The 144179-nt window shown below is 40.3% G+C and overlaps 3 protein-coding genes across 5 annotated transcripts; all 3 read left to right on the plus strand.

Moving 5' to 3' along the window:
- The first annotated feature begins 45697 nt into the window (after nt 1-45697).
- NPVF (neuropeptide VF precursor) lies at nt 45698-100501 on the plus strand. Its single transcript, XM_040072707.2, has 4 exons — nt 45698-45735; nt 96888-97064; nt 98806-99178; nt 100056-100501. The coding sequence occupies exons 2-4, from the start codon at nt 96924-96926 to the stop codon at nt 100061-100063; spliced, it is 522 nt and encodes a 173-aa protein (XP_039928641.1). The 5' UTR covers nt 45698-45735; nt 96888-96923; the 3' UTR covers nt 100064-100501.
- Nucleotides 100502-112408: 11907 nt separating this feature from the next.
- On the plus strand, nt 112409-131310 carry SPMIP4 (sperm microtubule inner protein 4). Its single transcript, XM_040060738.1, is given in 20 exon segments — nt 112409-112489; nt 112492-112544; nt 116048-116162; nt 116165-116180; nt 118923-118974; nt 119380-119419; nt 119421-119461; nt 125353-125474; nt 125477-125548; nt 126710-126769; nt 127248-127255; nt 128066-128141; nt 128144-128239; nt 128482-128609; nt 128845-128963; nt 130492-130590; nt 130858-130975; nt 130978-131100; nt 131103-131240; nt 131242-131310. Coding segments are annotated over 20 exon segments (1626 nt in total).
- Nucleotides 131311-141090: 9780 nt separating this feature from the next.
- On the plus strand, nt 141091-142804 carry LOC120753460 (cytochrome c). 3 transcript variants are annotated; one of them, XM_040065714.2, is made up of 3 exons: nt 141091-141248; nt 142018-142194; nt 142342-142804. In XM_040065714.2, the coding sequence occupies exons 2-3, from the start codon at nt 142026-142028 to the stop codon at nt 142488-142490; spliced, it is 318 nt and encodes a 105-aa protein (XP_039921648.1). In that variant the 5' UTR covers nt 141091-141248; nt 142018-142025; the 3' UTR covers nt 142491-142804. The 3 variants fall into 3 exon arrangements, with proteins under 3 accessions (XP_039921648.1, XP_039921657.1, XP_039921665.1); XM_040065723.2 differs by having other exon boundaries at nt 141110-141244; XM_040065731.2 differs by lacking the exon at nt 141091-141248 and adding an exon at nt 141636-141777.
- Nucleotides 142805-144179: the final 1375 nt, after the last annotated feature.

Below are 144179 nucleotides of genomic sequence, written 5' to 3' on the forward strand. Positions count from 1 at the left end.
ACTCTGGCAGGCTTTCATTCCGTCAGAATGTGCCGTTTCATCAAATACAAAATGTTTGGCGAAACTGATCTGATTTGGCCAAAATAAGGTTTTGGAGGAGAAATGGTAAATAATTCTTCTCTATGTTTTCAATATTTTAAATAATTTTTTTGATGTCTCAATTAAAAGAAAAAAAAACAACAAACCAACAAATTTAAAAGATGTGGGCTCTAAGTTATAAATACTGCTATTCCAAAGACAGAATGTTGATTCCATAATAAATATATCCACTTTGGGATAAGAAGAGAATCTCTTTCAGCATGACAGATCCAGTCATCTAATTTACCTATAGAAAATTAGGCAGTGTTTCATCCAGGTATAACTCTGTCATTTTGTTACATACATTCAGAGAGCCTGAGAGAATATGTCCTTTATGCAGCTGACTCACTCACTCAGCACTGAGGGCTTGGTTGTTTCCTGGTGCCCTCTCACCTCTGTTTGGAGAAAACTCTTTCAGACACAGATCCTTGGAGTCCTGATAGCTCTAGTATAAAGCAATGATTCAACAGCATCCAGATACTCAGTGCAGATGTGAAGGAGGGTCCCTGGTGTTTCTAAAAAGGGATGAGCACCCCAAGAGCTCCTGTCCTGCGTTGAAAGAGGCTGCAGAGCACAGGAACTCTGCAATTTGCTGACTGGAGCCAGCTTAAAAAGTAACAACAAGCTAAGGAAAAGACAAGACTTAGTGACCTATCAGCTGTGCCAACAAGCCACACAAAAACCAGGGAAACAGAACCCATAGTGGAGTGTACTGTCTCAGTGACACCTGTTTAGGACACAGCTTTCTTCAACAAGCCTGTTTTTCATCACAAAATTCTCACCTAGCACTAACTACATCTCAAGAGAAGAAAAAAGGAATTAAGATTATTAATCTACCTGCAAGCATTGTTTTGTTTTGCTTTTCTCTTATTTCTGAGACAAGTATTTAGGGGTGAAGGAGGAGGCAACTGCAATTTGAGCAGAAGATAAAGGTCAAAGTCTCAAAATCCTTTGCCAAATGGACCTACTGCCCTAAACACAGCTTTAATCACAGTAGGACAATGTTCTCTGTTGTACCTTAGTGGGAGATCTCTGTTGGCTCGAACAAAATAGATTCTCCTCAAAGAATGAAATGAGATGACAGTGTTGATATTGTCTTTGAATGACCTCCAAAAGAAAATAAGGAAGTGCATACCAAACTTGATTTGAAATGTACTTGTTGTACTGACTGTGGAAAAAAAAATAATCAGACGAAATATCCTGATTATACAATTCACCAATATAGAGTGAAATGGGAAATAGGAAATACATACAAACATCCCTATCCACAGGTTTATATGGTCTTTTCTGTTTTCATAAAGCATGGAAGACAATGAATAGCAGGGGATTTGAAGTGTACAGAAATATTTCTGCAAATCTAGAAGCAGTGAAATGTTATAAAAGCCCAATTTAATAGGGTAAGAATTGCTTTTCCTTTTAAATTGGTGTATATAATTTTTTTGCAGTAACTTAATCATCTGTCCATGATTATTTTTAATTAGCATTTTGCTGTCAGACATTTGATTATTTTCTCTGTATTGAAATCTTTTCAGGCTATTAGCTTTATCTTTATCCTATTATATCTGAATTTTTTTAAACAGGGGTCTTTAAAGGTTAGTGTTGCTGCATACTTTCCTTTTTCAAAGCCTAGCCAGATCTGGGCACTGATCAAATGGTTCAATAGTGTCTTTTCTTGACTTTTCATTTGTCCCAAGGGAAAAAGAAATTCTGCCTTTGGGAACAAAAGGACATTTCATCAGAGCTGTGAACTCAAATGCTATCCAGAAACTTCAGGAATAAAATCACACTTTGTGATATACATCTGTAAAAACGTGAAGCTTTTTATTTTGCCGGCTTTTTTTTTTTTTTTTTTTTTTTTTAATTGAACCCAAGGAATTCTTTCCTAAGAAAAGACTTTTTGACTGACCATCATTTTTATCACTGTTTTGTTTTGTTTTTTTTCCATTCTTGGATCATTTCTATCACCATATGCCAGAAGGGCACAGTCTATTTTCAAACATAAGGCTTTGTTTCCCTTGAAAACTCAAGTGTGAGACTACAGGGCAAAGGGCTGTTTCCCTTAATAACTCCCAGCTATAAGAACAATAAGAGTGATGATAAAGATAAGATGAAGTAAACTAAATTTAACAGGTCTTTCTGACAAAAACTTCTGAAAATACAAATAAAAGGCAAAAAGTCATCTTTTAATTAGTGGGACGGTACATTTCCAGAAATTCCTGTCTTCTGGCTGCTGCTCCATATACCACTGAAGTCAAACCTGATCTCAAGGGGCTGCCTGACAAGGTCCTTGCATTGTCACAGGTTTCATGACAGGGTTCAGAGCAAGGCTGAATGACAGGAAGGGATGCTCCTATGCACGTGTGCACACCAGCAGCCTATGACTCCCAGGCAGAGTGGAGGCAGGGCTGCAGCGGGAGGCAGGGTTGCACTGGGATGCAGCTCTCCTGCCTCTCCAACAGGCAATCACGTTTGCAGAGCTCTTGGTAGAACCTGTCTCCCAGGTGTGCATCCTTAAAGCCGTGGACACCTTGAGTCCTGTCTCCTGATGCAAGGGCAGGAATCACCTCCCTGCCCCTCCACCCCCACGTATGCCAGTATATGCCCTCTTATTATGTGCTGAATTCCAGAAGCATCCTATGCAAATAGCTGCTGCACAGGGAACTCTGAAACTTAATGGTTACAGCAGAGATCTGGGCATTCTCAAAAGTAGGGGAGTCACAACATTTGGGACGGGTGGTTGATGCATGATTGTTTCTCCAAAAAATAAAATTCTTCTGCTTTATTCCCTGGGGATATGGTGGCAGAGGTATTTTACTAGAGTGGAAAATATATGCATCTGAGCTTTCCTTCAGACTGGTCTTGACAGTCACTCCCACTTGATCCAGCTCTAAGAGGCACCTAGTTAGTCAAGCTGAAAAGTCAAGCATATCCTAGCATGATTCCCACCTCATGAATCCAACGTGACCCATTGGATCACATACATGCTGATGTGCCAGTAAAAGCAGAAGCACCAAGATGAAAAACAAAACACTTACTGTTATTACCTTATGAATTTGTACTTTTTGTGATCATTCACAAGCCAAATAAAGCACCATCACAAGGAATTTACATTCAAAGAAGAAACACTTCAGTAGACGAAAGCTTATTCTGAGGCAGTAAGGTGGGGAGGAATAACTGACTCTCTTTCTCCAGACTAGACAAGTTTGTGTGAAGAGCAGGATAATCAAAAAGGTGCCTACATCCACAGCTGTTAGTCTGAGGCATATGGGAGCACAGGCTGAGTCTGAGGAGAGCAGATCTTCAGACCTCACATGCAGAGGACAGGAGCAGTACATTCAAGACCTTTCAATGGATGTTCCCCTCCTCACGCCCTTCAACATCTACTTCTGATAGGGAAGAGTTGATTCAGTGACTCAGTTACTGCACGAGTAATATAGTGCTCAGTGTTAGTCTGTATTTTCTTACTTATCAGCACCATTGGCAATATTTCTGCTACAGAAGGGATTTTGTGTTATCTCTGTCCTGTTTGCTGACAGTACGTATTCCTGTGTTTTCTCTGTGCCGTGGTGCCTAAATGGATTAGTACTTTGAGACACAAATTGATCAAGCCCTGTTGGAGCCCTGAGCTTCTAATACCGCTCCTAAAGAATCCCATACACAAGTCATACTGGAATCACATAACTCTGAATGTGTAAGAGGTTCTTCCACAGAAAAATCATGATTTAGAATACAAATCCTTGCCTTTCTCTTGAATTTAAATATGCATTTGCTGATTTTAAATAGTACTTGGACTGGTGATAAGAATGCTTCCAAGGTCTGATCAGGAAGGTTCAGGGTTAAAAGCTACAGCAAGTAGAAACTGTGTAGGCTGCCAATTATTTCCAGCTGAGATTCCTGTGTCAGAGAAAAGGCAGGCTGGTAGGCAAATAGGGATTGGTGTATTTGGAAGCAGGAGAAGGTTTTGGCTCCCAGGAGCTGGTGATTAGTCTAATATCTCTCTTTGGACTCAGGTTTGAGCTGAGTCTGCCAGAAAAAGGGGAAGACATTTTGAGCAAATTATTTATCTTGAAACCCATCTCAGAAACCTTGGGGAATATTTTTCTGAGCTTTGTAGCAGTACTATAGTGCTCTTGGGAGGTTAAAGATTGGTTACATGTTAACTGAGAGCATTAGGCTGATTTGTCTGAAAGACCTCATAGAAAGGGAGAATAAGAAAGATGCTTGTCAAAGAACTGATAAAGTTTGTCAGTTCTGGGCCTGATTTCAGCTGTTAGACTATGTAATGACAGGGAAAACAGTTTCTGGGATGTTAAAGAAACACCTTGGTATTTTTATTATTTGTCAATATTTACTTGCTGTGTCCTTCAATCTAGACTCCTTTCCTTGTGCCTCTTGTAGACACAGAATTAGGATCTTTCCAAGACTGTCTGTAAGAGGTAGAAATGAGCTCACTGCACAATGGGAAAGTGCCTCCCTGCAATGCAGGATAGTAGAGGAAGGATCACATCTGCTAGGTGCTAATGTTTTCACCATTTCTGTCCCTAGAGCTTTCCCTCTTTCAGATGGCACAGATTAAGTAGAAGGTGAGTAGCAATGACCTTCAAAACCAGAGCTCCCATCCAATCCCCAGAGAGTGGGGATTGGATGGGAGCTGGTACTTGCCAATCCCTACAGTTCTCAGATGCAAGTCTTTATTCTCTGAGTAACGTGACTGAAAATACAGTGGCCCACATTTTCATATCTGCTTAATTAGTGCAGTTATTTCATTTATCTTCTCAGAATAAGTTATCCATCACATTTTCTTCCCATAGAAAACTCTCACTGACACATGCCTCCCATAAGCATAGCTGTAGCTCACTTAATATTGGCCTGGTGTAGAAGCCCTCATGAGACACACCCAAAGCTGCAACTGCTCAATGGAGAGGTGCTGCCGCTGCTATTCAGAGCAAACTGGTAAAGCTAACATGTCATTTTCAAATCATTCTGGCTGACACAAGAAACTTCACAAAATAACTTTCTGAGCACAGAACTAAATTCAGTGTTATCCTAAAGACTGACCATATTCATCAAAGGGACAAATGGAAATTTTCACAATTATCCTCTGACAATTTACATCGATCCAGAGTGACATTTGTCATCTCATGGCAGCAAGATTCTGAACTGCTCCTCAGCCATGTAAAACAGTTTTTCTCATCTGTGAAAGACAGGTGTGAGGATGGTAAAATGTTTCATGCATTTAAGCGTAGCATTAGTGAGTTGTAGTAGTAGATCCAGCCACACTCAAGTAAATGACATGGATTGCCAGTCCCATTACTTTCAAACCAGGTGACTTGTCAGGAGAAGCTCCTCCTTGGAGCTGCTTGGTCTTTCAATGTCTTCCTTCCTTCTCCTCATCACTGTAAACAAAAATAAAAAGACTTCATATACATTTTTGTTGTATAATTGCAAAATCCCATGCTGTGGCAAAGTAGAAAACCTGAATTTTACAAGAAGTCCATTGTTTTAATGTGTTGTTTTTGTGCATTGTTTCTGCAAGTCTCAGAGCACAGAAAAAGAAAGACGCAAACAAAGAGAATGGATCTCTGGAAGTGACATGGAGCTGAGCACAGAAATACAAATTCTTTCAATTCAGACAGATTCAAGACTCTGGGACTGAAGCTGTATATCATGTAGCTTGCCAGAACAGCGAATAATCTGAGTTATTTGTAGATAACCTGAAAGAAAAGGAAATCAGAGAGGAAGTTCTGTTGCTGTCGGAATTTCTGAGAACCAGAGTCTCCACATACAATACATGTTACAGGCTTGCACAGTCCCACTGAAGTCAAATATTTGTGTGTTTGAAGTTAAAGCAATGCTTTCTTGCCTTAGTGGATGGAGGCCAGTGAGCTCCACACTTTTCCAAACAATCTTGAAGCAGTTTTCTCCTCTAATTCAGTTCCCTTGGCATAAGAAAAAGCTCTCATGGGTTGTCATTTCTGCTTAGCAGAGGCTTCTTTCATGGATAATATGATGCAAAAGAAGAGATGAGTTGTCCTACGGAGACCTCAATACAATAAAGCTAATATTATGAGAGGAGACAGCCCTGATCTGAGGAGAGACACAACTGCCTCCACCCAGACTCTAGTGGCAAAAGAAAGTAGTGCCTGCGTGTTAAAGCACATTAGGCAATGAGTCATTTCTGGCAGAGAATTCAATTTATTATTTTTGAACTACAAGGGCAAGAGGCCCTCCAGGTCCACAGAAGAGAAACAAGACTTTTATCACGTAAGTTTGTAGGCAAGACAAAAAGGCAAATAAGATTTTCCACAAATAGACTAAGATGAGGGACTTAGTCTGCAATGCTGCACATAGGAAATGGGTTCCCATACTTACTCAAAACTGCTTCCTTGTGTTATAGCAATATTTAGGATTGATTGTTCACAACCCATAGGAGGTATGGAGAAAAATTATTCCAATAACACCAATAAGAATTTTGAACAAACAGCACAGAAAAGAAAGTCTAACCCATCCAAAGGCTGTCAGCCCATTACTGCCCATGTTTGCTTTCCACTGCACCATTAAATGGATGGCAAAATGCAGCATGAAGTCTGCCCTGGGGCTGGAGTCACTGCATGCAGGCCTAAGTGGGTTACTTGTCCATCCTCTCTGCATGCCTGCTGCCCATCACAGATGGGTTTCCATAATAACACCAGCATAGCTGCAGCACCTGCCTGTTTGCCTGATCCTGTTACCAGAAATGGCATTGTAACTGCAGTGTGAAAAGTACTAATTCTGCTCTCACCTCTAAAAGGGGTTTGCATATTAGCATGTCAGAGCCTTGATCTCTTTGGGATCAGAGTGTCAAGGAGAATCCTCCAGCAGGCTGGTGGAAAGCTAGCAGGGTTCTAAAGGAGCAGTCCCTGCTATGACCAGAGCTTGGTGTAATAGAAGCTCCATTCCAGCTCCCCAAAACACTGTTTTAGAAACAGCCCCTCTGATCTCATCTGATGAAGCAATTCTGCAGTACATAAAAGATGTGTTGTTCTTATTACTGTACACAGAAATTTATTCAGAGCTGGACTAGGTCCCATTCACTGAGGTTATCCTGCCACCAGCTTCATCTTCTCTGTAGCCCCTCTCAATTTTAATTGCTTCAACTGAATAGGACAAGAAAAGGGAAATTATGGTTCTGTTCTCCGTTAAACTGGAGCGGTGATAATTGCATTAAGAAAAAGGGAAATCCCACCTCTCAGTTTGGTCTTGTGCTCATTGTGTCTTTGGGCTGTATGTGTAATATATACACATTTATGCCAGTTTGTTCCTTCTCGAGCAATCAGAACTGTGTCCAGATGTGTGGCAGAGAAAAAAGCTGAGGAATTCTACCCAGAGGAGCATACTAATTTTATGATGGCACAGGACATGCTTTGTATGCCTGTTCACAGGGTTTTCATTACTTGTCCTACCTTCGCAAATGTAAGTTTCCTTTCCCAAACCCTAGCCTTTAGATAACTTGAGGCACATAGTTAAGAAGTCAGATGCTAAAAAAACCCAACCTAAATGTAAATCCAGTGTATTAGCTGTGGATGCTTGTAACAACATAAGAAAATTTCTCTCAGCCAGAAAAATTTATATTTTGTTCAGCTTCACTGGTTTTTATGCATATGAGTTCTCTTAATGAATTCACAGTTTTGAAAAATGAGACTATTCTTCTCTGTGGTTGGATGGACTTGCCTCCAGAGTCAGCTAAGCAAAGATCTTCAGATAACCAAACAGTTTTTGTCTTTTTCTTTTTCTTTTTCTTTTTCTTTTTCTTTTTCTTTTTCTTTTTCTTTTTCTTTTTCTTTTTCTTTTTCTTCTCTCTGATGACTTTGGCCTGAAGTGCTTGCAGGGAAAATAAAAATATGTTGGGTGATAGTCTTAAATCAGGGAGAGGAGAAAAATCAAGAGGAAGGAACCATTAAAAAGTATGCAGGATCCACAGCGGCTTGTTGTGGTAAAGTGCAGCTGGCCATCCCCTCAGAAGCCATTGATCCTCTCCTGGGCTCTAGTGTCTGCATTAATCATGTACTCCTGGTATAAAGCTTAAAACTGCACAGCATATTATTTCTCTACCACCCAACAGTAAATAAAATAGGACAAGCTTATTCTAAACTTATTCGTGGTCAGTTTTTCTTACCTAAGTTTCCCATTTTTTTAATACATTCAGCCTGATTCTGCTGCTCCTTCTCCTTGCTTGAAGTACAAGTGTGACATCGAAGGCCCTGAAGTTGCAAAGTCCAAGATGGGAACCAAGCCTGTGTTCTCCTGGGATAAAATTTCAGTTCCAATGATGTCAGGACTTTGAGAGACAGAATTTACCATGCAGCCAACTTAAAACCCATTTTTTTCTCTGATGTAAGCCCTGACTTATATGTACATATAGAGCTGCTCATTCCATCACTGGATAATTTTCTTTCCAGGGTGCTGTCCATAAGAAGAGTCTTAAGGAGATGAAAGAGAAAAGGAAAGAGGAAGGAGTGTAGTTAAGAGGTTTCCTTCAGCTTTTTATTGGCAGATAAAAGTACAACCCTTGCTGAAACCAGCAATGATTTATTTTTTGTCAAAAAAGGTCAATTAAACTTTATAGTCACTAGTATCCAGTTAAAAATAATAAAACTAACACATATATTAAATAATAGGTTAACATTAACAGCAAACAATGTTACCATCTGCCCTGTCAATCAAAGTGCATGCTGAAATTCTTCACTGAACTGGAACTGTAGAAATAAAAACGGATACAGGATCATTATGGCAGCCTGGGCTATAAATTACAGGCAGTAGATATATTGCTGGGAAAGCTATATCATTCCTTAAAATGAATTCAACCTTCCTGACCTACCCCTTTTCTTCAAAATTTCATCTCTCTATGTGACCACTTCTTGGACTGCTGGTACAGGTGCCTGAAGATTTTGCAGCATGTTTAAAAAGATGAGAAACGACAAATACTTTGACAAATTATCTCTCAAGCCTGGCCATTGCTGTAGCACTTCATGCATGCTGATCAGACCTCCCAGCTGTAATGAATTTGCCCTTGGAGGAGGCTGTGAGGGCAATAAAAGTGGTTTTGAAACGGGGTGAAATCTAGTGACGGCTGTTACAGCAGGCAGTACCCAAATCTTGCCTGCTTTTAGCCTGAGCAGGAGGGCCAGCAGGGGTGGGGAATCAACTCCTGAGAGGACTCATAAGATCAAGGCTAACCAGATTTTTACATGTACAGAAATATTTTTCCTGGTTTAAATATATATATATATATATATATATATGTATGTATGTATGTATATGTATATGCAGGTGAAATTCTGTGTGCAATAGAGGTCTGATAAAATGTTACTTCGGGTCAATCAAATCTTTCCACTGTTACAAAATCAAAGCACTTTGGTCCAAGTTTTCTCTTTGAAAGCTTGTCGATGTGTTTCTGTGCGAAAATAATAATAAATGAATTGCATGTGGGAAAAAAATAATTTCCAAATTAAAACTAAAAATATTCCATTCCAGAAATGTTCACATGGGCCGCTTCAAACTTAAGGGAATGCTTTGTTTTGGGACAAGAAGTTCTGGAAACAAAATACTGCCAAAACTGACATTTTTGTTCAAAGCAGTGAATAAAAGAAAAAAAATGGCACTTTCCTGTTAGAAGAAACTTTGGTTACAAAATAAACAGTTTGGCTGTGCTTTGCTGAGCTCCAGCATCATAGTCTGAATCTGTGTGTCAGGAGACAACCCTCAGGTGGCATTAGCTGCTGCTAAGGTGACACTGGGGGAAGATCCTGGTCATTACTGTTAGTTAAACAGCATTTACTGTTGAACTCAGAAATCTCACGAGGAATCAACATTATATTTGCACCTTGGTGGATATTGCTCAGAAGTGCAATCCAGGCTCGAGGCAGTATCCTTTTAGGCCTGCAGACATCCTGTCAGTTGGGTACAGACACCATAAGTGATATGTGTATTTTGTTTTAATTGGCTATCTTTCAGTAGCAGAGAAGCAGGTCTCTTTTTTTGCAGGAGGCAGCTTTCGGTTTCCTTGCGGAGACCGTGTTGAGGGTCAAACTCTGCCTATGAAAAAGCAGGTCGTGGTTTGAAAAAGAAGGGCTATTTCTCTATATTTCCCTATGTGCTTTTCAATATGCTATATTGATATTTAATCCTTTTCTATTTACTGGCCTGAGCTGTCTAGGGAAAAGAGATGGAGCGCTATACGTGGCAGTGCCACACACAGATAGACCATCAGATCAAGATGAATTTCCTAATTTAAGAATTATTTTAATGGGGTGGGAAAGGGCAGCTCAGTTTTGTCACCTCCGCCGACACCCCCGGCACGCACGACTGCTCTCATTGTGGAGGAGAGCCGCGCCTATCAGCACGGACATTACTGCCGGCAGAGCAGCTGCGGGAGCCCAGTGACCCCCTCCCACGCTTACACCGCCGGGCCGTTTTAATTGCAACCCACAGCTTAAAGTCTTCATTAAGTTCTCCCCGAGCCCTGCCTCTTCCTCTAAGATCAGCCGCTCGTCGCCCAGACCGCCGGAGCGGCGAGGAACATCTGCAGTTCAAACGTGATGCATATGCAACAGCGGTCTCCAGATTAAAGGTCAACAGACTCCTCCGACACCCAGGCCCGTCTCTCCCTTGCAGGGTGTCTGGTGTCCTTTGTTCGAAACTCTATCCTTCCTGCCGGGCTGTTCGCCCGCTCGCTCGGCCCGGCTGCCGCAAGGCTGGCGCGGCCCCTCCGCAAGCCGGCCGGAGCCGCCCGCGCACCGGGGCTGCCCGCGGGCGAGCGGGGCTGCCGCCGCCAGTACTCGGCTCCTTCGCTCGGCTTCTTGTCGCAAAACCCGGGGAGAGGATGACTGCAACAGCTGCGGTGCCGGCTCGTTCGTGACAAATGGTCCTGTCACTCTTCTTATTGATTAGCAATGTTATGACATTTCCCTTCAAAAACACAGATGTGGCACGGGCAGCGACAGGAGCGCTGCTCTGGGAGGAACATAATGTTTGCGTTGTTCCCGTTCTCCTCTCTGCATCTGTTCATATCCATGGCGATGGTTTCACGCGCTGATTCCCTTATAGAGAAGGAGCAGTGCGGGAGAAGGTGAACCCTTGCCTGGGTTAAAGGCAAATACAGCTTGTCACATCGAGGGACTTGAGAGTGCAGATGACAAGCGTGGTTCTCCCCCACACCAGACCAGTGTGCAGGGAGACAGCTGGGGGCCCAGGCAGGCTGGGGACATAGTCTAGCTGGTGTTTGCAGGAGAGAGTGAAGGTGTGGTGAATCCCTATGTGATTTCAGATTCCTTTTGAGAGGTCCTTGGGTAATTTTTTTTTTTCCTTGTTATGAACAGTAAAAAATTAATAATAATGCCTGTAAAAGGTACACATATCCAGCAGGTTATCCCAGGAGCACTGTGTCCTTTACAGACCCCTATGCTTCACCTCCGCACGCAGCACTTTGTCCAGTCAACCTCATGGGTACACACCTCCATGCAGAGCCCAGGCTCTGTGTCAGGGGAGGCTTGTTGTGGCATGCAAAGCCTGGAAGCATCTCAGCATGACCCTCTCAAAGAGTGGGCAGGGGAAGTTATCCAGGTGAATGTGCTTCACCCAGGTCCTCCAGGGAAGCCATTCTTTTGTCCCCTGGAGCCCCCAAATGGGATGTTTGCACATCAGCTTTGTTCTCATGAGAGTGACCCCCAAATGCACTCCACTTCTGTGGAAATCCTTCTTCCTGCAATAGAGAACAGGGACCTAATATCGCCAGGTTGCTGGGCTTGGAAAGGGCAGCCAAGGAAGGAGAACACCAGGACTGAACTGCGGTTTGAGGAGGAGGCTCTCAGGCAGCCACAGTCTAAGCTAGGGCATTAAAAAGATATAATGGTAAATTATTTAAAAAAAAAAAAAAAAAGGTAAAAAGGTATAATATATATGTTTGAAATATGTCTGGTACTTTTGGGGGCTGGACATCACAGGTGGGGGCCTGAAAACATCTGGACACAAAGTCTGAAGTGTGCCATTCCACACAGGGTTAAGCTGTGCATTTCTGGGAAAAGCCTGCACTAGTGAGCTGAGGGTGTTTCCATGTATCTCTGCTCCATGTTCAAATTTTCACTGTAAAAACATGTCCTGGGCACGCTGCTCTGATCAGATTTCTCTGGAGAGAAATCCTAGCTGATATAGTAAAAAGCAACATTTTCCTCAGTAAGGGCATAGCTGACCTCGTATCTGATATTTATAGGCCAAAAGAGAAGGCTTAAAGATTTTCTATTTTCACTGGCATGAAAGAGGGCCAGGTTTTTTATCTGAGCATACAAAATATGCCCAGTTTAATCTTAAAATGGCTTGATGCTTTTCTTAATAGCCTGAAACATTTAATTCAGCCTTCAGCTTCACTTCCTTAACAGGGAAGCTAGTTAGAGGAAAAGCGCTTACCTTCCAGTCCTGAAGGCTGTTCCTTGGAGGCTGAATTAGGGCACTGTGCATGGTCTGCTTTAAGAGTCTTGGAAGCACCTGATAAACTGACTCTATACACAGCAGTTAATGAGCTTGTTGTGGCGTTTGAGGGAATCTCTGTATCTTTGGAGTCAGAAAAAGCAAATTATATCTAATAGAATTCCTTTCCTTGACCAAAGTCTCTTGCAGTGCTAAGACAGCTAAAATGGGCTGACCCACCAGCTTGATTTACGTGAGCTTGAAGCAAAGCACATTAGCATGATTGTGTAGGCATCACTATACGGACCATGCTGGTAATGAGAAGCATATTTGTGAATGTCTCTTGTACAGCTTTCAGCACATTTTACAGCCAAAGAGAGATATAGTCTAGAGGGAAAAAAGAAAAATACAACAAAAACATGGGCTTGACCCGCAGGCAACATGATGTAGATTAATATGAGTTAAATGGAATGTGACCAATTTGCAAGGCATTTGGTTTGTATCTTGAGAAATTGAAGACAAGATCATTTTTCCCTGCAATCAGAGTAAGCCTTAGGCTATGAGCTCTTGTAGTCTCTACAATTGCCAGAGGCTTCCTCTTTTAATACACTAGTATATCCTAGAATATTTCTTACAATTTTCATAGTCCAATGATGTGATGGATTTGCCAGTATGATACTTCTGCTGCCTTTCCTTGGGAAAAACCTCCATTAGCTGTAATGTGTGCTTATAGCTTCTGTGAGTTTCATCAATTTTTGAGCAATATTTTGCCCATAGCTGTTCATTTATGCAAGAAAACAGTTGCAGTAATCGACATCCTATGTATGCAGGAATTATGCAGCAAGAAAAGCATTTTCCCACCGAAAGGTCATCGTTCCTGAAGAAGATTGTTTCAGGCTGCTAATTTTTGGGTTCACTGTGGACCCACAATTTTTTTTTTTTTTTAATATGAGATTTTTTTTTTTTTTTTTACATATAATCAGAAAAAGATCTCAAAATGATGTGGCTCTCGGGGTTTTATTAATGAAAAAAAAAATTCTTTGATGTTTGAGATTTAGAGGTGGAAACTTTTACATGCTTTCCCAAACAGATTGGAAGACAGTATTCTCAGTGGTGTATCTGTTTCAGAGAGAGACTAACCCAGGTCATAAAGAACTCAGTGGAAGTCTTCAAATACAGCCCAGGAACTCCATACCCATGAAGCAAGCTGCACTTGCTCTAAAATTCATCTCCTTTATCACATCACACCACCTTCCCAGACAGCCAGGAGACCATCCCAAATATTTCAAGTTCAGTTCAGTTTTCTACCCAACACTTTGCAGCTATAATTTGGGAATAATTTGCCTTTGCTCTTTTCAAATGACCCAAAGAAAGTGCTCCAAAGGCAAAAATCCAGCAACTAACTTCAGTATGCCCTTCAGCCTTCAATGCTTAGGAGAAAAAATATCCATGATATATTTGGCAGTCTTCCACTTGAGTGTATGGGCAATATCACTCAGGAACATTTAGTAACTATAGATACAAGATGTTCCATAATTGTTAAACTAATTTGTTTGAATAATAGGTAAGGAGGGACAAATAGAGGTTGTTTTAAACTTATTTATTTATTTATTTAATAATTAAGACACAAGGACTAAAAGATGGGCCATTAAGCAATCATGGTTTCAAGTGCAGAAGTTTGGGGCAAAGCAAATCCAAGAGCAATTTGCACCTCTAGATGCTGCCATCCAGCTATCTAGTTCTGCAACCACTAACTCAGAGCAGAGAAGAAGGAGCAGCCGTGAACCACCTTCTGCCCACCAGTGAGCAGTAACAACCAGAAGGATATTGTGCCTTGGTCCTGGCTCCAGGTCCTGACTGGATGTAGTGTCCTTTGCAGAGTTTTGCATCATAAAATACAGAAATCTATTCTTGGTTTTGCAGGCAGCAGAGGAGTGTGTTTCTGGTGATACTTAGAGCCATGCTTGTTGAAGAGAGGGATGTGGGACTGTGCTCTCAGCTACTGATGCCTTGTTAAATTCTGGATGCACAATGGTTTAAGCATTTTGACCGTTCACTGCTATTGCTACCTTCTGTACTGTGCCAGTGGTTATGGAGTGTGAGCCATCACAAGCATGGCAAGGTGGCCTTGGTCTCCCTCTCTTTTCAGTGATGTTACAGGTACTTTAGAGAGTAGGGGGAAGGTATATTAACAATATATTCCTGTCTAGATATTATGGGAAATGAGTCTTCATACTTTTTAACATTCTCTATTCTTCACCAAGAGTTTTATTGGTTTAGATACAGTTTCTTGGAAATAGATTTCCTCATGGGATCCCAGATAAGTTTGGAGTGAAAAGGGCTGTTGAAGATCATTTAGTTCAACCTCCTCTTCAAAGCTGGGTCAGACTGGCACTGCAGGTTAGTTGGGGTGTTGTCCAGGTGACTTTTGAAATTAATCAGGAAGAAGAACCATAATTTAAACAGATAAATCTCTAAATAGTGCCTTGTTCTTTATTCCTTGAGTGGCTCAAACTCAAGAAGATTCATACAACAATATGTGCCACAAGCTGCTCTTCCAACCACTTCCTCACTCGTATTTGGTTTACCTGAAAGGTTCTGAGTTGGAGGAGTGTATCTGTACTAATCCACGAGGTCACAGCCCTTTATATCATCACTGGATTTGGGCATTCCTATTCTTCTCCTTTAGGCATTCAACCCTCTGCATTCAAGACTAACTGCACCTTTTTTCCCCTCCACTTTTCAGGACTTTAGTTCTTCAGGACAGCAGCCCTGCCCTGTGCCTGGGGAGGATGGCAGGCTGCTCATCAAGGGCATGGGTTAGGCAGGACTTTTCTTTCCCCTACTGTTTTCCACCCTGAGATAGTTGTGAAACTGATGGGGTATCTCTCCTCTAAGTTCAGCAACAAAGCCTCACAGCTTGTAAGAACTATTCAGCCACAATTAGCGTTGGTGTGAAGCCAGGGCCTCCCACAGATGAGTCTGCCTGGTCCACTGCAGAAGCTACAATCTCTTTAATGATGGGAGGTTCGACGAAATTAAAGTTGACCCTCAGGCTTCTGGCAGCTAAATTCCAACAATAACCTTTCCTCCCACCCCTTCCTCTGGAAAAAATCCTACCAACAACAAACTACAAGTGAGATGGGGAGGAGACCTCACTGGTTTTAACCTTTACAGGACAGTGGATGTGTCCAAATCGGACAAAAAACATGATGTCTCCCGGTTAAGTGCCATAAATAGTGCTATCTCCCAGTGTGATCTTTGAGAGAATCTGTTTTGGGGAAAGAACAGAAGAAGAGTCCTAAAAAGAGCGCGTGAAAAATGATGAAAGTTGCTTTGAAGTGAGTCTGAGAGTTGCAGTGCTTTCAGCAGCTTCCCCCTGGAAGCCCTTGAAATTCTATCTGCAATAAAAGGTACCAAAAGAAAACAGCTGGCAGGAGCTGTTAAAGTGGAAACAATACGCAGTTCAGAAGAGATAAACAGGATGGGCACAGAGCAGACTGAAAAACAAGGTATGGATCTGTTATGTGATGGAAACAACCCTTCTGTCCTGGGTTGAGACAGCGGGACCAGGGAAATATTTCTGGCTTTAGGAAAGTGGACTGGTGGAAAAAAGTATTTATCACTTGGTTTTCATGGTATCATGCATTTTGCTTTGCACTGAGGCACAGGAGCATCAGATCTGGTCCCCCGATTGTTTTCTGAACAGTCCTAAGCTTGCATAAAACAGACGAGGGTGTAGGGGTGTTGTGATGAATGACACCGTGAAGGTAGAAGCCAGTCTCATATACTGATATTTCTCTGGTACCAAAAGCAACAGCAGCTCGAGCAGGAGCCCCTTTCCAGTTTCAGGACTGTGAGACACTCCTCTTGCTAGCAGGGCAGTAATGCCTTGCTGTCAGCTGTAGAGATGGGTCCAGTCCCCGTGCAGCTCTGAAGAAATGCCAAGGCTGTGGCCAAACTCAAAGCCTGTAACGAAATGTAAACCCTGTTTTTGTCCTCACTCATACCACAGCCTTTGGAGACAGAAACTGAACATTGGGGTCAGAATATGATCCATCTTTTTTTGCAATGCAAAGAGAGATTGCTACACAGAGTGCACACAGGTCTTAATCTGTTCTGATTCAGAGAAGCAAATCTTAGATATTGCCGTGGTTCCCAAATCAGAACTCTACTGAAGCGACTGAGAGCAAAATACAGATAGAGGAGAATCATGAGGAAGCCATGTGCAACCACATCTGTAAAAAAAATCTCCCATGGTCTGATCCACTATTGATTCTGCCCATGACATGACTCATGGAAGGTCTGCTTAGAGACCTCTGCTCACAGGGGAAGGAATATTAATCAAAACTTTTGTTCTGTCTTGCAAATGCACTTCAGATCAAATGCACTTCTAGGGGAAAACAACAATTCAGAGATGTGGTGGGAGTGGAGCAGAGAGGAGCTGAGTCATGTTTTCCATCTGCTTTGGTTTTTGTTTTATACAATTATTCTGCTGTTCTGATGTAATTATTTATAACCATTAGGCTGTCCCAGTGTTAGGACAGAAACAAAACTGTATCCACACTGATTTTCCAGACATATATATATATTTTTAAGGAATATTAAAATACAAAAAAACCAGCCTCCAGTTAATTTTAGAAAGATGTGAAAATGTTGGCATCAGGTCATGTGCAGATGACTTAAGCAATTGTGTCGTGGTGTCCTTAGAGTTCCCTCAAGAACTCAACTTGGCCAGGGCCATCCTGAAGAAAGGAAAGAGCTTCCAGGATTTACATTTTCTAGATATAAGTTAAATCTTCATTTGGGAAGGATCTGGTGCCTTGCTGATGATTATAGGATAACCCATAGGCAGGGAGAAGACTGTATGTGTGATAGTAAGTACCACTTTATCTTGTGGACAATTTATCTGCTTTCAGAAAGGTCCCAGATACTCAAAATGCTTTGTGGGCTTAAACATTACTGAGGAACTGGGTCTAAAATGCCTATTCAGAAAAGATCTCACACAATTTCTGCAGCTCCAAGTACTTTTATACTCCGAGGCTGCAAAACTCTTCCCCACATACACCACTTTTATTCTGATCTGCAACTGATTCCGCTTCCCATGGAATCAATGGGCATCCCTGTGCTTTCTCTAATAGATGTTGGATTGTGTGTTAGAGAAATTCAGTCTGTCTAATTAATACTCACAGATACTGTTCAACTTGTTATTAGAAACAGAGCTTGGAATGGAAGAAACTGAAGAGGTAAGTTGGGAGACTGAAGATGCCACCAGCAACGAAAAGGTGATTCCAATAAATACAGGAGTACTGGACTGGAGTACTAGACTGTATGCTATCCAATTCCATTTTCTCTTACAACTAAATCCTGTGCAATGTAATAAAATCTAACATAACTTAATAAAATCTAAACTTAATCAAAAGGCCTTTGAGCAAGTGGATGAAATTTAATTGCGAATTACAATCTGACCATGCAGTTGTGGATCCAGTAAAGTTATAGATATTATCCCCTGGTACATTCTGTAGGTTTTATAAGCAGATGACTTAAGATAAGATAAACTGCATTAGAGCACTGAATTTCATTCTTCTCAAAATCTTCACCATTCTTTTGTTTTTCACTGAACTATGGGCAATAATATATTTCTACCTGAATACAGGAAGCCATCAATTTATTTGTACGCTGAAAATTAAGGTGGTTTTTTTTTTTTTTTTCTCATGAATTTATAGCCTCAGTAGAGTAACTGCATATACCTTTTTATCATTTGTGTAAATATTTAATAATAAAAATTCTTAAGCTTTTGCACAAGGTCATAGGACATTAGAATGCTCAATAAATTAAATATATCAAGTTTGGGTTTCCTTTAACACTTCTGGAGGGTTAGTTCAGATTTTCTTTGGTACAAGTGCAAATTGGATTCTCACTTTAAAATTTTCATGTTCAAAATTAATTTTATATGAGACACTTTCTGTGCTATAAGGATATGCAAATTATTTGTGTTTGCATTAATGCATATGAATACGAACTTGAAACTTGCAATACAAAGAGGAAAAAAAGGTGGTTCTTGACCCAACTCTCTCTATAGAAGTCTGCTTTGCTCTTACTCACCTGCCTCTGAAGAAAATCCTCTTGTAAGTCCTTTAACTCCCACTTCAATTTTGTTTAACTGAGAAGTTCTGTATTTCTGCTAACATACTTTTTCAAGACAGTGCAAGCCAAAGTGAATATAATTTACAGAGATAAATGATATTTCAGTATCACAAACACCATTCTCTATCCTCTCTTCCACATCAGTGCAAGATCTGGTTTGCACAGAGCTGATCTCCACTCCACTGCTGGTCTGTGTCTGATGTCCTTGAGACCTGGCTGTACATTGGATTTTCCATCCTTTCTGTATACAGAATCAATACACATGTGAAGAATCAAATGGTTAATTCCAACAGGTGATTTGTTTTAAGGTTCGCCGTTTGTCTACCACGATTTTTGACTTCCCAAATATTGTTACTGTGGTCAATTTAAAACTTGAGCCTATGAGGGCTTCTTTGGTAGTCTGCAGAAATAAAATAACATGAGTTTCACGTGCTCAGCAAATTCTCTGCATCTTTTGAGATAATTTTCAATCTTCCTGACATTTTATTCATGACTCAGTAGCCTATTGAAGTTGCTGTTACTGCAAACCACAGGAACTTCATAATGCTGTTTGGAATAAGCCACATCCTGTTCCCCTCTTGGCAGATCTTTGTTTTCCATCATCTGTCACCAGGAGGGTTACGCCAGTGCCTGAGGATGGGAGTGACCTGATCCCCACCACCTATCCTGCAGCCTCTGCCTGTACTGCCCACACCCACCCTCCCTTGAGCTGCTGCAGCACCAGGGCCTCAGGCAACAAGCAGCAAGATGGATTTTGCTTGAATAGGGAATGATGGCATCACAGCCAAAAAGCTGTGGGAGAGTAAAAGGGGAGAAAAAGGACGTGTAATCTTGTTATACCCGTGTCCTCACCTTCCTCCCCCAACCAAATTTAATTTGATAAAATAATGCATGCAATAACAGCCAAAGCTCAAGCCACACAGGGAATAACTGAGCAAATGCAAAATGATGGATTCAAAGCAGCATGTAAGATTTCTTAATGCCACATACTTCCCTTTAAATCACCATTTGAGTCTTTACTCCTGGAGCAACTTCAGCATACGCTGCTTATCTCCTCAGAAGTGCCCTCTGGCAGGGAACAGACTCTGTGTGCTGTGTCTTTGTCTAATTGCATTTTAGCACAGCACAGTGAGGAGAAAATAGAGAAAATGAACTAGTTAATTCCACGGTCAAACCCTGTCTGCGTTTGGAAAGCGGAGGAGAGGGAAATCCTTTCTGCTCTGCTGAACTGTCCTGCGTGGGATGTCAAACCCTGCCTTGCTGGCAAGGCTCAGCGGGCATTGAAGGACGGGTCTCAGCTGCTCACGTTTGTGCACATTCACAGGTAATGGTTAATGGGACTATAGTTATTGCATGGATATACTTGATTGGTTTCCCCACACGGGCTGCCTGTTGATATACATTAATTGTGGGGATGAAGGAAACTACTCCAGGACACAGGTACTTTATGCTGACTAGTTAGAAGCATTTCCTACAAGCTGAAATTTTGCATGAATGCCCTTGGTCAATGCTTGATGAGGCTTTTCTACGTCCCTGTATTTAAATTAGTTTTCACACAAAAAGACAAACACATTAAAAATCATCATGCTGAGTATCCCACCTTACATCTCATGACATGATCCTGTATCTTATCTCTCAACTGCACCATCAGCTTCTGCATTTTTCTTGTCTGACCTTGCAAAACATGCCCTACCTTCTGTGCGAGATTAAAATAGCTGGGAGAGCTGGCTGCTCCACCTAACTATGCTCAGGAGGGAAATTAAGGGAAGGCATGATCAGGAGAGGCAAAAGAAGCCTTTGGTAGGTGAAAGTCTGCCTTGCCCAAGCAAAGTGCTTGGTCTCTGTATGAGAATAAAACTGTTTTCTGAGACAAGGTTTTTCAGCAAGTACTGTTTAACAAACATGTTTAACATTGTAGAAAAACATAGGATGATGATATTTTCTGTGGAGGTGAGAAAAATTATTTTTTCTTTATCTCAGAAGCAAGGACATGCAAGCAGATGAGCCTAGACCCTGGTTTTGAAAAGCATCTTCCACCCTTTTTTAATCAGTGGGTGTGTTCTTGAAAAAACAAAGATGGAACATACAGCTAGCTTTATTTTTCACAATCTCTTATATACCAACTGTGCTAAATCAGAGCCAGCAAATGACACTTGCATCAGGAATATCCTCACAAGGATGAATGAATGGGAAGGTGTCCGGCACAGCATTAACGTGACCCTGAGTCTCACAGCAATCCTCTGCTCCGCGGCAGAGCCTTGAAGTCATCTGAGGAGAGGAGGAAGGGGGAGTGCAGTCCAGAGGGGGAAAGATGGATGATCTTGTAGCTGACCCATTCTTTGTTCATCTCTCTGGCACCACATCCTTTGCCACACAAGTCATAAAATTTCTTACCAGTAGCTATTTTGACAGTGGCATAATAAAGCTCAGAAGGGAATGAAGAAACACATCCAGAAATGTCAAAATAATGTAGCATACTGTGTTTGCACTAATGTTATTATATAGTGGATTATCAGTAGTTATGCCAGTACAAAAGAAAAGTAAAACTGAAGCGTTGGGTTTTTTTTCAGGGGATCAGACATATTTTGTTTTTACAAAGTACCTTCACATACCTTGAGAAAGAGTCTTTATTGTTAACCTAAGAAAGAATGATTTCCTTGGAAATGAACATGATTGCTATGAAAATCTCTGGCAGGATACAGGCAAGAAAAAATATAGTCTAGTATCAAAGTGGTCCGGAAAGACATGATTGAAATCACGGGTTTAATTTATTTTGAACAATTTCTCATCTGGTAACATTTTTCCATACTATTTTAATGGCTCTGATACTCTTATTCCATTCTAAAATTAACCTTCACCTTACATGAACTAAAGAAATTTCATAACTGCATCCGTATGCAACATTGCATAGCATTGTTAGCTGCTGGTACTAGTGGTATTAACTTCAAATATATTTCAATTTTCTTTGAAAAGCAACATCATGGAACCTGGTATCATATCAAGTGCAATAATAATAAAGATGAAAAAGTATGTATTTGTAAATGTAGTAATCAGAAACTTCCCTGATATTGGTAGCAGTTGTGTCAGACACTTTAGGATCACACTACACCCTGCAAAAGGCTGTGCTGCTACATAATGTTAGTAGGAAACAGGAGAGGGATTAAAGGGGGCATGAAATGAAGTGTCCTGACCAAGGCATGCTCTTAAGCACCAGAGAGAGGAGCAGCAGACAAAACACAGGACTTGGGAGTCCCCAATGGGTAATTTAACCACGAATGATGCTGCTTCTGTCTGTGTTCCATGCAGTCCTTCTTGTCCAGGGACGCAGTACATCCACACAGAGCTGGGAGGGTTTGAGCCACAGCCACCCCACTGCAGCTCCGTCTGTGAGACCCATTTTGCTTTCTCCAAGGAAAGCCAGGCTCAAGCCTCGCTGGAGCCAGGGGGGAGCCATGGGAACAGCAATGAGAGCTCCAGCTCCAGGCGAGCGCCAGGTACATTTGGTCAACAGAGTAACACCCAAGAAATTGCACTTGCTGCAATGTAGAGAGAGCAGAGCAGACAGAATGCTTGTTGTGTCAAGCAGGAGATTGCAAGACCTGATTTCTTCTGGTCCTCAGTGATGGCAAAATATTTTTAAATTTGCCATGGTGCCTTTGAAACGAAGGGTGCCTTTTTGGAATGAAGGGATCAGGGAACTCTGGGAACTTGAGCAGAGAGGAGTTATAGAACACAATAGGGTTTGTGGTGGAAAGAAAAGAACCTGGTGGCTTTGACTGTTTCATCAGGTTGTGGGAAAATAAAGTCTAGAAATAAGCATAGAACAGCCACTTAAAATTATGGTATTTTTTAAGCTAATGTACAATTTATCCTCTGTGTCCCCAGATATCTGCCACAAGACAATTATAGCTCTCTGGTGGTGGTGTTTGTTTGTTTGTTTGTTTGTTTGTTTGTTTGTTTGTTTTGTTTTGTTTTGTTTTGTTTTTGTGGGTTTTTTGGTTTTTTGGGTTTTTTTTTGTTTTTTTTCCCTTTTCTTTGAGGTTTTGGAGTTTTTTTTGGGAGATGAGATAGGGAGGTTGGGTTTCTTAATTGGCACTAATATCTGTTCATTTTTATACACATGGCAGGGAGCCTGAGGGGCAGGCAGACGTCTTTCAGATCATCTGTCCTATAAACTCACTGGAAATTACTCAGTCCTCCTTTGCCCAATTATTTAATTCTCCAAATGTTGATACTAAAGGAAGATGTGAAATTAGCTCCAGGGCAAGCTTCACCTTTTCAGTCCAAGAGCTCCAAAATGGATTTTTCAAGCCGAACACCCAAGTTTTATTACGAGAGTTGTGCACCGGTTTGGGTTTTCCTGTGTGGCTGCTCGTTCCCCGGCTGCTCGGCGGTGGTTTCCAAGGGGAGAGCCAAATGGCGCTAATTGCACAGCATTTATGGGTATGTGTGCGTGTAATGCAGACCCCTGTGTCCTCCTCAGACCATCACTCATGTCACACACGCTGCAGGCACATCCAACAGCTGCGAGGTGACCTGGAGATGGAAAGCTCACATCCCATATCCAATCCCCAGAGCCAGATGGGCCCTTTCCCTAAATGACTATATAAATTCTAATAACAGCTATAGACAGTGTCGGCGGGTCCCACAGGCTTTCCTGCTGACCCCAGGGAGCAGCCACAATGATGCAATACCTCAGCTGGTCCTCTGGAAAGTCCCACGATACAATGTTTGCTTCCACCCTATCCAGCTGCAGAGGACATGCCAATAGGGACGTGGCAGAAGAACAGTGGCTGGATGATGGCTCCCTACCCTCTGCTCTTGATGAGCAGGAGAGGACCTTTCTGACAAGTCACTGAAGGAAGGAAAATGGCCCCATTTTCCCAGGCACCCCAGTTAAGAGGCTGCCAACCCCAGTGGGTGGCTGGTATGGCCCTTGACGGCAGGACACCAGTGGTTCAGGTCTCCTGATGCCCTAGGAGAGCTGTATGCTTCTCAGTGCTCTGCTCTAATAGAAGTTGCTGTTGCTCCTCTGTTTGTTTCATAAGTGTTTAAAACACAGCACCTAGTGAAAACTTGCACCCAGCTTAGCAGGACATTTGAACCTTGACCCATGTTTTTAAAGACTGAATCTCTTTTTGGTTCACTAGCAATGCCTGCATTAACTCAACATTACGGTGTATCTGTTGCATGTTTCTAAGCATAAACCAGAAGCTGAATTTTTTAAGACTAAAACTGAAGGAATTCACAGTGACAGCAGCCAGCTTGCCATTTTCTTACTGTTGTTTCCTAGAATTAGTCAGAAATAAAACTATCTGCAGGAAAATTTTCCCTTCAAAACATCCTGATATGCTGCATTTTAAAACCTAATACATTATATACTTCCAGGGATCTTAAGACTTTTGTATAAAAAACAGAGAAGCAAATTATATCATCCTCCTTGTACCAACATTTTTAAGAGTGCTGAAAGTTCTGGTTGAGTATAAATGCTTTCATTACAAAAGGTATAATAAATTCCTTACCACTGTGTCCTGCGTGTAATTCATTAAAGAGTTGTTTGCCAAAGAAGAGGTAAAGAGTATTTATTTTTTTTTTTTTTTCTGGAAGGAAGAGAGGACACACATTGAAGAGTCAAGACTTTTGCCTGGGAAAGGTTTGCAGCAAGTTGTGCAGATTGACTTACACTTTGTTGTCAGGAAACACAAGATCTGGGATGTGATGGCAGAGGCATTCGGGGACTTTTTCTATGCTCTGCCTGATTCTTTTCTGCAGAGCTTGTGAAGCAAAACCTGCACAGCACTATACTGTCACTGGCAATGAAGTAGCTCCACCATCTGGGATTTTTTAGCATTGCCTTTCTTCCTCTATTTCACTGGGTTTTATACAGGGTTTTTGTTTTATTTCGTTTTTTGTTTTGTTTCACTTTTTTGTTTGTTTCTTTTTAACAGGTAAGGCCACATATTAGAAATAAAAGTAAATTATAAGATAAAAGTGTAAATGTGGGTGAGAACATCCAGCAGGTCCTTGTGGTCCACCCAGCATGAATTTCTGCCTCTGAACTGATTTCAAAAAGAGGTTTTAAAAATCTTTGTTTTAAAAGTGTCCCACCATGGTTTTTTTAAAGCTACTAAAATATTTAGAAGTCACTGCCTCAAGAGATAACAGTGAAGTGGAAGAAAGGATTTATTCTAAAAAGATATTTCTGAGACACGTATTATTGTTTACTTCCATTAAGACCTAGTGGATTTATTCCTGAAATACAAGACAGATCCAAGCAGAAGATTCAAAGACTTTGGTGGTAGAATTAATAAAGTCATTGCCTTTGTAGCTAACAGTTGTTTTTATTGTTAAGAACCTCAGCCTGAGCTCCTAACATACTGGTTTCACGTAAAAATCCAATATGTATGCATAAATTTCAAGCAGAAGGAAATTCAACCCAGCTGAAATCAGCCTGGCAGCAGAAGAGTATAATCAAACCCAAACCTTGCCCACTGTGTGGCTTTTTCCAGTCTCTCCCGCATGAGTGTAGCTGGGGCTCATATTATGCACTCAAAGTCTTTATTTTTTAACATTTTCCAATCAGAGAAAACTGAGTGAAGACATGAGCCTTTCAGAGGTATTTGAGAGTTCCAAAGGCTCCTGCTGGAACTGTTTTCCCAGGCTTCTTTTGCTGGTGCTGCACTGCCTAAGGCTACGACAGAGAACCAAGCAAGGCAGGTCCAAGGGGCAATGGCATCCCCTCTGCCATCTCCCACGATCCTGCTATCGGCTCTTGCACAGTTTAGGGTTAAGCAGCTGTCCTAGGTTACAATGTAAAATGTGCCCAAAGTATGTATTCTATCACCATCTACATGAAATGTTGTTGTGCACCACTGTTTCCCGTGCCCCCTCCCTCCAGACTATCTTCTGTTAATGGCCCATCAATGCCGTCCTGCATGACTCATAGATAACTCTCCCCAGGAGCTATCTCTGTTTAATAGGCAATCAAGGACCCATTGCAAAACTGATAAAATGATATCAGTCCATTGTGAGATGCTCCGCCCAGGGGGAGGAGCCAAGCATTCCCACTTGGATATAATCGGGGCCTTGGGACAGCACAGGCAGCCTTACCCACTGGATTCCCAGAGGACAAGAGCTACCAGACCTTTCTACAAGAACACTGCTTCAACAAGACCACTTCATCTGGACTGCCACCACCGCGGTTTCAGGTTGTATTCTGACTCTGTCAGTGATCTTTTGTACCATTGCATGTGTTTTATTTTATTTTACTTTTTTTTTTTCCTCTCCTATTAAATTGTTTTTTCTGACTTGGAGTCTCTCGCTGGTTTTGCCTTCAAGCCAGCACAGCAGCTTTTCTCAGTCCATCCTGCCCTTCAGTCAACATGGGCACTTCTTTACAGGGCTTGATGTACAAAGGAACACAAGCTGCCACTGACAGAAGGATGAAAAGTGTATGAGCATCCCCAGACCTCTTGGGGCTATACAGGGAGAGAGGGAAAGAGATGGTGGTGCCCTGAATGGACTACTTGATTTTTTTTTTAGCAGCAGTTCTAGTTTTAAGTCCCACTGGACATAGAAAATGTTTATTCCTCTATCACGGGTGGCTTTAAAAGAGCTTAGCTACTACTACAGAGAGCTGGTGTTTGCTTTTCCTATTTATAAACCTACCAGCAGTAGCTAAAATCCTATGTAGTGCCCAAATCTAAGTGCTTTGCTGGGCTTAGCAGGAGATTTGGCATCAGAGCAGTGATGAAAGAGGGCAATAGTCCTTGCTGATATCATGTCACAAACAAACTCTCTCAATTCAATCAAGGCATACAGGCCTTGACAGTTCTGTTATTTTGTTATGTCTGTTCCTCCCCCAGCTTTTCTCATGTTTGCTTTCTTCTTTTGTTGCTGTGGTTTTGGCACTCTCCAAGAGGAGAAGAAAGCAACCCCAACAGAAAATAAAATAAAAGCAATCGCTTCATTTATAGAAATAGTACAAAAAGCAACAATATTCTCAATAAGACCACTTTGGAGTTTTGAGGACTCGTAGACCTTTGTTTGCTGGTGAGGAAATGGATTTTTCACTGCAGACTGTATGCAACAGTCTCGTTGCCTGCAGTCATACACATAAACTGCCACAGAGTCTGTGACCTCAGCACTGCTGCAGTGCTCATCTCAGTGCTTTGATTAACTGAAGGACCAGTAAGTTGATGCCCTGAAATCAATGAAACTCAGGTCGATGAGAGAAAGAAGCAGTCCAATAGCAGACACACCATTCATTCCTCTTGGATAGCAGTGCCCCCTGTGCTGCACCTAGTTTGGATGGAGGAGAGCAGACCCCTGTCTTCATTCAATAGCCTACTTGCTCCAAGTGAGCAGCTCTTTTTTTGGCAGAACAGAAACTGGAATCTAGGAAGCACCTACTTTGTCTAGCACTGTATTCTTCCCTAAGCATTTTTCTAGTCGTAAGTTTTCTCAGACTGGTCCCTATCCCTGATTTATATTGAGTCAGCATCCTCAAGAATCCTGGGTTATACTCAGCCAGCATCCAGCCCAGGACCCTGTCCCAGAGCATGGGCAGCTGAAGCTCACAGAACCCAAGTCCCAAAGCCAACAATCCCAGCCCATCCTTCCCTGGCCCCTGGCTATCAGCCAGCAGGGCACTGTCAACTCACCCCATCAGAGGCTGCATCTGCATCACCTAAAAAAGCCACCATCAGGTCTATTCTTCAGAAACCCATTTAGCTCTGTTTTGAACTTGTCTGTAGTCCTGGCACCCACAACAGCCCAGAGTTAAGTTCCATGGTTTAACTATTTGTTGTGTGAAAAAGGAGTTATTTTATTTTGTTTTAATCTTTCAACTTATTGGTGCCTAAAAATGGGACAGGAAAAAAACCCATCAACCAACCAGTTCTTACTGCTCTTATGAAATCAAGTTGAAGAAAAGGAAGCAGCCTGATGAGATGAGATCAGGCTTCCAGAAGGGCTCTTTAAACCTTCCCAATTTAGTTTATTTAAGCCCAGTGAAATGAGCTATGTAAAAACAAATTAAAAAGTCTCAGCCTTTAAAGAACCAAAATTACCAGAAGCTTCTGCTACTAGAAAATTCCTCTATTACATATTTGGCAGCAAAGTGCCTGCATAGACAGATGACATGCCATTAGAGTCCATATAAGTAACCACTAGGGAAAGCACCTGCTGCAATACAGAAGATGTTGTTAGAAATGCAAAGATCTGATTGAAAAGCAATTTATATTCCAAGCAAATGAATAATAAGAGAAGACACACTACCCAGCGCAGAGCTTCCTGCAGAGGAAAGTGACACACAATAGAAAGTAGTTAATCCTGCGGAAATAATTAAACAAGATCAAGGGGAAAATATATTTCAGAATATGCAGTGCTTAGCCAAAACATGGCCGATTCAACTTAATGAAAAGAGAGTTTTTCCTCTTGGTCACAGAGTCTTGCAACCTAGAAAAAATTCTTTAAATTAGGAAATAAAGAGAGGGATGCTGAGTCTAAATTGTCAATGAGATCATGCTATTTCACTGGCTGCATTTGCCTATAGTTGAGCAAAATGAGCATGAGCATGGACAAGGAAATTCCGATTTTGTTTCAGAATAAATATTACTGCCTTACTGTCCTAAACATCCCTGTTTCTGAGAGAAATAGAAACAGAGAGGAAAACCTCTTGCATTCACTTTTTTATACCAGTAAAAAGCCCATGAAGTTGAAGTCAGCCTGTGTTTTCTGCCCTATTCCTTTGCTCTCCTGGATATTAACAGAAACGGCACTATTAAAATTGGCAGGAGAGTGAGCCAGACCCTGGAGTTGTATACAGAGAAGTGGAACGGTGATGAAGAAAAGAGCTTAAGACTGCCTTATTTGTGCTTCTCAACCTATAGCCAACAGAGGGCAAAAACCAAGCTGGAAAAGAATAGAGCAGAAATCTTATGAACTTTGACTAGCTGAGCATCTTCTTTCTCCTGGTAGGAGAGAAAAAGGACAGCTGTGTTTAGTGATAGAACATAGGGAAAATGAACAATTGAACTGATTCTGGTAAGACTGTGGGACTTCCTAGCAAGGAGTATTGGTTGCTGATGGCTCATCCCTTTACCTGCTCTGGAAGAGTTATGCATCTGTGCCATATGGCCAGGGCACGTGGTCACATTAGCCTGTGATGAGAGTATTTAATCTAAGGGGCAGCTCTTGGTAGTGGTGGAAACAGGAACAGACACAAAGATGCAAATATTGAAGCAGAGAGAGTTTGTTGGTGAATTCTGCACTGCACTTATGATCTAAGGCTTGAAGAAATGTAGAGGTAAAGCAAGGAAACTAATGAGTTTAATATACAAATATGTTCACTTTTTGTTCCTGCAAATCTGCCTTTCACTTCTTAGTCTATGCATGCTTACATCGTTCAGCAGTGTAGTCTCATGGCCAGCGTTTTACTTATCCTCCCCTGTCACTGGTCCCTGAAGGGTGAAACCACACAGCCTTGTCAGGATGAAGCTCTGGGCCAGAGTGCAGGAGCTGGCAAGGGGGTGTGTGTGGTCCTGGGACCTAGAGCTGCACCGTGCCCTGTGAACGCTCACTGGCACTGTGGTGTCTCCCTCAGGAGCTGAAAAGCCAGGGTGTTGGCTGAGCACAGCAGAACAGAAGGGTTTGTCTCATGCTCAGCCCCCTGGCACTGCTCTGCTCTCGTCTCCAGGGGATGTGCCTGGGCCTCTGGCTGTTCCCAAGGTCTCATGCACAGCTCATTACCGTAACTCTGGTAGTCGCTGGTGAGATCCTGAATGTTAGCTCAGAACTGAGTTTCCAATAAGTGACTGCAGCTCCTTTACCTCTGAGCACTTTTGCAAACAGAAGCAAGAAATATGTTTCCAAAATGATAACAGTAAGAATCTGACTGCAATCTGCAAGTCAGATAGGAGCACAAAAGAGCATTTCATCTCCTTTGTGATTAAGAGTGAGCCTGACACACGGAAAACAACCAGACCACACAGACAAAGGAACGCTGGAAATAATAACCTTTAAAGACGCACATCTGAAAAAAATAACTCTTTCAATGTTTAAATTGGACTAGTGAGTACAGATGCCAAATGCATTTCAGGAATAGCTTGGCAATGACTGAGTACAACATTTAATTAAGTGATTATATAATCTACCCTCTGTTTTATGAAGCAATAATTCAATTCCCAAGTGAGTAAGCCATGAGGCTGAAGGTCAGGCACTTTATCACAATGAAGGAATCTGATTATTGCTGAGGAAAACATAAGGACAAAGATGTGATTGTTAAAGTACTAGTTTAATTAATATAAAATTAATAACTCTTTTTAATAAGTCTTCATAGCAATGCATAGCCTGCCAGAAAGATAGCGTTCTCCATTTTCCATGTGGAAGTGGTAGTTATTTATGGCCACACAGAATGTGCGGGAAGTTAATGATGTCACACAGTCAATTTATTGGGAATAAAATTACAAGAGTCATTTTATCAGGGAATTATATAGTTCTCCTCCTGGAGTATAAGTAGACAAGAGACGACACTTATGCTGTAAAAGAGAGATCAGACAAGATAATGACATTGCTGCAAAGCTTTACACTGGATTATTAACAATAATTCCACTAAACCAGACATTCTAGCCACATTGAGCTGTGGCTTCACAAATAAACAATATATGATCAGGGAGATCTGGCCAGCAGTTGGTGAAAACACATATGTTAACAGTATAAATGAAGTTGCAGCAGATACATGGTACAGAAAGTAAGAAATGCCTTGTACAAACAGGATGCCAGAAGAAGGCAGGGTATGAATTGCATTCATTTATTCATGTTGGGATTTGTTTACAGTTCTGTTTAGATTATTTTACTAAAAATTTCAGCAAGTCAGAGTAGGAATTAACCATAAAGGGCATTTTTGAAAAACATTCAGAGTAATGTGTATGGGAGAATGATTACTACATATAAGGCACCAGAACCACAGGGAAAGCAAAAGGAGAGAAGAGCAAAAGGAAAATGAAATTGGAAAATCAGCTGGGTATAAGGGACAGGACTAGTTTAAAAGGAAAAGAGATGCAGCGGTGATTAACATATGCAATTGCAGTCTTCAGAGCTGAGTGAATAATGACTTTAGGAGGGTGTGAAACCTCCTTTTCACTGCTGTTATTGCATTTGCAGAGGGTCAGGAAACCCGTGTGCAGACTCAGCATTTCTGGGAGGCACCAGAGAAGAAGTCCCACCTGCTCTAAGATCTCTGGATATAATGAAAGGAAACTAAAAACCAAAAGAGTCTGAGCATTGAATTTAGCTTTTTGCAGTAAAGTCTACTTTCATTGTGGCACTAGGATATATGGGGCTGTATTACATGCTGGCCTCCCAGGATGGACAGTTCAATGGACTGCATACCACGTAATCATTGATTTGGTGCCTTGAAAGAGAGATTAAAGGGAAAGCTGCTAGGGAAAATAGCACTAATATAGACTGAGGCTGGTTACTAAAATGAGGAGGAAAACTATCAGGCTGTAATAATTTCAGAGGAAAGCGTTCTTAAGTGAGAGAAAAAAGTTTATGTTCCATGTAGAAGGATCCCTGCAGAACAGTTTCAGCTTATTAATATTAAATTAACCACAGCAAATTAGTGCCACTATTGTCAATGACCTGGCATTTTATAAGCACATTGGGGCTCAGTTTTAAACTATTTCACACACATAAAGAAAGTCAGATGGAAGATGAAAGCAAGGAAATCCACCCAGCAGTTGCAGCTTCAGAGAATGCTGCAGAAGGGTGTTCTTAAGGGTGTGCACAGAAGTACAATGAGGTATGCTTTGCTTCTGGAGTTTGACCACAGGCACTGAAACATGAAGCTTAAGACAAGGCAGCCCTTAATAGCAAAATCATTAGGGCTATGTACAAATTGCTAAACAATGAGGAATTTAATGCTTCTGAAAGAAAGGAGTCATGGAAGGCATGTAGAAGTAGGAAAGTAATAATAGGAACTGATGTGGGGGAATGACCTGGTGAATGGGACAGGTCCTTTAGAATCATATAAACAGAATCATTAAGTTTGGGCCAGCAAGATCCAACTATACTGTCTACTAGCAGAATTGGTGTGTTCTCCACTAAACCATGCCTTCAAGAGCCATATCCACACTTTTTTTTTTTTTTTTAACTTTTGGGGATGTTGATTCAAACATTTTTCTGGACAGCCTGTTTCAATGCTTCTTTCTGTAAGGAAAGTTATCCTAATATCTAACCTAAACCTCCTCTGGGGAAACTTGAGGTCATGTCCTCTCATTCTGTCACTTTATGCCACAGCAGAACTCAGGATTTCTGTGTTGTGTCCCAGAGGGGCCCTGCACAGAGCTAGTCTCTGCTGTGCATGCTGGGGCTACATGACAAGTCCATGGGCTGGTCAGCTGGACATCTGTAAGTCAGCTGGATATCCCAGCTCCCATCACTCCAGATTTTTAAGCCATGCTGCGACAGAATTACTGTCCTGCAAGTTACATCCTGCAGTGAGTTCTCTAGCAATTCCTTCCGTGCAAGTGGAGCAAACCTATTGGGTCATCTGGCAAAGTGATCCTGCAGCCCTTGGTCAAAACAGCCCATATGATCTTGTCCCTCTATGTCTATCTGTAATGCCACATCTGTGTACCCTTCCTCAACCAGAGAGCTGGCTGGACAGCACACTTCTTTATCAGCAGAAGAACAGCTGTCACACAAACAGCCTAGAAAAAGGTGGTAATTTATTTTCTACATGATGTGTTGTTGTAGCATTCTCTTGTGAGGCTTTCTGGGTTGTGCCAATAATCACAGCACAATCTCCTTCATCTGGGGCCTGTTGCCAATGTTGATAAAACTCTGAGTTCAGCGAATCTAGGTCTGAAGTTCTGACATTCATAGGATTTCAGATGTCAAACTGGCAATCAAATAGCCAAAACAGAAATAGTAGGAGCCCACAGGCAACACAGTTGATGCTACAACTGATGCCGGTTTCCAAGGTATATCAACAAGGCAAATATTAACCTACCAAGACAAATATTAACCTACCATCCAGATTATCAATCAACAAGCAAAGCTGCTGATAGACCAACATCAGATACCAAAGAGCATCAGATACTTTTATGCTCTTCTTTGAGTTTATTACACTGCAGCTCTTTCCTTCTCAGAAGTTTTGCAAAAGCTCTGAATTTTAACTTCGATTTTAAAATGCACTGAGCTTCCCAGATACGATGTCTAACGATGTTAACGACGGCTGGTTTCAGAAATCCCAGTAGAATTTGCATGCAATTAATGTTCTCCTCCTCTGAACAAAAACCTAGAGGTTTGCAAAACACACCATATGTTTGTCAGTTTGCCAATGAATCAAGATGTTTTTGCAGCCTTCTGAGTTTCAATAATTAATGGTAATGTCTAAAATCTAAACCACAGTCCAGGGGCACGGAACAGAACTTCTGCAATGTCCAGTGTTGTTCAGCATCATCAGAGTGAGACGCTTCAAGTGAGAAACTGAAGAGTTGTACTAAATCCCATTTTTCCCTTCCGTATCTGATCTCCCACTCTATCACCATTGCTCCTTCCAAGATATCTGACTGAACTTGTTCAAAAAGCTTACTTACTATGAAAAATAATGTTATTGCTGCAGCTCAGGCTTTGGTGTCAAACATATAAATGTTCAGTGCTCCAGGATGATCTGCCTAGGCTTACTTGATCTTGGTAACTAAATGCTGTCTAATGATTTCTAGGTCTGAAAATAAATTTTATTCAAGTAGCTTCTTTTTTGCCTTAGCATATTTTTAGCAGCTATTTAATAATAACAATAAAGTTAGGCAAACAAAGCAAATTAATCACACTTTAAAACTGTGTTCACAAGCAGGAGGGCTAACTTTTATGGTTTTTTTAAATTATTATTTTTAAATGTAATTGTTCGAAAGAGCAACACAGAAAAGAATACTTAAGGTAAATTCCTCATATGCTTCTTTCTTTCACCCTTGGGTAAGTCTTCTGTGATATCCTGTGCTTCCACACTTTTCCATGAGCACCCCTGCTTTGGCTGTGACTTTCCAAGTTTCTTTTCTTTGAGGTGATGATTTTGTTTCTGCTAGGCTACTAAAAGTCTTTTACTTTATTTATTCTTAGCTGATTAGACCTATTCCAGTCTTTTTCCCCAGACAGCCTAAATTTGCGGTTCAAAATGGCTAATAAAGAATCAGGAAATTCCTTAGCTATCTTTAAAATGCTGGACTGCTTCCCCTCCTCTTTCCCTTGCAGAACAGAAGTAATGCAGGAAGTATTCTAATAATAATTATAATGTCACCAGCTCTTCTACGTCAAAATCATAAACATCACTTGAATTGGGCTATTCTTAAACTTAGGTAGTATCATGCTCGTTTTAATATTATTCATAAAATGGCTAATTTGTACGATTAATGATCTTAATTTATATCTAGTGTGCCATATACATTAGCAGTTCCCAGGATCAGCATATTTTTAATTTGTTGATTTTTCTCAAGTGCACCACAATAATATTGGTGTTGCGTTGATAGGAGAGAACATGTGCTTTAGGAATTATTAGTTTTCCTTCCAGCTCTGTCCCTGCACAGAGCATGGAGTACATTAAAAGTATTCAGAGTAATTCCTTCAAGAATCAACAAATTGCTCCTGTGTGACAGAGGCATGGAATATAACAGCATCATTTGGAATACCTTCATCCTGTAAATTTCTGGGGTAAAACTACTCCCTAACATAATGAAGTGCAGAATAACATAGACTGGAACTGCCAGATTTTCTGGAAAACAGAAGGATTCAAACCCTGCCATGAGAACTGTGGCACAATGCTAAGAGATCACAGGTATTTAATTATGTGATCTCTCTTCCCTTTTAAAGATGACACTGTCAGCAGCAGCAATAAACATATCTGTCTTAAGCTATCTCTGCATATTTTCAGGTTTCCTATTAAATGATGGCTTGCTTGCAATATGCCTTTTAATAAATTGATACAGCAGCAACAACAGGAGTGCCCCCCCCCCAAAAAAAATTAAAAAAGCTAAATATGTCTTGCACAAATAAAGTTTATTCCAGTTTGAAGGTGACAACAGAAATCCTCTTTCAGACAACATATAAATCCTATTAAGCCTCAATGTGAGACAATATTATTGACATACAACCTTGGCTGTGGCAAACACAAGGGTTTCCTTTAAATATTCACTCCCTGTTTTGTAAGAGCTATATCCAGTCCACCTCCACATGATCATTTTAAGCCATTTTTAGCAAAAAAGTTGTTTTTCATTTTGACAATTTGCTTTGCAGCTTCATGAAAATAGTAATGAAAAATACTTCTCTCGTCTTAAGAAAATCATGTATTTTGAAACAAACAAACAAACAAACAAACAAACAAAACCAAAAACCAAACCCACCCAACAATTACTTCTGAACTGAAAACGTTTGTCTTTCACAAAAATGGGACCCATGAGCGACATCTTTGACCAGTATCCCAAATTATTTTATCTGGCAATGCTGGTGCAGTGAATCCTGAGTGCTACAGGATAAGTATCCTGTAACCCCAGGCTTCCATTTCCCATTAGAAAGCTCTCAGCTGGTTGCCCCATTTCGACCTTAAAGATCAACTTCCTGCTCTTCTGCAATGCAGTGGGTCCTGACAGGAGACCTTGCTGTCCATGGGACTCTGGTTGGGTAGATTGCCAGGCCTGCAGAGAAGGGTAGGGGCATGGAAAACAGACATTAAAAGCCATAAGGAAGAGCTGGGCAGAAAATTTCTGACAAAAAACCATTTTCCATTGAAAATTGCTTGTTCAGGAAAAGAAACAATGATTTTCACTCACCCTGCAGGGGCTCCAGTGGAGCACCGTCTGCTTTCCTGTCAGCTCACCCCCCCTCCCCTCCTCTCTCTGCTAAACTTAGCAGTCATCTAAACCCTGCAGGTTGAAAAAATTTCGGTTTCCCAGACAGGGACCATGAGCTCAAAAACTCTTCTGGCTGCAGGTCATCAATCAGGATTCATGGAGTGCAGATCTGGGTCCCACAGTAGGAAGCTGGGGAAGAGGTACCTTGTGGATATCAGAGCTTGAACTCCCTCAGCGATGCTGCCTTCTGAAAGCCTTGAAGTGAGATGTTTTTGATAGTTTTATAATTGCTTCCTTTAAGAAAATCCTTGCTGAGGGAATTTAATATGTTGTTTGAGGAGTTTTTTTTGGTCTGAATTTCCCAGAGAATGGACAGTCTAGCTTCAGTCTGGACTCAAACAAGAAAATATTTTTCAAAGTACTTTATTATTATTTTATTTTAAACTTAGTTAAAGTTTATAATGTCAACCCTGTAATAGTTCTCTTTCAATCACAGCTTAAATTTTCCACGGGGGCAGGGAGAGAACAAATACACCTGAATAGGAAGACAAGAATTATGATGATTTCTTCTGCATGGAGAAATCTTTGGTTGCTGCCATCTGGACTTTTAGGTCGTTCTTTCCTCAATCCTCTACGCATGAGAACCACCCATAGGATAAGGGAGCAAGATAAAATCTACATCAGGAGGTCTGCCTGCTACAACAACCCCTTGAAGTCCTGGGCAATCATAGCCCTGCTTTAAATTTATACTTAGATCTGACCCAGACCCTCAGCTAGTTAGAAAAGAAGTGAAAATAAGTGAGAACATTTGGAAGTGAATTGCAGAAATAACCTGAACATACTTTGGTGGGTGGTTCACAAGATTCATCTATCCACATACTTCAAAATCTGCAAACGACACCTCTCAAAATTTTCCTTTATATGCCTATTGGTGTTTGAGAGTTATCAGGGCTCAGTAGTACAGCTTAGCAATTTAAACAGGAAACAAGGCAGTCTTGAGGGAGAACTGGCAGAATTAATTGTACAACCCTTACTGTCTCCCACTGCCCCATGGTGGCACAAAAATGGGCAGTGGCAGGCAAATTTTCACATTGTCACACTGAGAGGAATAGAAAACTTGCTCTCTGCATCTTAAAGGCTCAGAGAAATGTCCTGATCCTGGCTTGTGCTCTTATACGTGCTAAGAACAATAAAGTGCTTGGCAATGACACACACACAGGACTGGACCAAGAGACTGGGAAGTACCTCTGCAGCTGGTGCAGTAAGAGCAGGCGACGGTGTCACTGTTGTGTGGTGCTGCCAGTGATCAGTAGGATGGCCATGCTGCTGCAGACACTCTCAGGAGAGGGGAAGCCAAGCACTCTGCAGGGGAGGCAGTGAAGGAACCTGTCACTGATTCATCCATAGGAGCAGCCTGATGCTCCTAGGGCAGTGAGAACAGCAGGTGAGGAGGAGGAGGCTCCCCAGAGCCTCCTCCAACGGCAATGACTGCTGCCATGGCAACAGCAGCTATGTGGTAGAGGAGGAGACAGGCACCAGCTGTGGCTGGGTGATTGGTTTTTTCCCTTATTTTCATCTCAGTGCTGTGTTGCTGGGTTTGAAGGACAAAAGGGCAGATGCCCCTCTGCCAGCAGTGCCACCCCAATAGCTCTTCCCACAGATTGCAGGTACCTGTATACCACTCTGACCACAGAGCACTTCCAGTTCCCTTGAAACTCTGAGCTCCTTTGCACTATTTTCACTCATTTAACAAAATTCCTCCTTGCTTTCTGTAGGTGTGAGTTAAAAAGAATCACTAAATTGCCCCCACAGTTGTAATCTGCAGACTACAGGCATGGTGTGCTCCCAGCTGCATCAGCACAGAATCCTGTAGCTTCACCCCTGCTCCACATTTAGTTCCTTATAAACAAAACATTCTGTCCCAGAGATTCTTAGATCAAACTCTGCCTCTGGCATGACATCCCTGATTCTAGCTGTGATCGCCTAAGGAGCTCAGTGTGAAAGTGAAAACCAGGCTCCATCCGTTCTCAAAGACACCTGCAGAAGGTGAATTATCCACAGACAAGGAGACAACTCATATTCTGGGAATGCAAGCCCTTAGCATCAGATTGGATAAATTGCCCTCTGAGGGCAACAGAGAGACACTACTCAACCAAATTAAAGTGCAATATTCAAAGCCTAATGTCTGATGAAGTGACTCTCATCTGCAGAGTAATGTTGTCTTCAGATCTACTGAGTCTCATTCATCTCACACAATTTGCTCCCATTTCTTGCTCCCTGCAGCTGAGTCAATGGCTCACATATTCAGGGCTGTGCTACAGCCTCTCATCTGCTTGGGGACTCCATACCAGACACATCTAAATATGGTCCTGCCTCCTTGCTGCAAGATGCCAGCTTCAAAATATGCATTTCTCCCAGACAGAAATTATCTGAGCAATGCCATTAGCAATTGTACCTATAGGGCACATTCCGAACTCTAGTTACGGGGCGATTGCCCAGAGAGTCCATTGAAACTCAAATAACCCATTTCAGTACATTTACCAATTATCATGCAAGGATGAGTAAGAAACAATTTTCTATTTAAAATCAGCAAATGGAATCAAGACAACTTTCATCTTTATGAGTTTCATTTGATTTTCCTGTACTCCAGATGAACTCCCACCCCCAAACCAGAAGTCATAAGTGATTAATATATGTATTTTACTGAAAGCCACCAAGGGCACTAAATTAAATCTGCAGTGCTCTCCCTCTCTCTACCACAAACATAAATGGCCTGGAAGCCTCTGCAAGACTTCCTACTGGAGTGAAATTGCCAGCCAGCCTAAGAGCTATTAGTGCTGGTTAGAGAGTCACAGAATGATTTAGCAGAATTTTAAACTATTGCTGCTGCAGCATGCTCTACACTGGAGACTGGACACTGTTCTTGCAAATGCATTTGGGAAAATCTTATGATTATAAAGTCATCTGGCCCATCCCTTGGGGTTTTGCAATCCTTTAAGGATCCTACTCAGGCACACGCACATTATCTTTTCATGATTTACCATCAAACTTCCTGTTTTAAATACCAAAATCATGTGTAACTCAAATGCTGTTCGTTTCAACCCTTCTTGTTGCCTACCTATGCCAGTAGCTGCTGTGAATGGTTTCAGAAGGGTCACAGGTCTACTGACATAACAAGACCCATTCCAATAATGAGTGGTAGTTGTGCATCATGCAAATTGCATTGATTTGCAGCCTATCTCTATCAAAAGCACACGCTACTAAAAAAATATTGTAGTCAGACAAGAAAACCCTGAAATCCTTCAGGTCTCTCAGCATTTTCTGATAAAAGGAAGTATATAAAATCACATAGATTTTTCTGTTCACATAGACAGTTTTTAAAGTATCATTCTCATCAGCCCAGTGGAAGTTATAAATCCTGTCAGCATAGAAACTGGAGCTGCATTTGGGTCTTGAACCTTGAAATTCCTATCTTTTTCCCAATGAAAAACAAGCAGTGTAAGAATTTGAGGGTCAGGGGGTGAGGATGTGAGCAAAGGGACAGATGGTCATCTTTTAGTCATCTTTTAGGTGTCTGCACAGAATAAAAACCATCTTTAAATTGAATCAGACATTTGTAATTTCCCATCCAAAATGGCATGAGCCAAAGGCCATGAGAGAGTAAGATTTTGCCCAATCCTACCAACTTGAATCACCATCTTGACAAGGACTTTACCTCATCTGGTAACTTAAGTTAAGAAGAAACTTTTTTCTTTTAAATGATAACAGAACCACCTGTTTTGGGAATGCCTTCTTATTTTCCAGAATGAATGGTAACCTCCAGTTGGATCCTCTCTCTGCCGATTGTGCTAGACAAAGCACTGCAAAAGGTTTTCTCTTCCTAAACTTCAGTTTGGACAAATGTGAATCTGGGAATAAACAACAAAAGAGAAACATCAAAGTCACATGGAAGACTTATCATTTGCCTGCAGGAACCCAGGTAGAGGTGAAAGAGAGCCTGTATACTAAAGAAAGATGTTTTTGTTCTCATTTGCCCGTGTGGGAAGATTTATATAGAACACTTACCTATCTAGCTTGGTGCTTCCTTGCCTGTTTTTAGGACTAAATAAATAGCCAGAACTTGAAAGCATAAACTCTACTGACCAAGAACTAAAATGTCTCATATATAGAAAGGCTAATGTTGATTCCTCAGGGACCATAGGCCTTAGATACTTAATAAGGACAAGTGCGTTTGCCTGGAGTTCCTCCATGTCAATTCTTCCAGTGAGATCTTATGCCACAAGACTTATGGTTGCTGAGGTTGTCACTCTGATGGAAATGGGTATGTTTTCAGATGTCTGTTCTGGTTATTCTGTTCAATGTTTGCTTCTGTACCATTCCAACTCCTATCAGAACACGCCACTGTCAAATGGTGAGGTCCATTTCATGGTCCTCTGCTGGTCCTTCTGGTTCCAGCCCATCCTCAAACTACCTTCCACTCCTCCCTCCCATTGTCATACCCACCTCTGTCTCATTTCCTCTACTTTATCTTTCAATATTGAAACTGTGCTCGCCTGCATGTGATCCATCAGGGATGATCAAACACTGGCAGAAGAATGATATTGGTAGGCTTGTTATGGGAAGAAAAAGAAGACCAGTTTTTCAAATCTGTTTGTTTTTCCCTAGCTTTATACGAAGACCACAAGACCTAGATTAGCAGATGGTTTCCTCCCTTTTCAGCATGAAAAACCATGTGAGCTAGTCACCAAAACAAATGAGGTGGGGGAGCATCTTCCTTGTGAAGTCCAGCCTCAGAGGGATGCTATGAGGTGCCGTGAAATCATTATGAAGTTCTTGGTAAAAGCCATATAAAAGGCACTGTAAGCTAGAGCCACTGACCATTGCAGACAACCGAACAATTTCCAAGGGCTTTGGATCTGACCCCTTAGAAAACACTAAGCGTGGGAATACACAATTTCCCAATAAATCCCAAATCTCTGAAAGGCATGGGGTTTTTTTGTGGGAGGGGAAATTTGGAGCATGTTATGATGAGCAGTGAGTAGTGATGTTATCTAAAGCTTCCCCACGTGAAATCTTTAGATATCATCTAAATCATCTTTTACAGACAGCAAGGTTGCGCCAGAGTTTCCCCTTACCAGCTCATGCACCAAGCACAGTCGGTCTCCTCAGAAACTTTTTCAAGAGCAGAGAAGTCCACCACATCCCAAAATCAAGTTCCTACCCTTTACTTCAAATGCACCAAAAACCCTGGCACCCCACCACTTGTCACAATCATTCAAATTAAATCCAAAAACTCTGTAAATTCTGCATGTTTTTCTTTTCCCTTTTTGGTTTCCAGTCTGGTTTGGGACTGATGTCTACCTGGCGGGTCTGACTGATGTCCCTACCCTGATCCAGAGGCGAGTGCAAGCTTCCCTGGTCCAGCACTGCTGCACACCAACTGACCCACAACAAACAACAGCCCAGGTGCCCCAGGGCTTTTCACAGCTCAAAATGTCTCAGCACTGGCTTTGGCTTAGCTCCAACTTCACATTTTCTGGCTTGGCCAAGTAATTTCTTCATTCTCCGTGTTATTCTCTTCTCCTTTCCTTGATACCATGCCACAAAGTTCTTTGTCTCAAGGCCAAAGGCAACTACACAGGCTCTTCTGATCCCTGACAGAAGGAATGTAATAGCCATCCCAGGGATGTGTCTGACTTTAGTCAGAAGACTTCCTTGCTAAAGCACACAAACATGGCTTTAGAGGAGCTGATGTGAATAGAACTTCACATATTTTAATCTCATGTAATAGTGAGAGTTTTGTTTTACATTCCTGGGATGGTAGAGACATGCCAACTCTAGGTGGAGCTGACCTAACAGTCAAAAAGGGGGAAAAAAGTGCAACTAATTTATTTTCAACATGTAAGGATCAAATCTCCATAATTAAATTTACTGATGGTTGGAAAGAGTGCATAAACAGGGCTACCGTGTCTTAAAGGAGAGAATGTATTCTCTTGTCTGCCTGCTATGGCTTAAGAACAAACTCTGCTTATATTTAACATTTTCTGACTTAGGTTCCCTCAAATTTGAGAGGAAACAGCAAGTCCTGGTCCAGGGCTCAAGATCCAGCAGGCAGATGGGTGGGTGAAGAAATGTGAGGAGAGGTCCATAACACAGAATACTTGGGGGAAAAAAAGATAAAAAAGAAGTTACAAGAACAAGTTACCTCCAAACTCAGAAGTACTATTTTTGTAATCAGTTATAGAGAGATCAATTGCTGCCTCTCTATGCAATTGTGTATATATATGTATATATACACACATATATATAGATGCCAGACTATAAAAAGCTGCAGGAAAGAGCTGATTCCATTTCAACTAGTGCAGACTGTGTATCTTTCAGCTAGAGACTGGATTCCACTTCTGTGAAACACATAGGTACCATTTTAGCATGTCTTTGTTAGCTCCCTTTCTCCCTTTCCCTCTGCTTTTATTTCCAAGCACAACATCATATACATGGAATATCCCTTTGGTCAGTTGGGGTCTGTTGTCCCAGCTGTGTCCCCCCCCAGCTCCTTGTGTCCCCCCCAGCCCACTCTCTGGTGGGGTGCTGTGAGAAGTAGCAAGAGCCTTGATGCTGTGCATGTGCTGCTCAGCAGCAACTGAATGTTTTGAACACAGGGCTGGAAGGGATACTCAGCAAGTTCACAGAGGATACATAATGGGGAGGAGCTGTTCAATCCCTCCAAGACAGGGAGGCCCTGCAGGGAGACCTCAACAAATGAGAGGCCTGGACAATCACCAACCACATGGAGTACAACAAGAGATAGTGCTGAGTTCTGCACCTGGGATGGGGCAACCCTGGCTGTTGGAAAGGGGAAGATGGAAAGCAATGCTGTGGAAAGGAACCTGAGGGTCCTGGTTGATGGCAGGGGGAATCTGAGGCAGCAGTGCCCTGGCAGCCAGGAGGGCCGACCCTGCCCTGGGGTGCATCAGGCACAGCATGGCCAGCCGGGCAGGGGAGGGGATTGTCCCGCTCTGCTCTGAGCTGGGGTGGTCTCACCTTGAATACTGTCTCCAGTTTTTGGCACCAAAATACAACAAAGATATTGAACAATTAGCATCCAAAAGACAGCGCTGAAGATGGTGAAGGGCCTTGAGGGGAAGCTGTGTGAGGAGCAGCTGAGGTCGCTTGGTCTGTTCAGCCTGGAGGAGGCTGAGGGGAGACCTCACTGCAGTTACAACTTCCTCACGAGGGGAAGAGGAGGGGCAGGCACTGATCTCTGCTGCTCTGGGGTCACCAGTGACAGGACCCGAGGGAGTGGCCTGAAGTTGTGTCGGGGGAGGTTTAGGCTGGATATCAGGAAAAGGTTCTTCACCCAGAGGGTGGTTGGGCACTGGAATGGGCTCCCACAGGGAAGTGGTCCCAGCACTAAGCCTGACAGCATTTGAGAAATGTTTGAACAATACTCTGAGGCACATGGTGTGACTCTTGGGGATGGTGCTGTGTGGGGCCAGGAGCTGGACTTGATGATCCTTGTAGGTCCCTTCCAACTCACCTTATTCTGTGATAGTGTGATTCTGTAAAACATTCCTGTGTTATCAAAACTTCTATTAAAATTATAAACACAAATCATAGCACCATACAAGGTACTGTGAGGAAAATTAGCTGTATCCCATCCAAAACCAGCACACCATGGCTCCTGAGCTAATAGAGTTCATTTGTTTGGGTTGAGGTGTTGTTTTGGAGGGGTGGGTATAACTGTTTTTTACTGAGTTTATTTCCTCTGGCCATAAATTCATTTAGCTTTTGTGAAACTCTTCCCCTTGATCCTCATGTTTTTTGCAGTCATCCAGTAATAGAAAACTGAGGAAATGTTATGCGTGAGAAAAACAAAATAAAACAAAACAAACCAGTGGGAGTTTACCTAACCACTGCTGTTGAAAGTTTAAGTCAACTGCTGAAACTTTTTTCCATTCTGGGACTATGATCATCAGCTTCTACCTCCAGCTTGTTAATATTGCATGCAACTGTTTGTCTTGCTGTTTGATAGATACTAGCCAGGTCTGTCTCAAGAACATAAGGTTCTTGAGGGAGGAAAGGACCAAACAAAAAAGCCTCCTAGCAGGAGGAGAAAAACACAAATTACTCCTAGAGTAATTTTAGACCCGTCCTAAATCCCTGTGGGAAGCAGAGTCTGTGCTTCACGGCCCACCAAAGGAACAGGGTTTTCAAGGAGAAGCCGGATACCAGCACTGTCTCTTTCCGGGGCTAGGAGAGGAACATCTCACATTACTGTATTTTTCCACAGAGACAGATACAAGAAAGAACAATTAATGGACTTACCACCTGCTACTTTCCCACTGAGTTACACGTTCTCCTAGCAGAGTTGATGGGAAATCCTGAGGGGCTACAGAGGGTTTCAGGTTGAAAAATATTTCAACAGGTATAAATCTCTAAATTAATCAACCTGCAAAAACTGTATTTTCAGACCCCGGTCACTTATCTCAGAAGAGCCCTTCTGAAAATCTCTTTCCTACTTTACACAGTCTGCTGCAAATATTATTTATTTATTCATTTATTTTTACCAGAGCACTATCAACTACAAGGTTGAGGTTTAGTTATCAGAATTTTTTTCATGGACAGTGTAGTAGACCTGTCAACAAGAACAGGTGTGTGTGTGGGAGGGTGGAAGAAAAGGCCAGACATCTAATGCAAGAAATATTTAGCTTCTTTCCCTTGTGTAAAGCCTGAAATCTCCTTGATACCTCTCAGGCAGTGCTGTTCACAAGAAACTATGTGCATACCAAACAGAGCAAAATGCTTCAAAGGGTTGATCAGAGAATGACGCAGCCATAGGAACTGCTGCCTACTTTTGTCTCAAGCACAAACACAGATATTCACAATGGGGCTGGGAAGGGCATCTGAAAAACCATTGCTGCTGCTGCTGCTGGTTTCATTAGCTAAAACACATCTCCCTTAGGAAAAAAAAAAAAAAAAAAAAAAAAAAGGAATAGAAATGTCTTTTGCTGACACTGTCATTCCCTGCTGCCCAGTAAATAAACATAACATCTATTTGTCACCATGGAAACATTTTCCATCGTCCAAAATATGCAAAGGAGAGGTGCTTGAGAAACTCAGAAGTCTGAGGAAACGAGCAAGTATCTAACTTAAAAAGTCATGTAGTGTCTCTTTTCACTTTGCTATTTTTTTGTTTTTCTCTCTAGGGTACAAGCATCCTCATTTTAGAAGAAAGCAATATGTATCTTGGATATGAAGCTTAAACATTTGCTTAACATGCTGTCCCTGCTGTGCCATGTTTCTCCCTCTTCCCTGCCAGGGAGGGATGTGTAAATAACTCCTTATTTGTGAATCTAAGATGCACTTGTTTCTCTAGAGACCCTACATTTTTTCTTCTCATATTATGCATCAAATTTAGAAAGACACTGCCACGAGCAACGTAAATTGTGTATTTACATTGACAAATCTTGTCTTCTGCCCACATTGCATAGGCAGTTGGCTGGAGATGTGACAAACATGCCTCCTCCTTCCTGGGGGACTCTGGTGCCACTGACAAGAGTCTGACCACCCTGCCTGCTCGGGGACAGTTGCCCATTGAGGTGGCACCATGCTGGTCCCCCAAGTCCCATGGAGACATGCCTTTCATTTGCACAATATGTGACTTTTGTCAGATTGGATACTTCCTTTCATAATTCCCCTATGGCAACTGCTGCAAAATTAAGGTGAAAATAATCTATTCTCCTGGAGCCTTTTATCATAAGGGTTATGGTAATCTGCAGACATTGGAAGAACATCAAGGTGCATGTGAAAAGACATTCTTGTTTCTAGGACTCCAAACATCTACAAGCTTGGGAAGATGTGTCCTCCTTATAATCCATGATACCTCCCGAGACAAAGGAAACAAGGAAAGAAAACATTTGCGTTTATGAGTACATCTAGACAAAGCAACTTGTTATTTGCCAGCTATCCTATGTGCCGTGCCGTGTACAGGACCTCGACATCACACCCAAGGATCGTGACCTTCACAAAACACATATGTAAGAGGCATCTTGAACATTTAATTTGGAAGAATTTGTGCTCCCTTGGAAAGGAGACAGTGCTGCTCAGGACACTGACTGTCAACCAGCAGGCTAACTGCAAACAGCATTTGCATTTCTACCTACAGTCCAGCTCCAGACGGCATTGAAAGTGTGAGGTTTGAGCTGCCAAGGGAACACAGGTATGAATAGGAAGTAGGAAACCAGCTTTAAAATGAAAATGATAAGGAAACTGTGAATTGAGACCTTAAGGGGTCATCAGCTCAAATGCCTTTGCCTATTCTTCCCTATGGAAGCAGTAGAGGTGTGTGTATTTGCTGTGCATAGAAAACAACATATTACCTGGGTGACCTCAGATCCAAACTTGAGATTTTCTATTCTAATTGGTCTATTCTGGTAAGAACCACTTTCCTTCAGTGGAGCAGCTCCTGGTATTCACCAGTGTCATGGAGAGGAAGACTGATTTCTGCAGAACTTCCCCTTTCTAGTTTTAATTTCTCTTCAGCCTGAGAAGTGTCCTTAACAGTAAAAAGTGAATATGAACCTGTTTCACTCCTGTACTCTTCTGAGCAGCACAGGGACAATATCTAATTTCTTATACTTTTTTTTCAGTTCATTATTTCTCCTTGGGACTGCAATAACTTCCCTTAAACATCACACATGCACACACAGACACCTCACTCCCCTGGCAAAACTTTTTCCACAGGTTTCCAGTGCTTGTCCCTCACTGCTAGGGCGTCCCTTGCCTGCCTGAGATACAGCCTAACCCGGGTGTCTGCCAACAGGGCAGAGCAAAGCAAGCACAGGCTTTTGGGGGAGTTGGTATGTGGAGCTTGGGTTCATGCTTAGCCTTAGCTGAGCTGTTTTAATGAAAAAAACATTTCTATGTTTCTGTCTTCCTTCATTTCTTTGGGGTTTTAAAAATACCTTTTCTTTCCCTGTCATCTGTCTGACATCATACACTCTCCATTAATTCCTGTCTTTGTCTTTTTTCCACAGATAGATATTTCTAACCAGCTTTCATATCTATTGTGCTGCTCTTCCTTTCTTGCTTTAGCAGTATAATTTCTCCTCATGTCAAGTGACTTTTGCCTTTTCATCCACCTTATTTTTCCTAGACTTGAGGTTCCGCTCATATCAATGTGTAACTGTGTAACTATCCATCATCTTTAGTTGAGAACTCTTGATTTATTCACTGTGAGAAAATCATTCGTCTACGCTGATCTCCAGTACTAACCTTCAGCTATCACTTTTCTTCTCATGCCCATTGACACAACTATAGTACATGTCCTAATAATACCTTTCCAATGGTTAACGATCACTTTTTTCCCAAAACACCAAGAGCAGATGAAAGTTCACCTTCAGAAACATTTTTCAACAAATGCTTGCCAATATGCTTCTTTCATAAATCCAGATAAATAATAAATCCAAATAAGTCAATAAATAATTCACTTATATCCAAATAAGTGAATAAATCCAAATAAGTAATGAGATCCCAGGGCAGTGACTATGGAAAAAGATAGAAAAGGGTATATTTTTGCACTGCCTTCCATTTTGGGGGGAGAAGAAAGTTCGACTTGTAAAAAAATCCCATTCTCTCCTGCACACTGCAAATATAAAAATGGACGTTTTTTGTTTGTTTGGGGGTTTTTTGTTTTTATTTTTTTCCATATGATTTCTTGCTGATTTGACCTGGAAAGTCAAAGGTGGTACTGGTCAGATGCAGCTATGCTGGCTGAACTTTAGCAAAAAAGTGCAGCTTTTGATTTTACTGTACTCAGTTTTGAAAAAAAATATTGGTCCCTCACTTCCAGGAACATTAAAACTAATTGAGTTTATCTATTTTTTTTATTAAAAATGGAAAAATGACACAATTTTAGCTTATGATTAGGAAGTACTTGTTTATTTATAGAGTCATTTGTTGCCTAAAAGCACTTCTTTTACATAACTGCTTCTTCAGACTGTTTGCTTATGTCGATCAGGAAATGTGTTTGGGAAGATTAGGTCATTTGTACCTGTGAAAACCTGAGCAATAATTCAAATAAAGCAAGGTCAGTTTAAATGAAAACCATATCTAGCACAGAGATAAGCCCATTAAATTAAAATCACTGAACGTAAGACTCTGTTGATCATGTACTTAGAGTGGAAAATACCAGATGAAGACACTTTCTATTTACTAATTTATGTCAATGCCACAAAGTTGGGATGAAATTCTCTTTAAAGTGTAAACGTGGTTAATACATATCAGAAGGTCAAATAGGAACTGATTTCCAGTTGGCAGTAAGTTAATGTTATTCCATCAGTCATTGCATATAGCTAATACTTGATTTTTAACATTAAGAAAACCAAAGCTCCAAGAGGGTAAACAACTGCAAAAGCCAACCAAAGATGCTAGGTTGATCTTGCTGTTGTATTTTAAGACTCTGAAGCAGAACGATTTCATTAGTAGCATCTATTACTGGTTTTTTGAAACAAGGTGATAATTCTGTCCCTAATAATGGAGTTTCCATCATTCATGGACAAAAGCATAATTCCAGATGTATTCCTCAGGCCTAAAAACTTTACGTGGGTGTTTAACTTCCCACATGAGAGTAGTTCTACTGAATGCAAACTTCTAGTTCTCTTGTGCCCACAAAGTGAAACTGTTTATTTCTAATAGTCATATTAGATAATGGTTGTTGATACTCATTACACCAAATGAGTGATTTTCAGGTTATTTGAAAAATATTTGTGTTTAAAATTTAGAAACTTAAATTTCACAGTACTGTCTGTTTTCCTCCCATGGATGACTGAAATGGGAACTTACTCCACATAATTACATCCATTCTCTGTGTTTCAGGAAAATACAGAAGTGTATATTCTTCAGCTACTCAGGGCTTTGCTGAATGAGGCCCCAGTGAATAGAGGGGAGCTGCACAATGGTCATTTTGAAAAACATTCACCTCTGCTAAAACTGGAATATAAGAATTTTTCAATATGCACAGAAATATTCCTGAGTAGCTGAAGGCACTGACCAACAGGAAACCCAGGAATGACAACAAGCAGAACTGGGGACCAACTGTATGAAGAGCTTCCAGTGAGGCTTCTTACTCCCTGAAACCTTTGTGTGTGATGTAGGGACATGTTTGCAGTTGGTAGGCTCGTCAGTTCATAAATCCTGGGGCAAGTCCATGAGATATGAGTTCCTCGATCTCTTGGGTAATGGAAAGGAACAAAGAAAGAAATGAGGCCAGAGATCACATTTCTGCTTCTGTTTATATGCTGCTTTTAAGCATATTTTTTGTGTGCATTTATGTGTACATAGAAATACAAATGCATGTGGAAAAAAAATGTAACCAGTGCCCAGATGGAGGATCCCTGTTGGCTGCAGGACATAAAATTCCTGTCCTGATAGGAACCATGTTGTCAAAATTGAGTTGACCCATTTTTGATCCTCTTTTCCACACTCTCAGTGCTTGGAAAACGCTTCCTGATGTTTTGCACTGCAGGCTGGCCTTTGGCCCAAACCCTGTGTCCAGCAGCCTGCTGCCTGGTGAGCCCCCTCATGGTGCAGCCAAGTGACCACATGTATGTCACAGCACTTCTCCACCCATTCTGATGGGCTGCATGTGTACCCAAATCAATTCACCAGGCTTGTAATTTTCTTTGTGATGTGCTGGTTGTCTTTTCCCACAAACAGTTCTTCTACCTCTCCTGAGCCCCAGTAAAACCTCACATTAGTAAGGTGATGGTAGTACTTCCAATGCTGAGAGATATTTCTTCCATAGAGAGGCTGGGGATTTTCTACACTTGGTTTATCAAGAAGGGTTAAGTCTTAATTTGTAAACAAAATTAAGTCTAAATAATTTTTTTGATGCATTCTGCCTCAAGCATCCCCTAAAATGTATCACTTAGAGTTAACATTAGAAGAAAATTGTATTAAGAGGGCACAAGGTAAACTCATTTAGTTGCTCAAATTGTATAACACAATGAATTAATATGGTAATGCATCTTCAGAGACCAGAAGTAGATAATAGAGGTGAGCAGAGGTTTTCTAGCTTGGCTTCAGAAAGGCAAAAGTAATTTATCATTCTGATTCAGTTTGGGAGGGTAGCATTTCTCATTTCTTCTGACTCTCTCTCTGAAATTCTCTTGGTTTCATTTTTTAAACATCCGGTTTCTGAGATTTTTTTAATTTTTTTTTTTTTTTTTTTTTTTAAATCTCAGACAGAGCTCCAGTAGAATTTAGCCATACGTAGTTTCCCCTGGAGAGGCAGCAAGCACCAGACACTTTTAGTTTCAACTTGTGCTTTCAGGGTTTGAGGGGCTGCAGCAACCTAGGACTCGCCTCTCTCGGATATTCAGCTCACTCCTCTAGCTTGCATAAGCAAGGTATGGAAAGGATAAAATTATACATTTCTTTTTTTGGTCAGTTGTCAGGGTCAGGAAGAGACTGAAGCTATGATTGGTGTTCTCTGAGTAACCTACTCCTTTTCCTTATGGCCACACAAATAAGCATTATGTCTTTATTACTTACATGCATTGTCTTATATGAGCTTATTTTTAATTAATAGAAAACAAAGCACTTTTGACCTTACCCACAGGAAATATTGCTTCATTTATGTTAGCCATTAATTAAGCTAATACAGCCTGAGCATCCAACATATTTCTCTCAGATAACATTCACTAAAATATTAAACAGGGAGAGAAAAGGAAGGAAAACTTAAACCATTGGCATCAAGATGGGCTCTGCAATTTTTAAAAGTTCTATCAGAGTGAGAGACTTTATTGTGCCATAACAGTTGTTGGAAGGAAAAAAAAGTATCTGATACAATTGAAAAAACCAGGAAATTTTAGCAATGCAAAATCCAGTTGCCCAGACAGGAATGTTATTTGATGCTCTACTGAGACAAGCATCTTCAGAGGAATTCAGCAGAGAACAAAAACCTTTACAGTGAAAATAAAAGATGCTGTACTAATGTATAATAATTAACCATACTAATTTGGCTGTATAATTATCGTGTCTTTGTTTTTCCTTTTGCTTTTTTAACTTCAAGCAGTGCACAGCAGTAGCAATACAAAATATTTTTGTTTGTCTTGTGTGCATGCTCAATGCTGGCAAACAGTAGATATCTCCTCATAAATGAGCTGTCACAAATTACTCCTCATTTGGTGGCAACATCCTTGGTCTACATCACAGCAACAGGAAGCCTAATCAATTATGCTCCTAAAATGAAATAAGAGCTCTATGGTGCCAGGGGCATAGCTCATAAAATTAATTACAAGGCAAGTTTACATATTGAAGTACCAGTTTATGGAGGGACTAATAACTTTTGATGAAGACTTTGACAGGATATTACTCACAAGGATTATGAAAACACAAAAATCATTTGCAACTGGCTACTCAGACACTGGCTTGTGCCTCACAGCTGCACGTCCCAGCTGTCACCCAGGGTCTGCCCCTTTCCTTTGTCAAGTGCAGACAAAGATACCCAACGATATCACAACATCATTAACTGTGTAGAGAGCAGAGAGCAGTCCCCATCAGCTGCCCACATCCACCAGACAATGTCTCATCTCTATGAGTCTCCCTTCTACAATTCTATGTTACATCCAACAGATTATGGCAGTATGGGCAAGACAAAACTAAATTTATTTTTTTTTTTAAAGACTGGGAAACCCCTGTGAAGAAAAGGACCCAGGATATTTTTAGCGGCTGCAGACAGGGCAAGGCTACAGGCTGAGCCCTGAGGTCTCAGGGAATCCAGCCAGGGGCAAGACGTTACAACTGCCTTGACCTCAGGGCACTTCCAAGGACTGATAATGGGAAAGAGAGTTATTCAGGCGTTGGTGTTTGCTCAACTGTGGAGCATAAAAATGTAAAAGGTGAATAGTGACAGATGGCAGATCTTTGGGGGAAACAAGTAATTTTAGTGGTGAAAGCAAACAAAGCAAATTGTGGCATGGATTAATGTGGAGCCTTTCATGCAAAAATTGACAACATGTTGCTAGTCAGTCCAGCAAATGGGTGAGAAGGCAGGTAAATTCTGGTATGGCCATTACACCACTGGCTGAACTGGGGCACCAGAAGAGCAAGCACCCTGCCAATACACTGCAGCCCTAGACACTAATGCAGGAATGCCATGGCCAGCAGTGGGGTGCCAGCCACTGTTTTTCACCAGCCCGCTGAGTCACCTCTTGGTCTGGCAAAAGCTGTTTAATGAATTGCCTTTATGAAGCTTCAAGACATTGAGACCCACATAGGACATCGAATGATGAATAGCCTGCCTCAAAGATGCCATTCATAATCAAATTTTAAATGTAATTCAGCTGGATGGAATCATTGCTCTTCTGTGCATCATTTACAAGCCTGGATGCTGGTCTCTGAACTGGCATGTTACCTTCCCCTGAAAGACAAACTGTGAGCTACCCTGCACAGGAGCCCAGAAGAGTGCTGCACAAAGCCACACAGATTAACTCTTCACAGAGAAATGAGATGTGTGAAACAAAGGTGTGAGCAGGGGTGAGTGTGCCTGTGTTTGAGCATCTTAACTTTTCTATGCACTGACAAGTTTCAAGCAGGCATGATACAGAGGTAGCAATCTGAGAGATGCTGCCATTTTCCAAATACTGAGCATAGGGAGAACAGCTTGTTGAGCAAGCAAGAAGGAGACCCTATCCATGACCTGTTTGAGAAAATAAACTAAACAAAGACCCAAGGACACTGGTCAGAAAAGTTGAAAAGAAAGTTTTACAGCACCTTAAAGCAAATATTTCAGTTCCCAAGCATAAAGTAGAAGCGTGTTCTTTAAGTTATTATTGCAGAGTTCCTTCTTAGACTGGGCAAGAGATTTTTATTTAAATGGAGGTCTCCTCAGAAGTGCAAAGAGGCCTTTGGGGAGGTGCAGGGGAGGAAAAATGTAATTTTTCAGGCTCCAAGTGTTCTTTTGTGTTTTATAAACAGCTGAGTGACAGCCCAGTGATTAATAAGTTACATAAATAATTATAAGCGACATGTAGCTGAATCTAGTCCACATTCCAGACATGGTACATTAAATAAAGAGAATTCTGCTCTTCCCCCAGAAGAAAATTTATCTGGCAACAGCAGATAAATCAGAAATGATACTGTTAAAGTATATCCAGTTCTTTGGAAAGACAGCTCATCAAAACCAGAAGTTTTTGCCGCACTCACTTTCTCAAGCAAATTGTTTCATTTACTTCAGTCCTACTTTGTACTCATTCAGTATGAAAAATTACTTTCTTCCTTTATTCACCCTCTCTGGTTGAGCTTATTATTTACCCAGAAATGCCTCCGTGAAATGGAGTTTTGTGCCAGTACAGGCCCATGCCTATGAAGGGAAACGCTAGTTTGCAGTACCAGCACTGGAACTCACAGGAAGGCTCACTGGATGTGTTCAATCGGTCATATTTTACAGCACCATCAAGAAATTCAAGTTAAATTGGTCCCTCACCCTTGGACTGGTACTGAAAGAAACAAACCTGAAGACTGTGCCTGCCTGTGTTTTCTGTTGCAAAGACACATTTATAGCTCATAGGTTTGAGCAGTAACTTTGTAAGATGTTCCTGGGTTTTTTTACAGCATCTTTCTGTCTTCCCCCAGCAAACCATAAAAGGATGTAATAGAAAAGAGCAGTCTGACCTAGTACATTGCCTTAATGTTAGGAAACAACCTTGTTTGAAATCCAGCTGTGCCCCAAGGTCTCCTCATTGGGTGGAGGGTAAGGATATGAACTCCAATTAGAAAGGTGTATGTATGATGGAAATGATTCCAGTACTGAGAAAACAATTGAGAAGTATTTTGAAATGCTTCTAGGATAATTTAAAAGTACTAGCTAATGCTTAACACCTCTCTTGCCCCTCTCCCAACACCCAGCATTCTTCTTGTATAAATTATTCTCATATTCTCATGAGTTATATCTCCCTTTTTGTGAGAGCTTCATACATTCCTTGTTCTTATGGAGAAGGGGAGTCACACAAAGACCTACTTTGTTAAGTTTTTCTCTTAATAATATATAACACTGTGTGGTTTTCTATATTTTAGAGTTCCAATAAGCTTGTGGAAATAATAAAAAAGAAGATTTCTGGTAACGAACACTGTTTTTTTCACGAATTTCAGTAAAACACTGATCATCTGGTATATCATCTTAGCAGGTAGTAGCCACATTTCCAAGAAATGTGATTACTTCAATAATGAAAGCGTGTTTTTAATGACTTAGAGTGTGAAATGAGGCATCATTTCCTAGATTAACAGATTTAAGGCCAGAAGGGACTTGAAAGATCATCTGTTCCCAGTTCTCTTGTAAAAACACTGCTATTTTTTCCACTGCTATTACTGAAGCAAATGCATTCCTTTCTGTGAAGCTAAGCACAGCTTTTTCCAAAATGGATTTAGTTGTAGTTTAGTGACAGAACCTAAACTTTCTATATTTACATTGAATTGCATCTTCATTCCTTTCTCGCACTTAGGATAATTTACCATTTTAAAGGCAGCTGGCTGACAGCAAGCGGAACACTAAGACTTGACCCCTAAAACCATAAATAGACACTTGTTTACATTAAATTTCAGTAAAGCAACCCCAGAACAGGAGTATTGCACTGTTACTTTCCTGTTATGACTCCTGGCCAGGACAGCAGTGGTGCCGGTAGCACCATTAGCAGAGGCAGCCACCAGCTCTATCCATGCTCTGGACCATGTATCCCTTCAAAATTGATTATATGCTGGGATTTGCTCATCAGCTTTTCTGAGGATCAGCCAACATGTTCATGGGGGTTTTTTTTGTTTGTTTGTGGTGTGTTTTTTTGTTTGTTTGGGGTTTTTTTGTTTGTTTTTTTTTGTTTGTTTTGTTTTGTTTTGTTTTGTTTTGTTTTGTTTTTTCCCTCCAGGTTTTCTCATACAGAAAATTTTCAGCCTAAAAACTCCTGCCTGGAATCCAAAGAAGCAGAAAACTTGCCAGCACATCTTATCCTTGTGTTGCCTGCCCCTATGCCAGGGTACAAGAATAGGCACTTGTTCAGTCTTTGCTTTCCAAGCTGTGGACATGGACAGGGAAACCCTGCTCACACCCATGAGATCTTCTATATGAATTTTGTCTTCCTGACTTACTTTTCTAACTAACCTTGATCTCTTATTTCCCCTGTGAACATAAAGGTCTTCTGGCAGCAATGTCAGTTTTAATCTTCTGTTTGTATTTTTGTAGTAGACACTAAGGACCTCTATTCTATCTTGCAAACTTTGCTCTGACCCAGCACCAGCTTAATTCCCTCACTGAGGTCCTAGCCAAGCAAAACTCACCTTGTTTTCATCTCTTGTTGAAATTCATTCAAAGCTGTTCCAAATACATCCAAGATTTATTCTGTCATTCTAATCTGCTCTGGAGAAATAGATTATCCAAACAGATGCACACTTTATTTTTAGTTTCTGATTTGTAAGCTGCAGTAAAAGTGGAAAAAATTCAATCTTCAGTAATAACTGAAATTTTCAGGGAAATTCTGATCCATCTCAGTGACTGTATGAGAAATGCAATCAAACAAGGTAAGAGCTAAAAATATACTGGAGAGAGATGGGTGAGAGGGGAACATTTGCTTGTTTATTATGGCACAGAACTGCTGTGAAGAACAACTGTCTGTCTTCTAAGGCTTTGAGTTCACTGCAAAAATAAAATCCTCCAGCAACCAATGGAGGTGCTTTAAAACCACATCAAGTGTCCTCTGACTCTATGTGTTGTTTTTGTGGCTAGCTTAAAAACAAACCCAAGGATGAATTTAAAATGTTTCTTTTTTGTCTTATCATACTCCACATCATACTATTTTTCCATTAGAAGTAAGTTTCAGGAGAAAACCTCAAAAGATAACATTCTGAAGATCATGTGCAAGATATTATAACCACTTCAGTTGCATATTGCAATTTTCAAAGGTTTTAACTGTAGAGACACTGAATGGATCTCATCAAAATGAAAACCATAGAAATAAATCAACCATCAGTAATGAAAAAAAGAGAATGATATAATTTCTATTTGTCAAGGTATAATGATGTCACCACCCATTTATCCTCTGCACTTAAAGGTTGAAGCTGTTCAACAAATCTCTCCTGAGCCATATACATCTGTTGCTTTAATGGTGGCTATAGACAAGCTTTCTGATTAGTTAACACATCATTCATCAATTAGAACAGAAGGTAAAAGTTATTTCTCCCTACCCACAGTGCTTCATTAAAAAAATAACCTCTAATGTAATGAACGACAGCAGAATCGAGAAATAAATAAGAGGAGAGACGGTGCCTGAGGATGTCACATTTTTGCAGAATTCCAACTTTTCCTAGAGCAAAGGGAAATGAGGAAATATGGGAAGAGGGGTCTTAAGAGCTACCCAAATACAGACTTTTCTGTGGCTCAAGAGAGTGGCTACCAGTACAATAAGACACATGCTATGTTACAAGCCACTTTACAAAAGAACTCACTGAATAATAAAAATTACTCATACCAAAGTTTGCATTGAGTATTGTCCAATTCTGGCAATTTATACTCAAAACTCTTGCAAAGAAAAGTGAAGTATTTTAATGAATTCCAAAAAGGAAGATGGGCAATTTTTTCATACGAATCTTTATATGAATCTTTAGCTGAGAAATTTTGTTCATATCCAGTACATGTATTGAAAGATGCCCCTCCAAATATATTAGCAAACAACTCCCTGGGTTTACAGGTAACATAGTCACCTAAAGGTGAAAGACAAGGATCCTGTTTTCAACAGTGTACTTAAAGAGAGCAGCATCAACTAAAGAGACCTATCATGAACCTTCTGTACAGACTTTTATCTCCGTGGCTTAGCACTGCAGGTAGTGAAGCTTTCCTTGAGGACAGGACAGTGACTGCCTTCAGGGAGAGAAGCAGATCTGAATACAAATTCCCCATTTTAGACGTGTTCTAACCACTAGGCTACTGGATAGTCAGCATGAATAGAGCCCAAGGCTTCCTCTTTACAAGGGCCACAAAACAAACTACTTCAATTTTGTTAAGATGTTCTTTTTGCATCTAAGGTTGGCCATTTTGTATTAAATGAATCTATTATATTAGGGCAGAGGTTGAAGTAGGATATTTATTTTGCCATTTAAAGTAAAAACAGTAACCGCTGATTCAATCCAAATTGAATTTTTCATTTGGTTTGTCCAGCAAACCAAAACATTAGGCTCAAGTCTGGTATTTGTAAGGAACAGTTGCTGCAATTACAAAGTTAGCTGCCTTACCTATTGCATCAAACAGAGTGGATAGCTGCAGACACAGTTAGATGACAGGGGTCCTTGAAGAGATCAAAATAAACGTGTTTCACTTACCTGGAGATGGACCCAGAGTGGTTGCAGGGCCAGTGACAACAGCCCACTGCAAGGGCAGTAATTCACTGCAGAAGGCTGGGAACATGGACAACCTTGGCTGCTTCTCAGGTGGATCCCCCACTACACCCTGAGCTGTTTGCACTGCTCCAGCTGCAGTTCCCCATTTACTGCAGTGGGCACTGCTGGGAGCCATGTGCACTGATGACACACAATGCATTTTCATTTATGTCCCAGCTTCTGGTCTCAGCTAGACCAGCTTTGCAGAGCACTGGTTTCATCATCTTAGTGGACTCCTCATGACTGTCCAGTCTGCAAATCAGTTTTTCTTCACTCACAGTGCCACCAGTAACATTAGCATAAACCTTGAACTCGTTTTGTTTTCCACTCTAACTTTATCAGATGAGAGGAGAGAAATCAAATGGAAGACTGACCCCACCACCTATTTAGCGGAAAAGATCCAGGAGTGGGGTCTAAGAGAATGACTGCTGGGACAATCTCCTTTTCAGTAAGAGCAATCACTTTCTCTGGAATGCGGCACTCATTTGTAGCCAGGAAACACTTTCAGGCTTTTGCCAGCGTGCCTGTCACTGTCAACCCTGGCATAGCATTGGCTTTGCAGAGCCACAACAGCCTGTGTAAAGTACAAAATCTGTGCATGCTGGCATGCTGGGGGTAGATTTTCTACCATACCATTTGGCTTACACTGGTGTAAATTGATGGGAAATTAGAGGCAGGGCATCTATTTCAATTGCAATTGCAATGCAGGAGGTAGCAGGCTTGATTTTCAGGGTGGTTTTAAAAATAATATTTATTTATTTAGTTAGTTAGTTATTGGGCTTTTTTGGGGGTGTGTGTGTGTTTTGTCTGTTTGTTTGTTTGTTTGTTTGTTTGTTTTCAGAAATAGTCAGTAGTTGAACCAAGAGAGATTTGGGCCGTATCTTTTCTTTATAGTCTTTTTTTAGATAGGAAGCACAGTATGATCCAAGTACTGGTCATGCTGACTGTACAGGTGTCAGCACTCAAAACACTTTAATTGATTCCGTCCAGCTTTGGTTTTGCTACCCTTTAGGGAGGCTTCCAGGGAAACACTTGGTACCTGTCACCATATATTTTGCCATGCCACCACATTGGTCTGGTAGGGACGGGTGGAGCGGGAGATGAGAGGACCCCATTCACCCTACATCTCAGACTGTTATACAGGAAAGGTATTTCTTCAAGAGAAGGAGCACAGCTGGATCCCTCCCTTCCTGCTCTGATGGACTTCAAGAGGAATGGGACCAAGAGAGAGGATGTTTCTGGCACCATTTCCTGCATGGAGTGAGAAAGAGACAGATCAATGCCCCCACAAACAGTATCAGCAGAAATGAGCAAAGCCATTCACCAGTCACCCTGAGATCTGCAGTTTCAAGCAGTTGACAATGTTAGCCAGTAACTAAAGAAGTTTGATGAACCAGAGAAGATGCTGTAAATCTTTGCCTCCATTCCTGCGGAATGAAAAAAAGTTCTTAGGAACATTTGTGGTCAGAGGAGATTGCCACAACTGCCTCTCTCTTCTGAAAAATGCAGTGAAGTAAATCTTGCTCAGAATCGTCTTGTACTCTCTGGCTTTATGGAATGCATTAATTAATTCCACATTAGCGAGGGGATGGATTTCCTTCCATTGTGGTCATATTCTTCCATCCATACTTTCTATTATTTTGAAAGCTACTTAAAAGAAAAGCATTTTTTCCTATTGATCAGTTGGAATCCTCATTATGCCTGTGGGTTATGCATGCAGAGTGGACCGCACGCAGATGCGATATTCTAACACTGATAGCTCCTGCTTTGCTCCCATTTGCTACCTATTGATTTTCAGGGCTTTGGTATAACCACGTGTGCAGTTAGTGAACCTCCACATGCCCCAGTGAAATGACACAGGTTAAACTGTACAGGGTATTTGTGCCTGGATGAGCATTTGTGCAATCTGTGAATTTCAAGAGCCATGAGCACAAGCTCTCCTGTACAAAATACGCTTTAAGAGCTGACATTAAAGTTAATACGAAAGTTCAGAGGTGCAAAATAATTTAAATGCACAGAAGAGGTAGCAATAATGTTTCTAAACCGAGGCAGTGAATTATGTATATAAGAAATATTAAAAATGCAAAGCTGACTCTATTTGCATTCGGAATGCCCCCTAGCTGTTACCAAAGAGGAGGAAATTGCTTTATGCAGAATTCAAGGGCACACTGCTTAGTGCTGTATTTAAGTCAAGAGGGAATATCAGTCATTTTTATTCTACCACTTAACATGGGCTTATGTAATCTGCCTGAAAGCCAAGTCAGTTGTCTTATTTTCTATCATGGAGAGAGAATATATAATCCAATCATTAAACTTTTATATTCAGATGGTTCTGAGACCCCTCAGAACCACATTGCTGCATGTAAATCATGGCCTGTCTTCAGTCCAAGATGATGGAAATATCAGTGCTTTTGAGTAGATTACTTTTGGGTAATCAGAGGATAAAATTAAACTTACTCACCAGTTGGAGTATACATGGTTGATGTGGAACAATCAAATGGTGCCTGGTTTTCTTGCAGTGAGTGCGGGTTAGAAATCACTTCAGAGCACCAGGGTCTAAAATGAGAAGCCTGGTTCACCTAACTGGATTTTAACTTTGCCTGGGGGGAAATTTGTGAGTGAAATTTGCCTTTCTTGGCATCCAGACTCCATAGCAGTGACTGTGAGCTGGACATGAGCAAGTGGCATGAACAAATGCATGAGGAAATGCCACCAAAAGTAGTGAGGAAGCAAAGTTCTTAAAGCCACAGGCAGCAAACACACTGACTGCTAGGGCTGAAATCCCTGTACTACAATGACCAAAAAGGATTTTTCTGTAGTCTTAACAGCAGGAGTATTTATGTAGAAATAATTTTACAAACTAGTCGTTTGTGTCTGTCTCTGATCATATTGTGTCTTTTCCACTTCCATGATTTCCTCTATGAGCAGTAAAAATCAATCAAATTTTCACAAGGCTCTTATTTAATCTCAGCTTCACTTTCAAGGTCTGTTCTATAAGTGGCAGGAAAATATCACAAAACAGCTTCTTCCACCTATGACTTCATAAGGAGAACAAACAAAGGACCAAAATGGAGTTTATAGACGATCATCTATAAGTTTCTGTATGCCGATACAGAGAAAATGACTTTATATGTTCAGAAAGCCAGTATTACCGACCAAAGCCCAATTTAAAATGTCAGATCAAATTAATCCCAGTTCACTGCAGTAAACAAAAGGAAATGGTAGCAAGGACAGACATATGCAAGGGCAAGATATGTTTAAGTACACAAGCAGGTTACTAATGCATTTGTTTACCTCCATTTGTATTATAGATCTACCACATTATTATCTTGTATTTTCAGCAGCCCTGATATTTAATGAAAAGCTAAAATAAAAAACATTCGAAGTGTATCACATATCCCATGAGTCTTCCCATCCCAACAGCTGCACAATACAGTATGAATACATCTTTTTCCAACTGCCATGTCCTTACAATTAAAAAAAATTACCCTTTCCTCCTCAGCTCTCCCAAAACAGTGTCTCAGAGAACAGTACAGGAAGGGGTTGTTCAAGCTCTGTGTCAAATCAGTGTTGCCTCTATCTTTATTGCTAAGTAAGGATTTCGGCTTGGAGGTGTATTGAGAGAAAAAATTATATACTACTATCAGGATATTTTAGCTCACAATGGCAGTAAGTTGTCAAAACTGCATCACCTGATGTCAGGAGAGCTGTCTAAAGTGTAATTCTGGAGTACTCATGGGACTGACTGTTTTTCCAAATAGATCAGGTTCTTCCTGATATCTCAAAACTCAAAAATTACTGCATGATTTTGGCTACTTTTTTAAACAAAGGGACAAAAGATGGTAGAAGAATTATGGTTAAAGCCAAGAAGGAATATACTGGAGATTAAATTCAGATATGTCCATAAGAAAATTCAATTTAAAAAGACATTGATGTGAGTCTCTGAGTGTACCTCACTAAGGGGCAAAGCAGAGCTGGAAAAGCGAATATCACCTTAATGAATATCAGAAACATGGGGGCAGGAGACAGACAAATCAGGACGCATGACAGAGGTCACATATTGTATCACTTGTGTCAAAAAGAAGCAAGAAAATAAATGAGACTTGCAAGAATAGATTGAAACCATTAGAACAGGGAGGGCTGGGAAAGAAGGGTTGAGCAGAGCTGCAGAGTGTCTGCAGAAAGAAATGAAGACTGGATTTGCCAGTCCTTGGCAATTACTGTAACAGGAAGCCTGTAGCAGAAATGGCCTTAGCCTGTGTTAGAAAAACAGCGGTGAGGGAATGACACCGTACAGGGGCAGTGCAGGGTAGCAGGAACCGCTGCTCCAGAAAGGTGGTGTAACTAACAGGACAGAGGTCTGAAGCTTGCTCTCTGCCAGACATCCCTGTTTGGAAGAATTAGAGGTAATACCCATGGAGAAAGCGAGAGGAAGAATACTGTTAATGCTTTGATCTGACATATTTCGTTTAATATTAAACGGCAGACTTATGCTGACTGTTAAATCGATATCAAATCAAGACTGGAATCTGCTTTATGATCGTGGACAGTGAACTCCTTACTGCTGGAGTCATAAATGATGTCACATTTCAGCAGTCCCGTGGCTGCCAATATTCAGTCCAGAAATACGCATTTTAATTAAAAACTTCAATCTGAAAGGCAAAGTGTCACTTGCTGACAGTGAAAAACACTCCTTTGTGCTTCTCATGTGCTCTTGACACTCTGTGTGTAGCAGAAGACAGCTTACATCCTTCTCAGCACCATCGTGTCCCTCTGGCAAAGCCCTATCTGAAGGCAAAACTACAATTTACACTGCAAAAGCAAGTTTGATGTGAGAGCTGACGAGAGCACGTGTCTTGAGCTGGCCTTTGGGGATGAAGGAATGTCACTACTTGTGAACAGCACAAACCCAAAGTATCCTGAGCTCTTCAAACACAACTTCCCTGGGACTAGGAAGTCCCCTCTCTTATGTCCCTCCCTTGTACCACTGAGCAATGCAGCATGTGCTTTAAATCAGTAATGCTTATTCTGGCTTTCCAATTAATTTTGTTTGGCGTGGGCTGGACCCAGAATTCTCAAAAGACAGGTGCATTTCACATTTGAGTCTTTGAATGAGATCCCAGAGGATGCATTTTATCAAGAATTTCATATCCTAGAATGACTGAAATCAACAGAGACCTTTGCCACTTTCTTATTTAGGTTGCCCCACTTGGTGAATACATGCCCGTGACTGGGAAGGCTGCGCTGCAAGGTCATTTTTTATACCTTTCAAAGTGAAGCATTATTTAGGCACGTGTCAAAACTTTCACAGGTCTTAAGGATTAAACATAAACCACAGGTGTTTTCTTGGGGATGAAAAGGTTTACTGACATGGGGGATGTTGAAGAAATATGTCCCATAAATCCAAAGACTGTCTGGAGGCTTGTGAAGAGGAATGTCAGGAACTGACTCCCTCTTGCTGTACTCCAAATCTGTGCTGTAGATCCATGAAGACACAGAAACATCAGGTTCTCATCACCATGAGGCACATTCCCAGGTCAGGATTCCCTGCGTGGCCCATGACTGATGACCAACTGCAGTCAAAATCAACACACCCTGTTCAGTAAAACTTTTCCAGGACTGGTCTTATTCTAGACCAGTCACCCTAGAGAAATAGCAAGCTTAGAGGCTTCATCAGACAGAAGCAATGTCAAGTCAGAAACTTTGCATTGCTCTAGTCCAATAAATCCCTCAAAGCAGATGAATATGGTTGTTTTGCTGTTACAAAATACACAGGCATTTATCCACCAAAGCAGCGTGGATATGGGGAATTTGCTTAGCACTTTGTCTTCTTCAAACTGACAAAAAAACCCAAAACCAACCCTCTGTTAAAAATTAATGTCTCCTTTTAAATTCTAAGGTTAGATCTCGCCTTTGATTTTAAATTTGCCCCAGATCCATCAAAATTGCTTTCACAAGTACAGGCTGACAAGATGATAATCTAAAAAAGACAGTTTCTAATTGGAACAGGACATACGTTACAGTCATGCCATTTTAGAAGAGGAAAGTCATGATTTCTCATTCACATGCTATGATAATTCCACATGAGAAATTATATTTCTTCTCCTTGATCAGATTTTTGCCTGTATGGTACAGATACTGCAGTAAAGATCTGGGAAATATTCTGGGCATTTCCACAAAACACTTTTGTGGATGAGATTAGGGTTTAACATATTACACATGCTCCATGGAAAGCATTCAACATCTACAGGAAAATACGTCTGATGTGTAATTAACATCTTGTTTTACCTCTGCTTTTCAGTTCAGAAAAACTGATAAAAGAACATTTAGATAGAAAATACTTTCTAAACATCTCACAAGTTAAAGGATAGAGTTCATTGCTTCAAAATTTAATAAAAAAATCTACCTTTTACTTCAGAGAGGCAATATTTTTCCTCTAGGCAGGCTTGTTCCACTTTGGCCTAAAATAATTTGCATTAGGTACTTTTTGATGAAGAACATTGAGCAAAATAAGCTGATGATCCAATACAGCGTGATTTTCCTTATCAGTAATATAAGAATATTACTTTTAATTGCTTTATTTGAAAATGGCAATAACAGCCTATTAACCTGGAAATTAACTCTCGACAACTGTTCCTGGGAGATAATATATGGATTTGATTTCAATGAAATCTCTGTCTTTATGTGAGTGGCTTTTAGCTAATTTTGTTGGCTGCAAATGGGTCTCCCTATTTCATTTAAATGGAGACAGAGGTAAAAAGAATGGAAAGTTTTACAATGAGATCCAAGTCCTTCCCTTTTGTCTCTATGAAAAATCCTTTTCCGCACCATGTAAATGTTTCTCTGTAAATTATGATGTAACTTTTCTCCAGAAAACTAACTTTGCTTTACCTTTGCATCATTAGCTCCCTGCTTAGGCCAGGATCCAAGGACCATGAATGTTAGGCAATGCCTTCAATGACTCAACCTAATTCTTGCAGATCTGCCTGTTTTACAAGGTGTTTGAGTCCATTCAACAGCAGCAGCCACAAGGTGCATTTTGATCTGGCAGTAACAACAGCCCAGACCCAGTGCTCGCTGCACCCTGACTTTTGTACAGGGGTGCAAGTTGCTCCTAACTCTGAAGTACAGCACAATAACTTCAGTGCTGATACTACCTGGTGAGTCTCCCAAATCTGAATTACCTTTTTTTTTTTTTTCTCCCTGACTTCCATTTCGTCAAGCTTTTCTCATTGCCAGTGAAATGTCAATTTCAACAAGTGACAGGAGTCATCAAATATTTTCTTTAGGGTCTGTCCTATAGGTTCCTGTGTGTGGTCCAAACAGTCCTTGGAGGACACACTGCTACGTGGTGAAGGCAGTGAGAGTGCACAAGGAGGGACCTGTGACTGCAGCCCTGCTCTCCTGCTCCCTGCATCATAATCCTTGACAGTTACACCAGCTAACATGCCAGTAAAGGAACTAATGTTCTGTGAGCTCCATTCAACAAAATTCTTAAGTACCTGCTTAAGATGTATGCCTTGCTGCCTCTGGAGTCAAAAAGATTAGTCATATACTCGCAGTTAAGCACATGCAGGAGTGTTTAATATGTTTTAATGGCTCTGTATATTCATTTGTCTGTTAAATGGCTGCAGTTCTGAATGTCCCCACTGGAAACAGGATGAAACTCATACATCAGATGCCTTCAGCCCACCAGACTCTGTTTAATGGCTGGAGGCGGGGACATACCCAGAGATTTTGCATCATGCAAGAATAGGTAGGTATTTTTTTTGTGGATTGATACAAAATATGTGTATCCATTGATTCTCTGAAAGAATGCCCTGAGCAACTACTATGATAGGGACGATAGGAAATCATAACTATACTTTGAATGCTCTTTTCCTGCTCTCTCTGTGTTGTGCAACCGAGCACAGATGTGTCCACTCACACAGATCGAGAGCTGTCAAGATGGACTTTTACCATATCTTTTATTTTCAGCTACTGTACCCTCTATATTTTTTAGCTTAAACTATTAAATTTTTTTTCATAGCATCAGCTATTTCTCTCATTTCATTTTGAAATTTAGTTTGAGATTTAGTGATCAGCTGCTTATCTTTGAGCTAAATTAATCCAATTTACACAGAATTGTAGAATCATAGAATTATTTACATAGGAAGAGACCTTTAAGATCAAATCCCACCCTTAGCCTAGCACTGCTGACTCCACCACTAAACCATCTTAGGTAAATTGTCTTTAACTGTTATTATAGTTCACACTTAATTGCTGAGCAGGACAGCAATCAAAACATTTGCTTGTATCGGAATAATTCTAGTCAGTAGCAGCTTCGCGTATTCTATATTATTATTATAATTATATATTTTTCTTTAGGTTGCACCAGGTAGAAGACAACACTATTTCACATCACGCTTGTCATTTCAATAAAGTGATTGTCTAAACAACCTACATGTAGCGCAAGAAGTGGCTCCAGCATCTCAGTCACTCTGTGGCTGTAAAGCTGACTTAAACAACCGCTTAAGGTGACTTTATGACTGCTTTGAATTATTAAAGGAACATGGGCAGCTAGAGCATACCGACCTGTCTGGCTCAGGATAGTCTACCATAAAGTGCCATATGGTCATTTACAGATGTGGATGCAAAGTCTACTGAGATTTTAAGCAATTATCTTTTAGTGAAATGCTAAGCAAGAGCTGGATAGGGTGTTTTTCTTTATTTTATCAGCAAAGTAGAGAAGAAAGCTGCATCACCTTGAAGAAGACTGGAATAGATGATGGTTTCATGGCATACCTAGGCCACTGCACTCTGATTCAGGTCAAAATATTAACAAACACACAAGCTGAGACAATGATTTGGGAACCATGTACTCTAAGGTTCTACTCAGAGGATATCCGAGGCACATATACACATTTAAGAATTGCAAGATATTCTCCTTGCATTCACTTCAGTGGATTTATTTGCATACTAGTAGTTATACACATGCTGAAGTACTTTGTTTTAGCTGAAAGCTATATATGATGCGAACAGCCTAATCTCTCTTTGTTGTCATAATTCAACAATTATTACTTAAGACCTCTGCCCCCAACTAGGTGAGCTTTAAAGCAAGAACATTGTTTCTGACTATTTCCAGAAACCTGACCTCAGAGCCAGACAAGCCACTATTATTTATTCTCTTCATTATTGAATCATATTTTAATCCTTACAATGTCTGCTCAAAGAAGTGAAGGCTTTCCATACTGGATTTTTGCTATCATGCATCCATGGTGGAATTACATTAAATTGAAGGCAATGGTAAAGGTCCTATCAGCTTCCATTAATGAAGGACTGGGACCCCAAGTCAGTCAGTGTTTTTGAAATATATATACTCCTTGCCCTCTTGTTCTACTTAGGAGAAGTACTTCCTCATATTTCTCATGTCTTAATGTTATATCACTTAAGCCTGTGCAATAATGTTCCGAAAGTGGCTGGTTAACAACTGCCACAGCACAAGCAAGTAGTTTTGATCAATCTTAAATCCTCATCCCTTGACACTTTAATCAAAATAATTTAAAATTCTATTAAGCACAATATGCAGAGCATTAACACCCTGAACCAGTGAGCAGTTGGAGTGGAGACGCCGAGTGATATATCTGAATAACAGCCTTGTTAGAAAGGCTATCATGTTTTGCTCCTTGCTGAATCATCAGGACGATAGTGGCAATATCACTCTTTTGTTCCTAATGCATGGCTCAAAGGATCTGACAAGGAGCTAAATGTTTGATTCCCTGGGAGAAGCTACTTTACTGAGGTGTAAGTAAAATTTTCCACTTTTTAAGACTTACATGGATTTTGGAGCTGCCCATCATCCAGGAGTAGGGGCAGTATTCTTCTCAGTATTATCCTTCCTGCTGTGCATTCCCCAATCTCTTCAGTCTAGCTGCTACCTTTGCATTTAATCCAGATTAATCTGTCTTCAGGATTCTTTTTCTCATTGTTTATTTCTCCATTGTTTTTCTAAACACAACAAAGCTGTGTCCAGAGTCCCAAAGAGGGATACCAAGAGGCTCAGCCACCAGTCACCAGGCAGTTGCCACTAACCAGCACAGCTACCATTTAAGAGCTTAGTTTAAGAGCTTAATTTAAGAATTGAAACCAGTTATTTGCCTTTCATAATTTTGTACAGACTAAATGTACCCATACCGACCAATTTGCATGGAGGTTTGGGGGTTTTTTGGTGCAGATGTCCATCTGAATGCAGATGTCCATCTGAATAATGCCAAAGGAGGCTAAATATTTTGGGCTGATTTTAACTACACCCATATGGCAAAGCCCCTCATGAGGAGTGTACACAGAAAGCACAAATATCCCCACAAGATCTCCTCCATTGGACTAGAGCTCTGTTGTTATTTGTGCAATGCCTTAAGCACTCAGATCTGAGGTAAAGTTAGTATTTCATCAAATACGTGCATAGTAAACCTCATCTTTGTCTCCCTGTTTAAAATAGAATGGTGTGGATTTGGGCGATATTGCCAGGCTCTTTCAGCCCAGTTTTCTATAATGTTATGAAACCAGATATGCATGACACTTACCCAAAACCACAAACATGGCTCTTCTACTGTGTAGTAAAAGGAACAATATTTGCCAGTAGATTGGATTGTGAAAGGTGATAAAGAGAAATTTAAATTCAAGAAATGAAAGCAAAAGGAAAATTACAATAATTAACTAGTGGAGGTAGAAACTAGAATCATCCCTGGATGCTGCTTATGTAATGCAATCACTTGAAAAAGACAGAATACTACTATTTTTACTACCAAATGTCAAACACGGGGAATGTAGTTATTACGGTTCTGTGTGTACAGAAGTTTTGAAAGGCTGAAAAAAGGCTAAAAAAACTTTGAAACCTTTTCTCCAAAAATGTCACACAAAAAGCCAAATTAGTTGCTAAACTAGCTCAACTGTTAGAGCGCAGCCTTTCCACTGGCATATATAACAATCTCTTGTGAATTGTTTTAGTTGCAAAGAGGAATATCAGCAGTTGTGATTATCAAAGTAAGAATCTGTGAACACAGGGAGCTTTTTAATATAGTAAGTGAAATCATTACTAATTCCCCACTGCCAAAACACATACCTCAGCCTGCGTGTGAACACAGCATCTCAGGCAATTTTTTCTTTCCCAGTAAGATCTGGTTAAAAGCTGCTTCACCAGGTTTTAAAGCCCACTGGAGGTGCTGCACATTAACTGAGAAGACTGATCAACCCATACAGTATTAAAAAGACATTTGTAGACTCATTTAATCAATAATGTACAGTATTAGTGTGCAATTTAGATCAAGAGAAGACAGCTGTAAGACCATGATACATCAGCTAATGAAAAAGCAGAGAGGATGTGATTCAAATCAGTAGAGAGGCCAAGAGGCAGCTTCTCAGCTGATGGGAGCAGGGATAGTAGCACACACTCCTGGATCCCTGAGCCCATAACCCAGTTGAGGATTTCTCCCAGAACAAAGGGCTGAGTGAGCTCCCTCATGCAGCCTCCTTTCTATGGGCATAAATGGCAAGATTTCTGAGCCACAAATGCATCAGGCTTCTAAAAAAGTCAGACAAGATCATCAAATGGCCCTATGTGACCTTGAAATGCTTCAGATGTAGCCTTGACAGCTGCCCAGGATATGCTGATAGATATGTATCAGCCTCTCTGATTTCAAAACTCTGTCAAGCAAGAAGGATTTCTGCAGGAAAATGATGAAGAATAGAAAATTTTGCACAGATCACACAGTTTACCCTAAAGATAAACAGCAGACCGATACGGTTTTGATGCTATTCTACAGATATGGTTATCAAGTCCTAAGGGCTGGACCGTACTTTAAGATTTAGCCCTTTTTTACTGCTAGAAAATGCATTGTTGCTCATATGTTTAAATTCCCCACAGTGAGCAAAGCTGGCCTTATGGCCTCATTCCTAAACAAATTTGATGAACAAGGAACGAGGAACGTTACCATAAGGGACTGGGAAAGTGTAGAAAAGCAGTGGTTACATGGGTCACCATCCCTAATGCACTGTGCCTTGGAATCAAAACCTGCTTTGTGCTGTCCGGGAGTTTCTGCCAAGATTGGGACCAGTAAAAGAAGCAGGATTGGATACCTACAGCTGTCTCTCCTTCCAAATCTCTTTCTTTACATCTCAGATACAAACCTCACAGCTTGTACTTGCAACCATATATAGATTTCCATAGACATTCCCTGCCCAAGTGCTTGCTCCATTAATGAGGCAGATACATTCCAGCCTGCAGACCATGCCAGGCTCTTGGCAGTGACAATTGTTTCACGGATGCACCATCTGCTGCTCTCTCAGTGTGACTGGTTACCTACTTTTCATGGTACATTTCTTTTTCCTGGCCAAATGGCTCCCAAATCCATGAGGTCCTCTTTGACAAAGCTGTGTAGCATCTCCTGATGTCAATACTTATGCAAACACATATTTCCATGAGAATAGCCTTGCTAATCTTTGTGTTCTCCTATGGAATTGTGATTCTTTTCCTGGATGCAGCTTTTGCTAGCAGAAGTTTTTCCTTCCATTAGTAGGGAGGCACAGGAAAAAACCCCCTGTTTTCTACCATCAGTGCTGAAGAAAGTAGCTGTGGTTAAAATATATGAACTGACAAGGGTGTTTGGAAAAATGGGAAGACCTTATGGATTTCTGTAGTCTTCTGCATAAATCACCACATCTCTCTTGTGCCAAACTCCATGAAGGGCACCTTAAGGGGAGGCGGCAGGGAGAGGTGGTCAGCAACAGTAAATATTGTTTGCTTTGAGCTACCCAGGATTTGCTGCAGACAATGAAGATTTCTTTCACATGAAGAAGCAGGGATTTGGACTGCTATTAATAGAAGTTAAAATATATTTAAAAAAAAAAAAGAAAAAGAAACTAAACAACCAAAAACCAAACAACCCCACATTCATAAAATTTCGAGTTTTCAGAAATTTTCTGTAATCACTAATTCTTGATAATGTTCACTATCTTACTCTACATAAAATCACTGCTGAGCTGATACAAGTTTAGTTTTATGTAATACTCCATATGGTAGATTCATAAAAACTTCTACTGGGAATACCACCATAAACTACTATTTTCTGCTATAAAAAATAACCATTAAAGTCCAGACATGCACAAACAAGGTAATCTGCCATAAATTTTGCAATGGTGAAATACTACAAATGTAAATGTATTCAACTTCCATTGCAATGCATGTAATTTCCATAGCTTTATTAGAAATCCTGCAGTTGCAGTGGTTTGGCAATAGGTGATAAATATAGTAGGAATGAGTCAGCATGCAAATCCCTTCTGTGGAAAACAATTTGAGGGATTTTATAGCCCAGAGCTGTTTATTATTTTTTAAGAACAATAATGCAAGTTCATGTTCAAAACCTGCTGAGAGAAGAATTTGCAAATATCTTATTATGGAACAGGCAGAAAAAAGTATAGGGCCTATGTAATAGCACTGGGTTAGAACATTTTCACGTCTCCCATTTAGCTGATTCTTTTTTCCTCATGTAGTTATTAGGATCCTTGTGAGATTATCACTATATCCCTCTAATAAAATGAGAGCACAGCTGAGGTTTGAGATTTCATTTCCAAGTTAATGGAACCTTGAAACCTGAGATGTATGGAACTAAAAAAGGCTTCTGGAAGCTTGGTAATACAGAAAAAAAAAAAAAAAAAATGCAATTAATTTTGAAAGTGAGACCTTGGGATTTTTAAATAATTTTCTGTTTTGTAAATAGTATAGATGAGAGAATATGTTTTTGATCATTCCAAACCCTTTTATATCCATTTGACCCAAACATTTCTCTGTTTTGCATAATAGATTGCAATGAATAAATTCTATAAACATGATCTAATGATGTTGCCTAGGTATGCTAGCAAGTGCAGAAAGCTATTTACTTTTAAGCCTGTCTCAATTATGCATGTCACACTGCAGAGACACTTTTGATGCCAATGAATAAACAATGAGTCAGGTTCTGCAACTGGGCTAGGGCTGGCAGGGGAGACAGAGGGACATTTCCCAGCCCTTGGTGCCCTGTGCTAGTGAAGACCTTCTCTGGCGTGAGATCTGCTCAGGTTCTATAAAGTGCAAAGCTGGTTCAAGACCATGGAGCCACCAGCTAGGCTAGCCCTGACAAAGCCTGCTGCACCTGGCCCTGCTGCATTACACCACTTACAAACACAGAAATCTCAGCTACTCAGGCCTATCTGACCTCCAACAAATACAGGCAGAGTGCATATGTTCACTTAGTTTTGCTGCCAGTGTAGTTATAAGGATTCTAATTTTTTTCAACCAGGATCATCAGCTCAGAGCCCTAACATTGTTATTAGAAGTGAATGAGTTTTATCTGTTCATGAGGAATCTGGGAGAAGAAAGATAACAATTATTTCCAAATTTATTTTAATATTTCAACAACATTTTGATAGGAAAAAATGCAAGCAAAGTGCATAGTTTGCCAAGGGCAGTTTGCATGGAATGAAGTCAGGTTTGTTTTTTCTTTCAAATCAAAAGAAAGTATTTTGGGTCAGTTTAAAAGAGGAGCCTTCAGGGTGCCCTAATTGTGGCCTTCCAGTATCTGAAGGGTGCCTACAAGAAAAATGGACAGAGACAATTTAAAAGAGCACATAGTGACAGGACAAGGAGCAATGGATTCAAGCTGAATGATAGCAGGTTTAGACTAAGTTTTAGGGAAAAATTCCTTACTGTGAGGATGGTGAGGCACTGGCACGGGTTGCCCAGAAAAGCTGCTAATGTCCCATCCCTGGAAGTATTCAAGGACAAATTGGATGAGGCTCTGAGCAACTTGGTCTAGTGGAAGATGTCCCTGCCTATGGTGGGAGGGCTGGAACAAGATGATCTTTAAGGTCTCTTCCAACCCAGACCATTCTATGATCCTATGAAATTAATAGGGACTCAGCTGATTGCTACAATGCTAGATCAGGGTTCTCATTTGAGTTTGCCATGGTCTTCTCTGTGAAGGCTGGATACTTCTGCTAAATTATCTGTCCTGGGTAACCAGCCTACTTACTGATGGGCATCAAAGGATTCAGATGCCCTCAGTATACAATGGCAGGTCTGGCCTCACTAATAGAAACATACACTACAGCCCTGATGAAATGCTGAATAAGATTTGCAAGATGCCTTGCAATGGAAACAGAAAAAAAAAATCAGATTCAATCTGATTTAAAGGCAAAACCAATAATCTGATTTTGACACTTGGGGGTTATTTTAAACACCTTCTTATTTTGAATTCTCAGACTGATTCGGGAGAAATAGTAGTATTTTTGTAAACTGAGTGTACAAAAAAATGAATTATTCACTTAATTGAAATTAAGAATATAACCTAAGTCAGCTAGATAGTGATAAGATATAAGAAATTACTATTTAGATGAACACAGTGATTTAGAACTCATGTATATAGTTATAGTCATAGTTACAGAAAGTTATAGAAAGATGACTTAGGTAAGACCAAAAAAAAAAAAAAAAAAATCACTCCTATGGTGTACCTAATTACCAGATTTCTCACAAAAGTTTGGTTTTTGTTTTGTGGGGGGGGGGGTTTGTGGTTGGTGGTTTTGGGTTTTTTTTGTTTTTTTTTTTCTTAAGAACCAGTAAGAAATTACTTTTTAAGACTTTTCCTTTCTGATTTCTTCACCAACTCAGAAATATCATAACCGTAAATCAAATTTAAATAATTATACTTGAGACTAAAAACAATGAGGGCCACATCTGTAGAACGCATCCAAAATGAAAGGGGCATGAAGTCCCCATTTTCTACAAGCAGCTAACATTTCTCTGTCTAAATAACCAATCTCATTACTGTAATTTCCTTACCCAGTTTAAAAGGAAGTAATATTTCCATAGACATGACAGAGTAAGTAGGATTTTTTTCTATTAATAAGAATAACAGGTCCTGGACTATTCCAGTCCAACACTGATCCCACATTTAATTATATTATTATTTTCCTAAGGAGCATACTTTCCCAAAAGTAGACAGAGTTGCGTGAAATTCTATTCTCCCTCATGGCTGTTTGAACGCAGAATAACCCCACTGCTACTGACAGGACAGAGTAAGTGCAGTAGCACAAATTACACAAAAAGTTGAAAGTCACTAAAATCACTGCCACTCCTTTTCGCACTTAAGTCCCAGCACCCAAATTCAATAAGATTTTGCCCAATCTTAGTTTCATTATGCATTTCTGCACTTTGTTTATCACAGCCTAGGTATAAATAATCAGATAAAACTCCTGTTCTCAGGTAGTAAAAGACATGAAGATACAGAGAGCTGCAGGTTAAAAGAGCTCATGGATTACATTCTCCACCAATTCCATATTTTCTTTCAGGTAGCCAAACCCACAAAAGCTATATGTAAGGATTATCTGTTAGATGTTCAGTTTCTAAATAAAGTCAGGGCATGTGAGTGCTGACAGCTAGAACTGCCACTTTGTGAGCAAGGTTTGAACTCTTGTCACCAACATTAAAAACAGATTAATAAAATAGCAGAATTTCATCTCTACCAGATATAAAACCACATAGATTTTTTTTTTTTACTTATATTTCCATAGTCTTTTGAGGGTGAGTACACTGCCTGTGTAAAACATTTTAATAATATAGGGCTTGTGGCTAAATCTTCCACTACAAAAAACTCTTTCTTAGAAGAGCTCAGGAGGAGAAATAAGAAGGCATCTTTGAACCAGTTTTCAACATTTTTTCCCTACCCTGCCCTGGACTGATTTGTATTACACTTTTGGCAGAGCTCACAGGGACTGCCAGCCTCATGGAGCACCAGGAGTTGTGTTATGCTCTAGTCCTGCCTCTACCTTTCAAAGCCACACTACTTGTGCAACTCTTGTGGTCACTCTTTTGCCCCCCTGCAGGAAGGCAGAAAGCAAAGAAGTGCCAATGCTGCCCTTCTGTCACCTACACGTCCTTCTAAACTGGAGCCCAAGATCTGAATTCTTGAAAATTGTACTGCAGGGTATGTGCATTTGCAGGAGGACCCACAAAGGTACTACAGTTTTTGATCCACTCAACAAAAGAATGCCTAAAAGCTATGCACATGTGTAACAAAGCAAGATGCCTGAGGACAGCTCTGTTGCACAGGTGTAGGCAAAGTCACCAAGAGGTCCCGGCAGATTTGTCAAGACACACTCAGAACGGTATTTGGGGATTCTCCTTTAACAGTCTGCTATCAGCCCTGCTATCTATTAATACTGAATCTTTCCGCTTTGAGAGAGTAGCAGAAAGAAAGAAAGAAAGAAAGAAAGAAAGAAAGAAAGAAAGAAAGAAAGAAAGAAAGAAAGAAAGAAAGAAAGAAAGAAAGAAAGAAAGAAAGAAAGAAAGAAAGAAAGAAAGAAAGAAAGAAAGAAAGAAAGAAAGAAAGAAAGAAAGAAAGAAAGAAAGAAAGAAAGAAAGAAAGAAAGAAAGAAAGAAAGAAAGAAAGAAAGAAAGAAAAAAGACATTAATCTGGCTCTCGAAAGTTCCATCTCAGTTCTCCAAGCTGGGCTCCATGAGCCACAATACCATGGCTTAGCAAACCAGCTTCTGAAATTGGCAGGTTTCCACCACCAGCTCATGTATGTGCAAGTGTTTTTTCAAGCTTGTTTAACAAAAGTTGTGATTTCTCATTTCTTTCCTCTTCCACAGGATCATAATTTAAGACCTATCATTCAAGACTGCCTGATCTTGAGCCATGTCCATATATCACTCAGAACATTAAAACCTGACCTTTATACACAGAATAATAAATACCTGTGAGTCACTTACAAGGTAGTAACTCACTCTCACAGTTCAGCAGAGAGTAAGGGATGAATCTCAAGATGAAAAACTTCAGTCGTTGCTAAATATGACTGGGCTTATAATAATAGTTTTACATTGGGAAGTCAATAAAGAAGGTTAAGCGAATTTCAGAAGCATGATGATACATTAGCAAATAGAAATGAAGCAGAGCGGTCACCAAAACAACTGAAAACTCCAAGCTGCTGTAATCTCCACCTGCATAATGCAAGGAATTACTGGATTTGTGCTAGAAGCCAGGGGCATCTTCACTGAGCTGGGCTGGTTTGACTGCAGTACAACAGGTAGTGTGTCAGCCAACGCAATTATCTGCTTCACTTTTACCACCTGATTCAGCAGCCTATGCTGTGACGTTGCTTCTGTGAACTGGGGGTTTGCAGGGCTTCTTGTCTCTCAAGCTCTGCTCTTTGACACCTGAGCCACTCCAGCTCTTCCGAGGGGGTGGCTGATGCATGGCTGGCCAGCGGTCAGAGGCAGTCACAGCCCGTCTCAATACCTGCAGATGTAGCTCTCAGATCAAGTGGAATGATGAGCCTCGCATTTTTTAGGGCTTCCATCAGGCAGCAGTCTCTGTGTGGGCCAAGTACAGGGCATGACCTCTAGAACACAGCCCAAGGAGAAATATTACCATGATTTAAAGGGCTGACATCAAATGGCCAGGTCTCTTGAAACTCTCCTCTGCCTCTTGGTAGTTATCATTAATATTTACACAGTGAGCTCTTCAATCAAAGAAGAGGAAAGAAAAAAAGAACCTTGATGATGCAATTTCAGTAGCCAGGAACATCCAGTACAATATTTTGTGCATTCATCAGCACACAATTTCTATGTGACAATAATATCCTCTCCTTTGCATATTAAGAGGAGCCAAGAAGCAAGAGGGCACAGACAGTGCCTCTCTTCTGCGACGCATTTCCCACACTGGAAGCAAGGCAGTGGCAACAATGGGTGCACGTCTTCATGACTCCTGAGCAAGCATTTTTCTGTCCTGTTCTCATTCATGCCATGCAAATATGAGCTGAGATCACCAGCTATTCTCCCATAATTTTGGCAGGAAAAGTGGTAGAGGGGGAGTAACTGCTGCTCGCCTAGCAGTGAATTATGGGGTTTTGTCTCATAATTTATGCTATCCTGAGAGGAAACTCAACAAAAATTAATTTACACAGCCTAAAAAAAAGATCGCTAAGGAGCCCCTGTCATGGGTCATGTACTGATTTCATTTACACGGGTGTAAATCCTACATACCATGACCAAAACCAGAGGCATTATGAAAGGCTTATAAGTGAAAGAAGACTTTGATTCGCAGTTCCTAAACACTAGCAGCAAACAAACTTGAGAGCCTAGGAGATTATTTTCAGTATGGGAGCAAGGAAAAGGAATAGAACAAACTAAACAGGTAAAACTCTGAAGTGAAATAAGGGGAACCACGTTCAATGAAAAGGATCAATGATGTATTAGAATGACTTTTTGAGGTAGGAGACAAAACCACGTCTGCTTTGTTCCTTTCTTCACTGGCCAGGGAACCTAGGAGATATCTAGAGATGTTTAGAGAATTCAGTGTTGACTAAGCCCCGTGAGATGGGACACAGTGCCAGCCTTCCTCTTGACTCATAGCAAAACGCTCTCTGCCTGCTCTCAAGGGCACTTGAGGACCTTGCTCATAGATGTCACCTGGTTGCTGTGCCGCAGGCAGCACACAGCAGGCACAGCATGCTGGCTCTTTTCAGCTATGGGATGTCGGGATAGAGACCACTGGAGAGTTCCTGTCTTCTCTTGAGCTGTTAATCTTGTATTACCTGGGTGCAGGGCAAGATGGAGCTGAGTCGTCATAAAGGGTTTTTTTTCACCCCATACAGTTGTTTTTTCACCAGCCAGGTAAAAAATGTGCCTTTCCTTCCTAGAGTGTTGAGCTGATTATTTCCTTCTATCAGTGTCTTGCCTCCATTTTGTCAACAGAGCAAGGGACTTTGGTCCAGGCAGACACAATTTTGAGAAGACAGCCCCTAGCATTAGATGGTAAAGATATTTTAAAAACTAATGGAGAATTTTGCTTCATTAAGTAGCCCATAAAACTAGGAATAATTGAGCACCAGGGGGAAGACACCATAATTAGTCAACGTTATAAATGCCTGGTTTCACAAAGGAGCACATAAAGGTTTTCCAACAGCTCTACCTGCTGATCTGCTGGCAGATTTCCCTGGATGTGAACTACTGTCACTTGAAGAGGATCTTCATTCCTTTCAACACCACAGTAGCAAAATTATTTGAATTAGAAAGGTTCTATCCTGTGATACAACTATCTCAGTGGTAGTGCTGAACTTACTAAATTTCAGTATAAGGAAGCCTTAGCAGAGCTGCTCTTGGACTCCACCAAGGTGCTTCACAAGGTACAAAAATTTTACAGAAAGCCATACTTCAGATTTCTTGCCTTAAGATACTCTACAAAATCCAAAAAATTATACAGTGTGATTTAATTTCCTTGGATTGAAAACTGAAACACTGCAAAATAGAATCAACCCATAACTAGGACTATTATGCACATATTTTTCAGCCTGCAAACTCTTTCAGTGGTCCCGTAGACAGCTCTGCTTGATGCTTTCAGTAACAATGCTAAGGGAGGGACAGATATTTTATTAGAAGTAATCTTTTTTTCCCTTTTGGTGTCAGCCAAATTACAAAGACTTTGCTTCACTCTACTAATAAATTAATAATTATAATAAAAAAGTATAAGTCCTAGTCTGCCCCACCAGAACAGATGTACATAGTTCCATCCAATGCAACATGAAATAGCTTTCTTGAAACAACCGCAATATCTATTATTCTTTTATGGCACATGCTCAATACTTAAATAAACAAAGCAAAAAATCATTACTGTTCGTAATTAATTCTCTATGTTTTCAAACTCTGTGGTAGTCTTGATGGGCTACCATGTCTTTAGAATGACTCTTTTGTAAGCTGGAATGCTCTATCTGCTGGCACCCCTGCTTTCTTTTAAGCATCTAATGCAAAATAATAATGACCTTATGAACACAAATAACACTTACAGCATCAGAGAAATAGTTATAAAGCAGTTAAAGGAAAATACAGACTTTTTTTTTTTCAGGCATGTTAGTGCTTTCCTATTTTTCTCTTCGTTCCATAAATTAACATTTTTTTCAGATAAAAAAGACAAATTCATAAATTACTGCATTTGGCAGTGGAATGTAGCAATGGTGGCACGGCACAGCTGGAGAGTTTGAAATGTGGCAGCTTTCTTCGAGGCCATCATTTTCCTGCTCCTTTGGGAATCGCTGCTAAATGTGGCTACTGCTAATGTAATGAATATGAATCCATGTAAATCTCCGATGTGGAGCTGGGATCTGTCCCCTTGTGGGTAAAAAGGAATTTTTTTTTCTATGCAGATTTTTTGAGTGCGTATATGTGCATAATTCTGACCTTACTTCAGCGGCTCACCTGCTCTTAGGTATCCAGGTACTGTCGACCTTCTCATTTTTCATTCTGCAGAAAACCAACAATATGCACTCCCTCGCTTTTGAAGATCCCTGGCAGAATAATACACCACCTGTTCAGCCCCCCTTCCCACCCCCCTCTCTACTAATTAAGCTCTGAAACTGTTTCCAAACAAAATTGGATTTCTTTTCTTCTGGTCCCCTCTCCTTCATTCCCTGACTGCACCTTTGTAAACATTTTTGATTGGGCGTGAAAGGCACAGAAACAGCCACAAATAAGGGGACCTGTCACTTCAGCCAAAGCCATTAGTGCTGCGTGGAGAAAACTGGCTGGGCTCACACTGAGTGACTGTGACGTGCCCAGGGATGGAGAGCAGCAGAGAGGGCCCTTAACCAGTGTCCAGAGGGGTCTCAGAAATGATGGGGTGCACTGGACAAAGCTTCCTGGCTCATCTTCTGCCCTGCAAAGGCTACTGGCTGACAGATTCATTTAAAAAGTAGAGCATTTGAATAGCTGACAGACATTTTCCAGGGAGGGGGTGGCTGAGCGAGGTGTGCATACTCTGAGTTTGTTTCCACCATGGAACAGGCAGTTGGAATTTTAATCTGTGTAACTTTCGCCTCTGTGGTCGTACAGTGCCCCACACAATGGCTCTTTGTGCGCTGCCAGAATACTACTGCAATACATACCCATAAATAATAATTGTAATAACAGTTACAAAGCTAAGATTTTTTTAATGGTCTCTAGGGCTGGAAGTCTTTTCTGGGCAATTGGCATTTTTGAAAATCTGGTCACCTAGTTAGGCTGCTTATTCTGAATGCAGAGTCTTATTTCACCATTCATTTTCTTTAAAACATAAGCCTCCAACTTGGCTCTTGTAGATAAATACTAAGTGAGGGGGAAGCAATGGAAACACTTGTCAAAATAAACCAAGAATCATTATTGGATTCCATTCACAAGTTTTTGGAGAGGAAAGATCAGGCCAACCATCAAATAACAGTTTCAGCCAAGATCTACAAGTAGAGGACCATTGTTCTGCTTGACAGTTCTTCACTGAGGTGATTAACAAGCCTGGCTGATGACCCCTTGGGCTCAGATGTACAGCTGGGGCATCACACACCAGCTGAGCTATCAGTACACTTCCTATGTGCATGGCCTTGCAAATATAAAATTATCTGACTTGGCTTCACCCTCTTCACTGGGACTAATCAAAGCCATGTTGTCTTACTTTTGCTGTCACTTAAAGTGTTCATATAGATACCACAAGTTCAGTTGTGGCACTGAAAGACAACACTGGCAGCTATTTCAAGCAACAGATTGGTTGCAGCTGGGATTCATAGAATCAAAATTAGAGTTAGTGAGACAGTCTTGGTGCCATCCACCTTCTCCTAAAATGCAAGTCTTGAAGTCAGAGGAATTGCACTTGAAAAATACATATTTTTTTTCTCCCTGGAACATGAGAGCAACCACCTCAGAAAGATAACTAGACTGGAAGAAAATAGTTTTATCTGGTATGAGTCCTGTCCTGTATGCCTGAGCTCTTAGACAGCTACTCTGCCCTCTAACCTGAAATTCCCAGTTTGGACTTCCATATACAGGTTAATATACAGCAGTAGAGCAGCATATAAAAAAGCGTCATGGATGTCCTTTGCTTCAGTCCAAAAAGAAAGCACATACTGGGCTCAAACTCCTCCAAGGAACCCCGCCTCACATTTTTCTGGATAAGGCAGAATTTAACTACTGACCAAAGAAGAGGTCATGCAAAGGCAGTCTATTACAGTCATCTCCTCTAACATATTTCACAAGAAATTTTATAGCCTGGCTCTGCTGCATTTCCAAACACACTAAATCACAATTACACCACATCATGATTCAGAAACCAATGCAATCAATTTAAGCTAATTATACATCCAACTTGTAAAGGAGGTGTACAGAGCTCATGTCACCACGTATAGCTGAACCACTACTAGAAAGCAGGGTTTTGGCAGGGATATTTTGTGTGTGATAACCTGGTTTTAAATTTATGAAAAAGTGCAAACACAGTTTCAAAGCAGAATTTGGTTTTAATATTTGTGTACCTGCTTCTGCTTCCACTGAAATTAATAGCAACCTGCCACTGACTTCAGCAGAAGAAGGTCTGAGGTCTTTATTCCACAGAAACTCCAGCAGTAAAATCCGAGAAATACATTTTAGCTATTATATTTTGGAAGGCTGACAACAGCTGCATGAAGAACTAAACCTGAATCTCCCAGGGAGACACGTAACACTTAAATCACAAAGCTATTCCCTTTGATATGCATGCTGTATTATAAAATTAATCTTTTGTAGCAATTAATTAGAGCAGTTATGAGGAAATTCGTGCAGTCTGAGACTCACATTTATTGCTCAGTGTGGCCTTGTTTGTTTAGTCAGATTCCCTTAAGCCATTAATAGAGCTTTATGTTAATTTCCTTAATGCTTCTGATCAGCATGTTCAGAGTTACAACTCCACTAGGGCTTCACAGATTATCCCAACATATAGTACAAGTAAACAATAGAAGCTACTTCCCTCCTCGTGTCATTCTCCACGGATACCTTAACGAGATTACATCCATGCCAATCCAAAATGTTAGCAATAAGTAAATGAAACTCCTTGGGCTGTGACTGAACTTTCTGACACATTCAGCCCTGAAGAGGGTAAAAATAAAAAGCTGCCTGGGTTTGTTGCTGAAATGGTGAATAAGTAAAGGAAGCAAGTACATTCTTCAGCCAGATTCCTTTTCTCCAGAGGTATTTATCTGGAATTGCTTGAAAAGCTGGGTAAAGCACAATCCCAATTTTCTTGAAAGGAAGTGAGATAAGAGTAAATCTTGAAAATGCCAGATGTAAATGCCGAACTGGAATTTATTCAAATGCCTTTCATGTCTAATGCATGAAGCCTGTTTTTTCCATCAGTTGCTTTGAATCAACCCTAGGTGCTTAAACATGAGAAAAACCCTAAGCTCATGTAGGAGATTTTATGTATGTAACTTAACAACTGGCCCAAATCGCTCATTGGTTTCAGATTTCAGTAGTGATATGGAAACAGCCCGGCACTTGTCTCAGGACGCCAGAGAATAATCACTACATTTGTTACACTTTCCTAAGTCAGCCAATGGAAAAATTACACACTACCACGCTAAAAATAAATTGTTGCACCCTTCAAACACAATCAAACAAACAAAAATCCCCAGTCCAAAATGAGTGGCAGCTCCTACAGGAGCTGCTTAATGCACTTGGTTATGTAAGTTCTCTTCTTCAGACTCTAGAGCACCTTCTCACAGCTGCGAGACTGGAATAATAATTCTTGTGTCCTTCACTTGCAACCATGGCTTCTAAAAGTGGCAGTCTGTGGCTGTTTCAACAAAACCAGGAAGCTCTTGGAGCAGCATGGGCATGGCTGTTTGAAGGCTGCAAATCTCAGATACAGAGACCAGGTGCTACATCCCACAGGAGGCAGAAGCTGCTGGTGTGGACAACAGATCAGACTATGGCAGGCCAAACCCTCCAGGGTACAGCCTACACAGAGTCATGGAGCCCAGCATGGACTAAGTGACCTTCTCACCCAAGGAGCCCGCCACTAGATCTGTATGTCTCTCCCTTTCTCCTCAAAACCTGCAAGTCACCCACACCTGAACAATTTCATTGTCCACCGACGCATTTGTCACAGATAGTTACAGTGTGGGCCTGTCAGCATTACTCATGAAAAGAGTTTTTATCCTGAAATATCTCTTCTTCACTGAGCACAGGACTAGCTCTTTCAACAGTCTTCTGTCTTGGCCCTGATTAGGAAAACCAATCATAAGTCTGTCTCCATTTATATGCTGCCTTCTCTTCTTATTTACAATGGTGAGATGGATTTTTTTCATCAATGTAAAAATCTTTTTTTGCAGCCTCATTTAATTCTTCTTCCTTTTTTTTCCCCCCACAAACCTGAGCTTCCTACTTAAGATCAAACCTTATCCTCTGCAGATATCCAAATTCATTGTAGCTCAAAGGCACTGCCTTCCAATCAACTCTTAGAAATAGTCTGCACTAAAAAAAAAATAACTGTGGGATGCAGAAGCTACTATTGAGTAGTGCATTGAACTCTGAGATCTTTGCTCTAGAGATGAACCTGAAGAAAAAAGATGAGACATATATTCAGAAAGAAATGGATATGTGCATGTCAGTGTTATATCAGTTTCTAATCAATATTAAACCTCTAACTGCCAAAATCAATAACAGCTGCAAGGTCATAGCTGTCACATAGTTTCTCAAACATATCAGCTAATAATAGTTTTCGCATTGTGCTTTTTATGCCTGGTGGATGAGGAATCTCTACTTTCATCTTTAATATTTTCAATATTGAAATTCGCATTATGCTCTCATGATCAGGTATCAGGACCTGAGTAAGCTTACCCTCCAGCTTAACAGACAATAAACACACCACAAAGATGCTCCACTCTTTCCAAAATGTAGTTCTGGAATGTTGAGGTGATTTGGAGTCAGATTTTTCAGTACTTCTATGGTCAATAGCTTTTGGATTGTTGCCAGCGCCCAAAACAATGCTGCAACAGCTCAGCATGATACTTAAACGAGAATGGTTCTCTATTTCATTGCTTCCTGTACCTTAAAGAATAGCTGGCAAATTGTCACTGCCCAGAGGTCCTCAGAAACAGGACAGCTGCAGGGTCTGAAAGTATTTGATTGAGTCATCTACTTAAGAATACTTTTCACCTATGATTTTTCATGACGTTCACTCCCACCATCTCACACACAAGTGAAGAAGTTGCATTTTCTGGTGAAGTTGTAGCTTTGTCATAGCTGTAAAGGTAAAGAAGTGAGTAGGGTCTAAGCAAAAACATAATATAATTTATGAGATTAATAGTTGTTGTAGGAAAAAAATTGACACATTTTTGGGTACATATTTTTTCAAATATGAAGTTTAACTGGATAATTGTATTTGTTAGGCTGTCTAAGAGAAAAAGCTCCATTGGAAAAAGGATGGATTACAAAGCATCATGTTTTTCATATTTAGAAACCTGGACTATCTACCCAGAAAATTCTAAGTGCTCTTTAGGTATAATATTAACGCTTTGTTATTGTAATTATTAGTGTTCTTTTCCTTTTTAGTTGTAATATTTCTTGAAGTCTAGGTATGGGAACATAGAGTTGCAGTGCACCCTGAGGGAAGAGTGACAGGGTTTTGTAGTGCCCCTGAACCAGAAAAGGAAATTAATTTTATGCATTTCTTTCCTGTCTCCTCACTAATTACAGTCACAGTGTGGCTGTGAGCCTGTGTCCATTCACTGTGTACAGTCCACGGTAACACAGGAACACGTGAAAAAGCCCCATACAGTAAGAGCTCTTTGCCAAGTTATTACCCTCAATGTAAAATGGTACACAGTGGAGAAGAAAATATTTTCTTTATTCTGCTCTGTCCTACCATGAAGGAAGGGCACAGATTTTTTTTTTTTTAAATTAATCACACTAAAATATGGATTTTAAAATGAGCAATTTTCTTTAGAGAATAATATTTTATTATGCACAGTGCTCAACTCATATACACATGGTAGGAGCTATGATGCTTGCTTGTACTGTTTCAATTAACAAATATATTACAGGATGATCAAATAACAAATATATTACAGTCATGATCACCCCCAAAAGCAAGCAAGTTATCAAAAACGAAGAGTTCAATTTTTAATGCAATCCCTCTTCTCTTATCTGTGAGTTTGTGTGAAAACCAAAGGTTACAGGAATGTCTGTAGGACATTGCTTTTGTTCAGTTTCACAGGAGTTTTGCTTTGTTAGCGTTCCGTGGTTTTACAAGAGAAAATAATGAAAGGACATAAAAACTGCAAACATCCCCAGTGGGACAGAAGTAAAACAAGAGAAAGCTGAGGTCTTTGAGCTGACTGAGCCACAATAGACAGGTCTTAACACAGCAAAGAATTCCACAGACTGCGTTAAGGACTGTCAAACCTACCTCACTAACACCAATTAACTGGGAGATACGGGGATCTTAGAGTTTGGATCAAAGCCTTTCTTGTCCAGATGAAAGATCACATCAGCTTTGAAAGAAAGCTACAGATGTCTATGGAAAAAAAAAAAAAAAAAAAAATTAAAAAACCCCTCTTCCATTCAGCCTGTTGTTCAGTGAATTTTGAATTGCTTTGTCAAGAAGAACAAAATAACATCCCAGCTGGAGAATGTGTCAGATGTTTCATTTAAAAACAACATGAAGTCAAGAAGGTGGTAGCCAGCTTAGAGGGACTGTTTGATCCTTTCCCAAGACTATGTTGCTTTTGAGGGAAAGTAGTATTAAATCATTCTCTCTAATCAGTTCTCAATTTAAAAATAAGCAATCTTTTAAAAAAATCCCACAAACAAAACCAACTAACTGTGCTCTCCTGCTTTATACAAGGATGTCATGGCATCAGCACGTAGTGCATGATACAGCAAACCACATCCAGGAATAGCGTCCTCACTGCGCTGTAACTTACTAAAAAGGTTACAGTGGTCATCAACCAAATTGGCTTAATAGTGTTCCATAAAAAGTTATGTGAATAGTAAATTCAAATATATTTGATGCATTAGTGGATCAGAAAAGCTTACTGGAAAACAGCATCTGACACCACGTTCATTGCCTCATTCATTTTAGAGAGCACAGAGGTGAGCTGATAGATTTAGGGATTAATATACACCAGTGCTTCATTGCTACAAGGAACAGACATTTTAGTGGACATCAAAGAAATGCAGTCAAACCTACTACAGACTGTTTTGGGACAGAAAATGCACAGTTGGTGTCAGTGGACATTTTGCCAGGGCAGGGGTGCAATGTGGACTCATGCTCTGCTTGTCACAATTCCTCTCATGTGCTTGTGTTTGAACGCTGAGCACACAGTCAAGAGATGTGCAAGCTCCTTTGTTATACAAGTGGATCGGCAGGCTCAAGTTATCTCAGCATTTTTTGGGAAGGATTTTCAGGCAAGCTTCTATAGAGCACTTAAAAGTGCAAGATGTGAAGATAAAACTGTTGCAGCAAACCGAATGGATTCAAGCCCAGGCATTGACATAAGAAAGGTATAGCTTAGGAAAAGGTACCCAACAGCTGTAGTCTGCTAGAATATATTCTGCTGTGCTGTGCTGACAATAACCTACATTATTGTCAGAAATAGTTTTGCCTCTGTCTTCTGACTCTGGACAATATTTAGACTTCCTGCAGAAATATATTTACCACAAAAATGAGTTTATACAAAGCTAAAGAAAACAAGTACTCCAAGTTTTGGTGAAGTATGGATTGAATTTGGAGTCCTTTTCTCAGTTCCTTCTCTCTGAGAGGAACAGGAGGACAGCATTCCCTCTCAGACTTGGAATTCACCTGTGTGCAGCAATCTTATTTAGACAGATATCAGTATGTCAAAGGCACATGCTGAATACTGCAGAATGGAAAGCACAAAATGCCTCAAAATACAAGACCCAGATTTATAGCTCCTTTGACCAGTGTGAGCTTAAATATCTGGGACAGAAATGTGCAGAAGAAAATCCTGTTTTTCTACTTATTTTGAAAAGAAACAAGCTTTCAGGTACTGTGAGCACTTGCTTATACAGTGTTACTGCTGCTCATTTGGCTTTGACTTAAAACTACAGGAGCAGAAGCAAAAATATTCCAGCCTTTAAAATACCAATAAAATGTGTGAATTATCTTATAAATTAAAAAAAAAAAAAATCCATTTAAAATGGTCTCAGAAATAATCATATAAATATTCTGCTGTAAACAAACCAGTTGACTGAGCAAAATAAATTTATAAATTTAGGGGAGAAAGGCAGCAGAAAACAATGAGCATTCACTCCCTTCAGAAACCAAAGTGGATAAATAGGTTTAGTCATGTCTGTCCCAAGAGAGTCTCAAACCATGCAGTTTTTTCAATGTAAAGTGCAAAGACTTGCATTGCATTTTGAATTCCATTTTAAAACTAATTAAGGGTTTGATTGTGCTACTTTCTCTGTGTTGGAATGCATTTCAATACATACTCAGCTTAAGGCATGTGCTCAAGGAGAATTCTTCAAGCACTTAATATCATTAGCTATGATTTCATGGGCTTTGCTGGATGTGGGCCATAATGTACAGTGCACAGTGCTCACCCTGCAAGTGAATGACAAAATTGATGTCATCTGGGCAATTAATGAAATGGATTTACTCCAGATGTAGGTTGCTGTATTTCAAAACAGACTCCTTCTCATTTAATGTAAATATTGAGTTTAAGTCAGACATGCAGTGTTACATGGAAGATTTCAGATTTTGCTCACAGAGGCGCCAAAATAGCATCATAAAATATATATTTACAGGCCAGCTTGACTAATGGGGATATTTAAAATCTATTTTGATATTCTTTCCTGTCCATGTTATATTTTTTGTTTGCTAGTGTATTTTAGGTTAATGTCATTTGCAATAACTTTTTACTAAGTATTTTGATTTCAAACAAAGATCTGAAAAAGCAAGTGACAATTTTGATTGCAGTTTACCAGGAAGGCTTCCTTTCCTCATATTTCTCAATAGTATGTCTAAAAAGCTCTCTTAAATAAATATCTCATGCCCCCATGTGGTTAAATGGAAACACTACTGAATAAATCCTTCGGTGTTGCTTTGCTTTCCCTTTATTTGCACACAGCAGTGTGTGCCCAAAGGAAGAAGGCGGCCAAATTGTGTAAGAGCATAATTTAGATATTATACCAATAATGAATGTCTAAAAATAAACAAAATATAGAAAATTCTGAGCTGATTTAGGAACTACCATGAAACAACCCATGATAAACTGTATTAAAATCTTACTAAAAATGCCCCACCTGAAATTGCAGCATGCATTGTATTGACCAGTGCTTGGAGGGCACCAGCTATAACCCACTTCCCAATGTCTAGGTACTTTAGCTTTTTATCTATAGTTTAATTAAAAATGTGCCCTGAAAATACCAGCTTATGTTCTAAATCAGTAGATTCAGTGTCAAGGAGGTGGATGTGTGAGCTTTTTCTCAAAGCAAATGTCTCAAAGCAAAATCTTAGGAGCCTTGGCAAAGCAGACATCAAGCAAATGTCCAGTCTTAGGAGTCCTGGCAAATCAGATATTAAGATAGATTTTTTAGTATACTTCTTCACATCCCAGATTTAAGAAAAAGAATTATTTTCATATGTCACATCCAGCACTTTGTTGTTTACAACAAAAAGAAACAAAGGAGTCTCCACATGTAACTGGTCCTATGACACTACAATGGCAATTTTCTAGATTCGAATTAGTGGTAATTCAGTATTTGTAATGAAACACCTTTTCAATAATTTGTATTCATCTAAAATCACAGTCCTGCAGACATGTAGTGGGGACACATATTCTGTATGTGGAGACAGGTTCATTTCCTTTTGGCCACAGTCAGGAATTTTAACCTACCATAAAATCACTGAAAGTTGTACTGAAAGATGTTAACAGAGACACCAAGTTTTTTTCTAAATGCCAAGGTCAGTACTTCCATCAAAATCAAAGGCTTCTGGGTATTCCCTACCTCTCTATTCAAACACTTAACTCTCCTAAGCAGCTCCCCAGAACTGTTGCCAAGTTTGTGATGCCTTCTCTCTCAGTACTCAGGGTACAATTGGTAGATTGGCCAACTGTGCTGATTGTTAAATGCTTCTATTTATTTATGAGCACTAAGTAATTGCCACCATTACCTGTGGAGCAGAATACGGCTGTGACGCTACAGCAGACAAGCATATGACACTTAAATTACCTGCCTACTGTGCTCATCCCCTTTTGCTGTGACTCCCTCCCTCCACACTCACAACTAATCAAATTAACCATTACGTCCATCTGTTCTGGACCAAAATCCATGGCATGATGCTATGGTGGGATCAAGCCCAAGAACTGTTTCTTCCTCAGTCTTGGCATCCACCTGTGGCGATCCACACTGACCTCCCCTCTGCCTGCTATTATGGTGACATCCTGTTCAAGAGGCTGGTGAGATGAGCTTTGATTGAGAAATTAATATACAGTAGGAGGGCAAGGAAGAGAAAGGAAAATACGTGGAAGTAGAAATCTTACAGCTGTTTGCCATACAGAGATGCGAAATTCGTAGTCATAATGCTCTCCTGCATCTAGACAAATAGTTGCTAAGTTAAATAATCTTTAAAGAGATAGAGAGGCAGAAAAGGAGATTCCTTCCTCTGTGCCCAGCCTGTCAGCCTGCTTCTAAAGAACAATTTAAATTTTTTCTTCAAAAACAAATGCAAGAGTATAAGAGACTATGTGATAGGACTAGGTCACCATTACCAATTTCTCCAGTGATGTACTGTCGTAAACAGGAAAATAAGCAGCTCACTACTGTAAAAAATTACAGGGCTGTAATTCCACCAGGGGATTGTGGTGAAATCGTAAACCATAAGAGCAGAGCTCGAGTGGCCTTATAAAGTCTCCACAATGCAGCGATGGAATTATAGCCCTATAACTCAAAATTTACTTAGTTCTTACACTCAAGAGCAAGGAACTAGAGCTTTGGGTCAACATCCTGCACAGACTGTCCAGATTTGCTCTTCTCCTCTGGTGCTTTCTGCCTCTTATTCTTTTACTGCCCTGGCACCGCACACAGCTCTCATTGTTTCTAGCACTTCCCTTACAACGCATCAACCACCACCAGAACTCCTTTGCTTTTGGGACTAAAACTCTTTGATTTTGTCTTTTAAAAAAAACAGCCCAAGGTTCAGGGAACCGAGAAGCAAATGAACAGACTTGGCATTTGATAAGGATTTTGAAGAATACTATTCTATTAAAAGCTCCTGATGCCCAGGCTAATATGTCAAGAATTCAAGAGTGACACTTCCAGTCCATTGTCAGCCCATACCAGAAATGCTGGACACCACTGATAACTTCTAGAAGGACCAATAAATGTTTTTTACTCATAAAGATTTAGACAGGCACATGATTTGATGCTTAGTGTGTCCTTTTAGGGCCAGGAGTTGGACTTGGTAATCCTGATGTGTCCTTCCAAATCATCAGATTATATGATAAACTAGGGACACCCTGTGTAACAGTATTGAAGTGTTCTTCAAAACAGAAAGAGGTTGAACACAGCTGTTTCAATACACCCGGGTCCCAAACTCTCGCAGCAATTAAACCTGAGTAATCCTGGTGTCTTCCTCTAGATCCTTTTATTTGAAAATGGCATGCCCCATCCTGTATTCAAGTTCTAGATTTGTCCTCTCAGTGCTTTTTTTTCCCCTTATTTATTTCTTCATGGGTTTTCCTCATTCAACTGCCCAGAGATATCACAGATGAGCTATAGAACAGTGCACAGGTTCCATTTGCACCTTACCATTCCCAGTCTTCCCATTAGAAACCTTCTCATCCCATAGTCACACCATAAGGATCAGATCTTCAGAATAATGTGCAATAATGTGTCCTCTGTATTTCATATGAAGAGGGAAGCACAATTCAAAAAAAAAAAAAAAAAAAAAAAAAAAAAAAAAAAAAAAGGCGGGGGGGAGAGAAAGGAGAAAGTAGGGGAGAAAAGTGACTTTTTTTGGGTTTTTTTTCCCCTAAGACCATAAAAATTTCAGTGCTAAAGCAGCCAAACTGTCCAGCAATATCCAGTACAAGCGTCAAAAAAGGCTGCTGCACAAAATCGGCAGGAACTGGGCCACTGTCTGCACCGTTAATCTTGTCTCTTTTTCATCAAGTGGGTTCCTCCCTTCCTCAGCCCTATTTCAACCAGAGAAGCCCTTGACCCTCTTCCTGGGAGGTGGCCCTGGCAGGAAGCTTGCTCAAATAAGCTGGACCTGCTTCTCCGACTTTGTCACTAAAGTGCTTGCAGCCTTTTTCTTACTCCACATAACACAGGTGTTTTTCCTTAATTTTTTTCCCCTCCTCAATTGTTTACATTTTTTCCTAAAGTGAAAATCAGTCCCTGCAACCCCAAATTCAGCTAACATATAATTTAATCTTCAAACTCCTGTGTTTATAGACAAGGCACAGGGGAACTATTAAAGGAGCATAATATATATAAGAAAAAAAAAATTCTGAAAAAGGGGAGAACAAGGAATGAAGGTATTTGTACCTATAACTAACACAAGTTCTAAACTGAAAAAGTGAAGGGAAAACATAGAATAATGAATCTATTAGGAGTCCCTTGGTTAATTGTTAGCTTGAATAAAATCTACTCATGATTTTTCAAAGTCCTGAAGGAGTTTTTAAGTCATAATTTAATGTTGTATTTTTTCTCATGCACTTTCCACTGCTGCCTGTGGACTCTATATTTAATCAGATTTCTTGTTCTTGTAAGTCTTTATGAAGTCTTTCTTGATTTGCAGCCAACCAAAGCACTTTTAATAATGTATGGTTAAAGGGTTTAATTTTTAATAGACAAGAATGGGCAAGAGTGCTACAAGCTATAGTAGATTGGTAAGTATGGTATTACACTCTGCAGAATACTTAATAAAAAGGAACATATTTATATCTTAAATGTTTTTGAAAACATGTTTATTTTATTACTAATACAAATGTATAATTGAAGAACGTGTCTAGTCTGGAATTATTGTTCACACCTTATTTACCAAGAAGACAAAGTCATTTTCAGCTTGTTACCATAACAGCTCAAGCCTCTCATTGTTTTCCTGTCTTTCATGCTGTCCTGATGCTCTAAAAGCTCAAGGAAAAGAAAAATTAAAATGTAAAGTTACACATCTATAGTCTGGATTCAGGGAATCAAGGGGAAAATATCTTCTAACAGTGGTGATTAATTCATAGGGGTTAGCCTAAAAACAAGATTATTTGTACCTTGATATTTGTATGCATGTGTCCTTTGTTTACTACTACGCAGCTAACAGAAAAGCTCAGAGACACATGTAGGGGAAAATGTGGTTTAAAACTAAAGGTCTGATTCTGCAAATCAGAGAAGGCTGTTTCATAAATGTTATTTTTCCATACCAAGCTACAGTACACAAAGAATGGGGCGTTCACAGTAGAGTAAGTTCAATTCTTTCACAGTAGAGTAGGTTCTCCTATTCTGCAAAACTCCAAAAGCTGAGCTAATGCCTCATTAATAAAGATCAAAATTATCACTGTGTCCACATAATTTTACAGATGTTGAAGCTTTATACCTGTGATATTTCAGCAGAGCCATTCCTGATTTGGTATTGGTTTTCTAGTGAAATGCAGCAAGTCTGTTTCTCTCTGTGTAAGTGTGTGTCTGTCAGTCACACTTGATAACTTTCAAGTCTAGAACTCAAGTTCAGTTCAATTTGGCATGGAAAAAATCTCTCTGAAATAACAGGCATAGCAAGAGAGGATAGAGACACTGCTCACAGAGAGATCCTACAATAAGGTTAATCCTTACTGGACCTCAGAGATTACCCACTGTCATTTAATATTCAATCAATAAGTTATGGGAAAGCAAGCTTCACTGGCTCCTCTGGTCACTGAAATATATATTTTCAGCATGAGAGGGACACCAGGCCTACATCTGCATACAGTGACAGGATACTGAGTGAAGGGGAGGTATATCTACCTGCTTGGAGTGATATATATTCCAGGCAAATACTCCTCGCATTGTGCACCACAACTGAAGCACAACACAGAAAAGCCAACACAACCCCCTGCATGCAGTAGGAATGGGTGAAAAATGAATAAAATTGCTTGCCAATGAAGATAGTTACAATTTTTTTAATCTTCTTGCTTCAAAATGAGCCATAGGAAGTTCATATAATACATAATGGCAAAATGAATATATTATGAATGATTTATCAGTATGGAAATGCACAGATTGGTGTCATGAGTCATATGACACACAATTTTCACACAATTTGTTGTTAATAATGGATAAGAATTTTTCAGTATATTCTCATATGAAAAAAGAGCAATATTAAAACTTTCATTGGAATCAAATAACTGTGCGTGGAGTTGCTTATGAAATTGAGCTACTTTTGCCATTACTACTAATTATATATTAATGTCAAAATTTTAAAGTAGATATCCATCAAATTGTCACAGAGCAGATCTACCTTACTCTTACACCACTAAGCCAAAATGTTCCTACCTATGTGCCAAAATGTGCCTACCTACATTAAATGAAGGGAAAACCAGAAGCAAACATTACCTAGCCCTAGTCCCTAGTATGCACCAGTGGGAAAACTCTTTAAATTGTCACTGCCTGTGAGGCTTGTTTCACATGTAGATGGCACAGCTTATTCCTATTGAACTGGGGAATTTTCAAAACGGAAGTCCAGTTATGTTAAAGTACTCTGAATAGCTTGGCTGATGACCAATGTAAGATGGCAATAAAAAACAAGGGTAGGACCAGAGACTAAGAACTCAAAAATTATTTTCAACAATACCCAGAGCTGTTTCCCCTCCACATGCCTTAATCAGACTCTTTGTCAATCAAGCAGAAGCTATTAAAGAATAAAAAGCCCACTCCTCCAATACAATGTGTCACCAACAAATGTGTCTTCCTTCTGCAAATAAATAATTCTAATAGATCATGACAGGATGCCTCAGCTGCCACAGTTGGAAGTTAGCTAGGCCAGATTATGCTGCTACTGAAGTCATGATCACATAGATGAAGAACACTCATGTTATTTATCCATTCTGGTACTTGAGAAGTAGGGTCTAACAAGTCCTTCCTCAGGAAAGTAATGAACAATCACTGTAATTTCTTCACTTGAAATTTCCAAGGAGTTCCTGCTGTAGAGCCATCAAAAGGCAAATTAATCCATTAGAAAGTACAAGGACACATAACTCCCTGACTGCCTGGCCTACAAAATACCTGAAAACTTCACTTTATGTTGATTAAAAAATCAACATACATAGGAGACAAGCTGAATGGCAAGAAAGCTTGATTTGGCTTGGACAACAGCAATACATTTCCTTTTTCTGTCCAGGGAAGCACAATTTTTATTTATGCCAAACAGTGTAAGAGAGAATTTTTGTATCTTGCAGATACTATTTAATTTAGAAGGCAAATATCTTAATAGAGTTAATCGCAAGATCATTGATCAAGAGAGGTTAATAAAGCAGCAGCTAGATAGAAGGAAGGCCCAGTATTAAATGATCACATTAGATAGATATTAGAGTATGAATTGCATTCTTTGTTATTGTATCTCTTTATTGTTACCATTAAGTAAAAGAACTTGGAAAATCTTTTTATTCCCACAGACTGAAGCCCCCTGACATGAGGCTCCAGAGAGTCAGGAATCCACATCTGGCCCTTGGTGAAAAGAGACAATTGCTGCCCCTGACCTGTCAGAGCACTAAAAGGACATGATCTCCCTCTAGAGGTTTTCACCATTGACACTGAAATACCAAAATTTTGGTATCCCCAGAATTCTGTTTCCCTCCCATGTGTATTATTTAAGTCACTTATTCTAAGAAGAGGGCTCCTACCAAGGCACTCTGAGGACAAATGCATCATCATGCATTCTTGCTTCCTGCATACATGGTTTATATGTGCTCATGCAAGCCCTCTTCATGAACCACTACTGGTACAGTGCCTTTTCCCTCCCTATCTACCACATCCCACTCTAAAGCACCTTGTGGAACAGTCTCAGAGAATGCAAGGGGAACCACTGCCCCTTGAGACTATACAGAACTGTGCTTATTCCCATCACATGAGCCAGAAAAGTGATCTTACAGCCCAGAAAGCCAACCATAACCTGTGCTTCATCAAAAGAAGTGTGTCCAGAAGGCGAGGGAGGTGACTCTGCCCCTCTACTCCACTCTCATGAGATTCCACCTGAATTATGGCATCCAGCTCTGGGTCTGCTGACATAAAAAGGACATGGTCCTGTTGGAGTGGGTCCTAAGGAGAGCCATGAAGATGGTCAGAGGGCTGGAGAACCTTTCCTATGAAGACAGGCTGAGAGAGTTGGGGTTGTTCAGCCTGGGGAAAGGAAAGCTCCAGGGAAACTTTGTAGCACCTTTCAGTACCTAAAGGGAGCCTACAAGAGAGCTGGAGAGAGACTTTTACAAGGGCCTGTAGTGAAAGGACAAGGGGGAAATGGCTTTAAACTTAAGAAGAGTGGATTTGGATTAGATACAGGGAAGGAATTCTTCACTGTGAGGGTGGTGAGACACTGGAAGGTTGCCAAGAAAAGTTGTGGATGTCTGTCTAGGTTTTGAAAGACAGTTGTCTGCTAAGGAAAGCTAGAGCCTCCTTTGGAATGGAGAATGTAAACCCCCTTCCATTCAAATTATTATAATTTTTTGATTAGGGGCTTTCATGCAAAGATAGGGGAATAGGAGTAACAGTTTTTCACTAGGAATATATAAAAAAAAGAAAAATACAAATGTAGTAGTAAAAACAAACAACAAACAAACAACAACAACAACAAAAAACCAAAACCACAAAACCAAAAAAACACAAGCAAGGAAACAAAAACAAATCCTGGAAAAAACCCTGACAGGGTCAGGGATACGACCTGGCACCTTGATGGTCAGGGTGTTGGAAGCAGTCCAAATAAATCCTCCTGGAGCAACAGATGTGGTTCTGTGGAGTAGAGATGGTCCTGTAGAAAGTCCAGTGGTGACGAGATGGGTCCGGTCTTGCTCCAGGAATGCAGTGGAAAAACCGGATACCTTGTGTTCTTCAGTCCCAGTTTTCATCTAGCTGGGAACAGCTGGCTCCTCCCCCACTGGGTGGAGCATCTCACCATGGGATGATGGAATGTGTCATGTCATTGGTGAGCCTTAATGACCCATTATCAGAAGATGTCCCCCTGGAGGATGGAGGGGTGGTGAAAGAGATAAGAAACACTGCCCCACCTGGATTTAACAGCTGGCCCATTATCAGAAGGCATCTGCCCCCCTCCACCCTGGAGTTACAAGAAACGGATAAAACATCTCCCAAAACCAGTTTTCAACAGACGAAATAGAATACACATTTTTAGGTGACATAATCCAATACAATGTCCCAGCCCTGGAAGTGGATGGCCAGCCCGGATGAGGATCCACAGCAACCTGATCCAGGGGAAAGAGCCCCTGGCTATGGCATGGAGGGCTGGAACCAGATGATCGTTAAGGTCCCTTCCAACTCAAACCCATCTATGATTCTATGATCTTTGAACCCAACGTTTTCCGCTGTCAGCCAGGGCCAGAAGGATTGCACACCACAAAGAAACAAGGAATACAAAAATATAAATGTAAAAATTGAAATGTAAATGTACAACAGCAAAGGAAAGTGACACACAAAAGCCAGTAAATTATTAAAATACACTCTTTTCTCACAGGAGCTCCTAATTATCTTCCTCATATAATTCTCATCTATCTAGCAATTTGATGGTCTTTGTACATAAAAAATGAGCAGAATCTTTGACACCCTCTCCACCTGGGGAAGTTCATCTAAGAGAAACTTCCCCCTTTTCACTTCCAACACTGTCAATGGGATTTCCCTCTGAAGGCTTCTTATGGCTTTCAGGATCTGTTTCAGAGAATCAAAGGCAGAAATGACTGCATGCATGCACCAATCAAAACAGCCAACTTAATTAAAAAATGACGTTATTTGCAAATCCATCAGCTTCACTGTGCAGCAAAGACAGTAACATACTGTCAACAGATAAAGAGTCCATACTATCCACGCTGCCCACAGCATAAAACATGTTCTCTTGGGACAACATTGCTGTGATGGAATGGACATTTTACAACTCCGGTGCTGAATTGCAAAATAACATACCTAGAATCCAATTTTCAGTGTGAGCACTTAATGTAAACAATCAGATTTCCTCCACATGGGGCTGATTTTAAGTACTAATTTAAATCAGTTCAAGAATTTAGGAATAACAAATGGAAGAACAACACAATATGCTTCTTTTTTTTTTTCCCCCCCTAATATTAGCCTGCCTCACCAGCCTATCTACCAACCAATTCAATAGGTGCTTTAAGGGTAGGTTTGGTCTGCATCCTAAATCTCATTCTGGGCCAGAATATGCATGGGTAGTCCAGTGCTTTCACTGCATTCAGATAAGTGGCACATGCCTTTTTAAAAACCACTGTTGGAAATTTGGCCTGAAAAATACAGATGTAACATCAGCTTCAAAATTTCTAAAAATTTACCTTGTGGGCAGGGTTTTAAAAGCATGTACCTAATCCATTCTGAATGCAAATTAATATATCAGATTTAGAGCGTAGACACTATGTATGTTAATAGATCACACTGATGCATAACATCTCTTAGGATCTGATCAACAATTCCAATACACAGCGCTGGACTTCAATGGGACAAACATTCCTAGGTGTACATAAGTATAAACAATGTTCTGGGGTCCAAAAGGATTGTTTAAGCAGAAGAATTCTTACATGGGGAAAGCTTCCTTTCATAGCCCTTCTGAGGACACCGGTACAAAAGAAACAAGGTGATTTTTTCTCCTAGTGATGGAGCATTGTGGCTATTGTATAATCCTACAGCTGTGGCTCTCAAAATTAGCTAATTAAGACATACTTCACCAGAAGAAAATATTTGTAAAGTCAGCCTGTCCCTAACAAGAAGTTATGTTATCTAAAAGGCTTCACAAAAGAAATTCCCAACATTCATCAAATATATTCAAATTACTTCCCTAATTAATACTGGGAATTGGAGCTTTAGAGACTGGTGTCATGGTGAAAAAAATTTGTTTTGTTTTCTGATTATATAAAAAGATGTCAGTTTTATTTTCCATACAGATTCTGAGCTCCCTAAGTAAGCTTAATTTGAGAAAAATGAAAGTCATTTCAACCAAGAAGCTGAATCTGTTTGCCTTAGCTACAGTGGTCTTTCTCACATCAAACAGCATGTGCTTAAATGAACCGATGAAGTCCAGGCTGCAGAGCAGAGAAGACAGTGATGATAAATACTACGAGGTAAGATCTGCATTACTATGACATTGTTTGGGGGAACTGTGGGTCAGATCCTGAGCATTCAGCATTACAGCACTAGCAGTATGAAAAAAAGCTTGTTGAAAGAATTTTCAAGAAATCCATTTGTTCAAACATACCTACTGTGTAAATCAACTCGTGTTTCAATTTTCTTGCAATACAGCTTTGTGATTAGGCTGCAACTTTTTTTGGAATGTTTCTTACTTACACAGTGAGTCCTCAATTAACATTCCTGTCAGGCATTTTATGCACATAATATAACAGATAGATTATTAATCCAAAATTAATAAAGGCATGCTTGCAATACTCAAAGAATAATGATAAACAGAGAACATTTTAAATCTAATATAGTTAATGGTCTTAAAATTTTACTCTGGAAATTGCCTATAAAAATTTCTTTGCAGGGTTGCACATTTATTACGTCTCAATAGGTGCCAAATGAAATTTGCACACTTCATCTGTATTATTTTTCATGTCTTCCTTGCAAATACTCCCTAGGAAATGGGAGGCAACCTCCCTTTTTGACTTATCATCATCAGTATAATAAACATCCTTCAAAACAAAATACAATTTCAAGGATGCTAGCCAAATCCTCTGGACTTTAGCTCACTATCTTTTAAGTACTTCCAGAAGCAGTGTGCAGGTGTAATCAGAGGGGTAGTTTATTTAAAGTTTTAATCATGAAGGATGAACTAGAATAGCCCATTCCCGTTCTCTGCCAGCAAATGGAGAAGCTCACAGGGAAGACAAATAGGGGTAAGGAAGTGAAATTAAGGTTGGTAGCAGTATTTGTGTCTTTAACTAAAATTTAAATCCATATTTGCTGTTAAGTCCTGGAAACTTATTTTTGTCACAAAAGTAAGTGATTTTCAATATGCCGAAGGAAGAACACTGCTCTGTAAGAAGGATCATACTGATAAAGCTGTTTTTCAGGCAACAGCTGCCCTTTACATCAAGAGACAGGAAATGTACTAGGCTCAGCTCTTTACAGTATGACAACATAGATACAGAATGTACATTTTGTGCTGGTTGCACAAAAATTAGGATCGCAGGAGCTCCCAGTGCATCTTGTGTACTAGCGGAGGACTAAAGCCATGTAAAAACTGGGGGAACCTCTATGCTGCAAGGCCAGATGTTAACTCGACCCAAAAGCTTTCCATTCACTTCCCTGTTAGCCTGGGTGAATATTGGGTCCAGAGCATGCACCCAGTGCTGAGGAAGAAATGAGCTATACCCTCGGGTAGTTTGGTCCGTCCTCCTGTTCATCCAGACCAGATGAGTGAGAGTCTGGGTCTGTGTGAAGTCACTAAATAGGTTCAGCATCTTGCCCTCCAGAGAACTTCAGGTGGTGGTACTAGCAAATGTGGACCTGACAGCAACTGCTGTCCTACCTTATCTGATTGCACAGGTACTGACACCTGTGCCCAGAAACATTTCCAACTGACACAATTTGAGCTGAACCATTTATTGATACTGATATGGAAATGTGACCTTGTGGTCAGAGTTCTGAAAAGGTAAGCAGCACATGAAGTAATCCATATGAAGGAGCTCATGTTACAATGGAGTTTAGCAAATAGAACTAAAAAAAATTACATATTCAAAAAAAATAAGACCATTACCCATCAACTTTCTAAGGAGCTAGGGAATTGAATACTTTGTGTCATTGGTAGCTGGAGTAATGCCCTATAAAATGATCATATCCTTTTTTAAATTATTTTTTCTTTAGATTAAAGATAATATTTTGGAAGAAAAGCAGAGGAGTCTCAATTTTGAAGAAATGGGAGACTGGGGGTCAAAAGATACCATTAAAATGAACCCTTTTACAGCAAGCAAGATGCCAAATTCAGTTGCTAATTTGCCTCTTAGATTTGGAAGAAATTATCCAGAAGAAAGAAGCATTAAACCATTTGCTAATTTGCCCCTAAGATTTGGAAGAGCTTTTCGAGAGAGCATACTTAATAATGCTCCAAAGGTATCACACAGGCTTGGGAGATCGCCACTTGTTAAAGGTTCCAGTCAATCACTTCTAAATTTGCCACAGAGATTTGGGAAGTCACTGGCTGTCAATCTGCCTCGAGACATTCAGGAATCTGAAGCAGGTAATGCTACACAAGTGTTCAAGCCACATATTAAAATGCATATTAAATCATAGGTTAGCGATGATTAAATACAGCTAGAATTCCACTAGGAATATTCCTAACCATTTCAATATGACTTCAATTTGCCAAAAGAAAGATTGCAGTTCATCAAATCAAAAAGCCCCATCAAAAGTAGAAGAGAATCTCTTTATAAAGCCTTTTCTAATGAGAAGGGGCCAAATATCAAAATCTGAAAATGTGCATATGACAGGATTACATTTGATGCTTTCTTAGATGAGGTTTCATTTTGAAAAGTTATAGCTTTGGTGAGGAAGGTTCAGAATCATTAAAATATCCCATTTCAGCACTATAAAATTACAAACTTACCTAAAAAATTACTCTTCCATTTTCTAAATTTATGCAAGTTAGCGTTAAAAAAAGACAACATTCCAAGCTGAACAGCAGCATTCTAAAAATTGTTTTTTCTCATCTAATTCTATTTTTTAAAATATTTTCTTACTGAGACAATGTTTGAGATTTTGATTTTTCATTTCACGTTATCATGAAAAGAAATTTATGACATCTCAGAATTTTTTTCAGGATAAAAAATTTATTTTTTTGCTATTACTAAGAATAATTTAAACCAGCTCTTCAATAACAGTCCTTCTTATCATAACTGCTGCCTTACTGGAACTGCCCATTTGTCTTGTAACCAAGTTTCAGTCAGCTACCCCCGACCTCCATTTGACACATGCATAAAGTAGAAGTTCAAGCCAGAAAAGATAACGGCTATATTAGAAGCCAAGGTTCTCTCTCATTTAATTTGATTCCTTTCATTCCTTTCTCACTGTCTCACCTAATTATAACAGCTTTTGTCTTATTTGTCTGGTATTTTTAGGGATATGAATTCTAACAGTTACGTTAATACTGGGATGAAATTATGAAGACAGAATCTGAAAGACTTGGAAAAGCTGCAATGTGTTTTCAAAACTAAAGGTCATGAAAAGGAAGCGTGTCCACTGAAATGCAAACCTGCCTTCATGTATGCATTATTTATTTTTAAGGCAATGATAATTGTAGTGATTGCTGTAGTAGTTTACTTCAGTGTAGTATAAATTCTATTTATTTCTGTGCTACTTATGTCCTATTGGTTGTCAAACCAAATTTCAGAGCAATGGCTGTATAATTTAAAGCATTTTCAGCAGAATTAAAAGAAGCATAAAATTAATAAAGATGCATGGTTCAAATAAAAAGAAGCCTATGATGTGAATAACAATCAGAAGCAGAATCAAAACTGCTGATAGCCTTTGTGTCATGAGCAGCTAGAGAAAATCAAGTGTTGAGAAAACACTTTTCCTGTTTTTTATGGGTCATCTTAAATATAAATCTGAAGGGCAACTTGTCTCTCTGGCAGCTGGCTCCTCTACCTCTTCTGCTCACCAGCTAGTCCAGCTTTAAATTGACATTAGAATCACACACACAAATGGGTGCCTTCACCAGCAGCCCTTTGATGCTCACTCTGTTCAATAGATTGTAACCAGACAATCTGTCTCTCTCCAGTTCCTAGCCCTCAGACCCCCAGTTGACTCCTCAGTTGCTGGCAACCAGACCACTCACTCTGCTCTCCAGCTAGCCTGGCATGAGATTTGCTATCAGATCATACACACACACGTGCACAGTGTCCATGCAGTGTCCATTCAGTGTCTGGCTGAACCTCCTCAAGGCATTGAGTGGTTCTGTTCAAGTCCCATCAAGCAGTGGTCCAGGAGTTCTGCTCTTTGTTACTGTCTTGTTGCCTCCTCCTCCTCAAGGTTGGGGTCTCTGAGAGTTTATTACTTCTCCTGTCTCTTGTCTTAGTTTTTATGCTGAAAAAACAGTAACCAGATATCCTTATATTTCACATGCCAAATAACCTGGGAAAAACCCTGATCAAATTGGTCAGATAAATTCATAGATGGGACAGATGCTGGGTTGCCATTCCTCCACAAAGTTAATGAGACTACAGGACTATTCAGCCTATGCCTGGTTATTCTAATTCAATCCAAAGGAATCAGACTATAGTCCTGAGAACATATATTCTCTCTACTCACTCCTACTGGAAATAATAGAGATAGGAAATTCTAAACAGATAAAAACCAATGAGATTACACTTTCTGAATGCAAGAGTCCCAAACCAATTGTTGGGTTTTTCCCTGAGCCTCAGAAAACACTTTACCAAACAAGTGCTGTTGAAAGACCTGCTTTGCAGTATAACAGTTGGGAACAGCAGCCAAGTCCAAGCTGAAGGTCACTGGTCAACAAATTGTGTACAGGGAAAGTCAAAGATGCAGGCTATGAAGTAGAAGTCTTGCCATTGCCTACCACCAGAACAAGTGTCATTCATGCTTCAGGATGAAAATTCATTAGAAAAAACGGGATCTTTAAGTGATTTACTGTCAAATGGACAGCAGAAGTAAATGTCCTGAACTTTGAGCTGTGTTCCTGGTCCTGAGAACTCACTGCACATCATCTGAACCAAAAGCAAAAAGGATTTGTGAGAATCCCTGAGCAGCACTAGAAGCAGCCTTTTGAAGGCACACATCACCTAGCAGCAGGGAAAGGGTACACATCAATTGGCATTAATGACAGCTGCTGTGGGAGGAAAGCAAGAAGCCCAAACAGTGGCCCAGCAGCAGGTACAATTAAGATGTTCTCTTATTGCAAGCTTCATAGGATTGATACAGGAGATGGCTATTGATTTATTTTCCCTCAGCAGAGGAACTTCTAGGTGAAAAGCACATAAAATAGGAATTATGCTATGCTGTGCAAAATTTTTGTTTGACTTGAGAGCACATGAGCCAAGAAAACAATCACTAGATAGTGCAACAGGAGGAGAAGGGGCACAACAGGCAACATACATTGCTCTAGCTATCACTCCCTGGGTTATTTATTATCTACATACATATATTACTCATGAATTGGGAAAAAGCAAGGAAAGGATACAAGTAAATCAAGTGACAGACTATTGAGACTTCCTGGCATGAATTCTTACAGGGTTCAGGAGCTCCCAGCCTTCCTTGCTATACAAATAATATTTATGCCTATTATTAAAGTCTCCATGCAAAAACCCATCAAGCTTATTTTAGGTTCTGACTTAAGCTTATAGAGAAGACAGCTGACAATGTACTGTGATTAATTTGATTAAAATTAATGTGATTCATTTATAAGTCCAAAGGCTCATCATGGGGTTGATTTCAATATGTCATTTAGACAGATATGGTGGAGTATAAAGTGACACTTTGGTTTACCCTCAGAAGGAGCCATGTTGGGAATCATGTTTGAAATCTGTCAGTCTTAGATTCCTTTCAATTCCTTTTGCAACTGCCTTTTGCATTTTCTTTAAAATATGACAACGGGGTTATCCTTAGTCATGACAGGCCACTAGAAATTGCCAAACTTTAAGCAAGATATTTTAAAAATTTCCCAAGTTTAAGAGCACCTGTTAGCAGGAATTAGAAATGCTTTCATTAGTGCCACCCAAAAAGTACATCTGGCACAGGTGCATTGACGGCCATAGATATCTGATTTGCATTTGTGCTGCTGTCCTGATGACATAATGTAGAAGGGCCTCAGCTAGTGCTACTCATTTCTTTTGGATGAGAAAAATTTGGATGAGAAAAATTTGGGCTACCAGGAAAGAAAAGAGAGGCTTGTAGTATCTTTATGTGTATTTTATCTCATGAAAAATGGATAGGGCAAAATACGTTTTTTCATCTCTCCATATCTGTGTACAATGAATCCTATGCAGTGATTAGCCAGAAGGTTAGTCCTATGCCCTTACTCAGAACTGTATCCAATTAAAATTTTAGTGAAAACCAACAAAAAATGGGTTTCTCTTACAGCTGCCATACAAATTATCCACTTAGATCCCTAGAGTTAACTGGTAGAAGAAATACTCTAGATTGGCTTTCAAAAAACTCAGATGTCTCTGTTGGCTGCCATTGTATTTGAAATATCTAAAAAAAAAGTATACAGTTATGACAGATTTCTAAACCCAGAACTTATTAGGTGCTATTCAAGTTCACTCCATCCTTTTATTACCATCCTTCAACATGCTGATCATGTATAAAGTGAAATGAAAAACAGAAGGATATTTCTGTTGTTTGCAGGTCTTAAGAAAGGAGTCAGGTGATTAAGACAGACATAGGTCAGAAAAACCTTGCACAGGAAAATTCATTTTGCTACATCCCAAGTTTTCAGAGGCACCCAAGTACTGCTTTGTCTCACACAGCAATAGCTCAGCAGATAATTATTTCTTTTAAGGCCATCCTTTCAACAGGAGGTTGAACCACAGGATCACCTTTCTCCTCACATGTGTTTGATACATCAGACACACTGAAAGAAATGTTTAAATAATAGAAACTGGAGCTAAACTTCACATGCTGCATACTGTAGCACAAATGCACAGACATGCAACAACGCAATGTGAGTGTTGTAGGGCACACAGAGCCCTGTAGCTGTCTTTGGAAATACCACATTTGTGCATATACAGGTAACAAGTAATAGATGAAAAGTGGTTCAAAACCAGAGGCAACTAGTAGGAATGCTGTAAACCAAAACTTTTCTTGGGTTTTGACCCATAATTCCTAAAGCTCCCCACCTCACATGAAAGAAAACATTAAATTAGTTTGCATCACTGAGGTTCAAAGTTCTTCTTATATCTCTGACAAACTTTCTGTCAAAGTCTTCAGCTGAAAACAGATTTACAAGTTGTGGAGGTCCTTGTGATGGGCTGAACCAGGGTGGACACGAGGAGCCTACAAAAAACACCATATCACTTCCATCTTCAGCTGGACAGTTAAGAAAAAATATAACAGAAGTCTCGTGGGTGAAGATAAGGAAGATCACTCCCAAATTCTCTACCTCTACCTCCTCCACCCTTGCAGTGCAGGGAACGGGGATTGGGGGCTGGGGTCAGTTAATCAAGTGATGTTTCTGCCATTCCTTCCCCCTCAGGGGGAGGACTCCTCACACTATGCCTCTGCTCCAACATGGGGTCCCTCTTCCTGGAGACACTTCTCCATGGGCTTCCCCAGTAGGAGTCCCTGCCGTGGGCTGCACACCTTCACAAACCGCCACAGTGTGAGTTTCTCCCATGGGTGCTGTCCTTCAGGAACAGACTGCCCAGTGTGGGTGCCCTGCAGGGTCACAAGTCCTGCCAGCACACCTGCTCCAGCACAGGCTTCCTGTGTGGGTCAGAGCCTTTCTGGCATCCCCTTGCTCTGCCATGGGGTCCTCTGTGGGCTGTAGGGGGACAGACTGCCTCACCTAGGTCTGCAGGATGCAGGGGCATCTCTGCTCCAAAACCTGGAGCATTTCCTGTTTGGAAGAACTGGTGAAGGAGAACAGAGGGGAACTTTTGAAAATCATCTGCTTCTCTTAGCTGTTTAACTCTGTGGGTACTTAAAATACATCCACATCTTGGGGCAATAACAGGGCTTGGAATTTATTCTATGGCCAATATGGAGAAATTTATTTGTTAAAGAATGGAGACAAACTTTCTTTGAACTCTGCTGTTGAAGAGAGTGGCTCAAGAAAAACATACAAGCACACGTTTGGTGCTGAGCTTGTCTTTGAGTGTAGTTACCATTTTGACTAAGCACCTACTTGTCTTTAGAGATCATCATCAATTCTGAGAGGTGCAGGTTCTCCTGTCCCTCAAGACACATTTCAAATGCAGTTGTACAGCCCAGTTCAGCAGCTGATTTCTTTTGGCAGCTATGAAAGAAAGGCAGAAGTTTAACTTAGATTCCTGTGAAGAAATTAAATACCAGTGGAGGTACTCCAGAGCAGCCTATAGTGTTGTTATACCGGGATCACATATGGCTTATGGAATCTTGAAAGAAGTGTGAACCCAGGTGATTCTGAATTGCTCTTGATGTGTCAGTCTGGAAAGAGCAGAGGAGGGGAAAAGCGCAGACTGTTTTCAGAAGGTTCTTCCTGTGTCTGCTCAGCCACCACTGCATATTTCTGGAAGTCCTGCATTCCAAGAAATTTCCTACCAAATATGCTCTTGCACATATTTATACTGCATACAATTTTATGAATCATGGGGGCCTGGAGGATTTCGGAGCCTACCCCCATCCCAAATGTGTAAGTAGTGAAAAACATTTTCTGGGTCTTATTTCCCTCTGCTGCCAAGTGCAGATGGCTCACAGTTTGGCACTGGCACAATATGTGTAGCAGTGATTTTCTTAGTTACCCCAGAAATCACCAAGATGAGATACAGTAACTTGGCCTGACTAAAAAGGAGCACATAGGAAAAAGTTTGTAGGTAATTTATAAGGTCATGGGGGTTTTCCCCCATTTTCCAACATGCAACAGAAAAATAATCTCATTTGTAAGTATTATTTGACAGTGAATAAGCCATTATAATTTTTTATAATACTTTTCTCTTAAATCACTATTGTATTATATGATCTTACATGTGTGCTACAAAATTTCTTGTTCTGAGCCTCATCAGCTAATAAGCACAAGAGAATTCACTGTGCATGCATTTGTACCTATTCCATCTCTGGATACCTGACTGTCGGAAAACGTAATAAGCAGCAGCCTTAACTGAAACAAGTCAACCCTCTATAAGCCTGTAGTGGACAGCATTACTCATACATGGGATACATGGTCACCCTGACACTGTACAGGATCTTTCTAAAATATAAATTGACCTTGTGGTCTAATCCTGCCAACAGTCTGGGATAAATTTCAAGTAACTCCAGTGGAGTCAGTGGATTGATTGATTGAATGATTGATTTACTGATGGATTGATTGACATGACATGGAAATGAGTGCAATTTAATTTATAAATAAGTTAAAGATTCACTGAAGTTGTGAAGAAGCTGCCACATGAAATTATGTTTTTCATGGGAACAGACCAAAAGTGAGGCACAGGCCTTAAAACTACAATCATTTCAGTTGCTAGAGAATAAATGCTGTTTAACTGTTTCTTGTAAACATGCAAGTCACGGCTTCATATTCCGGGTTATGACATAAACCAGAAGAATTTTATGTAATTAATTTGATAATCTAAATAATCAGCTATTATATTCCAGTGAAAGATATACATAAATACATTTTATACAGGAAAACTGACTCGGAGATACAAAACTTAAGCCTATTCTCCAAAGTAAAAGCAATTTGCAAAAAACGCGATTCAAGTCTGGAATTCCCGTCGATGCAAAACTGCAAAATGGTCCGTGGCCACGGGAGGGCAGAAATAACATTCCTTGTGAAGCCTGGTTTTGGAGAGAGTCATGTATTCCCTTACAGAACCTGGGATGTAAATTAGCACGACAAACTCCTAGAGGAGTTAGGAAAAGAGCAACTACAGCATTTGCTTTACAAAACCTGTCTCATGAACCTTAAACCTTAGCAAATCTGGTCATCTCAATTTTCTGTCTTTTAGTAACCATTCCTAGAACAAATAAATTTAAAAAACAAAAAATGACAGTGACATCTGACAGAAAGCCTGAAGAGAGGATTTGTTACAGTGTGTATTAATCTTCACATCAATGCTTTCTAACTTTTGCCTTTTAACACCGGTTTAAGGATAGGAATATAGAGAATACATAGAAGATTATGCAGGTTTTTCTCTCACTTCAATACACAGCTTGCTTTGGCTCTTTTGGGATATGAACGTATCTGTAGCCCTCACAGTACTGTGGCTATCAAAAACAGTGAAAAGTCCAGAGAATCATGTCTCTGTCTTATTCAATGAAATGCTTACATCCCTCTATTTTTTTACCACCAAAATTATGGGGAAAAAGAAAAAAAAAAAAAAAAAGGAATTAGATAAATTACTTTTCTCCCTATTTTGAACTGGCCTCACCTTTTCTTGACCCACTACTACATAGGTAACATAGCTTTTTTCATTTAGAAATGTGTTTCAGTTTTTGGTTTCCACTGGCTCTGTCCCATTTCACTGTCTGAAGCACATTGGGTTTCAGCACGCAGGGGCTATTGGCTTACTTCAGAAAGTCTTCATCTTTTCCGCGTTAGTCAAGGGGAGGGTTATAAGATCCCTGCCCTGAGATCATATATGCACCACAGCTAAACACAAATTAGTATTCTACCAGTCTGTGAGAGCCATCAAGTAGTTTTTAGTTCCTGGAAGTAGAATATTTTGCTCAATGTGGATTATGCTTTGAGTTCCTTGTTGTAAAGCTCTTTCTCTTTTTGCCCCAGCAAAAAGGACAGTTTTCTTTATCCCACTTTACACATAACTGCAAGAGCACGGGAACAACCTTGGACAGGCCTTGAGTGTGGGATTATAGGAGCAAGCAATCAGCAGGGCAGTGGAGTAAGAAAGAAAAGTAGTGGGTAAGCTCTCAAGAAAAACCATAGAGGTAGAAATAGAAGCACTACAAGGAGAACTCACTGCAGGCCATTTTTATTATGCTTAGGTAGATAGCTGGAGTAGTAAAGTTGTCAGGCTTGTAATTATCATTTTTAGGACTGAGTTGATGTCACATTTTCTTAGGTTTCCTGAATAGCCTGGGAAGAATTCTTGAATTATCATACTTCTTAATACCACCTCATTTCTGCTTTGGACTTCTGACTTTCACAGCATTTTAGAAGCAGAACCGGTTGTGACAAGTTTGTTCTCTATATTCTCTCTCTCTCTATATATATATTTTCTCTATATTCAGGTATGCATATGTATATATATACATACACATACATATATATTCTCTATATTCAGGTGTACAAACACCTGAAGGGAGGTTGCAAAAGAAGACAGAGCCAGGCTCTTTTCATTTGTGCCCAGTGAGAAGACCAGAGGCGATGGGCACCAACTGAAACACAGGATGATCTATCTGAACATAAGGAAGTCCTTTAGACTGTGAGGGCGACTGAGCCCAGAGAGGGTGGGAAGTCTCCCTCCTTGGAAACATGGTACTAGGCAGTCTGCTTTAGGCAGCCTTGCCTGAGTAGGGGATGCACCAGATGACCACCAGAAATCCCCTCCCACCTCAAGCATTCTGTGATTTTGTGATATCCATCTTTCCCTGACACCACTGCTCCATCAGCACAGGACATCCACTGCAGCCTGGTAAGGGAGCTATACACAGATGTATCAAGGACCTTCATCCACACAATTTTTTTTTTCCTAAAGAAATTCAGTAATACGGAGGTACAGGTGGCAGTGAAACACACAACATAGGTACTAATAGATTTACATGTGGGGGGTGACCTTTTTGTGTGAAGTTTCAGAGTGTAGAACTGATGTCCTAAGCCTTTTTCTTCCAGTCGGCACACCCTCTCTAGTAACAGCTGAGGTAACTCATTCCCATTGTATCTTAAAACCACAACTCTAAATCTTCCATAGTATATTTTTGGAAGGAAGTTACAGACACTTTTCAACGGTTGAGTAATTAATGAAATGAAGGAAAATATTATGCTCAGTCTTTCCAAACATTCAGCTCTAGAGTAAGATGGAGCATGAAAAAGACATACTGAATTTATTTTTTTTTTCCAGAATACATTCAACTTGTGAACTCTGGAAATCACTGATACAGCTGTTTCACTTACACATGGCACAAACATTAAAGCTTAGTTCACTTTAATATGATGGCCAAGCCATCTAGGTTAAAAACAAATCAGTGTTTCAAAATAATAATAAACTAATTATTAGCTTGACTGGTTATTAATAACACAATTGTGCATTTAATAGGTATTCAGAAAAGCTACTTATGTATTATCACCTGTCAAAAGACATGCTCCCTGCTTTTCCAAGAGAAGTAGGACCTCCAGCTAGTTTTGCTCTCACTGGTGAAAAACAAAACAAAGCAACAAACAAACAGCCACCAGAAAAAACCCACTCTTTTCAAAAGCATCCATTTATTTTGATGCCAATTCAAGCCAAACAAAAAAACACATTGAGAGAAAATAAAAGATCAGCAGAAGAAAGTAAAACAGATCAAAATCTATCACCATGTCTGTCAAACATAGGAAGGCAAAATCATCCAGCAAGTCAACTAACGAGAATCCAAACTCCACCAGTGCGGCCAGCTCCAACTGTTTTGAAGGATGGTGCGAACATCCCACACAAGACCTTAGCAAAGAATATTGGTATCTCAAAGAATGGGAATAAAAATTGGAACTTCACCAAAGTCTTGCTGCTGTGCTGCTTGCCTCACTTGAAGTTTGCTAGGGTCAGCCAATTTGTCAAGAATGGAACCAACATCCACATGACTTCACTCAATTCCTCCCAATCAAATTTTCTGTAATAAACTGTCTTGGTTTGTGGCCGTATTTATTGCTTTATTCAGGAGAGGTAAAACAGCACATGACCTGCGTATGTCTTGTATCCCAGCTCCCAGGTGAGCTCTAACATCCTTCCCCGCCATTCAACAGTTAAACACCTGCTGACATCTCCAGCTGCCTCATCCTATGTACCGCTCCAGACCATCCCCAACACCCTCTTGCTGTGATGTCAAATACTACCAGAACACAGACCAAAGCAGCCACAGCGCAGTGCACTGAATAAAAAGGTAAGCTTAGTTCGGAGTTCAGCCCTACAGTTTCCTATTAACACTTTTCTTCCAAAGAGACAGACAATAAAAGTTGAGAAGAGAGGGGCTGATCTCCAAATAGTGTCTCCTGTATTGGGAAAATATTTCTTTAGGGTTCTGTAAGCATAATATTTGTTACATTTTGAAATCAGTTTTTACTTAGGTATCATTTCTCAAAATAATCATGTATCATTTCCCTATACCTTCCTACTTCCTCCCACTGGGAGCTTTTCCTCAGAAAAGCCTCCCAGTGAGGTAATTCATTCTCTTGACCATGGATTTCTGAAAGCTTTAGGGCTGGAAAGGATATGATGGTGGCTCCTGCTTTGGAGAGATATCATCCTGAAAACTACTGATTTCCTTTGTGGGCAATTTCCCCCAGATCAATAAGGACTTGTGACTTTGGTCACTGAGCTAAAATCCCCTTGGATTCTTCTGCCAAGGAACTGGGCCAGTTTGCCAGGGAACAGAACTGGACAGACACTGGGGGTCCCTCTGCATGGATTGGACTATGTCCAGAGAGCACTCTTCTTAGGGATATCTTGACTCTTGGTCTGGGTCCTGCTCCTAAAGAGAATTGTCAATGACAAGTTTGAGGTCCTCGAGCCAGCCACCTGAAAGTGCTGTGCAAGGAGCTAATTTTCTGGAGCTGAAGGCAAGCTTTAGGATTCAAATGGTGGTTTTGGACTTGAGCAGCTGCAGGGACATGGAACATATATGTTCAGAACTCTTTTGATGAGGGAGTGTGGATTATTGTGAATCAGTGGCCCTGGTGCTGGTATGCTGGGTAAGACTGCAGGTGGGTTTAAGTCTGTATGTCCACTGTGGATTCGAAGCTGAGTGAAGCCAAATCATGATAGGGTGCTATGGATCATGGTTGAATGCTAGGAGACTGATGAAGTGAAATTGATGGCATAGATCCCTGCCTCAGTGGGCAGCTGCTGTCATGGAGTTGCAAAGAGAATCGTGAAATGTGGTACCTCCCTATATGCGCAAGAGGCAGGGGCAAAAAACCCACTAGGCACAGGCTCCATCTGTACGTCTGGTAGCCAGATATAGATTTCTGAGAAAGGCTAATAAAGCTGGATAGGAAGGAAATTCCACTGGGGTCTGAACAATGTGGACTCAGAACTGCACTGCATTATAGAACTGCAGCAGTTCTGCTGGAAGGAAAGTCTGATTTCTGCTTCTTGCACACTTGTAGATTATGCATCAATGACTCAGAACATTTTTCTCATCACAAGCCAGCTGTACTTGAATCTGAGTCATCAGTGTAAGATTCCCGTAGTGTTCATACAGATACCACAGCGGACTTACCCAATACTCTATAAACTGACAGCACGATAGAATTAGTTTAGGTTTTTTTTCACTTGAATATGGCCAAAACTCCCATACATCCTGGCAGAATAACATATTTCAAATATTTTCAAATTAGTTCAAATTATTCTAACAAGGCAAAGCAAAATCTTTTGCATTTTACATATGCCAGAGAAGAGGAGGACTTGTTTAAAATATCCTTTTTGTCAAAGCTTTGCCAAAGTCAGGATGGCAAGCATGTACCAGTCAGATAAATATAAATTACTCCTTTCTCCTTGAGATTCTTATCAGATTCTTCTTCCCATTTTAAGGTCCATATCCAAAAGCTAGTAGATCATTGAGTGCAGAGCAACACAGAAGTCTTAAAGGTACAACTCAAAATGTAAGAAGGTAAAACAAAGGTCTCTCAGCCTTCACATGATGAACCATTGGTTTTTATTCAACATGAGTTTTGTCACACACTGTGTGTGGAAAGGAGAGTGAATTCGGTGCTTCCCTTTGTGAACTTATGAAGCCATTATTACACACTGTGCTTGTGATGGAGCAGATTCCTGAGAGCTTCCTCAGGATTGTCCCAGAAGAAGCAGGAACAGATACAAGTGAGTGTTCTGCTGGCTCTGGGTGGATGGGAAAGGAAGCAGTAGTGCTTCTTTGTCTATTTCATCTAAGAAGCTGATGGTGGTTTTTTGAGAAGACTCTTTGTCACTGTGAACCAAAGCTTCATCTGACAGAAATTAAAATTCCTGGTGCTTCAGTCTTGCACAAGAGAGCAGCTCAAAGCAGAAGCAACTTGATGCCTGCATGAAGTTCTGGAGAGCTCAGGGGTTTATACTGACCTTATACAGCTCCTCTCCTCACAAACAGCTGATCAACCAGCTCTGAAAGACAAATTTGTTCGTGAAAGGAGGACGAAAACATTTCCCCTAAGCACAAATGTAGAGACAAAACCCATAGCAATTAAGGAAAGAAAAGTATTTTCTATTAAAAGCATCAAGGGTTTAATGTCCTTTTCAGAGCGGGACTTTACAGTGAAAGCGAATTCACCAAGTGAGACTTCCTGTGCATGAGTCCTTTTCTCTGCAAGTCCAAACTTTCTGCTCTTACTTGGAAGCTTATTTCCAGCTTCTGTTCATCAGTAATGCAAAGCAATAGTATCACACCTCTTTACTCTGTTTCTTTTCATTTTGCTTTTATGTTTGTTTTATTTTGTAACCTGGTACAAATAACCACCGACAGTAGTAAAAACAACCACTGTTTCTTGTTGACACTTGCCAGAATTAGGCAGAAGTCATCTGTTTTCTCCTAAGTATCCAGATGCAGTAGCAAATTCTCTGATATTTGGTATTTTGTCCTGCATCTTCTCCTAAAAGTTCAAATATGAGACATGATGCTATTGCATAACCTGCCCTAATACTACCAAAAAAATGAGGGACCTGAAGTCCTAGCAAGAGCCTGCAATTCGAATGTAAGTACTAACTCCCTTTCAAATTTCTTGTGTGTCCAACTGTCTCAAAAGACAGGTAAGAACAGAACTTGTAAAGGAAAATTATTCCATTAGAAGTATTTGATATCAATTTACTGTTACTGAAAGCGTCTTCTCATGGTTATGTTTTTCTGGCAAGACATACTTTTTTCCCTTTTCCTTTAATGAAACAAAATATCTTCTACTTTGTGCCACAGTGTGTCAGTTCCCCAGGAAATATGTTCATTACAGCTGAAAAGAGGACTGCTAAAATAAATTATACTGTGGCTTTAGCATTCAAAATCTCCTGAAATAATTTTCATAAAGAATAAAATGAACTCATATATCGCATTTCTAATTTGGAAAAAAATGAGCATATTTCACAAATTAATCACCAACATCTATCATGGTATCTACTCCTGTTTTAAACTTCTTTTTTTTTTTTTCCCCTAGATTACAGTTTGACCTAGAATAAGTGAAATCAACTTTTAAATTAAAAAATTAAATTAAAGGAAGCTTGCATTTAGCTTTCATAGTCATCAGTATGTAAGCAGGAAGTTTCAGGAATCAATGTGTTTTTACTGTATTTTATAGGCTCAATTATAATATTAGCTGGGGGGCAGGATATGGCAGAATTCCTGCAATTTCTAAAGTCTAGAAAGCTGAACTTCCATGCTGCTTGGCACTCATGACTTTTTTTTTTTTTTTTTTTTTTTTTTTTTTTTTTTTTTTTAATCTAAATTTGTATTATTTCCATACATAACAGATTCCAGAGTGAGCCTCAAGTCCTCCAATGTTCTTTCATACAAAATTTTATCTCCATTGTTAGCAAAATCAGTTCTTAGTTTCCATCTTTCTGGCAGCCTTCTGGTTTACTACTATTGATAAATTCTTTCATTATTTGTAATGTCTCCTGCCCAGCATCTGCATTCCAGTCAGAATACTTTGATATTATTGGATTATCATGCTTGTCAAACTGTGTCTTGATGCCTCCCACATACATATCTGCCCTAAGGCAAGTTTTTGTGCAAGGTATTCCTTGCATTTCAGGAATTTGGTGAATTTCCATCTGCACTCTTTTAACTATTAATAGGCTTGGAAGATTACTGAATTATAGACCTTTTCTAAATTTTAATGAATATCCAGGAAATAATCATGTTAGCTACACAGGATACCCAGAAAAAGGAAGAATTAAGCAATGTAACAGCAAAGTACCTTTCAGGTGACAACTATGTTTCAGGTGACAACCCAACTCTGAAACACAAACATTAAATACACATAGCAAGGCTGTAACATTCTTTTCTCTGTGACCATGAAAATCTGTATTATAACACAGGTAATAAGCTACATTTTTCTGCTACTGTAAACACACATGGGAACTCACAAATCCATACCTGAAAAGAAGATGGCTGCATGTTTTATAATACCACACTTTTAAAAAATGTTAACTTTTTTTCTAGTCACATAAATACAAACAAACAAACAAACAAATTAAACACTTCTCAGCTTTTAAAAACAATTCATCTATTAATTTTATTACATTATTTTCTTGGACTGGATCATTTGTTACCAATACTTGCATAGCTAGATGATGCCCCCTGAATAACCAGAAGCATGTACATATATTCAAGTAATAAGAATATAAAGAAGTTCTCTTATGCATTTTACCCTACCATCAGATAGCCAGATTCAACATTGTTATCCTAAGATAATGTATATAACTATTTATAGGCTTATTGTGAAACAGTTAATAGAAACAAATTCGGACAATCCAAAAAATATTAAATTAATTCCAAGTCTGTCTGTTGCTCAGTGACTATGTCACTCGGCACATATTGTGGACTACAGGAGAAGACATGGAGAGTGAAATAGTGGATGCTGAGGATGTGAGATGCAGAAAAATACATTTCAGATGCTATTTACTTTGGATTAAGTGTCCATTTGTGGCTGTGGTACCCTCCTGGTATATTTCTGGAACTCAGCTTTCAGACAATTACATCCATAATGAACCTAGTCCATGCACTCCAAAACCAAGGTACTGCTAAACAGAGACCATTGGGAGACCCATGTCAAAAGCAGAGCCCTGGATTAAAATGCCAGTATGAATATGAACTCTCCTTCCAAGACCTGTTGGGAGCTGTTGGCAGCACACACCCTCAGATATGTTGGCTTCATTCACTGATCAGAACAGTTACTGGAGGCCTTCACAAGCTCATAATTTAAGGCACTGTATTCTTACATTCTGATTTGAGATCCATATGAGATACAAAACAAATCTGAAGGGGAAAATGTGACTTTTTAATAATTAAGAAGGCACTAGCAAACGGATATTCTCATTCCAGAATATCAGTTTTTTGATGGTGTGGGTTTTTTTCTCAGAAGAAAAGAGCCAGAAATCTGGAAGCTGTCTGTCAGAATTCAGAATAACTCTACTATTGTGGAAGTCAGAAATCCTCATAGTCTCTACTAAATCATTGTCTATTGTGCTGAGACTCTTAAGGATTGTTCATAGCAGAGGTTTTAAAAATATGTTCACCTTAGCCCTTTTTTGGTAATCTCTGGGCTGAGATATTTTTTAATGTGTTTTTGAGATCTCAAATATCACTGGATCAACAACAGCTATAAATGTTTGCTTGGGAGAAGGAAACTTGTAAATGTTTTAAGTTTAACACAGTCCTGTTTGAACTGAATAGATGATCAGACCTTTGTATGCAATGTTTCTTTTTTATTCTGAGGTAAAGTGGTGGTTCTGCAGCTTGATAGCCTATAGATAGCAGTCAACAGGAATGATTTATTAATGTTTCAACCGTTAATGAATACAAACATCACAACCACACAGGTGACTTGGCATTTGCCTGACTACTTTCAGATTGGGGGCAAAATTTTAGATAGAACTTGTAAATGCATGCTTGAGTTCCTTCAGAAAGTAAGAAACAGAAAAGTTTTCTGATACTCTATGGCATATCAGATTCTTATTTTGGTTCATCATACACATCAAACAGCTTGGTTTCAAATGACACCAACGTATGGAAACTCACAGAGTATCCTCAGCCTCCAGCACAACCATGTGAATGCCTAACAAGCTTTCCTTTAGTATGAACTACAGCCATTAACAATAACATTTCTCACCACCCTAGAAATGGAGAGGGGAAGTTTTCAAAGGCATAAATAATAAATTCTGAAATCAGTGGGAATTAGATGCTAAAGCTTCCATCTGTGCTATTGCATATATTTGCTGTCCATATGCTAGTAATGTAGTACTGAGACTGCAGGTATGTATGTGCTGGCAGCTGAGACTCAATCACACTGCAAGATGCACATATCGCCTTCTTTCATCCTCTCACTGATCAAAACTTGACCCAGCCTTCACTAAACAATTGCCAGTTGCTGTTGCACTAACTCTTCCTCGTGACAGTTCGTCCTAATAGCATTAGCCAGAATAAGCTGCATAAGTCAGAGTCATAAAAATAGAGCCAAGTTGTCATTGTTTAAAAGACTTCAGGTAACTTTCACTGTTGCTGCTATCAAAAGACATTTTGGTTTCGGCTTTTTTTCTTTCAGATATAAAGAGTTCAGGAAATTCCTTCATTGCTGCAAACTTCCTTGAGGAGCAGAAAGGAAGCATGGAGGAATTGCTCTACATGTACTGCCAGAAGACAACTGAGCAAGGCAAAATAATCTCCATGTACCTTTTGTAATGGATGTACACCTTATGGTAGTGAAGAAGACCCTAACCCAAGGCTAGACATATACTTCTCACTGTCAAAATGTTTAAGTGAAGTGCTTTCACCAAGAGAAGCACCAGGCAGCGAAATGGTTGGACAGCAATTTAGACTGAGATATACAAATATCTTCATTGGCATTTTAAGCTGCTGCTTTCCCCCCCCCCCCCCCCCCACCCCAGAATGCCCTAAATATTAATGTGGAAATATATCGGTACTCACAAATCTCTCTCTGTATTTTGCTGAAAACACCTGAAGTTCCAAATTTCCTTTTTTTTTTTTTTTTTTTTTTTTTTTTTGGTCCATAATTTGATAACTATTTACTGTTGGCTATTGTCCCAAACATCCTTCCTGAATTTAAAGATTTCACTTTTGGGCCAATTTACAGCACTTATAAATATGATAGGTATAAACATGAAAAGTCAGTGCTCAGCTTTTTCAGAAAGCTGTTGTAAAAGAAGAGATATGCCTAGACAACAGCTGAGGAGCAGTTGGGGAATGCTTTTGGAATTAGGGCTCCTTTTCCTACACTCTAACCACAGCCAATTTGTTCTCTAAAATATACTGAGGTTGGTGCCACTTCCACTGAAACCAGTTCCAAGACTTCTTTTTCTTCATGACAGCATAACCTAAAAAAAAAAAAAAAAAAAAAAAAAAAAAAAGTGACTAACTGAAAGATAGGCAAATGATGATGCTAAATCTCTGCTGTTCAAACAGTCATGTAGGGTTCAGATCACCATTACTGACTTACAGGAAAACTTTGAAAGCAGAACACACTGCTTAGGGCTGACTCAGAAAAGCCCAAGCAGCCTTTCCTGTGCAGTAGGAATGGAAGATGCAGACTAGAATGTCAAAGTGTTAAAACATAACTCAAAACTGGAAACTTGCCTTCCTGTCCTTGTTCTCCTCTGTGTTATCATGAGCTGACCTTTATGTGAAATGATCATAGAGTATCTCGATTTGGAATGGACCCATATGGATAACTAAATCCAACTCCTTGCTCCTCACAGGACCATCTAACACTAAACCATGATGAAGAGCATTGTCCAGATGCTCTGGCAGACTTGGTGCCGTGATCACTCCCCTAGGGTGTCTGTTCCAGTGACAGGTCATACACACAGTGGGGAACCTTTTCCAAATATCCACCCTGAACTTTCCATGATGGACCTTCATGCCATTCTCTCACATCTTGTCATCTCTGGTCACTAGAGAGAGGAGATCAGCACCTCTCCCTCCTCTGCCTCCCTTGAGGAAGGTGTAGGCTTTGTGGAGGTCACCCCTTAGCCTTCTCTTCTCCCAGCTGAACAAACGAAATTACCTCAACCACTCCTTGTGAGTCTTACCCTCGAGACCTTTCATCATCTTGGTCCCCTCCTCTGGACACAGTCTAGCAATTTGATGTACCTCTTACATCAAGGCACCCAAACCAGCGCAGAGTGCTCGAGGTGGGGCTGCACCAGTGCAGAGCAGAGCAGGACAGTCACTTCCCCCTCGCTTGGCTCACTGCACTCTGCTGGGTGCACCCCAGGGTACAGCTGGCCCTTTTGGCTGCCAGGGCACACTGTTGACTCATCTACAGCTTGCCATCAACCCAAACACCAGATCTCTTTCCCCAGGGCTGCTCTCCAGCCTCTCATCACCCAAATCTGTACATATAACCAGATCATATGACCCAGGGGAGAATCCAGCACTTGTGCTTGTTAAATGATGCTGATGGGACTTCCATCCCAGAACCATGCCAAGGTGCTGTGATCCCACAGTGATAGGACACGTGCAAGAATGCATAATGAGCTTGAAACAAAAATTTTTATTGCTCTTGTGTTTGTCTTTTCTGAATATGCAACCCCTTGGATTATTTGTTGTCCAGGAACACTAGTGTAGACCCTCAAACTAATCCAAGTGAATCCCACTCTGCAGGAAAAAAAGGTCCAGAAACAAACCTTCCCTATTCCACAAGGTGAAAATTACCTAGACGACATATAGTCTACGTCTCTACATTCCTCCAGTCACATTGCAAGCCAGGAGACATTTCGGCCAACTCAGCCATAGCTCCTCACCAGAAAGTAGATGAGTCACAGCAACGACATGTCCCATCTCAGAAAACCAATGCAGCAGTCAGAAAGAGAGAAGGGGTTAGCAAGCTACTTCATAAACCTGTGTTAATGACATCCATTTGCTGTTTGCTCTGGACAACTCTCACAGTAAAATGTTACTGCAGGAGAGTTGTTCAAAGCATTCAGAGGTACCCACAATCTTGAAGGTGCTACTCTGGGGCAAAGGAGAGTAGCCTTTCCTCCATAGTAAGGTTCTGTAAAACACAGAAAACAGGCAAGCAACAGAGCTACAGTAACCCAAATAACAACAGTTTCACTGATTTCAAAAGGTATCAGAGATAACAGTTAAAAGCTTAGGCTAGTGCAAATAATTACAGAGTAAAAAGATGAAATGGGCAAGATTCAAATGAAGTATTTTTGTGTTTGTGCCTTTGATAGTAATGGCACAAATTTCAGTGAGGAAAGTATAAGAATAAACATGCTTATAATAGAATTATAAATATAACATCAGGAAGTATCCACAGTGAGATTTAATAAAACTGTAAGGCTTTTTCTAATGCCAAGAAAATCTTACTGATTATGGCTGATCTTTCCACCTGCATTTCCATTATTCACACTCTCGTTTGCCCTCTGTTGTTGATTTTGTTTTTTGGTGTGCAGCTGTTTTCAGACTCTTGTCAGTGAAAAGCACCATGCAGTTCATCTGGATTCTGTGAGCCCTTTGGTATCAGAAGGAGCTGAAAGTGATCCCTAGAGCATAGAAATCATTTGTTTTAGGGCAAAAAGTTGGAGCCTGTACCTATTTGAGGCATCCCCATAGCTCTTGTTGAGTGTTAGGTGTGTATGGTAAGGAACTGTAAGAGCCAGGCTTTCACAGGGGGAAATGCTCAACATTCTCAGAACTTTAAAGCCAGGCATAGGGGCTCAGCACTCCTCAAAATCCAGCCCTGCATGATGTAGATTTTGAAACATGGGATAATTTCCACATTGACAGCATCTATGAGTTTTGATATTAGTAGTCCCCTGAGAAATCAAGACAAAACCATACCAATCTATTTGGATTTTTATAAGTAAATACAGCATAAGCTCTATAAATGTATATGTTTTCTTTGCACAGAGGCCCTCCTACTGAACAACACTATGATGCCACTCAGCTGGCAAAAACAACAAAAAAGTGATGTGTGTATGAATGATGAACTGTAAGTTTAAAGTTTCAGTTGCCGTATTGTGAAGTTAGTGAACATTGCAGCAAACTGAATATTCCTTCTACTCTGATGATACAAAGTGCAGCTGTGATATGAAATCAAAGGGCCATGTTCTGTTAAAAGGGATTAGCTAGTAACAATGAACAGCAAACACAGTTGGGAAGGAAATTCAGAATACAGCGTTGTGCCACTTCAGTTTAAGTAGCTCTTCAACATGGATCTCTGAGTTTGCTTTACAGGTTGCCTATACTTATCGACTAGTAATACTCAAAAATATTAGTTTTTTACTTGATAGAATCCAGATTAAATTGAAGTACTCATGACACCATATGTATTTCAGTCCATTTTCCTCATACATATTTATATATATGTATTTCTGGAGGAGGCTTGTCAGGGATTATTTTCCTCATTGGTGCCGTTCAAGAGGTATTTGAATCAGTTTGGACGCTGCGGGAGTTTTGCAATCCAATATTTTGCCACTTGATGGCACCAGCAAAACACTTGATTAAACTACCAGTATTTTAGATTAAAGTAGTTTGAAGCATAGCTGTAAATTCTTCAAAAAGAGAAAATAACCAACCTCTTATATCAGCATTGATCAGTATATTAGAAACCTGGGAACAATTCTTCGATGATTTCACAATTAATTTTACAGGGCTGTGAGGTGCATTCTGCACTACAGTTGCTCACCGGAATGGATCACGCAGGTACACAAGCTGAGGAAGGGATCACAGCACCTTTCCAGGGATTTTCTTCCTTAACAGGAAGCAACCAAAGACTGCTGTGACTCCAATGCCCTTGTACCAGCTATATAAGGAGGAAGGAGATCTTACAGGAGTAGGTCAAATTATGCCCCCGTACACTCTGAAAAGTACATAACCTTGGACTCTGAATATTTAATCAACAGATCATTAAAATGCTTTCTCCATTATTATGCACTCTCATCTTAACCTGAAATATGCTGGATCTCTAAAAACATTTTCGTTTGTCCTAATTCAGGCATTTTCTTTCCCTATCATATTATATTTTCTTGGTCTTTAAAAGACCGTTAAGTTGAAGGAAAGAATATATCCTTTAAAACAAAAAGTGAAACACACACACACACACACACACACACACACACACACACAAAGTCTTCCACATTCATTGTCGAAGGTCTTTCAGGGCAAATATTCTTCCTGCCTTCAGGAACTATTAAATGGTGACAGCCACATGGAATCTTTCCTGAAAAATACACTCTAAGTGGTGCTAAGCAGACCTACCTGGGAGCTATTAACACTCAGTTTATTTACCTTATAGCCTGTGAGGGCTCCATTAAGCCATTACTGTCTTTTGTGGGAAATGAATTACAAGGTATTGCAATAGCCCCTTACACTTTCATGGACGAACAGTGCCTTTGCCTTGAGGATGAACACTATCTATCCTTGTGCAGTTTTGCACACTGGAATCAATCACTGACTGGGTGCAGACATGCTTTGCTAAGTGCACTGGCAGTGGGTCACATACCTACGCCCTCCCAGTCAAACGTACTGGAGAAAATAGTTGCCTTCTCACTTCTATAGATGTAATGGGTCCTCAAGTTCACATCAAACAAGACCACAAAAATGGTGAAAGGCATCGAAAAACACCTTTCAGCCACTGCCTTAGTTATACACACACACTTCAGGCTAGAGCATTGGCAGCTGTCCTTCCAGTGACAGGGCACACCAATAAGGTTTCCAGTAGATTTAGAGACAGCATAGAATGAATGAAAATTTTTTTAATGTTTTAAAATGTTTTTTGTTTTGTTTTTCTGCTTATTATGCCACAAAGTATTTACATTCCTCTGGCTGTCTCCCAGCTCCTTGACCCATGGTGGTTCCCAGACCTGCAGATTCCTGACCAAGCAGGTTTTAAGGTTAGGCAAGGAAAGTGATTGCCTCCCTTCACAAGAATAAAAGGCCACAGAGAAAGTCAATTTACACATTTGAAAAAATTTATTTTCCTGTTGTAATTTCCTTTCTGTTAAAATTGGCAAGTGTGATACGTCTGATTCTCTGTCAGATACTGTCTGATAACAGTGTTTCTTGTGAGACACTGGCAGACTCCAACAAAAGTCTAATAGGACACCAGTGAAAACAGTGCCAAATTTAAAAAAACCACTGCTAATATCTTACTTCCTTTCCAGAAAAAGCTCTACCTTTCTTCTTTCTCTTCTGCCTTCCATTCTGGGTAGCTTCAGATTTAATCAACCAGTATGAGTTTTAAAAATATAACAAATATTCTAAACAACCATCTACCCTTAAAAATGCAAAACTTTGCTGGCCGTTACAACCTGAGTTCGCAAACTTTCTCCAAGTCATGGCAGTCATGAAAACGCATGTTCATCCTTACTTTTTTTGCTGCCTTAAGTTTAGATGTTAAAATGAGAAGTGACCTACAATGGTAGTTAAGTAGTTCTGCCATGCTGATGCCTTAAGTTTTAGCTTTCATGTTTTTCAGATTCTGTGCTGCCCAGGGCTGTAGTTCTGAGCCTCACATTAAGTGCTAGTAAGCTCTCTTCACAGAGTAGGTAGACAAAACAAATCCTTTTCCCACTGAAGACCAAGGACAACTTTCAGGCCCAAAAGCAATGGTGGACTGAAGGGAGGAACAAGAAGGATGAGACCTCACAACCTGAAGCTGTAACTGGACAATTAAACCCCAAAATGCAAATGAACCAAAACTTACAAAAGTGTAAGACCTAGTGACCGGCCAGCCATTTTGTGACCGTTCTTAGTCCACCTTGGGTGTAGCTCTGGTCAGGCTCCTGTCCTGCCCAAGGTGTACCCTAAAGGCCTTTCAATAAATACCTACTTTATTCTCTAGCTCTGCCCAGTCTCTGTTTCAGATCAGCCTTCTCAAGGCGTCAATGGCAGAGCTCAAAGCAGATTGACTGTCCTTATTTATGTGTATCACCAATATGTCCAATTATTGCAGCGTAAAATGTAGCAAGTCACACAATAAAACGGAAATTGAAAATACTTCTTAGTATTTCTTTTCAATTCACATTCTGCTACAATAACACAACTGCAACAGAATGTGAATTGAAAAGAAATACTAAGAAGTATTGCATATATTTACAGCACTGGTAGATACACACCAGTTGTAACAGTAGAAATGGAAAATCAATTAGAATTGTCCATGGGATAAACTTTCAAAGATGGCTGGTCTGCAAGTATTTCTATAAAGGCTTTGCATTATTAAGACACATGCGAAGTCTGAATCAGAGTCCCAGTTCATTATAAATGTAACAATATACAAATGGTTGCCAGAATTCAACATTTTAAGTCCTGTTATCTTTGTAGCATCGCACATCAAAAGTAGATCTTTTGTTCAGCTAGGCTGAGGCATGAGTTATGCTGGCACAGCAATTTGTGAGATATCACACCACATGCTGATTGCAGTAAGTCCCATACCATCACAGCAGAGATTTCACAATGAAGTGCATGACTTCCGTATCTTGTATGAAAATATGTGAATAAAATTGATCTAGCAGTTGATATTTATCTTTAAAACATCCACATTAGTATGGAAAGAAATAAGTACGTGACTGTATTTAAACGCTTTGTGTGAAGGGACTAATTTCCTCATTGCAACTCTGTAACACCTATCTTTATGGAGACAAATTCAATGATGGATTGGCCCAGTTGCACCCTGAGTCACAGATGACCTGAAGGGAACTTGGGTGCAGCTCCCATATCACAGCTATGTCATCAACCAGTCTACTGAACAAATCCCAGCCATGGGAGGAAGAGAGCTCCCACAGGAACTGCTAAGGCTGAAATTATGGAATCCCTGCAGGGCCTATTAACATCCCAACAGTTCGGTGTCCCCAAGCTGAGCAAGAGGAGGAGCCCTGAGAAATTACCATCATCTGCTTGGAAATGGATCTGGGACATCCCTCTTCTCACTGAGGAAAACATGGGGTTTAAGCAATATGCAAATTTTGGTATACAGCTTTTGAAGAAACAAGAAACATCATGTGACAATGTACGAATAATAAAGCTTTAAAAAGGGCTCTCACCTGACAACATCTCCTACTCATTTACAATAAAGACTCTTTGAAGCAAGGCCTGGTAGATAAGCCTTTCTTATGAAATACACGAGATTTTGGAGCTCTAGGTGAACCACTTAGATTAGCCCAGTAATACTTCAGGCATTTGTTTTATTTTCTATTATACCACAAAGAACCATTAAGCAAATTAACTACTTTTTCAACCTTTGATATTTTTCTGACTTGGTAAAATTGTCAAGAGACTCGTAGCTAGGCTTAGTGATTAAATTCTTGTCCTTTAAAGTAGTGTTTTATTTTGCTTGCCTTTAAAAAAAAAAAGTCTCCAAGGTAAAATACAAATAATGTTTTAGCATGGTATGAATAGGTAATTTCTCTGCAAGTATAAACAGGGTATGTTTTTTGTTTTGCATTACTGATAAAAGGATTTTTTAAATTTTATCTTTTGGTACATACCACTCTTAAATGTTATAGAGCTTACTACACAAGGAAGATAGATTTTTTTTTTCCTTCACTCTGTTTTAAAAAGACATTCTACATGTCACATGTTCCTGATGTCTTTTCAGTCTTCGGCACCTGGCAACACAAAGCATTCTTCATGTAATCAGTGGTATCAATAAGAACATTGCCTGCACTGCTTACACACTGATTTGTCCCTAATTGTATGTTGACTGCACTGATTCAGACAAAGTGTGGGAGATGCAAATGAGAGTGGGTCACTTCAGGTAAACTATCACATTTCTTCCCTAATATAGGCTTCCCAAAGCACCAGACACTTTGGCTAGGTACATTTCACCTGTATCTTATCTTTCCTCAATGAAATAAAAGGGCAAGTTTTTCCTCTCACAGCCATAATTGCACAACGCAGGTTCCTTGGCAATAAACAGCAGCAGCACTATGAGGCACAGAAATCTCTCTTGAACGAAGCATACAATGATTAGGTTTAGAAGATTAGCAGTGTTTACTTAGCACACACACTCCCCTAACAAATACTGATCTTGCTGACTTGCCTATGGGCTAATTTTCTTGGCTGTGTTGTTCATGGCCTCTTTGCCTAATGTGGATTAAAGTGATTGAGAGCAACAATAAGGCACAACTTCTCGCTCATAAAGCAGATTTATGAGAGAGAAGCCTCAGAAAAGTCTGGCTTGGTAAGACCTCATCACGTCATGACACAGCTCCAGGAACTGAATTAATCTGGCTCCTGTACAAGTCTGTGACTTTGCTTTACACAGCAACTGGGGGAAAGTGTTTGCTCTCAGTAAATTGCTGTATGCAGTGATGCTAAAGTTAAATGAATCCAAACAGGGTGCTCGTCTTTCTTACTGGAATAAACCACTGCTCAAATTTTCCTAAGATTTCTGATTTCTCTGGTTTTATTAAGTCTTGTATTACTCTGTCATTAAAAACTCATAGCTGAAAAGAATAGCCACAGGAACATGGGCACTCCATGAAATCCCTGTTCTCAGTATCCCATAAAACCTCTAGTTTAGCTTTATCCCCCTTCCTCACAGAAGGAGGACTCTTAGAGACAAATTTTGATTACACAAGCACAAACTCAGTTACTATTAATTGGAGCTGTAAAAGAATCTTAAACTCCCTTAAGTCACATAAAAGTAAATGAGAATCAGTATGATTGATCATGTCAAAAAGCTGCAAGGGCAGCATCATTGGGAATTCTCTGCAGGGTGCAAGCAAAAGGGGATTAAATAATAAGATATCACATTTTTGATTCTCACATCTCTTCCTGTTCTTGTAAAGTGTTATATTTAATCTAAAGCTCAATGAAATGTGAAATAAGGAAATTTTCTTTCCTTCTGTCCTTCTTCCTGAAAACTTAAACCAACCCAAGACCACTGTGCCTGCCATTTCCCCCCTCTCATTTCTACCCTACACACATTTCTTGGTACACCATGTTCCCAAACTTCACATCACCTGAGGGTTGAGACACTGGGATCAATTCAAACAGTCATCAACTTTCCAAACCATAATCTCTAGCAAGGCTTTTGACATGATTGTTCTGAGGAAGACAAGAGAAAACTATCTTGGTTTACCCTTTATTCTTGAAACTTACTTAAAAACACTGTGGCAGCAATGACTGTTTTCTGCTGAAGTTTATCAGAATCTGACTACACCAGTGGTCAAGGTAAGCACCTTGGTTTAAAATAAAGCTACATGTGCTGATAGTTGCAGTCTCATGGAGGATACCTCAGCACTGAGAATAAAAGCAACTCATGTGGCCCCCCCTTGTAGATTTAGAAGCCAACAGAGCTATTAGCACAGCTGCCATTCCCTAGAAAAGCATGATGGATCACTTAGTGTGTCTGGTATTTTCTGTCAGACAACGAATTCTTCACAGTCCAAAAGAGGGAAAGAAAAATGGGGGGGGGGGAAAAATCATCCATGGGACCAAAAAGTAGCATTTTTGGGGCCAAAGTCATGCCTGCTACCTTTGTTGGGGTCAACAGAAATACCTGTGAAATAAGAGCTGAATGATTTAAAACATTTTATCACTACACAAAGAGTAGAACAAGATCCAGAGAGAGAAAACAATTCTTCCTATCCCTTATGAAGGCTGAGATGAAACCCTGGACATTCATTATTTGCAGAACACTGTGTAAGCCATCATGAGGTGTTTGTTTTTAACCTCAGCAGCATTTTACCCTGAGAGTGTTTTACATAAAATATTGGAGGAAATGGGCATGAAATTATTGTTCTTAATTGACAGGTACTTTGTTTTAGAAGATTTCAAAGATCACCTGTGTGAACTGATGAGGAGCACTTGGCAGCTACAGACCGCACAGTGTTAGGGGGAATTTGGGACAGGAGAAAGTCAGCACCTCTGTGTGCCATGGCAGTGCTTGTCAGAAAAGGTTTGGCAGTAACTGTTTGAAACAGAAAAAGCACACGCTCTCATGGATAAGAAGATTTTCAGGAAAGTAAAAGCTGATAATGTTAAGTGGGAGGTCAATTTGCACTAATTAGCTGCCATTCCCAGTCATCAGTACAATGCTGTACTGTTATTTATATAATTGGGTAGATGAGTGATTTTTACTGAAGTATTTGTCCTTCCCAAATCAAAATCCTTCCACAGAATACGTAATGCTAGGAGTAGTCATTTTCAGCCAGTTTTCGCTGATCACTGGTCAATTTAAAAAACGTTAATCATGTGTGGAGGTGGACTTAAAAAGCCTATTTTTGCACAACAGGCGAATCATCAGAGACCAAAATCTATTTCCAGCAAAGTTTAACAGGTTCAGAATTACCAGGTAAGGGAACAGTTACCATGGGTACTTAGGAAATACTTTAATATCATTTGCTGTTCCTTCCATATGTTTTGACTTTCTCGGAGACTGGGAGACTCCAGTTCTCATTACTGACGGAGAAATCCCTGGTTAAATACAGATAACCCAGACTACAGCCAGGTGACTTTTGCCAACAGAAGGTTGTGCTTAAAAGTTTTGTGTCTTTTCCACATCCCTCCCTTACAAAACTTATAGTATCTATTATGTAATTAATGCTGGCAGCATCATTGTGAGGTAAATAAGGAGATGAGGCAGAAAGACTGGAGAGAGAAAAAGTGGTGACAGAAACAAGGTTGGAAACGAATTCCACTGCAGTTTCATTTTTACAAGACATCTAAGAACACTTAGTTGTTCCTCGTGGTGGCATTAGGAGCTCAGAATGAGCTTCACAATTCATTAAGCTTTAGTGTCTGCTGTTCCTGTTTGTAAAAATCGTGCACAGAAAATGCAGTAAGAATCTTCCCTGCTGGTGTGTGAATCAACCCAGAGTGCCTGCAATTGACAATGGGAAGATGGCCTTCTGCAAAAGTTGCTTTTTTGTGGCATGAGATCCAGCTCTCAGCCGCTTGTCACCACCTCTTTGCCTGAGACAATTAGATTTCCAGATCTAGTGGTGCAGATGATCACGTAAAGTACTTCCATGAAGACTTCATCACACATCACTGGGTTAACTGATGTTGATTAAATAGCTGATCGGTCTAATCCTGCTGATTTTGTACCAGAAGAGTGAAGCTGAGTTCTGTTTGCACATCCATCAGGTCAGTTTCCAAAGGCAAAAGAGACATTAGCAGGAACTCAAAGAAAGAACCTCACCCACCAGCTCACTATAAAGCTGTCTTTATAGTGAGCATTCATCTACAGCTAAAAATGCAGATCCAGCATTCTGATCAATGTAGACACACTGTTTACAGATGTGGCAATGGAAACAATAAGAGGGAGTACATTTTCAGGCAGTTTTTACTCGTGACTACAAAAGCTTACCTAGTTTTCCCTGCCTACCATATGTGACTGCCATGGAGAACTTGATTCCATGTTATTTGACCTGAGTTCAGCATAACAACATACCTGTTGAAACTTCCACTTGAGCACTAATACTGCACCAAATACATTTTTCCACCAGATTTTACTTTTATTAGCGTTTGCTAAACAGATAACTGAAGGAGAGGAGGGTGACCACACATTATTTCAAGTCTTTAAAATAGTCTTTTCCATACAGCACACGTTTGGTTTATACCTTACCTATTTCTTCTTATCCTTCAGCTTTCCAAGTTTGTCGAAGAAAATGGTCAAATATATTATCCAAATCCTCCAAAGATAGTGGCCCCCAACCCCATTTTAAAGAGGTCAAATATACCTTTCCTCCAAGAATAACCAATGTGCTACAAAACACTGAAAGGGTTCTGGAGATCACAACAGACAGTCAGGTCTTCACAGGTAACCAATTTTTATTAAATTAATTTAGTTGAGATAGCAATGTGAGACCACAAATTGTTAGCCCAAAATTTCTGAAAGACATTGATTTTTTTTTTTTTTTTTTTTTTTTTTTGTCACTTAGTAACAAAGGACACACAAACTGTAAATTATCTGAGGTTTTTCAGGGGAATTGTGGATTAGTTCTGATCTTCCTAACCCATAAAATGTGTGACAATAAAACATGTCTCTGTTTCCCCGAAGAGTTGCAATATATCACCTTATCCTGGGTAACTGTTACATAAAAGCAGTTTGCAGATTGACTGGAGAACTAGGTGAAGACACAGGACTAATGAATACTGCATTTACTAAGAATTTCACACTTCCACCACAAGTAATACTGGCAAGAGTATTATCAGATTCAGCTGGCAGAATTAAGCCTTCTCTTTGACAATACTTAAGCACAGGGCAAAGCTCACTCTAAAGCAGAGGCAAAAGTTCAGAATACTAAATCAGTCCTGACACAGCTGGTTGACAGAACTTCTGTAATGGATTAATGGCTTCTTCAGGGTTTGCAGGAGGTGAAGTTACTGTGATTATCTGCTTACTTTTTATCTTATCATTTTAAGTTGGCACCAACACACAACAGCAATTCAAAAGACCTTTTGCCTTGGGTAGCATGTGTAACTGTTCATAAAATGAGTTGGCAGCTCTCATGTGAATGGGGCAGCACTACAGAGGATGAAATGTACTGGCTACATGTTCAGCTGCTTTTAATCAGGACTGTCTGACTCACCATTTTACTGTCCTTATTGCTCTATGTATTTGATAAGTAACTTATGACCATTGCAGACTTCTGCTTCCTTACTGCTTCATTCCTAACCATACAATTTAAGGTTGGCAGAGTTTCTATGATTTATATGCCTGTATTTGCATGAGTGATTTGCCTTTCTTCCTCCAGGGGGCATCAATAACATTAGCAGATTCTATTTTAATGCCAAGATTTACTCTTAAGGATGTATAAAATGATATTGAAAAACTCTGTGTTTGTTGTCTTCAACACTTTTTATATTCTCTGTGACCTGCATAAAAGTGAAAAGATATTATCTGCATTATCTGCTCATGCAAGCAGAGCATAATATGGTATATCAGCAGAGCAAATCAAGTTGAGAGTTGTGTTTTGCTAATGCATCATTACTTGTGATGGGTTTACATACACAGCTCTGACTGATTGTAACTCTAAGCAATTGTAACTGACTCAGCAATTGTGCAGGTAAAACAGAAGGAACACATTCCTGCTCTGCTGGCTTTATAGCACTTCCAGATTCAAACCACACGGGCTTACATAAAGCAGGGCAACTAAGTCAGGTGCTGTCATTTTCTTTGTTATAGTCCAAAATGACCCTGGAAAAGAAGTCCCCAGAATGTCCTGCTTTTCTTCTGTTGGATTAAAACAAATTCAAGTAAGGAAACCTCCTCTGATTTATATTTTACATTTTCTGACGCATTTACAAATTTCTGATAACTGAATCCCTGTATCTGAAATTGAAAAGCTGTCTAACATTTTTTTCAGTGTGATGAAGAAAAAAAATGCTTTGCTCCATGATAATGAACACTTCAAGGGACACTTTCAACAGTTTGTCTCTGGAAATGAAAATCCAAACCAGCACCTTACATAATTCAAAACTGAGCAGTTTTATTGCCCTCTGGCTTCCAAAGTGTGATTGGCAGAGACCTACCCTGGGCCATGCTGATTTACCTGAACAACACTCATCCACTTAAAGCATACATATGTTAAATGATACTGTTCAGCACAGTAACTGCTGAAGTTCATCCTTTGGCTACGGGACTCAAATATACTTTAAAATCAAACAGTTCCCTTGGGTCTGCGCCAGTATCTGAAGCCTCAATAATGCATATGATTCATAAAGGTTAACAGCATGTGAGCAGTGAATCAAACTGTGGTTGAGAAAGCTAAAAAGTCATATGCCAGAGAGCATCCTAAAAACCACCTGTAATTGTTCCTTAAACAAGTTAAAATCACACTAATTCAAGTCACTGTTTATACTATCACAGATGCTTATAGAAGAAAGAAGAAAGCACAAGACATCTATACCCATTTATATCTTATGCACCGGAGTGGAACAGGACCTTTTATCTTCCAAAGCATCAAGAGTGACTCTAATCACTAATTACAGTCAATGGTCTGCTAAAATAAGCAGTCCTTCCTAAGAGACATAGATGGCAGTATAAATCCCGCTACTTTCTTCATACAGAAACATTTCTGCTGTTCTGTCACAAGTGAGACCTCCTGAAAGGTGCACTGCATGCTTACTTCAAGGTGAACATCCCCATGAATCAATTCTGCAAGAACAGTACTCCTTCAGATGCCTTCACCTGTACTCAGCATTCCCACTGCTGTCACCAGCTACTAAGACACAATGTTAAGTGAAATAAAAAGAGCAACCAGCCTAAGTCGGCAGTGCAAAGTGACAGAAAGCACAGACCAGAAATGGGATGTAAGCCAAGAACAGGACACTGTCTCAGACATGCTACCAGAAAGTTCTTTATCTTGATTCAAGCCCAACAATAAACAAACATCTGGAAATCACTGATGTGTTGCAAAAAGAAGAATTGTAGAGGCAGCAGCTTTCAGGAAGGCCCAAATTTTAATCCCTTCCAAAATCTGCATGTTCACTTTCCTACAAAGACTTCAAGCCCAGATATTTGGATCAACATACAATATGGGAAAACACAGCCCAAGCACGCCAAGCTTACCACTGGATATAATGCATAAGGAAAGTGGAATTTTGTTGCATGGACTTTGGCATCAAGAAACGTGTCTGCCTGCATGGAGACCAGAGGATGGACCAAGAGAATGGATCCCTAGATGTGAATGCCTGAATGGATCCCTAGATGTGAAGTTCCTCAGCACCAGACAGTGCTGATGGAGCTGCAATATTCCTTCTCTAAGACAGCAGCACAAAAACATTTATGTGATTCTGCAAAAGGAGAGAGAAAAAATCCTCACAGATAACACTACTGAGAGAAAGAGACACAAGACCTATGGTTTCAATGCTTTTTTATTTCCTTAACTGATACATTCTTTTAAAAATGGAGTAATAAATTAAACCCCACGCCCCGCCCCCCCCCCCCAAAAAAAAAAAAAAGGAAAAAAACCAACCAAAACCACTTCAATACAAATTATCTGGCCTTTCCCAGAGAACCACAATAAATTCAAACAGGAAAGAGAAGAGCAATTAGAGTAGCCCAGGACATGTGCAGACAATTTAAGAACACTAGAGGAGCTTGAGCTAGATGCTGTGAAACCATAACTATTCTAGAGAAACACACTGGTTTGGAAAGAGTTGGTTCAAAAAAGGCCAAATGGATTAATAAATGAGCATTACAATCACTGGGAATAAATTTAGGGCGGGTATGACAGGATGATTTTTAATGTTCACAGCAGGGAGCTTCAGGAATAGCTGAGGAGAGGACCAGAAAAGAGGCTGCTTCCATTTATGAAAGCAGCCGTGACGCAGTTGCCAACCACAGCTGGGGATCAGAGTTACTGCCCCAATAAGACTCTTTGCAGGCCCTCTCAAACACCAAACTTTGACGTTTAAAGGATCCTCTGCTATGCTGCAGGCAGTCAAAAGCCAATAAAGACAGTACTGCCACGCACACATGGGGAAAGACATGATTCTTATGAGCTATGGGGTCTCCTTGTCTGTGCACAGCACATTTCCAAAGTCTCCATGCTCTAAAGCTGACTGGACTCTCCAAACAGGTTCCTATGTCAGACTATTTGTGGCTTGTGTTTCAGACTCTCCCCTTTTTCACTCACTAGGACAGGAATGTTTCACAGAACTGGAAAGGCCACAGAGATGGTATTTAAACTGAAGGGAAGTCTGGTAGACAGAGAATGGGATTTGGTAGTCCCCCCAGAAATTTGAAGAACCTATGAAGCAGGAAAGCTACTGAAGACATGTAATCTGTTATTAGGAGTCAGGCCTAGATGGCTGAAAGTGATCAATATAGTAGTCAGGGATGAATAATGAGCATTAACTTGAGGTTTTTTTTAAAAAAATTAAGACCAAGAGATAAGGAAAGAACAGCTCTGCTGCCATGTTGTGGTCACAGAGTTGTTTTAGATTCCTGAGAAAGGTGAACAAAAATCAACTAAACAATACAGTCCCCAAATACAATATATTTAAATATCTTGAATAATTTTTGTAAAGATTTTTGAAAATAAGGAAGCAGCAAAGAAAAATTTTGTGGAAAGCTATCTCATAATAGAATGCAAAGAATACACTTAAATTGCTATTTTCTGTGTGCTGACAGATTTATGATGCTGCTACACAGATTTCAGGAACATAATACTGGAACAGCTTTTTCAGGAACAGCTCATATTGGCTCAACGCATATCTTTACGAAGCTGCAGCCAAGTGGGAGTTAGAGAATCAGAAACAGCACACAGACATCAATCAGGTTTTTTTTTTTAACTCTTAATTAAATGAGGGATTATTCAGTTGTCTCCTAGAGACAACCAGAAGAGGGAGCAAAACACCATTGTCTTTTTCATTGAGAATTTTTTTCATTGCATTCTTCTAAGCTATCCCATCAAGGAATCAGATATATTTCCCTCTCCCTTCAAGCAAATCACCAGAGTTCAGGAGACTGGCAGGATCATACCCTGAACATGTGGCTCAAACAGAACCTTGCTTCCAGCTAGTCCTTATTCTCTGAACTTTCCCTTACAAAAAAGAGATACTAGCAAAGAATCATGGCACAAATCCCCTATTACTTCATTCACGTGTGAGATCTTCAGGAGGTCAGTCAGGACACTGCCCCACAGTGCACTATTTTCTGTGCATGTATTCAGAGTACAAAGGGCTCCAAGGCCACCAAAAGAATATAACTAAAATGACATGATGGGAGTTGGAGTTATTTTCCATTAGGAGAGGATACTCACTTTCTATCTCACCTTTACACGTTTCAGAAACAAGACTTTTAGTTGTTAAAACAGAGGAGATTTATGCATTTATTAGGACACAAGAAGGGTACAAGAGAGCACCTAGAGAATTTAGCACAAAAATAACTGAGTAGCATAATTACAGAGGAAATTTAAAAGTGAAGTATGAAGAAACTTACTGCAAAGAACTGCTGATGAAAACTCAGCCATAAATGGGTTTTTAGATGGCTGTTACCTCCTGAAGGAATTATTTTAAAATAAATGAGACCGATGCCTTTTGCTCTGATTCTAGTACAGCAGAATTCAAGACAGCAGAAAAGACAGAATGTTATGTTATTTGGACATCCTGCATTTAGTTTTGTTCAGCACACTTCCTAAGTAACAAAACCCAAAAAGGTCTGGGAAGATGATGAAGACAAAAAGCCTTCCACTCTAGCAGTTTGGATTAAGTGTACTGAGAGCTCTGCAACTCCATGCCTTAGCATTATAAACTCCTTCTGGGTAGTTTTTCATGTCTGCAGAACAACCAGCATTTATCCTTCTCAGAAACAGTACTAAACCCCTAATCTGGCCTGATAGAACACTTGACACATACCTGTAAAAAGAAGCAATGAAGCTGGGCTAATAAAATCTGATTCTAAAACTATCAGCCAGGTGACCAAACGCGTAAAAACTTGATACAACAAGCAGCAAAACAAGCATAAGATCCTTACAGGGAGGAAACCCACCCCTCCTCTGACAGAAACACCCCATGTGTTCTACCACCTGCAGGAGTGACTTCCTCTTAATGAAGATTATGAAGAAGACAATCCATGAACTGGTTGTCTCAGGACTTGGTCAGGCTTCACATTCACCAGCTCCTTGTGCTGCTGTACGCAGAGGCCTTGTAGCCCAGCAGAGAACTGGGTTTACACTTCAAAGAATTAAGCCTGTCAAAGCACACTAGTTTTATTTCTGTGGGAGAGTGGAGAGAAATTCGCCAGTTTATGGCCTTATCTCTGTTTATGTTACAAAAGGTTTCTCCTTTGAAAATTCCAAGGTAAGCAAAGCTTTTGTTTTTAAGACTCTCATGTAACTCTTGGGACCATACTAGTGTTCATATTTCATGCAAGGTCCCCCTGTCTGGTCTATACCTTAGATACAAGAAATGCATAGGCTTTAGGAGATTACATAAGACTAGCAATTCATCATTACATAAAGAGACCCAACCATACAAATCTCCTTACAAAAGGACTCTTCATTTTAAGCTTGATGCTTTGGAGACTAATCTCACAATGTCTGAATTTAGGCTATTGGAGGTACTTCTCACTCTACAGCTTGCATTATTCAGAAGACAACATCCCAGCTGATCAAGTGAGAGGACCGTAATCCTTGGCTCCCACAGACACACAAAGCAAATGTGTTATCAGTTTAACTATCATCCCCTCCAAATAGAATATTCCAGAAATTCTTTTGTTTGATTCACTACAAAGAAAAAAAAAAAAAAAAAGGAAAATGAAGTCGTTTTGACCAACCTCTTGCCACACAGAAGTTGAAATGAAGGCTAGAAGAAATTACTGTTATTGTAGCATTTTTTTGTCAGATGCAATCAGATTTTCAGACAATGTTCAAGGACATTTATTACACCTCTATTATTTTAAGATTTCCAGTAAACTGTGGCAGACTCCACAATAGCATGAGACTAACTCTAAAGTTAAAAATATAATGGACTTAATTAAAAAAAATCCTTTCCTTTGCCTTTGAGTTCTTGAATCCCTAAAGTTAATTTTGAAGTTCTTTCCCAAAAGAAACACAGTTATGTCTTCAAGAAAATATGAATTTCTGGAAAATTGCTGGGTCCTGAATGTCTCAAATGTGAATTACTTTCTTGGTTAACTTAATTGACTTTGTCCTTGAACTATTAAAGTTTTTTTGGTTTTTTTTTTTTTTTTCTCTAAATTACTATCTTGACTCACCTCTCTTTTTAACCTACTTTCATTATGGGAACTGGATTATATGGATTCAGAATGATTTTTCTGAGAGTAAACCAGAAGCTGATGCAGTCCCATCCTAGGACAAGTCTTGCATCTAGTCCTTTTTTGCTCTTCCATGCTTCAGTGCAAATTACCCCAACTTTATGCACTTATGTCTTATACTCACTACTCCTCTGTTCCCATCGAAACAAGCTGGCTCTGTTGTGTTACTTGTCTCAACTGATTACAGAGAAGTTGTATCCCACACATCTTATTCTGAGGTCCAAGGTTACACGTCTGTGACCCCACAGATTACAAGGCATCTATCACTCCCAGCAGCTACTGGGGCAAGTGCTTGAGCAGGGCAACCCCGTATGTCCTCACACTGAAGGCAGGCATTGAGTCAAATGTTCTCAGTTTGAGGTCTGTGTTTGTTTTAAGTTGGCAAAGAGTGACTCTGAACCCTGGGTCCTCTCATGTACCCAGATGCCCACAGGCCAGATGACTGACAGAGACTTCTACCTACCCCAGTCCTGGGGACACTTTATCATACAATGAATGGCTGCTGAATAAATCTTCATGCCTAAGGCATAAAAACACAGCATCAAAAAATGGTCAAAGTACTTTGCTATTTTCACACCTCATCAGTAAATTTATCACTTGGTAAGCCATGGCATTATAATTGTTGTGCAATTGATTCAGCTAGGAAAGCTTGGCAACCTCCCAGTTGCCCACTCTCCTTTGTACTCTGGCTGGATTGGCTGCTGTCTCCACCTGTGCCTGCTGTAATTTTTTTACAGCTCCCTGCAATGCTGAGCAGCATTGCCTCACCTTGTGCCTAAGTGGAACCGACAACATCCTGGCCAGGTAATACTCATTACCTGGCACTTAAGAGACATTCTTATCTCCCTTAGTGCCAAGTAGTTGCTTTTGCAGTTTCACAAAACTGACTCTCCAAAAACACAGAAACAGCAAATATGGAAAGAATTCTAAGTCCTGCCTTCCTCTGCTAAGACCAAATCCTTCAACTGCCACTCTATACACTGGCTGTGGAAAATATTTTTATGTCCCACTCCCAAATAATTTGTCTTTATAACATAGGAATGGGACAATACAGCAGCAGCTCTTTTAAATGTGGGAATAGTTTCTTCCTTTTCAATAATGACAATTAAATTATGAATACAATCCAGGTACTTAAGTCAATGTAACACTTGTCATTTAAAAAAAAAAAAAAAACAAAAACAAACCAAAACCCAAAACAAACAACAAAAAAAAAACCAACACAGAGACAACTGCACAAAGAATAAATACACTGCCACAAGAAATTACTAAAAGCAGTCCTTAAAATAAACCCAAGATTTGTTTGGTAAAATATTACACAAAAGTAGATGCTAGGCCAATATTTAGATTTGTCTTAAGAAGGAATACAGTCACCTTTAGGAACTGCAGCATCTCAGAGACTGCCCTTGCAACTGTTCAAAGCAGTAGCAAAATTGGCTTCTCTGTCTTCGACTGTATAAAACACAACAAGCAGTAAAGATTAGAGGCACACCATCCATCAGGCATTTTTATTTCCTTTTCAGTCTCTAATGCTTTTCAACTTTGTTCCCTACCTGTTTGGGTGAACAGGTTCCTGTCTTCCTCCAGAAGAGCCTGTAAAAGGCTTAATAAACATAAGGTCAGCTGTATATTTCACATGTCAGGACTTGTATCATAGAAGTGTTGAAAAGGAACCTTAAACCCATACGTTTGCCACTGTGGAATACTCCTTTCTGAAGGATACTAGCATAAAAAAACTTTTCAAGCCCAGCCCAAAATAACTGCTCCATCTTTATAAACTGGCTGTGAAAAACCCAGGAATACACCTTTCTCCTAAACAATTCCGAACAAAGGCAAAGATAAAATCAGAAGGAAAAAAAAACCAAAGCAAAACAAAACAACCACAAAACAACAACAAAAACCGAGAGCAGGTTTTCTGAACTGCTTCAGTACAATTCAGAAATCATAACAGTGCAAATTAGTCAGCAGTGCTTTGTGATGAGGTAAGATTTATGACTCAGGTCATAACTCCAACTGTTTCTTAAAAGCAGCTCACATGACAATGACTCCAGCACAAATCACAGACTCCCCGGTGCTGGTGCAGTTTGCAGGTAACCAACATCAGCTCAGGGTTGTCTCACTTCCACAGGGTAAGGGGATGAAAACAGGTCAACTTACTCAAGCTGCTCAGGGATGAGGTGATGATTTCCACAAGAAAAGGGTTCTAAGTTATTTGTCAAAGACCAAATCAGAAGTTTAGCACAGAGTTGAGAAAAAAAAAAAAATCACATATTCTCCTGAGTTCCAGTCTAGGTCCATAATACAAGGTTACCTTTTTTCTCTTATTTGCAGTGTCCCTCTTAAAGAGATCTGGATGTCTCTTTTAATATGTTTTGTTTACTATTGAGCTTGACACATTTGGTTTATTTTTCCTTCCTTTGGGACAGAATTACATAGACTTACACACAGAATTCTGATTGCAAAATAACTGTAGTTCCAGTGTGTAATGGCCTAGGCTAGTAAAAAGAAAAAGGTATTCCAGGTGTAACCACAGCGAATAACTAAAGACTAAAATATGAGCCTTCTGGGCAAACCACACCAAGGCAAAGAGTCTAATGAATGTTAATGTATGTACAGTAAAATATATAGCACTGAAATTGCACCCCGAGTCATTTTAGTTTATCCCAGCAATTCAAGCCCACAAAGCCAGAAAAGTCCTGCCTTTGTCCTCAGGGCTGCCACTGGAAGTCCCATGCCACACTCTCCCCTACACAGGAAACCATATGTAGAATTTCACATACATGTTGCAGATGCCACATTTAACAGAGAAGGCAAAAAATTTCACAATTAGTCTGTCCTATCACAGAACATTTCAAAAAGTTAACACTGGACACCCTGAACAACATCCTTTCCTGCACCTTCTACTTTATTTACAGGTCTGTTCTTACCACAGTGTTACTCCAGATCCACCCTTAGGAATGCCCAAATAGGCTCAAGCAGATATGAGAAATCCTCTTCATTCGAGGTACCTCTTTTTACTGGAGAAAACACATCCCCTAAACTACTATCTTGTCATATCAGGCAGAACTTCTGTTTCCATTAATAACACAGTATGGAAGCCCACTAATACTCTGTTTGTATCATTTACACCTTCAGGACAGGGTATTACATCATGACTGCTGGCAGCCAGTCACACTGCAAACATCTACATGGTCAGGTCTAAGGCTGAGAAGATAACAGTTCATTTTACAGACTGATTTTAGTATACTAATCTCTAGCACTGGAAAGCTCAAAGGTTGAGTATTTTTCCCGAGAGCACTATTTCCTTACTTCAGAAGTTTAATAAAAAGCACTCCAGTTGTCTTGAATTAAGCTGCAGTTTTCAAGAACAGCTTCTTGGAAAAAAAACTGAAAAAAACATTGCTACAATGTCCGTCCATGTAGATATTGGTTCGCCGCAGACTCCAGGACAGCGTGGACGAATATAGATGAGAGATCTCTGAAGCTGGGTTTTAGAAGATGAGGTTTATTGTAAAGGATGTGAGGCCTTGCTCTGAGCTGCCAGGCGCAGCTCGTGGCAAGGCCTAGGAAGGTGGGGGAAGGGAGAGGTATGGAGTGGGGGAAGGGTGCCAGGCAAAGAGGGAGAGGGGGAAGAAGAGAGAGAGAGCAAAAAGACCAACCCACCCTCGAAGCCCCCTGATAAGGAGCTCCAAGATGGGCTGGAACAAGACTTGTGCCAATGGGGTTACAGATACCTGATACTTCAGGGGAGGGGTACAGGTGTGGGATGAACCTTACATTGGGGGTGAGACAGAACATTCCATTTGACCTCTGGGTCTGGCTGCAGGTGACCTTCAGCTGGCCACATAACTGTTTTCCCAGACATCCAGTAGCTCTCAAACATCAAAACTTGCTTTCAATTCTATCTCACTTACAGGTTTCACATTCTCAGGATCTAAGCAATGATATTTATAGGGCTTTCTGGCTTCATCCTCCCCAACACCTCCACATGCATCAGAAGGGTTAACTGTGAAACACAACATGCAGTTCTCAGAATGGAGTGTACATATTTAAAAGGCAAAATGCAACAGAAATTAAGAGAGCTACAGATGCTTGAAGTTTGTGTTGTGTGAAGAAAGGGAGACACTCTGAATAGATGTCAGCAGGCATCAGTCCACAACAAGTGCTTAGAGGGTCAAGAATTTACCTGGAAGAAATTTCTCAAAGCAGCTTAAAAGGTGCTTTCAGCTCCCTCCTTCTTTAAAGACAGGAGGGACCCATGGTTTTATCATGACTCTTGCGATATTAAGTTACATCTGGCCCTTCGAATCATCTAGGACACAGAAGCCTTACTAAATGAAACTCAGTACTTACAATCATGATAAAAAGTCTAAAAATGAGAGTGAAAAGCACCGTGAAGGTTCAAAACCAAATGGCAAATAAAAGAAACAGAGGATGCCTTTATTTTGTAAAATAATATTTCTCCAGTCATAATTATGGGAGTCTGACATGATTTGAGATTTGAGTTGGGCAACAACCGCAGAATTCAAGATGCTGATTTAAAGTGGTTAAAGTGGTTCCAGCACAGCATAAAAGCACACACAGAGAAAATATGTTTTTCAAGCATTTTTTGCATGCAAACATGCCAGACAGTGGAAAATTCTGACAGTTTTCATGTTCATAATTAAAGCAAACAGTCCAACTCTTGGGAACACTGGACATTATTACACTGGGCTTTTCCAACAGTTCTTCCTCCTCCTTGCCAAGGAGAGTGAGATGGCAGTCATGTCTGGAATTCACCATTTAAATTCTGCTTGGAAGGCTGCAATGTGTGAATATTGACATGTCCTCTTTGAGCACTACCACACTGCTGGGGTGGCGTTTGGGACACTTTAATCCCTTCGTGAGGCAGTCCCTTCCACAACCTGCTCATCTTTGTCAGAGCAGCGTGGTTTTGGCATCCCACACAGACGGAGGATGCAGCCGCACACCTGCTCTCCTCCAGCCCTTCGTGGGGTCACGCTAGCAGGCAGTCCAGGGGTATTTCGGCCAGCAGCCGCGATTTCCAGGGGGATTTCACTTCCCTTTTGCTACTGCAACACTTCCACATCATTACTCCCTTGGCTCCTTTGGAGAAGCTTTTTAAACTCATGGACAAGCTGGTGGAGGGTCTGGAGCACATGCCCTGTGAGGAAAAGCTGAAGGAGCTGGAGTTGTTTAGCCTGGAGAGAAGGACGCTCAGGGGAGCCCTTATTACTCTCTACAAGTGCCTGAAAGGAGGCTGTAGCCACATGAGGGTCGGCCTCTTCTCCCAGGTAACACGTTTCAGGAGGAGAGGTCACAGCCTTAAGCTGCACCAGGGGAGGTTTAGGTTGGAAGCCAGGAAGAATTTCTTCACAGAAAGGGTGATGGGCTGCGGACGGAGATGGTGGAGTCGCTGTCCTTGGAGGTGTTTAAGACTGGCAATGGCACTTAGTGCCACGGTCTAAACGACATTGTGGCGTCTGCTCCACAGAACACACTCGGTGACCGGAGGCGCTTCCCGCCCTCTCTGACGCTGTAGTTCCGTGATTGCGCCCTTTGCTCCCACCCTCACGGCCCGATCGCCACACTCCGCCTCAGCCACCGCGCGCGCGGGGGCGGTGTGGCTCCGCTGCGTCACTGCACAGGCCCCGCCCACCGCCTCGGCCACGTGCTGAGGGCACCGCGCGACCCTTGCTCCCATCTGCGCATGCGTCCGCACCTCCCGCGCCCCGCTGCGTCTGACGTCACTCCACCGGGATTGGAGGGCAGAGGGGAAGGAAGGAAGGAAGTCCGGGGGCCCGCCGCTCGCAACCTACCCCACTATCCACCGGCGGCGTGACGTCACTAATTGCAACCAATCAGAATCCCAAAGGCCGGGACTTGATTGGTTGTCACGGCGGAGAGGCGGGCCGCGGCGCCGGCAGAGGTTGGTTGCGGCGGTGCCGGGTTACATAGGGCGGAGTACAGCGTGTCCTTGGGCGCAGACGGAGCGGGAGGTGCCGGAGTGCGGTCGCGGTAGCCGAGGGCGCAGCCAGACAGGCAGGTGCGGATGGGCGGCTGGGCCCTGCGGGGTGGTGACGGCTGGCAGGGGGATGGGGCGAGCGGGCGTTGCTCTCGGCCGCCCTGAGCGCCATTCCCGCCTGCCAGGGCCGCGGCCTGAGGCAGCGGCCGGGGTGCAGCGGAAGGTCACCGTGGGGCTTGGCGGCCCCACCGCGGGCGGGGGCCGGAGGAGAGGCTGAAGGCCGGGAGGGGCACGGGTAGAGCCGGAGCCGGGCGGTGCGGGCGTCCTTGGGCGCTGCCGCCTCCTCAGGCGTGGCTGCCGGCGGGACCCCTGGGGTCACCCCGGGTCATGGTGACAGCCGGGTGCCCTCTGCTCTCCGGCCCTGCCCGGGTGCCTGGCTGGTGCGCTTTTTCAGCTGCGGAGGAAAAGCCTGCCAAGAGTCCTATGCTTTACACGAGGTCGTTCACGGCTGGGAAACTCCTGTTACGGCTGTACGAGTTACGTTAAATTTGTTCTTCAGAAATTGTCGCCGTACCCTTTAAATTCTGTGGGGCAGTTAGTTTGTCCGAAGGTAGGTTTTTCCTGCTCTTCAAGCGTGTTTATCACCTTGATATCTCTTAGGTAGTCTCATGATTCCATACTAATTTTCAAGCCCAGGAGCTGTAGTTTGTGGACAGACAGTGCTGGAGAATTGCCAGATTAACACACTGCATATGTTATTTTTGTGAAGCAGTAGAATACTTTTTAAAGTTTCAGCTCAGTCGGTGACCTTGAGGTTGCGATACTGACCTCTGTGTGTTCTTGGCCCTAGTACTGACCATGGGAGACGTTGAGAAAGGCAAGAAGATCTTTGTCCAGAAATGCTCCCAGTGCCACACGGTTGAAAAGGGAGGCAAGCACAAGACTGGGCCCAACTTGAATGGCCTATTCGGACGCAAGACTGGTCAAGCTGAGGGTTTCTCTTACACGGATGCTAATAAGAACAAAGGTAAACTTAAAGCTGCCCTTAGGGGACAAAAATACTCAGTTCTTGGTGATAGTTTTAAAAATCTGCTAAAAATTGAGCAGAGGACAGGAATATAAGGGTTTACTGTTTTGAATTTATTGACTTTTTTTTTTTTTTGCCTTCTTTTAGGTATCACCTGGGGAGAGGATACTCTGATGGAGTATTTGGAAAATCCAAAGAAGTATATTCCTGGAACAAAGATGATCTTTGCGGGTATTAAGAAGAAGGGCGAGAGAGCAGACTTAATAGCATACCTCAAAGTTGCCACTGCAAAGTAAAAGTTATCTGCTGCCTTATTTATTTCACAAAGGAGATGGCAATGGAAATGTCTGTGATGAGATTGGTTTTTAAACTTTCTATTTTTACATGTACTGTGTCTAACCTTAAAATCTGTCTCACCCATCAGATAACTTTGCTCACGGTGGGTCACTGGAGTACACGCTTGTTTGGCAGCCATTAACTTAACAAAGACTATGTAATTGGGTACAGTCATCCTTGATCATAAAAATTAAAAAATAAATAAACATTTCCTGCCTCTTCATTGTTTAAAAAAATATGTAAATAATAAAATGAGAAATTGTCAGCAGCATAATAGCTTTGACAGCTCAGCTCTTTAACATCAAAAAGCAGGGTGTTTTTTTGGCATCTTCTGCCATACATCTTCTGTTACGTTAACAACAAAGGCTATAAAAAGAATCACAATCCCAATATAATATTTTTCTAAATTTAATCAGTGCTAGATGTTGCAATATGTATCAATCTGTCTAAAGCTTGTGATAAAAATGCATTTCATCTGATGTAAGTACTATTTGTGAACTGGCACTTGTGCCCAGCCTCTTGTCTTTTATCTAGGGGAAGCATGTTACCTAATTCATCCAGATTTTGACAGCTGCATGCACCTATAGAGTATAACTCCCCTTCAGAAACATCTCCAGTTTTGACCTGTTGCTCAGTAAATCTTCTGAGAACAGCCATTCTTAATGTAAGAGAAAAATGCCCTCTTCTGGGAATATGGGTGCTAAGGGCCAAGCTGAGTGTTATTTAATCTTCTTAATTCAGCAGAAACATTCACCTAGAATCCATTGTTACAGGCAGTTTCAGATGAAGGAGTACAGGAATGTGTGCTGGTAGACTAAAAGACAAAACCAAGCAGTCTTCCTCTGTGCCTGGCTGTAGCCACCATCATTACTTCTGAAGGTTCTGTTTCGCACATTGTAAAGCAGTGTTTTTAATGTTTTAACTGCGTTTTTTTTCATACTCAGTTGTTCAGAAGAATGTATTTACTGTGTACCAACAGTAAGGCACAATTTGGAGCAATCAATACTGTAAATTAAAAAAAAATTAAAAGTCTTGCTTGCTGTATGTGTATGAACTTAAGGAAAAACAGTGGGAATGCAGAGCAAAGTTGAGTGCCCAGACTTAATATCATTAGGAAACAAGACAAAAAAAAGGTCACGTGGAAAAAGGTAAACTGTAATTGAATTGGTGGGGGAAGTATAAATGTGGCAGTATTCAGGACCAGAGCCAGTAAAGCTGTTTAACAACATTTTCTGTGCTTCCAGAGTGAGATGGGAGAAAACTCAAGGTAACTCAGAAGCTGTAGCTGTGCTGTAGGATGGGCTGCATTTGATTTGTATGAAGTAGTGTACTTATTGTAAAGGGCTTTACTCAGAGTAATTGAGTGAAAAGATCTAAGATTACTAACAGTGGTGTCTGATTGCTACCATGTGTTGTGTTTATTTTTTCTTTCCAGACTAACCTGCAAACAGCATTTCTTGCAATTGTGGATACAGTATTAAACAACAGCAGGGGTTTTTTACTAAAATCTTGTTAAGAAAAACCTTCAAATTGTAGTAGCTTTTTACTGTTCCAGTTTTCCTAAGTGTTTGTCATAGCACTTTTATGGCTGTGCAGAGCTGAGTTTTTTTCTGTGCTGAAATCCTGATAGAGCAGCTATAGATACAGAA

The sequence above is a fragment of the Hirundo rustica genome, chromosome 1 (assembly GCF_015227805.2).
Source record: "Hirundo rustica isolate bHirRus1 chromosome 1, bHirRus1.pri.v3, whole genome shotgun sequence".
In the NCBI taxonomy this organism is placed as follows: domain Eukaryota; kingdom Metazoa; phylum Chordata; class Aves; order Passeriformes; family Hirundinidae; genus Hirundo; species Hirundo rustica.

Excerpts from the sequence above, each read along its gene's own strand:
- LOC120753460 (XM_040065714.2), top strand. The coding sequence starts at position 142,026 with ATGGGAGACGTTGAGAAAGGCAAGAAGATCTTTGTCCAGAAATGCTCC. Across the intron at positions 142,195-142,341 it reads GGATGCTAATAAGAACAAAG|GTATCACCTGGGGAGAGGAT; the intron begins GTAAACTTAAAG and ends GCCTTCTTTTAG.
- NPVF (XM_040072707.2), top strand. The coding sequence starts at position 96,924 with ATGAAAGTCATTTCAACCAAGAAGCTGAATCTGTTTGCCTTAGCTACA. Across the intron at positions 97,065-98,805 it reads GTGATGATAAATACTACGAG|ATTAAAGATAATATTTTGGA; the intron begins GTAAGATCTGCA and ends TTTTTTCTTTAG.